At 46.1% G+C, this 115000-nt stretch overlaps 1 protein-coding gene across 4 annotated transcripts; it reads right to left on the bottom strand.

The window, feature by feature from the left end:
* Positions 1-19291: 19291 nt before the first annotated feature.
* Positions 19292-78043, bottom strand: LOC147014024 (hypoxia-inducible factor 1-alpha-like). 4 transcript variants are annotated; one of them, XM_085851592.1, is made up of 16 exons: positions 77898-78043; positions 56362-56552; positions 55196-55350; positions 54400-54484; positions 53746-53858; positions 51043-51233; positions 46971-47077; positions 46734-46881; positions 43327-43517; positions 42686-42942; positions 31016-31126; positions 27649-27921; positions 27293-27540; positions 27042-27147; positions 23894-23987; positions 19292-23773 (listed from the first exon to the last, which is right to left on the bottom strand). In XM_085851592.1, the coding sequence occupies exons 1-16, from the start codon at positions 77915-77917 to the stop codon at positions 23622-23624; spliced, it is 2442 nt and encodes an 813-aa protein (XP_085707718.1). In that variant the 5' UTR covers positions 77918-78043; the 3' UTR covers positions 19292-23621. The 4 variants fall into 4 exon arrangements, with proteins under 4 accessions (XP_085707718.1, XP_085707717.1, XP_085707719.1 ...); XM_085851591.1 differs by having other exon boundaries at positions 55196-55353; XM_085851593.1 differs by having other exon boundaries at positions 55196-55353; positions 77808-77946.
* Positions 78044-115000: the final 36957 nt, after the last annotated feature.

Here is a 115000-nt window from a genome sequence, read left to right on the forward strand (position 1 = left end):
TCTCTCTCTCTCTCTCTCTCTCTGTCTCTGTCTCTGTCTCTGTCTCTGTCTCTGTCTCTGTCTCTGTCTCTCTCTCTCTCTCTCTCTCTCTCTCTCTCTCTCTCTCTCTCTCTCTCTCTCTCTCTCTCTCTCTCTCTCTCTCTCTCTCTCTCTCTCTCTCTCTCTCTCTCTCGTTACATTCAACTCCAGACGAGATGACGTTCTCCCTCACTCTCATGTTAAAGTTCGTGTGTAAGTATTCGATGTGTCACGTGTCATGGGGTTCAGGGTTGGCTCACTGGCTGTGGGTTTTTTTTTTGTAGATTTAAATACCAACCAATGTGTTGCGCTGCACCCAGCGAACCTTTGCCAGTCGCACCCAGCTGTTCCTGGACTCTGTGTCCTTTTCTCCTGACGAGGTGGAGAGCTTGCTGTCAAACCTCGACTCAGATTCTGCAACCAGTCCTGACGGCATCAGCCCACGTGTCCTAAAAACCTTCTCTGCTTCTCTTGCTCACCCTCTCTCCATTCTATTCACCCTCTCATTTGCTCAAGGTCATCTGCCATCTGCTTGGAAATTAGCAAACATTACCACTCTGCATAAAAAAGGTGCAAAAACACATCTCTGCAACTCCAGACCAATCAACCTTCTCCCAATCATCAGCAAGGTTATGGAGTCCATCATCAGTTCAGACATGAAATCCTTCCTCTTCTCCAATGGCTTGATTTCTGATCATCAATTTGGTTTCAGACCAGGTCACTCTACCCTGGATATGCTGCTTCTGCTCTCCCAACAATGGATGGAGGTCCTCAATGCCAGACATGAAATCAGAGCTGTATCCCTGGACATATCACGTGCTTTTAACACAGTCTGGCACCCTGCCCTGCTCACCAAACTCTCTTCCCATGGTATTCAAGGCCATCTCCACTCATGGCTCACAGACTTCCTCTCCTGTCGCAGTCAATGTGTGGCCCTAAATGGAGTTCTTTCATCCTCTCTTCCTGTCCAGGCTGGAGTTCCTCAAGGCAGCGTTCTGGGCCCTGTTCTTTTTCTGTCATCCCTCAGACCGGCAAGCAGCAGCCTCTTCACTCTCTGCAGATCTGGATAAAATCACAAACTGGTCCAACAAGTGAATCATGTCTTTCAATCCTGACAAATCTCACACTCTCACTCCGTCTCTCCAAAAGGACCATCTGGAACCCCCCCTCCCCCACCCCCCGCCCCCTGACATCTACTTTCTCAACAATCTTGAAGAAGTCCTTTCATTCAAGTTTCTGGGTCTCACTATCTGTCATGATCTTTGCAGGGAAAGCCACACCTCCAAGCCGACCTCCAAAGCCAGTCGCCGACTCGCATTCTTTGTCTTGCAAAGTTCTTCCTTGGCACACCTGAGCTCCTGACCACCAACAAAGCTTTCATCTGCACCTTGATGGAGTCCTGCTCTCCCCTCTGGGCTTGTGTTTCCACCTCTCACTGAGCTCGGCTTCACACTGTGGAAACCAAGGCATTTAGGATCATTGGTATCTTCCATGATGAGGTTGAGTCTTTGGGTCTCTCACTCTCTCACCACTGGCAGGTCGGTGGTCTTTCTGTCTTCCACCATCTTCAACAAGGAAATCCAACACAAGTGGAGGCCATTCAGCCCATCATGCCTGTACAAACACCACCCAACCCAAGATCCTAGAAGAAAAAGCCAAAAAAAAGTTTTTAATTAATTAAAAGAAAATTCTTTTGTTGTTGTTATTGTTGTAATTTTTCTTTTCTTCCCCTCGGAGAGGGGGCATGGGCTTGGTTGAAAACACACATCAACCACACAACCCCCCTTAACAAGACCCCCACCAACAGCACTCCGTCCACAATCACCCATCAATACTCAAACTACCTAAAAGTCTTATCAACATCCCCATACCCTCTCTATCTCCATAACTTCCAGGTACGTATCTAATTCTAATTTAAACTTATCAACTTTTTCTGCCGCCACTACCTTTCCAGGGAGACCATTCCATGCATTCACTACTCTCTGAGTGAAAGTCCCCTGCCTTACTCCCGTCTTAACTCTCCTCTTCTTTACCCTCAGGCTCTGTATGGCCCCTGGTTCTGTCACTTTGGAACAATCAACCACACTCTCTTCAACCCCCCTCTTCCCTCCAGGCATTCAAAACAGCTGTTCACCAACATCTCTTATCTTCCCCCATCCCAAATCTTGATCTTTTCTACCCCCCCTTTAATCCAGCCCAGACCCACCTCCTTCAAATTCCCTGCTTTCCTTCCTGATAGTCCCTGTCGTGTGAGGACCTGAAAGTCCTTGTAGTGTCCATCTTGTTTACCCCATCCCATCCCTCTCCCTTCCACAGATCTCATGGTTCTGTTCCCAACTGTTGTGTCCTTCCTTCTTGTCTCCTGCTCCACATGTTGTACATTGTGTGTTAGCTCTCAGACAAGGCTCGACATTATATACAAAAAAAAAACTTTATTAGCAATAACCCATCAGAAGGGCTGTTACTTCGACCTGTGGCTTGAGTCGGGGTAGAAGTTCCTCTTAAACTTGATAGATACCAAATGGAACCCCCTGACCAGACAAGGCAGCAGCGCATAGATCGAGTCCCATCACAGCACCTGCTGCACGACCTGCCAGTAACAAGTGTCTTCTGCCACACGAGCACATCATCTCTGCCCTTGCTGATCACCAGTCAGCAGGTCTGCAGCCAGGAATCATTAAAATCAACCAAGGAAGCACACTGACTCGATGACACGACGCTGACGTCCTGGAGCTTGCACATGATGCTGTGTTTGAGCCTGGGAAGTCACTGCTGAAATCTATCTGTCTGGGTTCTTCCCGACATCTTTGTTCTTTGTTCCTTTGACACTTCTCTTTATTCATTCTAATTCTTCCTTTTTCTTCTCCTTTATCTCTTTTCCTCTCATTTGTTTTCTATCGCTCTAAAGGAGAAGTGAATTCTTGCAGGTTTTCTGGAAGGTTCACTTGGCTGCACCTGGATGGGTTGGAGGGTTGTGGAGTTGCGGCTGAAACCTGAATCCTATCCGGTTCCTCCTGAATGGGGAAAGATGACTCCATCTTTGCTCTTTACTTCTTTGGGTTCCGAGCTATTAGCTGTTAGGGTTTTTTTTATTAATATATATTGTTGCGAATTCGCGCCCGCCGGCGTGCGAACGGCCACGTAACTCGAATCGCGGCACGTCGCCTACCGGACGGACAATTCTGTCGTGACCCTCTCGGACTAATGCCGGGAGCTAGTCACGGGTGGGCCTTTCGGCCTCACCACGATCGTGCCAATCAGCCACCCGCATGGGATACGGTTGTTCGCCAAACTCGACCTACCTACCCACACGGAGGGTAGACCGGGCGATCGCACCTCGCCGCAGGTCGACTCCGGACACGGGCCGCTTCAGCGATCCGTTCCGTTCTATCGGGATAACCGAGCGGTGTTATCGTCGGCCTCGACGGTTCCGATTAATTATCGGGCGTATTAAGCCCACTACCAACCCTTTACGTGAAGCAAGATGGAGATTCAATGAAAAAAAGACGAAGCAAAACGGGAAAACAGTTCAACATGATGCACATTTATTCCGCGGCACACGGAAAGCACACATATACAATTAAAACAATTATGCACATAAAGCAATTGCAACAAAAGAAACAAAACTATGCAGATCTACAACAGACTACGCGTACACACGGCAACACTTACACAGTTTTACTTCACCAGACTGGCGCCACACACACACGTTTACACAGAAACAAAAGAAAAGGGCCACCCTCAAAGACAAGGGGGCAGACGGGGCCTGTGGGCCAATATTTGCGCGGGACCTGAAAGAGCGGTCAGGTCCGCGAGACCGGGTGGATCCTACCCGTGGCTTTGTGATGAGCCGCAAATGTGGCAGCGCGGCGGTTCCCCGACTTCCTGCTCCTTCGCGGGTTTCGTTGGCACTGCTTGGAGTGGGGTGGGAACGGGGCCCCCTTTTCGCACTATCTCAGCGCGGGGGAAAAAGGGGGGGGGAATTGTTGATGCTCTGGGGAAAGAGGATAGCTGGCCTGCTTGGGTCACGCGACAAGCGATTCCACCGCGACCTCGTCGCCGACCGCCGTCTTCCTTGCCTCGGACCCGAGCTCCTCGGTCTCTTCCCCAATTCTCCTCAGCCGACTGCAGCAAACCACCTGTACGCCCTCGCCTCCCGACTCCACTCTGCGCTCCAACCCGGCTCTGCCCAAAACACTCTCCGCTCTTCTGAGGCCGACTCTGCCCAAACCGACTCTGCCGAGACCGACTCGACCCAAACCGACTCGACCCAAATTCGCCCCGCGCTCGGCGCTTTATAGGCCGGCAGGAGAACCCATATGCAAATTTCTGGATCAGAAAGAGCTCGAGGGGTGGAGCCACGCTCGCCCATTGGACGGAGAAAAAGGGGCGTGAACCTCCCCTGATCCTAGAATTTGCATATCTCGATTCTACACCAACGCGCCTGGAGGCGGGGCCAAATCGCCCCGCGCTTGCTGATTGGACGGATCAGAAGTGGGCGTGTAGCATTCCTGATCCGAATTCTCCTCGGAAAGGCCGCATTTTGCACTCGCGGCTCGGCGCGCGTCCCGTACGAGCCCAGGACAGCCTGACGCTCCGTGCTCACAGGTGGTGCGGGAATGGCCGCAGAAGGAGAGAGGTGAAGGTGGTGGAGGGTTTATGGTGGTGGTTTATGGCCATGGTGCCGTTCGGAATGGCGGTGATGCGATGTTTGCGGGAGCGAGTTGTGAAGGTAAAGATCGTGGCTGTTGGCGTTATTGTTGTTATGAAGCGGCGTTGTGGTTGGTGGTTGTTGTGTGATGGTGGTTGAGACGTGGTTGGTTCAAAATAAAGATAGAACAGAAAAACGGCTGTCTCAAAGGGTCGCAGCCCGAATGAATCACATTTATTCCCTCTAAACAACGGGTTTGGGCTAACTACACATGTACTTACAGAGATATCTCACCTATGGAACCTGAATGGTGGTTTGCAAATTTCCACAACTGCAACACTACCCCCTCCCTTTTTTACAGACTCGTCCCGAGTCGTCAAATTTTCGTGTGCCATCATGTGTCGTTCTCCCCTAGCACGTTTTACCTACGGATCCCTGAGTGCGACATTCATGGTATTCGTGTCCCCAAAATAAATAACCTGAGGGCTGAGTAACTAACTAAACAAACCCACTCACACTGACGACTTAAGTAAAATTGCCGGCGCTAAGACAGACATGCCGGGGGCGCACTCATATTTACAGTACAATACATCTTAACTGACAAATTTTACACGAAACCATGGCCCAGGATCAATGGACTCTGCAAAAAAGAAAGCAGTTAGCAGGGAGCCAGGATGCTCGCATGCAGTGTCTGGCTCAAGCAATGCAGGTGACAGGGAACGTGGCCGGCTGCTCACATGCAGTCCTTGGCCTTCCCTTTTTAAAATGAACCCAGTGAACCACAACGGTGCATGGGCTGCACAAACGCAGTCTCCTGGTGCGGCTGCCCGCAAGGCAGTCCCTGCAGAACACTGAACGGGCATTGACGCAAGCAACAAAACGGTGCACGGGCTGCACAAACGCAGTCTCCGTGCCAGCTCAAGTGGCACACGCAATGAACTCAACAGATGGATGGATGGATGGATGAATGGATGGACGCAAACACGGTGCACGGGCCACCACTGCAGGCCCGTGTTGTAGCTGCCAACAGGGCAGTTCTCGCAGCTTGCAAATAGTTGCCTTGATCCTGGCGCACATGGAAATGAACAGGGGGGGGGGGGGGGGCAAAGCAAAATTGAACGGGCCTGGTGAACAGGGGCAGTGGGCATGACATGGCAAAGGCAGCAGGCAAACAAAGCCGGCAGAAGAGGGCCGCTGCAGGCAAACACAGCCGGCAGACGATCTGGCCAGCACAGGCCTTGAAGTAACACAGCCAGCAGATGAAGTGGCCGGCACAGGCCTTGAAGCACAGCAGCTGCAGACGATCCAACCGGCACAGGCCTTGCAGCAAAACAACAGCTGCCGATGAAGTGGGCCGGCCTTTGCCTTGCAGTGGAGGTTGGTGGAGGGAGTGCGGTGGTGCTGGCCACTCGGAAGGCGGGCTCGGACCTACCCTACGGTCTCCCTCCCAACCTATCGCCTTTGTCTGTCACTGTCCATACCCACTCCCATAATTTGTCCAAAACCAATTTTGCCCCAATTAATTAATTTTGGTTTTTTTTTTCCTTTTCTCCCACTATAATTCGTCCCCTAACCCCCTTTATCGTCCTTGTTCGGCTAACCTATCTCGTCCTAGCCTACTCCCAACCCCTACGTTCCCTTCCCGGAGGGGAATGAGGGAGGGCTCGCGTCTTGTGTAGAGGCCCAATCTAAGCCTCAGGATGGCCTCCCCAGACTTCAGCGATCTAACCCAAAGTGGGTCCAGCGGCCCACAACGAGAGCGAAGGGATGGATGGTACGGAGGGGTACACTTCCTAATCTACCCTAACCATTAACCTTTAAACTACCCCGGGGCTTTCAACAAGCGCCTCTCGTTTAAACTATTGGTTCTCACAACCCAGATTCCCGTCGCCTGTGTTGGTGTCCTCACAATTTTGGGCCTTTCCCCCCAATTTTCTTTCCGTGCCCTCACACGGTCTCATGGCTGGGACGCGTGGCTCCCCTTGGCAGGCACTACCCTCTGCCGAATCTCCAGCTATGGCACCCCCGGGCACTACACTGCCTCCGAGCCTACCAGCTCCTGACACACCGGGGAGTGCCCCCCATGGCACCTCCCCTGAAACGCACACGTGGCAGGCTGGCTTCCCGGGCCCCTTTCCGAGGGTCACCCGTGCCCACAACACTGCCCACGCGGCTAATGGCGCCTCGGGCCCCCACACCGTGCGGGCGCACCCGTGCCCACTACGCTATCCCGGCCCCCCATGGGCCCTTGGCCTACTACGGCTGACTAGCCTGGTGCCTGGGGTACCCACTCAGCGATACTCACCTTTCGCAGCCACGCTCCCAGCCCGTCAACAGGGCTCCTGCACCCCTCCAAATGGGTTTCGAGCCTACATTCCCACCAACAGCAAAACGACTTCCATTTTTGTTAATTTGACTAACCCACTAACTCACTCTACTCTGACCCCAGGGTCCCTTGGGCGGGAGTTACTCCTCCCCCCAATCACTCATCGCACCATGCGTTCCCCATTCGCTCCACTCACACAGACCCGCTGGCCTCACTCACTCATCATGTACTTGTTTTCACGTCTCACAACTCACACATCGCTGAACACTGCCATTCTTCTCACTACCTCCCCTAACTATCTCGTGCTTCCACGTCGTCCCTTATACTGGTAGCACGTTCCATTTAACACTACGTAGCTAATCTACGTCCCCTCTACACATCCAAAGTCTGTCACTGTCTCCAAATAAATCATTTTATTTCCCAACCTAAATCTGGCTACAATCCCTCTGACGAATCCATTCCACGGGCCCCATGAGGACTTACCCCTGCCCCATGGAGCTGGTCTAGCTAAGCTAACCCTTCCCCCTAGCTGGTGTCATCCTGTGCCCAGGCCAAGGGGATTATCCACCCCTTGCCCAGGAATCCTGTTCACCCGAAAGCGAGGCTTGCTGTTTTTTTTTTTTTGTTTTTTTTCATCGCGCAGCACCAGCGCGGAAACTCACAACCTGCGCACCAGCGCGGTAATTCACAGCCGCGCACCTTTGGCGTGACGTCATGGCAGCTGTTCGCGTCCCTCGTCCCTCTTGGACAGTATCATCCGGCAGGGATTCACCCTCCTGCCGGATTCCAACCATACACGCAGCCATGACGTCACCCAGCGCATAAAAAAAAACAAGCCTCACGTCTCGAGGGGTTCCCCACGCGGACACATGTGCTCTGCCCGTTGGAGCTTAACACACCCGCCTGCGTGGAGAACCCATCCAGTCCAAATCCATAATCCTGCCTTAACTTTGTCCGTCGCGGGATCGGTAACATTCACCGCGCTCGTTTCCGGACCGGGCTTCACTCCCGCAAGCGAGCACGTGGCGGCCTCGTGCTTTGCACAGCACGGACCTCGCGCTCGCTGCTGGGTGAACCCGGCGCGGTTCTCAAAACATCTACGGCCGCTATCCGGCCTTTGTCTCTCAATTGTCGTTGTCGTCGCAATTCCACCCACGCACACCTGCGTGTTACGACGCTCACTCTCCACTCCATTATATTCACATTCACACCGGGAGACGCGGCTGCATGTTCGCACATGCCGACCGACATCTCCCTCACACACACCGTGCTTCGCACACGCGTGCCGTTTCTGGCGCACACGCGGCTCCACTCACACGTGGTGCTCCATTCATACTGGCCGTTTCACTCACACACAGCCTCTTCCACTTGCGGTGCCCCTTTTACACACGGCGTGCTGGGAAGCACGCACTCCGGCACACTCGCAAACACACCATTCACACACGGGGGCGCACTCATACCTGGGGTCTCATCCACACACGGGGTCTTTGTCACCCACCCGGTCGCTCTCACACACGCCCTTGCACCCGCGCTATGCGTGCGTTGCAGCACGCATTTCGCCACACTCGTGAACACACACCTCGACATCACACACACCGGGACAACTACACTGGGGATTCGTGTCCCCACAAGGGGGTCCGGGGCCTCTATACCCCCCAAGCTTTCCGTGCACCTGTCCACAGCACTCCTCCTCTCGACCTCGCAAAGCACGACCGAACCCACCTGGTCGTGACTCGCTTCAAGGGGGCATACTCCCTCCCCTCGATCCTGGAGGAGGGCATCCCGCTGCTCGCACTGGGTCCCTACATGCTCCGCGAGCTCACCCTCATCGTCCTCCACTAACTCTGTGTGTGTGCTCGTCACTAACCCCGTCTTCATCGTGTCGTCTTCCCTCTATCGTTCCCATCTCCCGTGTCTCTGTACATTTATTAGTTTCTGTTGTCTGCTCGTGTCTCTTGGTCTCTGCTTCTTTCTGGTGTCTTTCCCTTATCTTTACGTAGGTCAACCTTGCTTTCTCCTTAAGTCGCTCCCGTCCTTCCCTGTTTTTCACTCCTTGCTCTTTCACGATCTCCACGTACCTCATCCTTGCTTTCCGTCTAAATTGTTCTTTTCTCTCCCTCCCAATTCCTTTCACCTCGTGTCTTATCTCCCTCATGCACGTCTCCGTCACCCTCATTAGTTTTTCCCTCTCGGTCACCGTCACACTTCTCGCCCAACACGTCCCCCGAATTATTTTCTCCTTACCCGCCTCCACCGCGGGCCTGACAGCCATTGCACTCCCTTCCAGCTCGTTCGCTCCTACACGTGGCGTCGCCATTTTGAGCTCCCTGGTTATTGCCTTCATGCCCGCCTGCAGGCTTCGGCCCATGTTCTGCGTCTCACCCCGCAGTTCTTTCATTTCTTCCTTCATTCCGTTCTTCACCTGTTGTAAATTCGCATTCATTTGATTATTCATCCTGCACACATTTGTTTTTATTTCATTCATTTGTTGTGTATTCGTATCCATTTTCGTTTTCATTTCATGCATTTGTTGCGTATTCCCATCCATTTTCGTTTTCATTTCGTGCATTTGTTGCGTATTTCCATCCATTTTCGTTTTCATTTCGTGCATGTCCCCACTGATTCCTGCCAGCATGGCACATAGCTGGGCCATGTCGGGCGCACTCAGCTGAGCCGATTCAGCAAGGATTGGGGGGTTTTGGCGGAGAGGGGGAGGGGAGGTGTCATACACCGCGGCCGCCGCCGCACCCATTTCGGGCTCTGGGTTCAGTTGGGGGAGTTCGTGTTCCTGCACACCCAACATTTCCTGCACGGGGATTTCATCCTGGACCATGGATTCTACACATTCTAAATCCATCTCTAATACCCCCGGCTCCCGCTCGCCTTGAGACGCCATCTTATTTCTCGTAACGGGTTAATTTAAATCGCTCGTAATTTAGAGGGAATCGGGGTTCGCTCCTCTCACCCCTGGACCGATTCCCGTGAATTTAGCTGGAGACAGGAGAGCCCGTTTTCCCGCTCTCCGACACCAGTGCCGCGAGGAGGGGGGTGGGTTTGTGTCCCACGACCTGACACGTGTTGCGAATTCGCGCCCGCCGGCGTGCGAACGGCCACGTGACTCGAATCGCGGCACGTCGCCCACCGGACGGACAATTCCGTCGTGACCCTCTTGGACTAACGCCGGGAGCTAGTCACGGGTGGGCCTTTCGGCCTCACCACGATCGTGCCAATCGGCCACCCGCGTGGGATAGGGTTGTTCGCCAAACTCGACCTACCTAAGTACCCACGCGGAGGGCAGACCAGGCGATCGCACCTCGCCGCAGGTCGACCCCGGACACGGGCCACTTAAGCGACTCGTTCCGTATTATCGGGATAACCGAGCGGTGTTATCGGCCTTGACGGTTCCGATTAATTATCGGGCGTATTAAGCCCACTACCAACCCTTTACGTGAAGCAAGATGGAGATTCAATTAAAGAAAAGACGAAGCGAAACGGCAAAACAGTTCAACATGATGCACATTTATTCCGCGGCACACGGAAAGCACACATATACAATTAAAACAATTATGCACATAAAGCAATTGCAACAAAAGAAACACAACAATGCAGATCTACAACCGACTACGCGTACACACGGCAAAACTTACACAGTTTTACTTCACCAGACTGGCGCCACACACACACGTTTATACAGAAACAAAAGAAAAGGGCCACCCTCAAAGACAAGGGGGCAGACGGGGCCTGTGGGCCAATATTTGCGCGGGACCTGAAAGAGCGGTCAGGTCCGCGAGACCGGGTGGATCCTACCCGTGGCTTTGTGATGAGCCGCAAATGTGGCAGCGCGGCGGTGCCCCGACTTCGTGCTCCTTCGCGGGTTTCGTTGGCACTGCTTGGAGTGGAGTGGGAACGGGGCCCCCTTTTCGCAAGATCTCAGCGCGGGGAAAAAGGGGGGGGGAAATTGTTGATGCTCTTGGGAAAGAGGATAGCTGGCTTGCTTGGGTCCCGCGACGAGCGATTCTACCGCGACCTCGTCGCCGACTTCCTTGCCTCGGACCCGAGCTCCTCGGTCTCTTCCCCAATTCTCCTCAGCCGACTGCAGCAAACCATCTGCTCGCCCTCGCCTCCCGACTCCACTCTGCGCTCCAACCCGACTCTGCCCAAAACACTCTCCGCTCTTCTGAGGCCGACTCTGCCCAATCCGACTCTACTCAAACCGACTCTGCCCAAACCGACTCTGCTGAGACCTACTCTGCCAAGACCGACTGCCGAGACCGACTCGACCCAAACCGACTCGACCCAAATTCGCTCCGCGCTCGGCGCTTTATAGGCCGGCAGGAGAACCCATATGCAAATTTCTGGATCAGAACGAGCTCGGGGTGGAGCCACGCTCGCCCATTGGACGGAGAAAAAGGGGCGTGAACCTCCCCTGATCCTAGAATTTGCATATCTCGATTCTACACCGACGCGCCTGGAGGCGGGGCCAAACCGCCCTGCGCTTGCTGATTGGACGGATCAGAAGTGGGCGTGTCGCATTCCTGATCCGAATTCTCCTCGGAAAGGCCGCATTTTGCACTCGCGGCTCGGCGCGCGTCCCGAACGAGCACAGGACAGCCTGACGCTCCGTGCTCACAGGTGGTGCGGGAATGGCCGCAGAACGAGAGAGGTGAAGGTGGTGGAGGGTTTATGGTGGTGGTTTATGGCCATGGTGCCGTTCGGAATGGCGGTGATGCGATGTTTGCGGGAGCGAGTTGTGAAGGTAAAGACCGTAGCTGTTGGCGTTGTTGTTGTTGTGAAGCGGAATTGTGGTTGGTGGTTGTTGTGTGATGGCGGTTGAGACGTGGTTGGTTCAAAATAAAGATAGAACAGAAAAACGGCTATCTCAAAGGGTCGCAGCCCGAATGAATCACATTTATTCCCTCTAAACAACGGGTTTGGGCTAACTACACATGTACTTACAGAGATATCTCACCTATGGGACCTGAATGGTGGTTTGCGAATTTCCACAACCGCAACAATACATATATTTTAAAGACACTTCCCATCACCACCCATTTTATTTGTGCTGCCAGGATGGCCTGACTCCTTGACCCGGGGGTACGTGTACTCGCCTCCGAGCTATGTGGCGTTGGTTCGAATCCCGACCCAGCTATAAACTGTCTTCACGGTGTTTCACAGACATGGAGATTTATCAATATGTGCGCCGTCCTTCGGATGGACGTTAAACTGGATGTCCAGTCTGCTGGCATGTTTGTGGGTGCTAAAGATCCCACAATGTCCTTTGCGAAGTTTCGGTGAGCTTTCGCCAGCACCATCATCATCATCGTCGTTTTACAGCCGTTTCCATGCTTACATGTGTAAGCCGTGGTTCACCTTATGGCTGCTTTCCAGGATGCATGATCCCTGGTTTGCCACCTTGTTAGGTCTTTAACTCTAAGATCATCTCTCAGCAACACATCCCATGTTTTCCTCGGACGGCCTCTATCTCTCCTTCCATTCACATTAATATTTATACACCTCCTCACACAACCACTCGGCCACATCCTTTCCACATGTCCAAACCATTTCAACAGACCTCGACGCATAACCTCACTAATGCTTTCTATACCTAACTACCTCACCTATCTCTTAATTCCATATTTGATTTCCTCTCCTTCAGTGTCACATCACACATCCACCTCACCATTCTCATTTCATTTCGTTCACACCTCCGTTCATCCTCCTTTTTGATCACCCATGTTTCACTGCCACACATCATCACGCTTCTAACGCAAGCTGTATAAAGTTTTCCCTTTAATCAGAGATTGGTCCCTCTCGATGTCAATAGGGGGTAACAACTCCCTAAACTTCCTCCAGCCACTTCTAATTCTTGCATTCACTGCTGCCTCCACACCACCACCTGCACTAATCATATCACCAAGGCACCAGAATTTATCTCCATGTTCCAGAGATGTATCCCCATAAACTAACCTTTCCGCTCCAACTGGAATCACTTGTTTGTGCAATGGCACATTTGAAGTCAGGTGCCACCTGCAGTCTACCATTGATGCCACAACAACTCTTGTGCACCCAACAGTTGCAGGATTTACACAATATTGAATTGTTACCAACACATTTTCTACAGACAGCACAGGGCCACCTCCCTCTTTTTTCCACACTTCCTTCTCCCATACCACTAATCAGTACTTTAATTTCCCCTGCATTCACTTTCAGTCCTCTGGCCTCCATACCCTCCTTCCATCCTGTATATTTACTCATTACCTCTTCCACACTGTCGGCTATCAGCACCAGGTCATCAGCAGACAGGAGTTCCCAAGGTGAGCCTCCTCTAAATTCCTGTGATGTAGCTTCAAGAACCATGATGAACAGGATTGGGCTCAACACTGAACCCTAATGAACATCGACTTTCACATCAAAATCCTCACTCTGCACTCCATTTACCCGAACAGAGGTTTTTGAACCATCATACATTGCCATGGCTACACTAATTAACCAATCCTCAACACGTAACTTTCTCATGGACCATTGTACCACTTCCTGAGGCAACCAATCAACCACCTTCTCCAAATCCACAAACATAAAGTACAGTTGTCTATTCTTCCCCAGATATTTTTCCTGTAATTGCCGAACTATAAAAATTGCCAACTATCATGCCCCTTCCTGGCATGAAACCAAATTGCATTCCATGTATATTAACACTCTGTCATCAATTTATCCATAACTCTCTACCACTTTCATTCCATGGTCCAGCAGCTTCAGACACCTACAGTAGCTCTGAACTAAGGCATCACCCTTCCCTTTAAAAATATTTACCATTACACTCTTCAACCGATCATCTGGGACAGATGTCTCCCTTGAAATTGCATTAACCAATTTAGTGATTAAATTCACTCTAATATCACCAGATGCCTTCATCATTTCTGTGACGATACCAGTGCTGCTCACCGTTTTACCATTCTTCATTTCATCGATGGCTTTCTTCACCCATTCATTCTTTATTTCAGGTGGTGGGCCCGACGCCGGCTCGACTGGCTCCAGAATATCCCTGTTCCAAGGAAACTCCTCATTTAGAATGTACTCATAGTAACTCCTCCAAGCGTTTGTAATCTCCCCATGGTCGACCAGTACATTTACCATATCATCCTTCACACAATGTTCTCCGATAAGATCCTTATTTTGACCGATCATTTGCTTTGCTATCCTAAATATCTCCCCTCTAATATCTGCATTATTTATCACATCTGAAAGTGAATCCTGTTTTAATTTTTTAGCCTTGTAAACTTCCCTTCTTGCCCTACATTTAGCCACTAAGTATTCCTCCTTATCCCCTCCCTTTTTCCAAATCCTAAACAATTTTCTTTTTTCTTGAATCGCCATATACACGTCATTTTTCCACCACCATGTACAGTCTTGGCCAAAAATGTTGGAACCCATGCACTTTTTTCAAATAACTCACAATTTTCTCGAAAAATAAGTTGAAATTGACAGAACTATTTGGTCTCCACAATTCTTTATTTCACTGGTAATATTACAGAACCTTTATTTTTGATTCAGAACTTAACTTCTTCTTCTTTCGGCTGCTCCCTTTAGGGGTCGCCACAGCGGATCATCCGTATGATCCGCATCGTGATTTGGCACATGTTTTATGCCGGATGCCCTTCCTGACGCAACCCTGGTCGCCTCTTACGACACAGGGATATGGTACACCTATTTTAACCAAGGGTATACACCGGCCCAGTACACTGGTACTCATTTCGCCGACCTCAGAAGGATGACAGGCTGAGTCAACCCCCTGGTGTATTAATTCAGTGGCCCAACGGGGCTTGAACTCAGGACCTTTCGGATCCCAAGCCGCTCCCCTAACCACTGCGCCAACACCAGGCTCTGATTCAGAACGTAACATGTTCTTTTAAATCAGAAAATTAAAGAAATGGCATTGACAAAATTATTGACACCCGAGACTTAATATTTGGCAGCACCTTTGGACAAAATAACTGCAGTCAAGCGCTTCCTATGGCCATGAATGAGCTTCCTCGACCTCTCTACTGACAGTTTGGCCCACTCTACTTCTGCAAACTGCTCCAGTTCTCCCAGATTTGAAGGGTGCCTTCTCTCAACTGCTGTTTTCAGATCTCCCCACAGGTGTTCAATCGGATTTAGATCTGGACGCATTGCTGGCCACTTCAGAACAGTCTAGCGTTTTGTCTTGAACCATTCCTGGGTGCTTTTTGAAGTGTGTTTGGGGTCATTGTCCTGCTGCAAGATGACCTTCTACCGAGACCCAGCTTTCTGACACTGGGTTGAACATTGCATTCCAAAATGCCTCCTTGGTAATCTTCTGATTTCATGATGCCATGCACACATTCAAGGCACCCAATGCCAGAGGTAGCACAACAATCCCAAAACATCACTGAACCTCCTCCATGTTTGACTGTAGGGAAGGTGTTCTTTTCTTTGAAGGCATAATTTTGTTTTCTGTAAACAGAGATGATGTGCTTTACCACAAAGCTCTAATTTGGTCTCATCTGTCCACAGGACATTCTCCCAGAAGGATTTTGGCTTGTTCAGGTGTGTTTTGAAAAACTGCAGTCAGGCTTTCTTGTGTGCGTCTCTCAGCAGTGGGGTCCTCCTGGGTCTCTTACCATCGAATCCCCTTTCATTGAGTTGGTGACAGATAATGTGAGTCGAAACTGTCGTACCTTGTGTCTGAAGGTCAGCTTGAATCTGTTTGGCAGTTGAATGAGGTGCTTTCTCCACCCTTCGAACAATCCTTCGCTGCAATCTTCGATCAAGTTTTATCTTGCGGCCATATCCAGGGAGATTGGCTACAGTGCCAGAGACGAAGCACAAAGTCAGGTCCCCATGTCGCCAAAAGGAATGCTTGAGGCATGCTTTTATGGCCAGATGCCCCTCCAGACACCACCACAGTGTCAGCAGTCGACCTAGCCTTTGTCGAAAGAGACATACCCAACAAGGCAGCAGGAGGATTTGCAATCAGTTTCCTTCTCCTCGGTGGACTGCCTACCATGGTTTAAGAGCTCCACCTGCCATAGTTGGGTTGGTGAGTGCAAAAGCATGTCCTAACACTGGAGGACCATGGACACAACACCTCGAGGGGACCAACTTACTCCGAGACCCTCATGTTACAAATTCCTGCTCTCGCCTAGAGGGGGGCACTGCATCAAAGGCACAGACACACTGATGCAACCAGTAGCCATGTGCTGCATACGAAATAAAAAGGGACTCGTTCACCTCTTTACGATCCTCCTGAAACTACATTGGCTGTCTTTACTTCGCACCATCACTTGAGCTCGATCGCTGGAACTACGAGGTTGGGTTGAAAAAGTAAATGGATAAACTCTTACGACACTTTGATCTGCTTGTTTTGTTTGGCAAATAAATGGGAGGATTTACTAAACTAGTGCATGCCCGTAGATGCGTGGCCGTACGTGCAAACCCTCCCCCCTGCCCCACCCCGCAAAAAAACCCAAACCGCGTGCCAGAAACAACAACCACACAAGCCGTTCCTTCGCTTTCACGTGCGTGGCTGTACGTGCAAAAAGAAAAATTATATATATATATATATATATATATATACACATATACATATATATACTTTATAACCGCTTGCCAGAAACAAACACACAGGCCGTTCCTTCGCTCTCGCGTGGCCGTACGTGCGTGGCCGTACGTGCGTGGCCGTACGTGCGTGCCCGTACGTGCGTGGCCGTACATACAAAAAAACTTTCAAACCGCGTGCCAGAAACAACAACCACACAGGCCGTTCCTTCGCTCTCGCGTGCCCATATGTGCGTGGCCGTACATGCAAAAAAAAAAAACAACTTTCAAACAACCACACAGGCCATTCCTTCGCTCTCATAAACGACGACTGGATTGGGGCATTGTGTTTATCTATAAATGCGGATAAGAAATCGAGAAATTATTAGAATACAGTAAGTCATCACTATCCAAAAGTACTGCGTGCCCGTACGGAATGTTCACATCATTCCACGAATTATCGCTTGCATTGAAGTAACAACTGCTGTGATACTTACACACAGAGTTAATTAAAATCAAGTTTACCTCCCTGTCTTTGCTTGCCATGACATTCGCTGCCATTTACCATTGGCACTCCTACCCCACGGTAACTAAGGCACCGATCGATCCCCATCGTAACCAGCACGGCACGTGACGTCATCGTCGGCCGGCCGTGCACCGGCCTACACAGCAACATGTCCTGTGATTGGTAACTAAATGGCGCATCGGCCATGCCTACACAGCACGTGTCCTGTCATTGGTTGGTAAATAAATGGCCATAACTTGGGAATCACTTGTCCGATTAATATCAAATCTTGAAAAGGCACATCCACAGGTCCCCAGCAATATAGCTGGCAAGTTTAAATTAGATCGGACCAGTGGTTGTCGAGAAACAGCGGTCTCACACACAGACACACACACACACACACACACACACACACACACACACACACACACACACACACACACACACACACACACACACACACACACACACACACAATTGCTGGAATTATAGATAGATGAAATTAGGTCAATTAGATGACAAATGAAGGGGTTGAATGCAGACTGCAGAGCAATAAGTAAGGAAACCCGTCGTTGTGAATCGTTTTTAACACCAAATTGAGATGTATTTCGTTGGCAAGCATGTTGAGTGGAGCTGAATTCCTTAACACTTCCAAAGGCCACAGCGTTTTGACAATTGGAAACAAAAAAAAGTTGTGCACTTTTTTTGATAAATTATTTTTGGAACAATTTTTATTCAATAAATAAATAATAATAAAAATCGTCTCAATGTACATACCTTTATCTCATTAGCACCTCTTCATAAAGAACATCGCTGATGAAATGGCGCTTCTTCCTTGTTTCCTCGTCCAGGGCAAGAATGCGGAGGCTTTTAATGGCCAATTATTCAATTAGCGCCAACGTATTTTGCCTTTTCGCAAGGAAAAACACGAAAAGACAAGACAAGACAAGACAAGACAAGACAAGACAAGACAAGACAAGACAAGACAAGACAAGACAAGACAAGACAAGACAAGAGAAGAGAAGAGAAGAGAAGCGAAGAGAAGAAACCCGTAATGGCGAACGCGGCCGAGTTTCTCTCCCCCATCGACCACGGCTCCGCAGCAACGCTTCCTGTCATTGGTTGATAAAAAATGGCCATAACCTGGGAAGCACTTGTCCGATTAATATCAAACCCTGAAAAGGCACATCCTCAGGTCCCCAGCAATATATCTGGCAAGTTTCAATTAGATCAGACCAGTGGTTGTCGAGAAACAGCGGTCACAGACACACACACACACACACACACACACACACACACACACACACACACACACACACACACACACACACACACACACACACACACACACACACACACACACACACACACACACACACACACACACACTGCTGGAATTATAGATCGATGAAAGGTCATCAATTGCATATGAAAGATCTGAAAAGGTGTGAAAGGTATAAAGGGTCTAAGCCCTAAGGGGTGTAAAGGTCTAAAGGTTTTTCATGTCTCAGTGGTCTTTCAAACTCCAACAGATCTGAAGGGTGTAAGAGGTACATTTCAAGAGTACGTGATTAATAGACATTGTCACGTGAGACACCAGGGTGGCAGTTTATCACCAGTTCGGTATCCAAGCACTCATCTTTTCCCTGTTCAAGCTTCATTGAATTTTTCATACAGATGAAGAGGAAGCTTTGCATGAATTAAACAAGATGGATTTTCCCAGTCAATAACACCCCTCCCCACCCTTAAATGAAAGGCACATCCCTGTTTTATAAAATTAACCCTCAAAGCTAGTTAATCAAGAATAGCAGTGGAAGGTGTGTGCATGTATTTATGATAGTGTTTGTGCATACAGTTGTTATTACAACTAAACAGGATATTCAAGTATTTGGGATTGACAGCTATGAAAAGTTTGTTTTTTTGTATACATTGTCGAGGCATGTATGAGAGTTAACACACAACACACAGCAAGGGGGGCATGAGACAAGAGGGGCGTGAGAGGTAAGGACAAAACAGTGGGTAACAGAGACATTACGAGATCTGTGAATGGAGAAGGATGGGGCGGGGAACATGGGGTATACAAGATGGACATTACAGGGACTTTCAGGAAGGAAAGCAGGGAATTTGAAGGAGGTGGGGTTGAGGTAGATTAACGACACCGCCACAGCACGACATCCATAACAGTACATTTAATTATTTTGCAGATAAATTGGTATAAAATAAAAACACACAAACATGTGAAAATGTATCTTTATTTTAAAAGTGTAGCAGTATGCTATTTTTGAACCAAGCACAAGAGGGCAAGCAAGAGAGTTTCTTTAAAAGATGCAGACGTTTTGCAACATCACAGACATTGTATTAAAAATGTTTCATTTCGACATTGAAATTTACTCCCCTCTCCTTCCCTGCCCCCCTCCACCCCCACAACCCCTAACTCCTGAGCTCACCTTCAAAACACAAAAGGATGATGAAGCAATTAGGCAGTTCTAATCATTGAGAAGTTAACACATGTATGGTCAAAATAAGCCATGACATGACAAGATGGGATTAATGTGCGAAAATGAACAACACTTGAAAGGCATGATTACGAATGCCCAACTATACATGAAAAGTTTGAAACATCATGGATCTTAATATAAAAGAAGAATTAACGTGCAAAGAGGAATCAACAAATTCCCTCCCTAGTTTTACATACTAAAAGTAGAAAAAGGCCGAAATTAGACGCCTGCAACTCAGACCAAATCAGCACCTGGCAATTTAAAGTTGTGGTATTGTGGATCGAACATGGAAATGATCAATAAACATAATAAAACTGTTAATTTTACTTTGATTGAAAACAAAAGGTGTGTGTATATGTACATAAATGTAAAATCTTTAACCAGTTGGATGATACTTTGTGTGGACTAATTAAAACTATTTACCTTTTGCAATACAATTTGATGGCTGGCAGGATAGCCTCGAGGTATGTGTGCTTGTCTTTGAGCCGTCTCGTCTGGGTTTAAATCCAGGCCTCACAATAAACTGTCACCCCGATGGTCCACAGGCAGGATAATGGTTTATTATATGTGCCATCCATTGGAAGAACATCAAGGAATACCAGGCTGCAAGCACTGGTTGTTGGCAGAAGTTAAAGATCCCTTGGAATCTTTCACAAAAGCTAGGTGAGATATCACCAGCATCCTGAACAAATTCCAAATTCCTGCCCTGACTGACTGCTGGGAAAACAACAGCAAAGCACCAATCATAAGTTGCCAAGAGGTTGCCTTGGCAACACTGACACTCCATAAAGAGTATAGTACATTTAACCGATTGAAAATTTGACATATACAATCTTCTATATAATGCACGTCTACTCATCTGCCCCATAAAATCTCACGAGATTGTGAACTGAACGTTGTTTCGTCATAATTAATTTAAACGTTGTATTTATGCATCACGAATATGATAATGAATTTAGGATCATTTATTAACACAATTAGACCACTCACAATCACTTGAGAGTGGCAATTCCACAGAATTTCTGGAGAACATATCACATGAGATTGTGAATTGGACATTGTTTGACTGTGACTTCACACTCATCACACATTAGCATAATTTGATGGAGACCGGTAATGGCCGAGGGCCGGTGTGGCCTGACTGCTGGCGACAGAGAGACAGAGTGCGACGAGTGAACAGGAGGGACACGGAATTTCCGTGGGTACCTGCTAGTTATAATATAATAGCCTTTCCTATTGCACCTATTTGCTCATGTGGCCTGTGAAAACAAGCCGCTAGTAGTGCATGCTCAAACAAGAGCTATTTCTTCCAACACAACAAGATTCCTCATCGAATGCCCAACTTTTCCAACATAAAATATGGATGAAACACCTCGTTTAAGCGTCAAAATTATGTTTGACTTGTGCGCACCAGAATACGACTAGCCTGTGCTAATGAGAGAACAAACTCTCTCACTGCGAACAAAATTATGGAAATAGACACTCGTGATGCCTAGATGGAATTGATAAAACCCTTGGAGAGGGAATGAAAATTATTATTCAAATTCACGACTTTCCGCATGCTTTGAGATTATATCGGCCCAATCACGTCTCATCCGTAATTGGAGAGAATAACCAATCAGCACTCACCTAATCAATTACCCCAGGTGGCTAGGATTATAAATAAATTAACTCCTCCGATGCCCTTCCAGCCGAAGAAGTTGCATAAAGCAACCAAGAAAAGCTACACAAGGTAAGCCCTTTGCTGTTTCAAACTCTACCCGAGTTCCTCTACAGCTGCAGATATTCACAAGTAGTGGATACATGAGAATCCTAATGCTACACACAACCCTCAGCGTCGGACCGGTTTCATCACAAATTGGCGAGTTATGATCAACAGCCTAGACAGAAACACGTGTCACCGAAGCTCCCAAGTACGCACCACGTGCAATGTCAATAGCAGTCAACATATAAATGAATAACAAGACCCAATCATAAAAAAATAAAATGGATTGCCTTATGGAGTTTTCATGGTTACTTTATGCAGCTTTCTTCAGTGAGAAGAGCATGGGAGGAGTATATATCTGTTACTTAACAACTTCACAAGGATAGGTAAGAAGCAGATGTCTTGCAAATCATACTAAATTTTAACTTTTTCTGCAAAATTCCCTCACAATCAAAAGTCGATGACAAACGCCTTCAAAGCATAATGTTGGTGCGATGTCACTGGCATTAAATGGGGGAATACTAAGGGCGGTGGAGGAGGTAGGGGCTGGATCACAGTTGGTTACGGGTTAAGTAATCATAATTTCTCCAACTGTGCAGTCACCAAGCAAAGACAAATAAATACCAAATGACCCTAATGGTCCAGATTTTCTCTATTGTTTTTCCTCTTTGCAAGATCAAGGCTCATTAAACAGCAAGGTGAGGAAAGCTATGAACTGATGGTGGGGAAGCTTGGCAAGTTTGACATTTTCTACAATTTCCAGACTTTTAGTTTCCAAGGTGTTAGGGATCACAGAGCGGTTCTCTCTTTGTACTCCCAGTGCTACCTGCTCATAGGACGATGCTTCCTTCATTTTATCCATTGCGTGAAAATTGAAAAAGAGACTTGATAAACACCATCAATTTGATACTTTCTTTGTTATCCTTCTTTTCCTAGTCATCAAATCCCACGAGCCTGGATTGACACAAAAACAAGTTTTCCTCTTTACATTCACCTGCCGGGTGATGCAGAGACCACGTGACCCACTACGATACACAAACTTAAGCAAGAGAGGCTTGTTTTGGGGTTTTAGGGTAGCAGGAGTGCAGAAACTTTATGATGTTAATATTTTAATCTATTCCTGATTTCGTTGGGCCATCTGAAATTTTTAAAAAGGACATTCTTTGACAATTAATGGCAAAAATGTGTTTCGTATTGAATTTCAAGATTACTTCCACAAATCCCATCATTCACGTAGGTGCTAATTTGTACAAATTACTGATATACTGTCCCACCCCGCTAATTGCAGGGGATACGTTCCTGGGAGAAAATGCCGTGAATTTCGAATCCTCAAATGTCGCGACATTGTTTCAATGGGAAAAAGGGGGATAGGTTCCCAGCGGTTCATGATTCAGAAGGGAAAATCTAAAATCCCATGAAAACAAGCAAATACACCAGTGAAAAAAAAAATAACGAATATATGAAGCACAGGGCCATGAATGCAGAAGTAGGTCACATTTTATCAATCGTGAATATGCGGGGTCTCAGCGAATAGTGGGGTCCGAAATTACTTCAATAAAACGAAATGATGCTTAATCAATAACGGACACAAACATTTTATCAGAAGATAGGATGAAAGCAACAGTGGAAGTTGTGCAAATGAATAATAAGAAAGCATATTTTTTACAATATTAATGATGATGATGATAAGGAGGTAGCCAAACGTTTTACATGTGGTCTACATTGTGTACTGCTAGCTTGGGGTTCAAAGCTTTGTCTTTACCCACTGTGTGTATGAGAGCACAATCGACCCATAGCGATCTTATCGTTTGTTTTGAAGGATCAGAATGAGAAAGGGTCTGGAGAGCACATTCCGGAAAAGCCATAACCGTACAAACAGATTTACCGACATAAACCTGCTTTCAAACGGCACACTCAGAGCAGGCACAATTTTTAAGGGAGAAAGTTTGTTTAGCAAAAGAAACTATTTTCCAGATACCACTACATCATAACAGCATGAATGGAGTAATGGCCAGAGATCGCAGAAAATAAAACTCTTATCTGGAAAGGAAATCGATGCTTTAAAATAATTGAGAAAACAGGTTTAAAAAAAAACATTCAACGAACCAACATCAAGATAAATTGTCTTGTTATTTTTCAAAGCTGTAGATAAAAATGGAGGATCGTTCCTAAGAGTGGAGAGCTGTGTTGATGTTGATTCCCTCCTTTCAAACCAAACTAAATCGGCCTCCACAGCGTAGCGAATACACCTCAACTCTCACTTAAGTTTGTGGTGATGGGGAGAGCAAGAGAGAAAGGAAGAAAAACGTAGAGGGGGAAATAATGGCCTTTTGTCATCCTGCAGCCTCTTTTGACAGCCATCATCATGAGAGCTGGTCCAGAGCTCTCGTGAGCTCTTCTCCTTGGAGAAGTGAGCGAACAGAAGCGAGAGGTGCATTCACTTCACATTCATACCTGGTGAGCTCTGGGAGCCGGCTCGAGTCCAGCATTGGATCGAGGAGCTGGCTTACTGAACCTGAGGAAAGATGTACAGGAACACAAAACGATTAACCAAGAAATAAACCACCGTTCTGATACTTGTGCAATTTTGTGCGGAACACCACAGAACCGATAAATTAATAGTTTACAAGATTACCTGCTAAAAGAGGTCTTTCTTTAGCATTTTCTGCTACTGGCCTTTTGCTCCGTTTCCAAGGTATTTCTGGAGACATTTTCCCCACCACATGGTCCTGCAAAGCATCAGGTGCAGCAGCACAGCTATGAATTTGTCATTCAAAACAAGGTCCTCGTTTTACCTGACAAAAATCAAAACTAATCAATGGTTCAAGATCACATCCTGAACAGCCAATTCCTTTTGGTAAACACAACGCGGTAATGCCCACCGAAGGTCGGTGCTTGGAGATCAAATTCAGCGAAAGCCGCAACAGAAAAACCACCATGGTGGACTGATCATCTGGTGGATATGGTATCTGAATGCGGCCGATTTCAATTCCAATGGTAATTAGCACATCAATCAAGTCGGTATGCTTTACAGAGATACAAGTACAGCATTAATTAAGGAAGCACAACTACAACAGGGCTGCAGGATGACAGAAGGCCATTTCCTGCTGAAACTTAATAAGCTGGTCCTTGTTCTCAAAATGACATCTGGACTCTGGTAACATCACAAGAGGAACTAGCATGAGCAATCAAAAGTTGCATACGTTCGGCCGGACTTTGTTTGTGTGGTTTTATGGTACGTATTTTATAAATGCACTCACATTCTAATTGTATCATACATACTTTAGAGATTTGAGTCCCGGTGTGTACCCCGGTCAGAATAGGTACACCGTATCCCTGCGTGTCGTAAAAGGCGACTAAAAGGGTTGGCGTCAGGAAGGGCATCCGGCCATAAAAACATCGCCTCAAAAGGAAACCATGATGAGTACAACTGATGGGCAGGGTACAGCCCGAAGTACCCCGTGGGGGTCCTCACCCCCTCTCGTTAAAACTCAAGGTGGGGAACCCGATCGAAGCAAGGGAGGAAATTTTTCCATTTATGATGACCAATCGTCTGATGCCCCACGTGGAGATCGGTTTCTGAGGTTTGGTACATGGAATGTAGGGACAATGACAGGGAGATCTGGAGAAGTGGTTGAAACATTGGTCAGAAGAAGAGTGGACATATGTTGTGTGCAGGAGACACGGTGGAAGGGAAGTGGTGTGAGAATGGTGAAGGTGCCTTAGCTCCTGGTAGTGACCAACTGTCAATTTGTCGAGTGTATCCAGCAAGCAATGTGCATCCATAAACTACACCAGTCAAGTAAGGATAATCTCTTCTGATCTTGACCATCAGCCCCTTCCATACCATGCTGTCAATCAACAGAATATAACTGAACTTTGAGGTATTAATCCTTCACAAATGCCTACTTCAGAATGATTCTGTCATCTACCACTTCCTTTCTGGTCTTGCACCCTCTGCTCTTTCCATGCTTTGACCCCCCCCTCCACCCCACCCAACCCCCAGGTTTCTGCAGGTTGCTCGTGGTCCACCTGCAACCCCCTTCATGCTGAAACTCCCAAAATCACTGCTCACCTCCACTCATTCATTTCTCTTTTTTCCCGCCTGTGGAAACAACTTCCATGTTCTCTTTAACCGCATTCTTCCCTCCACGACCTTCAACCTCAGGTCTTTAAGACAGCTGTTCAACACCATCTCAGATCATCCATCCCCCTCCCCCCGTCTAAAACAATGATCTTTTCTACCCACGATAAATGACCCCTCCCTCCCTTCAAATTTCCAGTTTTTCTTTTCTGAGAATTTGCTTGTCATCATATTATCCACCGCCTGCATTGTCCCCAACCCCTAATCCTTACTCATATCCCTTATTGTCTGTCTCCGTCTATTTTCATCCACAGACCTGCTGTTGGCCTTGGCCGCTCTGCCTCCAGTAACTCGTACCCTCCCTTGAGGCTCCGAACCGTTGCTCAGTGCCAAACTCGACAACTGCGACCTCTGAACCGAGGTGGTCGGGTCTTGCGACTTGGAGTGGCGAGTTCACGATGTTGGCCATGAGATCACGATAGATTCAACACAACAGTCTTCAAACAAATTGATTGGAAGTACGTTAATTGCCGAATGATTGAAAGGGACTGAATTAAGACAGAGATGAATTTAATAAAAAATAAAAAAAATTGTTAAACACTTACAATAAACAGAGTACATCTCTACTTTCTAAATTCTAATTTTTCAAAAGTAATACATAAAAAGAACTAGACCTGTACTTATCTGGTCCCTGTCCTAATGTTATCACCAAAACTTGGTAGCATGCTGACTGGTGGGTCTGGAGAAGAAGATTTTTGATGAAATATACTAAGTAAGCCATTTTGACGTACTTAAAGTCATGTGACAGAATAAACTGCAATTCCTGTTACCAGTCAGGGAAGGAACGTTGCTGACAAATTTCAGCCGGATCGGCCCAGCGGTTTGGCCGGAGAAGTCGAAAAAGGAGATGGACGGACGGACGGATGGAGCACAATGACAATATCTTATCTGGAATGTAAATTCCAGATAAGCTAAAAACAAAAGAAGAAGCCTATGTCCCGCAAGACCTCCAGTCAGGGTTGCATGCAGGCAATGGTAATCAGCAAAGGCTTATCGCAGAGTGTCAGCAATAAATGTCCCTCAACGATACAAGGCTAACATGGTATCAAAACCCTCCATTTTAGGATCTTGAGGTTTCACCAGGTAGCTGGTACTCACTTCCCAACCTTTGTAGCTACTCCATCCATCTGTTGACATTTTTTTTCCACGAACCTCTACGCACTGCTATGGCAATCCTTTGCACCAACCTATTGGCTCTTTAAGGAGACCACTTGCATACTCTGACCACATGCCCTAACCGACTGCCTGCACAACACTGCTTCATGCAGCTTTAAGTTGGTCCTTACAGTCCACGGCTCTGTGATTATGCCATTTGTCTGTCCATCACAAGAATGTGTGACACTCCGTAAGTGCTCTTGTAGAACAGAAGGATTTTTGTCTTTTGCACAATAATTAACAAGCTTGGTTATTGGTGCCTGACAAAGTTGTGCAGGGGGCAGGTGCCGGGTGGGGGGAGGGGAGGCTGAGGGAGGTGGGGGGAGCGAGGGGGAGGGGAATCTGGTGCTTTTACTGGTCGGAATGGAATGTTAAGAATGGTTTGTCCTCAAACCCGCACACACAAATAGTAAACAAACTAAAAACAAACTAAAAACAAACAAACAAAAAAAACTGTGCATGAGCAAACAAGTTGAACCATTACCTCTGGAACAAAATGTGCAACCTTCGAGTCCTCAGGATACAATTTGCGCTTCATGGGTCCTGGAAACGCCGGTGAAGTTACTTGTTTCAGGGTCACCCCTGGGATACTGCATACAAAACACACAAATGCGTTATTGAAACGACTCAGTCCAACAACCCACTCAGGGTTCAGAGTAATAATAATGATAATAATTTTTTTTTTAATGTCTCGTATCAATCATGACCGAACGACTAGAGACGTCAGTGACACACCTGTCGAGCAATGTGGGAGTGCAGGGAGTCGTGGAAGGCCGAGTGTTGGACACTTGCAAAGTGGTTGTGAGTTGGGGCACCAACAAGATGGCAGTGGGAAAGTTCCGCTGGGTGCCCAAAGCTGCATCTTCCACAGGTAAGGGCACAGCAGATACAAGCCTGGTCAGTTCATCACCTCCGAGGATTATTCTCACCGCAGGCACTGTTACAGCTGTGCACAGCTTGCTTGGGGAACCTTTCCGCTTGACCTACACCCAAACAACAACATCAAGAAGGTAAGTTAATTCAGTGCAGTCGTTAAAAAAACAAGAAGTTATTTTATAGACCATAAAGTTGAGCAGAGAGTTTCCTTTGACCTGTGGTTCTGGAGTAGGTGGGGATGTCACAGTGATATGCTCAGCTTGTGAAGTAGGGGACTCATTCAGAAATAAATCTCCTGTGGAAGAACAAAACAGAGATGGCTCTCGGGGTAGCGGGATGGTAGTCATGCAGTCCTCACTGAGAAACGCCACCCTGTCAGCCGCATCCAGCATGCCAAGCTCCTGTAGTGGTTCCTTCAGGTTAAGAGAACACAACTGCGAGTCTTCGCCATCCATTGGAATGTATGGAGCCAGTCGTTCAAGCTCCTCCTGAGGTGGGCAGAGAAAAATGAGAGGTTAGTTTAGGACAGAGTTCACATGGCGATGGAAGACCAAATTTCTTTGAGTTTCCCAGGACAAAAGTGGTTTTCTAGAACTTCCAATACAAATGTTTTGTGTCATGCAAACAAGAATAAGATTGAAACCTTGTTTGCTTTCTGGCATTCCATTGAAAATTTCAGAAATACATGCATACCGACAGCCAAAATATACTAGCTGAGCATGTTATACCACAGAACCATACCAAGTTGTACCTTTTGGAGCATTACCAGCTTCCAACAGCTCTTGGACTCTCAGAAGATTTTAGAAATAATTTACCGATATGTACAATAAATTAATTCATTCCAGTTGATGGAAAAAGGGCATTTAGCCTAATCAGCCACTCATTATATTGCAGCCATGATGAAAAAAAAAGTTTGAATATTTGTATTGCTCACCTGGAGTAAACTGCAATTAATAATTATCCTCATTTTCACAAAAATTTGAAGTCAACAAATTATGGCTTTACATTACGCAAATAGCTAAGTCTGCCTCAAAGAAATTAGGAGTCCTGTTTAGATGTCGAAGATTCTTCTCCTCTGAACAGTTGCTGCAACTATATAAAGGAATGATTTGTCCTTGTATAGAGTACTGCTCTCACATCTGGGGAGGTTACAGCTAAACATACTTTTGGACAGAATTGAATCCAAAGTTATTCGACTTGTCAACTCCACCAATGTGACCTCAAAACTTGACCCGCTCAAATTATGCTGCATCAAATTGTGCTGCAGCACCAAGAGATAGGCTCTCTTTCTCTTTTCTACAGATATTACTTTGGCTTATGCTCGCAAGAACTTGCTGCTTGTGTACCTACCTCCACCATTAGCGAGACCAAGGAACACTCGACAAGCCACTACATCACATGATTATTGTGGCCATTGGCAATTCAAGGGTGGGCCGTTACGATGTTTGTTTCTTCCCCTCCACTGCCAAACTCTGGAACTCTTCACCTTCTCATGTTTTCCCAAACATTCATGACCTTCCCCTTTTCAAAAAGCAGATTTTTTTTCTTTCTCAAAAATCTTGGACTATTCTCTCTTTCCTTACTTTTCTATTCATGCAAATCTTTTATTTAAGGCTTGGCCTCGATGAAGACGATTCAGTCCATGCCTGTAGCCTTCAACATTAAAAAAAAGTTCTCCACATACAAGGTGGATTTTCAGATGACAGTAAACCCTTGTTTTCCACGAGCAGTTACATTTCATCTCACCTGTAAATTCGTGCGTCATGAACTGGAGAGGTTTTGACCTACCGGAATCACCCTCGCTCGTGGTGAAAAACCAGAGCATTCACTACTCCTTATGTTTTCTGCGCATTTCTTTACTTCATGGACACTGGACTCATTAATGCCATAATGTCTACACAGTGATGTTGTGCACTCTCGGCTTGACCAAGAGGGCAATATTATAACAACCTCAATGGAAATGATTGTGATTCCATGAAATGCAGTGTTGACGTGGACATAGGTACAGTACTGTACGGTACTGTATGCATTGCATGTGTCAGTTGCCATGTGTGCTGCAGCAGCGCAGCTGAGTGTACACAACCCACAAAGGGGGAAAAAGTACCACATAAAAACGAGACGGACCATGTAAAAACAGAATGGTTTTACAGAACAAAGGCAAAACCGGGTAGTCAGTAAACCAAGCTGCATAAAACAAGGGTTTACTGCATAAAACAATGTTTGGATTAGATTTGACAAAACAGAAAATAGATAGAAATGAAATACAACTGAAGTGTAAATACGTGTCCTGGAGCCAAATAAGTCTGTAATATGGGAGTTAGCGTGGTCATTTGCAATCATGTGTGATGCCATGCTTTGGTGCTGGTGCGCCTCACATGACTCTGAAGTGCGCTTTCCCCAATATTCCTGATATTGAATGTCTTCACACAAACCCTGCACCTGGCCTTGTGAATGGACCCCTTCACGAGCCAATCTTGATAATCGACGTGCTTCAGCCAAAAGGAATTAAAATAGTAGAGCTATAACATTATTCAAGTTCACTTTTCCTTTACAATCAATATAAACAGCACGCAGACTACGAGTAGCTACTTCCTGCTTAATCAGGACTTTTCTGTCATCACTTACATCATGTTGCATTACCTGAAGCCATGTCGTAGAACGATTCAGTCACATGTTCTCCACTCCGCTGATTTTATGGTGGAGCATTTTCGATCCCTGGTAGAGGTATCGGTATCTTTTAAAAGACTTCGCAGGGCACCCTTTAGTTTATTGTGCGATCATGGCCATCTTGATTATTTATTGGATTGCAAGTTTGCTTCAATTTTTTTTCCCGTGTTCATCCACCTTTTTGTTCCGGGATTCTCCATTTTCGTTGTCATCTGCCTTCTTATAATAACCTATTCTGGAAAAGCACATTCCATGTCATGACCCATCAATGTAGATTTTGTATGTGAGAAACAATTTTGGTGTGGCTTTAATGGTAAATCCCTAGGGGAGGTTAAAATTGGTAACGCTCGCTTAAAGAGGCTGGGGGAATTAACAATTCTGACTGGGGGGGGGGGGTAAGGGGTTGGGGGTCTCGCAGATTATATATATTTGAATAATTTTCTCGATTTTACAGGAGTTTCAAGGAATTGGATAAGTATTTTAGGACTTTCCAGTACTGGAACATCCATCAATCCATTGGGACCATACTCTGTGCAGAGCGTTGGTGTTGTCTAAGCAGTCTCCTTGGCTATTGGACACAATCCTAGACAGGTCTCCACTCCGACACAGAATACCAGCAAGCTGGCACTCATTTTGCCGACCTCGGAAGGATGACAGGCAGTGTCAACCCCACCTGGTATTAATTCAACAGCCAAGTGGGATTTGAACTCAGGATGCTAATATCCCAAGCCTACCACCTAACCATTAAACCAACACCAAGCATACTGGAAAATGCTTTTGCAGTTTTCCAGGAATTTCAAGGAGTTTCAAGGACTGTGCGAACCCTGTAGAAAGCACATTGCAGATAACTTTTACACATGATAAACAAACAAAGAAAATAACTTGTACACGATAAACAAGAATTACTAGCAATACCTGTGTGTAGGTGCCAGGTTTTGTATCAGTGTCCATCGCAAACAGCTTCTCAATCAGGTCTACCTTCAGGTCATTGTTGATTCCAATGCAATAGTCTGCAGGGCTGTTTGGCTGCATTAGGAAACAAAGCTTTGTTAGTTACCTCTGTCTGCCACACAAAGGGACGAAAACTTGTAGCAAAAACAAATAAAACTACAAAGCATCTCAATATGCAAAGCCCGTCTGCATCTGCATTGTACTCAAACGAAACGTGATGAAAAAAAAAATCAGCGATACGTAAATAAATAAATAATGCACATTATATTTGTTAGTGTTGTCCATATGCTCATAATAAAGGATTGTTGAAAGTTCGATGACAATTTGTCCATCATAATATAATGGGCGTAAGCCTGAAACTTATAACACACTTTTCTCTGAATATATTCTGTTCATACTTCGGAAATCTTCACATTACGTGTTCCATGTATTTACGCAGGTGATAGCGTATTCAAAAAATCGAATATCGATAGAATTTTCAGAGGGAATCGATGACGTCACAATCAGCAGCATTCGTTGGCAAACCGACGGCCGGGTCCCAGATGACGTGCTTTACTTAACTAAGTCCATGAGTTCAGGACGTTTGTTCAACTCAGCATTTATGACTTTTATCCTGCCATGTTATTAATCTGTTGATGGAGGTAATATAGAAACGATGAATATGTCAAATCGTTCGTGTTACCCATCCGGCACTATGTGTCAAGGTCAACAATCAAAAGCGACCGGTCTCAAACGCTACCATGGGCACCCAGACACGCCACCAATATTAGTTGAGCTGTTGAATGCGGCGCAAAACATCCAAAGAAACTACAGTAACCGAGTATTGTGATCCGTCCTGTCACCCACACCCATCGTAGATGGGTATCTGCTAGTATGCACAGAATAAAGGATTGTTGAAAGTTTGATGACAAAAGCTCAAATAGTAAAAAGGTTATGGCCTGGACACAAACTGACGCTCAATGTATACCAATAAATGGCAGTGTGTGTCTGTGTGTGTCTGTGTGTGTGTGTGTGTGTATGCGTGTGTCTCCTCCACAACTCCAAAACCATAAAACCTAGCAGCCTGAAACCTTTTATGCATATTAAGGGAACTCCAAGGAAGTGCATGACTGAGAATTGGGTTTTGGGGTTAATTAAAACACTCCTTTTGAAGATAATTAATAGCCATCTTAATTATATCCGTTATCAGGCGCATCTTCGGCCACCTCGATCTTTGGGGTCTAAAGGCGTTTCCTGGGTAACCTTGCTGGATCTGAAGCCACCATTATTTTTAGCCTACTCAACCATGTCTTGACTTGGAACAGGCCGCAACGATTTCTTAAAGGTAAAGGTTATTTTTTCACTTTTCTCACTCATATTATCTAATGCCTGTTCATCATAGCTACAAATTGCTGTATACATCGCTTTTGTAAGTGCTATGGTTTTCAAACTCAGAGCTTCGAGCGATTTCATCCAACATATGATGCAATTTTCCACGATCAACTCTCACGAAAGACGTAAAGTAACTCATCGAAATATTATTACTGACGAAATCTAAAGATTTCGTAAGTATATTGATGACTTCCGTCATCTGTTTGTGTGTTTGTTTGTGTGTGTTTGTAGGCACCATAACTCGAGAACGGAAGAAGCTACCAATGTCAAATTGCACCACGTGATTCAGGAGGGTGATGGCAAGTGCCGATTAGATTTTGGTCAAAATCGGTCAAAGGTCAAGGTCACAGTGAGGTCAAACATTCGATTTTTTGATGGTTTGGTACAGAATCATCGTAGAAACTTCTGGTTTGCGTTGCTACCTTCTCGAGAGACAGCTTTTATTAGACAAGGTCAGAGGTCAAGTTGACGTTTTCGTAAGTAGCAGTCTATGACTGCTTGTTTTATTTTTGAGGAATGGATATCGTCCGGACGAAAAAGTGTTAAAATCGAGAATGAAATAACTAGTCTAATAACCAAGTCTATACACCTATTTACTTTCAGCAAGCAAGGCTATGTCCCTCCTTCTCCATATATTGTTACGAATCTGGAACCCATCGCACACAACAGCCAGGGTCCCGATAGAACAGTTATATCGGTAAGTGTGTGTTTATAGTTATGGCCCCCCTACCTGTGTCTAACGGGAACAACGTGTGTGCGCTGCAAAGATTCGTTTGCATCACCCTCACCTTCACCTCGCTTCCTCACACCGACGCCATTGCCTATGTGCGTTCGACCACATACGTGGGCGGAGATTTCCATCAATTCAGATCGAGACTCCGCCCAGGAAGGCAGGGGCATGTCCCTTGTCTAATCAGGCCACAGAGTTCAATCTTCCCACGACAAGCCGGCCAATGAGAGTGGAGGCCGCCTCAGAAGGCGATGTTCTCACGACACGCTGGCCAATGAGAGGGGAGGTTGCCTCGGAGGGCGATTGTCTGACCCCAGGGAAAGAGAAGATATATAGGAACGCCAGGTTGGTTGGTGGGTCGGCTTGGTTGTCACCTGGTTGTCATCTTGGGGCCATGGTGGTCATCATTTGTTGTGGGTTTGAGTCCCGCCGAGCTGGATCATGTCACCTCTGATCCTTGGCCTTGGTCGGTTGGTGCGTGGCCGGTTGGAGAACGCGGTGCCCGGTGCTTGGAGCGGCGTTGTGTTGCGGGTTCGAGTCCCGTCGAGCCGGATCATCGAAGACCACACGAGATGGACAGGTTCAAGCGCAGCCTCTGGTCTCAAGCTCACCTGGCATCGAGCTGGAGGCCTTCGATAAAGACCACCGGGGTGTGTGTGTGTGTGTGTGTGTGTGTGTGTGTGTGTGTGTGTGTGTGTGTGTGTGTGTGTGTGTGTGTGTGTGTGTGCGCGCGCGCGCGTGTGCCCGTCTTTAAGTAGCAACTGTTAAGTGCCTTGTACATACTTGCATCTCATTAGTCGTGATAACTCTGCTTCTTGCGTGCTCCCCCTTCCCCCATTATAAATAAATACATTTGTTAAATGTATCAGTTCGTTGCTGTGTTTCTTCCATTGGCTAAGCATGATGCATGTTGGTGAATTATAAAGGCTGTTGCCACGGTAAATGTATAATTTAACCGACAGAACTTCGGAAACCGTCCGCTCAGGTTGCGCACGGGTCAGGCACGCAAACAGCTCAACTCGTACGAGGCCGTCGAGGGTGTGAATACTTGGTAACTCGCCACTTGGATCTCTAGGTATTTTGAAGATTGGCAAATAACCCTGTACCACGTGGTGGAATTATTGACGATTCACGGTCCGGTAAGGGACCCGTACCTGTCGGAGTTTTCCGAGAGGTACGATCTCGACTCCGGGTGTTCGGTAGAGTCGACCCTACCGCCCCACCTTGTGGTCATGCTCGCTGCCGATACCCGGTCCACAACAAATTGGTAGTCAGGAGTGCGATTCGGCCCCTCGGCTTCCGTAGAGAAATTCACGGATTCGGATCAGGGATGAAGGGAGCAACCCCCCCCCCCCCAAAAAAAAATTATGAGCATTTCAAATTTATTTCCCAACACGCGACATGGCATGCCAAGACGAGCTGAAACAGGTGGGTAGTAGTAGTGTAGAGGAACCTATGGTCCAGGACACCACCTCCATGCAGGAACTGCCCCCGCAACCAAGCTCAGAGTCCGTAAGGGGCGCAGGGGCGGCGTATGATCCCTCCCACCACCCCCGCCTCCGTCAAACTTCCCTCCCGACCCTTAGCGAAACCGCGACCGATCGTGGCGGATCGGCTCTGCTCGAGTCATCGGACATCGAACAGCTGATACGAATGATGCAAGATTTAAAAACGAATGCGCAATGTATGGAGCACTGAATGGATGCAAATATGCAGGCACTGAGGGGTGATATGGATGCGAATATGCAGACACTGAGGGGCGATATGCAAACACTAAAGGGTGATATGCAAACGCAGTGGGGTGAGATGCAGAGCATGGGGTTGAACCTCCAGGCAGGGCAAGAGGCAATGAGGACGGGCGTAAGAGGCATCATGGTGGCACCACGTGGCAGAGCGACCGAACCGACGAGAGGGAGTGCAACGGCTGTCAGGCCCGCGATGGATACGGGTGAAGTCGGGGTGATGAGAGACGCCGTCATGGTAAATGGGGAGACCGAAACGTGTAGGGTGAGACACGAGGGGACGACGGAAAAATTAAGAGGTGACGGGGACGCATAAAATAAAAGAGACAAAGGAAGAAACTAATGAATGTGAGGGGACGACGGAAAAATTAACAGAGACAGAAATGCAGGAATTAAAAAAAAATAAGAGACAACGGAAATGAAAAGAGACACGAGAATCAGAAGAGGTAGAGGATAAAGTAAATAAAGTAATTGACGAAAACACACACACACACACACACACACACACACACACACACACACACACACACACACACACACACACACGTAGAGTAAGTGGGGGAAAATGAGGGTGAGCTTGGGGAATGTTTCGTGACCCCCGATGCGAGCAGCAGGATAGCCTCCTTCAGGAACTGAGGGAGAAAATAAGCTCTCTTGAAGCAGTTCGTGACGAGTTGAGTCTGATCAGGCCAAACGAGGTTGAGCGGATGGGCGCTGTTAACGGGTGCACGTGGAGCTTGGGGGATATGCAAACCCTGGGATTGCTTGTGGTGATGCGAATCCCCAATATGAATGTCCCGGTGTGTGTGGTTAAGAGTGTGAGTGTGCCAGAAGGTAAGTATGGTGCGAGTGTCATAGCATGCGTGAGTGCATGCGTAGAAATGGACGGACCGATCCAGACGGGAGACGGGAATGGCGAGCCTGGAGGGCCGCAAAGGGTTATTTCGGTAAACGTGCCGGTCCCGCGAGACGCCGTGTACGAGGCCCGTTCGGCATTTTGCGAATGGAGGGATTCCGGCGCGGGAACGTCCCGCGTTTCGAAAAAGAACGTCGCGTGGACGGTTAAAATAGCGGCGAGTGTTGGGTGAATTTGGAACACGCGGGTTCCCATGTGGGCAAAGCTCCACGTGCTGCATACCGCGTGTTCTGTTTGGGGAGCGCGCGGAGCGGGTTCCCAGGATGATGCGCTCGTGCTAACCTGCCCGGCAAGCCGCGCAGGTTCGGTGTGCGAATGACGTCACCGGAGATCTCGCGGCACGAAGGCCGGGTTAACAGCGCACGTTGTTCCGCGTGGGTAATTCCCCGAAAGCAAGCGCTCATTGCGATTGGCAGGGTGACGTCATGGCTGTATGGATTGGCCATCGGAAGGGACGTTGGTATCACCCATCGGGACGAACGGGCAAGTCGTAAACCGCCACCATGGCGGTGCAAAAAAAAATCCTCGCTCCAAGTACACGGCCCGGCAGAGATGTGGCAAGCATCCTGTTTGGGCATAGAAGCACTAGTTAGTGGGAAGGGTTAGCGATAGATAGACTGGCCTCATGGGGGCATGAGCTGTCCTCCATGGGGCCCATGGACTAGTTAGTGGGAATTTTGTTTAGATTTAGAATGGGAAAAGGATTTTGGGAGACATGGAATGTGTAGTGGGACATAGATTAGCTACGTAGAGTTAAATGGAACGTGCACTAGTTTAAGGGGGCGATATGGGAGCACGAGTCAGTTAGGGGAATTTAGTTAGCAGAATGGGAGTGTGATGTGAATTGGAAAAGAAAAGTGAAAAATGTGTGATGAATGAGTATGGGTCAGCGGGCCCGAGTGTGCGAGTGGAGTGAATGTGGAATGCATGGTAGGAATGAATGAGTGGGGGGGAGGAGTGAATCCCACTCAAGTGACCCCGGGGTCAGTTTAATGTTAGTTAGTGGGTTAGTCAAATTTACCAAAAGGAGGTCGTTTTGTTGTTGGTGTGGAGAGAAGGCACAAAACCCATTTGGAGGGGTGCAGGAGTAAAATTGACTGGCTGCAAGTATGGCTTGCGAAGGTGAGTACCGAGTAGTGGGCACCGAAGTAGTCGGCCAGAGTAGGCCAAGGGTCCAAGGAACCAGGATAGTGTACTGGGCACGGGCGACCCGCGGAACGGGACCCGGAGCACCAAATATGCCACATGGGCATGGAAGGGGGGCAATGCCAGGAAGGGCAACCGCCCACATTCATAGGGAGCAGGTAGGCTCAGAGACAGCCTCAGGGCCCGGGGGTGCCATAGTTTGAGATTCGGCAGAGGGGGAATCCCTGCAAAGTGAGCGACGCTGCCCAGCCATGAACTTGTGCAAGGGCACAGAAGAAAATTTGAGGGCTAGGAAAAATTTTCAATGGACACCAACACAGGCGACGGAAATCATAGTTGTTAGAACCCATAGTTTTGAGTGATAGGCGTTTTGGAAAGCCCCGGGGTAGTTTAAAGTTAATAAAAAGTAGGATAGTTAGATGTACCCCTTCACACCATCCGTCCCTTCACTCTTTATAGGCCGCTGGACCCACCTTGGGAGATTGCTGAAATCTGTGGGAGGCCATTCTGAGGCTTCGTTGGGCCTCGAGGCAGGACGCTAGTCTCTTCCTTATTCCCCTCCAAAAAAGGATTTTAGGGGGTTTGGAGTAGGCTGGGTTGACAGGATAGGTTAGCCGGACAAAGACAAGAAAGGGGGTTAGGGAGACGAAATTTTAAAATAAAATTAAAATAAAAAGGGTCTAAATTTGTTTTCTTGTTGCAAACTAAGGGAGTGCGTATGTACAGAGACAGACAAAGGTGATAGAATGGGGGGGGGGGGGACGGTTGGGTAGGTCCGAGCCCATTGCCAGAGCGGCCGGCACCACCGCACTCCCTCCACAAACCTGATGGAACCATCCCGGAGGATGGCCAACTTCACATGCCGGCCTGTTTGTGCTACATCTCCTGGTCCACCTGGCCTCGCCTTACCATGCCTTTGTTTGCCTGCCTCTGCCATAACCCCATGCCTGCGGCCCTTATTTGCATTTGCCCGTGTCACCATCATCATGTGCGCCAGCAACCCCCCAGTGTGTTGCAAGGACTGCCCCACAGGCAGCTACACCATACTTTTTTGTGTTTTGCATCTTCCATCCATTTCCAATGAACCAGAGACTGTATTGAGCAGCCTGGCCATGTCTTTCTTCTTGCATAAAGGCCACTTCAAATGGCCTGTGGGACAGCCAATAGCCTGCCGTGTTAGGGTGAGTTGCCTCCAGCAGCTGAAGACTGAAAAAAAAGAAGGTTCAGTGACAAAAGAGGGACCCTTTGAGTAGGCCCTGAAGACGTCTGACCTTCCCGCTGCTGAGCACTCAACCACACTAACTGTTGACATTACTGTGCCTTCTTTCCCACAGATGACAGGTCCTGGCGCATGGTTAGTGTAAATAGATAAGGTAAAAATTGTAAATAACTTCAACCCACCTGTTGTTTGTGTTAGCGCCGGCAATTTATTTAAGTTGTCTGAGTGAGTCTGATAGTTTAGCTATGCAGCGCACTAGGTTATTTATTTTTGGGACATGTATGAAAAAATGTCGCACTCAGGGATCCGTAGGTAAATCGTACTAGGGGATCACTTGCACATGCTGGTCACACGAAAATTTGATGACTCGGGAAGAGTCTGTAAAAAGGGGAGGGGGTAGTGTTACGAATCTGGAACCCATCGCACACAACAGCCAGGGTCCCTATAGAACAGTTATATCAGTAGGTGTGTGTTTATAGTTAGGGCCCCCCTACCTGTGTCTAACGGGAACTACGTGTGTGCGCTGCGGAGATTCGTTTGCATCACCCTCACCTTCACCTCGCTTCCTCACACCGACGCCATTGCCTACGTGCGTTCGACCATGTACGTGGGCGGAGATTTCCATCAACTCAGATCGAGACTCTGCCCAGGAAGGCAGGGGCGTGCCTCTTGTCCAATCAGGCCACAGAGTTCGATCTTCTCACGACATGCCGGCCAATGAGAGCTGAGGCCGCCTCAGAAGGTGATGTTCTCAAGACACGCCGGCCAATGAGAGTGGAGGCCGCCTCAGAAGGCGATGTTCTCACGACACGCCGGCCAATGAGAGGGGAGGCCGCCTCAGAGGGCGATTGTCTGACCCCGGGGAAGGAGAAGATATAAAGGAACGCCAGGTTGGTTGGTGGGTCGTCTTGGTTGTCGTCTTGGGGTCGTGGTGGTCATCATCATTGGTTGCGGGTTCGAGTCCCGCCAAGCTGGATCATCGTCGCCTCTGATCCTTGGCCTTGGTCAGTTGGCAAATAACCCTGTACCACGTGGTGGAATTATTGACGATTCACAGTCCGGTAAGGGATCCGTACCTGTCGGAGTTTTCCGAGAGGTACGATCTAGACTCCGGGTGTTCGGTAGAGTCGACCCTACCGCCCCACCAAGCGGTTGTGCTCGCAGCCGATACCCGGTCCGCAACAATATACCCAAGAAAATGTGAAATTTCCAAAGCATTAAACTTATCTTTTTCGACTGTTTGGAGAATTCTATTGAGTGAACCAAAGATTTAAGCATGCGCCAAAATTAACCAGCTTCATTGAGATATAAGATTTAATGCATTCAGTGCTGAACCTCGTGCCCAGTCCCCCCAGAGGGACTGCTTATCGATGGCGTCTGCCAAATCTGTGTCCATGTTTTTGGAGGTCTCGCGTGCGAGGTGCTCCACAGGAAATCATAGCAAATCTGGTGAAAAACTGACATTTTAAAAGGAAGTTATAACGTTTGCGCGGACTGCGAACGATGGATATACTACGTGATGCATGCACAGACGAGCAGGAAACATGGTGGATTGTCTGCAATGTTTATTTCACGAGCGATGAAACTTTGCGATGTTTCCAGGGTTGTTCTACGTGAAACAGCAACGCTTTTGTGGATAAAGTCATTATTTGACCAATTTCATTTTATTTCATTAACTGCTGTGTGCGCAGTGAAGACCTGCTTTAAAGTTAAAGGGATCCAATATTGTGAGCAGCCATAGCCTGGCCAGCCATTCCTTATCAACCATTCAATTGGAGTGCTTCCTTGAGTGCTTAAGACATTTGCAGAGTGCTCAGCAGTCCATTGCGGGGGGTTCGCGCTCCGTCCGTCATCCATGGCGGGTGGTTCGCGCTCCGTCGCGGCGGTGTTCGTCTCCCGACGCGTCGGGGCGGTGTTCGTCTCCCGACGCGTCGGGGCGGTGTTCGTCTCCCGACGCGTCGGGGCGGTGTTCGTCTCCCGACGCGTCGGGGCGGTGTTCGTCTCCCGACGCGTCGGGGCGGTGTTCGTCTCCCGACGCGTCGGGGCGGTGTTCGTCTCCCGACGCGTCGGGGCGGTGTTCGTCTCCCGACGCGTCGGGGCGGTGTTCGTCTCCCGACGCGTCGGGGCGGTGTTCGTCTCCCGACGCGTCGGGGCGGTGTTCGTCTCCGGACGCGTCGGGGCGGTGTTCGTCTCCGGACGCGTCGGGGAGGTGTTTGTCGACAGATGTGTCAGAGGAGTGCGTGTCGACGGATGTGTCCGAGCAGTGTTTGTCTTTGGATGCATCCAGGGGGTTTTGCCTCTGGGCCAAATTTATTGAAATCACCGGGAGAAAATGGATTTCAGACATTATTTTTTCCCCCTTCTTCACTGTTATTCTATGCGGGATCATTTTTATGAGACAACTGAATCGTAATTAACGCTCCACCACACGTCTGACTTCTCTTTCTCTCACCTCACACTGTCTTCCCTTCCCCCACCCCTCCTCATTCCCAAACCCATGCTCGCTCCCCCCCTCCCTCCTCTCTTTTCCCCTCTACCTCTTCACTCTCCCACACCCTTTTTACACCCCCCCCTTTCATAATCCCGTCAGCGAAGCGACAGGTGGTATTTGCTCGTGGTAAATAAAGAAAGAAAAATGGAAGCAATAAAGAAAAACTCGCCGCCCCATGCTGCACAGTGACGGATGGGCTGATAAGACCATTTCGACTCACTGTGACTTTGCCCTTTTGATCCAATTATTAGTCTTCTCCATATTCTCATATTAAATGTTTGTTGAAGATTTGATGACAAAAGCTCAAATGGTTAGAAAAAAAAAAGGCAGTTAGAACACACACTTGATTGCAAAACGCCATCTCTCGCTGCGGGGTGGACTAATTAAAATAGCGAGAGTAATAATGGGTATACTTGTTGCAGTGTATTGTTCCAACAATTGTATTTCTTTTTTTAAACACAACGTGTTGACGACGGAGGATATAGATGTACTGTTGACGACCAAGGATATAGATTCCCAGAATACTGGGGGGGGGGGGGATAAAGGTCTCATCGACATTAAATGTGAAATCTTAAAAATGAAAACCTTTAAGAGTTAATCCTGACCTCCCCCCCCACCCCCTTTTTTTTTTCCAAGTTTTTATTTGAGGTGAGTGGTAACGATGGGGAGTATGTTGTGGGAAAAAGTATGTTGTGGAAATGGCTCCGAGGGGTGAATAATGCTTAGTATGGAGCAGATATTTCCTTGTAATAAATGTCTCGAGTAAGCGTGAAGCAATTAACCATGTTATTAGATATACGTCGCTAATATGTCAAGTTTGAGACGTCCACCAATCCCATAGTCTGTGTCTAAAATTACCAACCCCTTTGACCCCACTTTTACTGTTTTACCTCTGTAAATTTGTCATAAATGTTCTAAAGCATTCGCGAGGCCACAGCCTAGTTACGGGAGGGAATATGGGTGGTAACTGAAGTAATGTGGAGTAGTGATTTCATTAATAAATGTCTAGTATAAGCATTGGTTTCTGTGTAAAAAGTGGGGCCCGTGTCTAAGCATGTTCAGAAAGAGCTAAGAGGCTATCCACATCATTCGATAGTGTCAAGAAACCCATTATCCCACCTTTTAACCTTCAAAATCACCCCATTGGTAACCCGTTTAAATGTTACCTTTAAAGTATGCATGGGGAGTGGCTGTTTATGTGCGACAAGTTCCCCTCCACCCCTCCCTCCCTACGATCGGGAAGAACACCCAAGGAAAAGGGGGCCTGCACTGCATGGCGCGGGATGCCACATGCGGAACAGTGCGTCGGAACCCTGCACAGGGAGGCAGGCATCTCAGAAGACGTGAACGTTCTGGGAGTTGGGTGCTTGGCCAATCGCACGCAGCGCAGGGCATGGTGAGGAGGATAGTAAAAGAAAAACGTGTAGAGCGTGCAGAAGAAAGTGGAGGGAGAAAGCATCGGTGTGTGTTGGGACCTGGTGTGCGGCTGGACGCTGCTTTGAACATCATGGCTTGTTCGTGGTGGGAGTATTATAACTACAGCTTCAGTAATAACCCATGGCCATTGGAAATTGGCACCAAACCTTGCAAGGAGGAATAAATTTGCAGTGCTTCCCCCAAGGTTCACACTAAGCTCCAATCCTTTTCAAATAGAGAAACAACCGTAGGCAACAGACTCATTGGAGGTTCTGTATGACAGAAACTGAAGCAAAGATCTATTTTTGCTTTCCCGGCAGACAGTGTCACAGCTCCAGGTACTAAATTGGTGACTGAGTGCAAGATTTGACCTTGTGTACACCCACGGTTGACTGTAACTATTATGGAGGCAACTGTCCGATATACGGAATGCCTTTACGTAGATAATCTACTGTAGCAACTTTTACAGATGGCTCCTGTTACTCTGAACAACAAACCACCAGGAAACGCCTCTCTCCCGTCACCTGAAGCCCGAAAATTGCAGCCACACAGGCTTGCTAAAAGAAACCATGATATAAAATGGATGATTTGCTTCTTACTCACTGCTGAGCTACTTCCACAAGAGGGGCTGGATGTGCATGGGTCCAGCGACATGTGAGGTACACTCAATGCAATTTCCGGCGTTGAGCACGGGTTTGGTGATGGATTGCACACCCCACTGCCAGAAGAGATCGTGTCCTTGGGCAGACCTTCGATGGGGTCCGAAGACATCATAGATGAATCCAGGCAGTCAGAAGGGACCAGCATCACATCACTGTAGAGAGGCATTTCCTCTAGGACAGGTGAGTTCGGCGGCACGTCTACAGTGACACAAAGGTGGAATCATTTGAAGATATAGAGCTTTGATCCAACCAATCACAAAGTACAGGGCTGAATCCCACATCCACCTTAAGAGTCTTTTGTTATACTTTCCTTCCATAATAGACATATGATGAAAAAAAGAAAGAAAAAGAAACTGCTGCTGTTTGTCCAGTGTTGGACATTCGCCTTCACAAACATCAAAAATGAAATGAAGATTTAATAAAAAGTCAATGTCCATGAAAATTACACTCGTGCTCATGTTGCATCCATTCCACAGAGAATTCCAAAACATATATGAAATCAACAGCAATCAGGTAACATTAAACAATGTTGAGGGAAAAAAAAATCCCCCCCACACCCCAAAGAACATCCAGGGAACACACCAAACTTTAATGGAATTATGACACCACCGGCAGTTGGGGCCAGGTTGATGAGCTCATCTGCTGGCTCCTTGAAGTTTGTGGAAGCAGCCAAGTCACCGGTTTCTGCTGACGTGGTTGAAGTCACCATACTCATTCTGAGCAGATGCTTTGTTTGCTCGAGTGAGAAGACGACATCATTGTCAAGAAGACCACTTGGAAGGGAAAGTGAAGGATACAAAAAAAAAGTTTGCTGAAAAAAAGTAAGGGAAGTACCAAAAATAATATATCACGGAACAATCACATCGGTCATGACATCATCTTGTTGGAACAATGATGCTTCTGTTATGAGCAGCATGGATATATTGGTGAGGTTGCTTTATTGATGGGGGCCATTGCATGGTGGAGAAAAGCACCATTTTTTCGACATAGCACCACATGGGCTTCAGATATATATTAAAATAAAAAAGGCATGTTTCCAAAAATTGGTGTCATATTGGTGGATAACTGGAAAGTTCTTGTACATCTTCATCATATCATCTCGTAATTGTCTTTTTTTAAGTAGAATTTCAAACTTTAAATGCCATAAGTGGGTTGTAATTGATTAGCACTACGTTTTTGTGGGCAAAGGTTTGACTAGTAATTTTTTTTCCTTTGAAATAAAAGAAAAGGTGTAAAGATATCATTATAACATTATACCTCACAATGACCCTCGAAACCAATCAAAACATATGGTATATTATGATGTTACACTGTAAATCTGTAAGTATTGGTGGTGAGCAAAATGATCAAGAAATTAAATGTGGTATTATTTGCTTCACTGCAATTAATATTGAAGGTTGGATAATGTCATTAACAGGTGTCATAATGTCTGAATCATATGTATTTATCACATGCTCTGAAATGACATAATTCAAAATAGCCACTGGTGTTCTTAAAAATAACAACTCGATTCCACAATGCGTAACTGAATTATTTTGGTGGGTAATCATGTTTTTGAAGTCAAGGAATTGAATAGTTACATTATTGTTGTACTTACACATACACCTTTCACCAATTTACACATATGAAATACTATTAGGTAGTAAAAAGTCAATAATATAAACATGGAAATTGGCTACTGAAGACACAGGTCAGGTCAGGTATGGGAGCACATTGCCACATCCGCTTTTCACTGGTACTCCAAGGGCCTCCGTCTGACAATACCCCAGGTAGATGCCTAGCCGATCCTCATCGCCTCGAGATATCACTCAACCTGCTGCAACAACAAGGCACGTGGTCAGCCCATTGGCCTCCTCCACTAACGAGGCAGCCTCACTGAGAGAATCTGATGAGCAAGATCAGCACCAGGAAAACCAGCCATGTGTCCATACAGCCGCAGCTGATGATCATGGACTATACAGGTAACAAATCTCATCAGAGTCTCTCCCAGCAAACGCTCATTAGACACAAAGTCTGACCAGCGATAGCCAAATATTCTCAGAAGAGACCTGGAACCGAAGGAGTTAAGTCTCCATCTCAGTCTAAAATCCTTGTGGTCAGAGTCTCACATCCGTAGAGCAACACTGGAAGTACCAAGGACTTAAAGACTCAGACTTTCGTCCTCCTGCATAGGTACCGACGGTGCCACATCCCATGGACCAGTGAGGCCCAACGACAGTCCATAACTCCCCAGGCCCAAAAAAGACATCTATCGACTTCTTGCTCACAACATGTGGAGACGTGACTGTCATTGCCAACGTAAGTAAATCTCTCTGTGACCTCAATATCCTCGCTACAGACAGTTACAGACAGAACAGCAGTATCCCAGATGCCAATTAAACCATGGATCTTGGTCTTGACCCAGGAGATCTGAAATCTCAGTGGCTGGGACTCCTCATTCAGCACCTTGAGGGCCCCCATATGGATATCCATTCTCTGAAATGATGACTGCATCATCTGCAAAATCAAGATCAGAGATCTTGACATTCCCAAACGATGCACCGCAGTTTGATCTCTCCGATATCTTCCCCAGAATCCAGTCCATACAAGCACTGAAAAGTGTGAGGGGGCAAGTACACACCCCTGATGAACTCCAGTAACAAATGGAAATAAGTCAGAGAAGGAACCACCACACCCCACAGCACTCTCAGTGCCAGAGTATCCTTCAGATTGCACATCCATGAGCTTTGGTGGAACCAGACGAAGACAGAGGACCCTTCAGAGGGCATCCCAATTCACTGAATCGAACGCTTTGCTGAGATAAACATCGGTTGCAGGTAGCCCCAGCTGAAACTCTTGCCTACATTCAGTGAAGACCCAAAGAGTAAGGATATGGTCAATCATTGACCTCTTTGATGTAAAGCCAGACTGCTCTGAGCACTGATTCTTTAGCAGATGGTGGCAAACCCTATCAAAAAGTATCTGAGAAAGGACCTTGCCCGGCACTGAGAGCAGCGTCATCTCCTCAGTAGTTATTGCAGTCCTGGCAATCATCCTTCCATTTCCAGAGAGGGACAAGGCCCCTCTTCAAGTCAGTTGGGATGATACCTTTAAGCAAAGACCTGCATGCAATGACACGAGTACAGCATTTCCACCAGCCTTGATAAGTTCAGCATGAATGCCATAGATCCGAGGAGTTTTACCACATTTCAACTTTCACCACAGCCTGTGTTTCCACAAGCAAAGGAAGTTCACAGTTCATTTGAGGGTCAGCAATATGGAGAGCAACACCCCTTGACATCCAACTCAAAAGCTGGTGGGTCAGCCTGGTAAAGCCGCTCAATGTAACTGGCCCAGCAGGCCTTCACTTCAGACTCCTCTGTCAAGAGCTCACCACCCTCTGCTCTAACTGTAGTGTCACTGACGGACGGTCTTGGAGGAACGCAATGCACCGATTCCTCTGCAAGCAGGACGAGAACCCCTTCTTCTTCTTCTTCTTCTTCTTCTTCTTCTTCTTCTTCTTCTTGCATATGGCAGCTTTGCTGCTGGATAGCTGTTAATTTTGTTAGGGCACGACTATTCCGCTGATGCTGTGCCCCATACCAGTACACTGGTATTCGTTTCACCGACTTCAGGATGACAGGCTGGGTCAACTCCACCTGGTGTTAATTCAGTGGTCAACGGGGCTCAAACTCAGAACCCTAAGATCCTAAGCCAGCCACCCAATCCGCTAAGACAGCACCAGGCTTGATACGAGAATCCCTTGATCACAGGCGATGCTCTACCTTTTCACAGATTCCTGTAAGAAAAGATAGGAGTGAAAAAAAAAAAAAACAGATGGACAGACGTTGCAAAAACATTGCCTCTGGCCTTTAGCTACTGTGGCATTAAAAAAAAGAAGGCATTTTCAATGTTTGTATTAACCAGCAAAACAAATACGTAGAGTTTCAGCAAAAACAGAAAGAGAATGGCCCTGTCCCGTCGACACATGTGAAAAGACATGCAGCTACCTGAGCACGTAGTTGACACAGACAACGCACTGAGGATGTGCGTTGCGCAGATTGTAGATAACCGTCGACTGCGTCTCCACCCACACATAGCCCCCACACTTGGCCAGCAAGCGATACTGACCGGTCACCGCCTGACCCTTTGTAAACACTAAGGGCAGAACAACAACAGTTTGTTCCTCACTGCTACCATCATCTGCATTACTTATCCCAGCCACACAAAGAGGGGAATAGACTTACGGTTGTGATGGCTTTTGGTGACGTGGTTCGAGTCTAGGGCGTGATAATAAGTGTACACAGATTGGCCAAGTAGTTCCTCAGGTTCATAGCCAATCAGCTCTGTGATCCTATGAGAGGCAGAGGATGAAAAGAAAAGATGAACACCACCACGAGCTCTGAGACAGGACTGTGGCCTTGTCCTAACAAATGCAAAAGGCAACATCAGTCACCATATGTTTTAGTATGCTTTTTAGCTCACCTGGACTTTAGTCAGGTGAGCTTATGTGAACGAGCCATGTCCGTAGGTGAGTGAGTGAGTGAGTCAGTAAGTAAGTCAGTAAGTAAGTCAGTAAGTAAGTCAGTCAGTCAGTCCATAAACACCAGTCATTATCGCTTGAACCAAACAGATGATTTTGATGAAACTTGGCCACAAGCTTCATATCTGATGCCGAACGAAGGTGTATTGACCGCATCAAAATCTGTATTCATTGACGGGGTGTATGGGGTGTTTTTTGACCACATTTTTCTGCCACATTTTTCCTCTACCACATTTTTCAGGTCGATTCGCGTTTAAATTTGTTTTCTCCACAACCACTTGAGTGATCCACGTAAATCTTTCAACGTAGGAGCACCTATCCATGGAGAATTTTTTTAATGACAACTATGATGTCATAGATCATGTGGTATGGCAACCATGCTGGAAAAAAGGAAAAACTTTGGACATCTTCTTTGGAACAGCTCAACAACAACAAAAAGATTGAAACTTGGCACAGGTTAGGAACATACTACGGGGAATAAAATTTGATAATGATGACGTCATCGGTGCGGTGCCTTCATGACGACGTCATAATTGAATGCGTCAAATGCTTTATCCGATCAATATGAAACGTGACCAGTGAAAAAAATTGATGACATCACCAATGACCTTTTTTTTTTTTTACATTCATTGACCAATTAATTAAATTGATGACATCATCAGTGACATGTTTTATTTTATATATATATATAAATATATATATATATATATATATATATATTTTTTAACATTCATTCATTCATTGTTTGGTAGTCATAGCTTATTTCTTTAAACCTTTAAAAATCTCCTTCTCCGAAACGGTTGAACAGATCCAAGCAAAACTTTACAGGTATGATTGACTACCTATGTGCAACAAAGTTTGATAACTGGGATGTCAGCAATGACATGGTCTGGCAGCCATATTGGATTTTAGCAAAAACGTTTCAAACTTTTCTCAAACCGCCAAACTGAATTATGCAAAATTATGTCAACGACTAAACTTTGGGATATACGAGTGATCGCGAAAATGTCATCAGTCACGTGGTCTGGCAGCCATATTGGAATGAAGGAAAATCTTTTTAAAATTACTTCTCCAAACTGCTTCACCAATCGATGCAAAACTTTACAAATAGGACCGAATACCATTTCTGCACAAAGTGTGAAAACAATGATGTCATTGGTCATGTGGTCTGGCAGCCATATTGGATAGAAAAACAAACCTTATCCAATCAATGTTAAACTTTACATATGTGATTGACTACCCAGTGTGAGTGAGGTTTTAAATTGATGATGTCACAGGTCATGTGGTCTGGCAGCCATATTACATTGAAAAAAAAATCATTCAAAAATCCTCTTCTCCGAAACCGCTTAACATATTGACGCAAAACTTCATATATATGATCGACTAACCATGACAAATAAAGTTTTATAACTAAAACATCATAAGTCACATAGTCGGGCAGCTATATTGAATTGAAGCCAAAACCTTTTACAATCTCCTTTTATCAAACCACTGCTGGCCCAATCGATGCAAAACGTTCGCTATATTATGGAGTCCCCATGGTGATAAAAATTTCATCACTACATCATCATCGGTTAAGTGGTTTCAGACAAAATGATTTTTAAAGGTTTTCCTTCAATCCAATATGGCTGCCAAACCATGTGACCTATGACCTCATTGTGATCACAACTTTCTCCACATGTATAGTGGATAACATATTTCAAGTTTTGCATCAATCAGTGAAGTGCTTCCAGAGAAGAGATTTTAAAACTTTTTTCTGTCAATCCAATCTGGCTGCCAAACCGTGTGAACTATGACATCAGACTCATCAAACTTTATTCCTGGTGGCACATAGAAATCACCACTCACAGTTATAATTGGTGGTTCTTTGGATGGACTAGCCAAGAAAAATACAGTTTGATAAAAATGACGAAAATAGGATAGCATCGACATCGCAACAGGCGGCGTGGGACGGGCAGCATAGGACTGCATTGTCACGGGCGTTGTTTGTTACCTGAGTCTCTCTCAGCAACACATACTCTTGTGGGCCAGGGGTCAGTGGCGAGGAGCGACCGCTAGGTGGAGCAGTAGGGTCGTCTCCAAGTACCTGGAATTGAAGGCCATAACCCTTGGATAACTCCAAAGGTCACGGGTCCCTTAGCGGACCGTGGACGCCAATATTTTGACGGCGTGGGGTAGGGTTAATTGCCTAATTTCAATATACCTAAGTACCCACGTCATCTAACTACCAGGGAAAACCACACCCTCGACGGACCTCGGGTGGAACGGGCAATTTACCAAGCCCGATCCGGGTGTAAACCGAGCGGGGTTTACCAAGATCATTCGGTCCAAATGAACAATTACAGCAACAAGGCCTCCCTAATTCCCAATACGCACCGTGCTAAACCAATGAAAGAAACGACAGCAACGAGCTGGTACATTTAACAAGAGGATTTATTTATGAACAATTAATCAGGGAGGGCAGCACACAAAGAGCAGAGTTAAAACCGAATATGCAGTCAATGTACAAGGGCGAGATACTTAAGCAATGTCTACTTATCGGACTGGCACCACAAACACACACACAAAAGAAATGGGGCCGGTTGCCCTTTATTGTGCCCTACAGCTCGGGAGGAAGACGAGCTGAGGGAAGAGCCTGGTCTTGCACCTGCCCACCTCGTGCGGTAACGTCGATCTTGCTCGGTGGCGGGACTCAAACCCGCGCCGATATACCAGGCACCGAGGGACCAAGGATTCAGCCACGGACGCCAGCCAGCTCGAATAATGACGAGGCGAGGGATCACTGCGATGAGACCAGAGCCAGTGACAAGATGAGACCAGCCACGAGATGACCGCGCCGTCCCAGCTATTTCTTCTCCGACCGGGGTCAGGGGTGGGGGGGGGGGAAACGTGTCTCACGTCACCGCACCCCTCATTCGCCGGGGGAAATCGGCCGTCTCTCCGTGATTGGTCGGGGGGGGTGTCAGGGCGTCTCGATCCCCTGCCCCCTAAGAGACTCTCCTTCTCTTGGAGCTCGTTCTGCGCCCATTGGCTGAAAGACGGCAAACACGCTTGCACCCTTCCGATTGGCCGAAGCGTGGAGTCAGAACTTCGGTGACCGAGGGAACTTCGCCCACAGGCGTGTTCGGCACGCCATTGTGCGGGGAATGGTCCATAGTGTTGTCGTTATTTTGTGGATATAAATTCTTGAGCTAAGAAAATAACTTTCAGCGCACATACACTTAATCACCCATTAAACATTGGGACGGGACCCAACTATAAACACATACTGTACTTATCGAAATAACTAAGCTTCAGGACTGCTGTCTATCTGTGTGCAGGAGGCTTCCAGATTCGTAACAATACAACTGCTTAGTTTTAATTTTATTTTATTTCTTTATACAAGAATGCAATTAAACGATAATTGAAGGGGAAAAAAAAAATCAATAACAATTAGATCTTATGATTGTCAGGGGTTTTTTTTTTTTTTTACATTCATTATTAAAATGAGTTTAGTTTCTGCTCAATGCTGAGGTTTGGCCAACAATGATGTTATGACCCATAAACGTGCATTAAAAAAATCGAGAAATCTTGGAAACAGGGGATCAGATTGATCTTTAGTAACCTTAGAACTATTTTAATTGGAGAAAGCAGACATAAAACAAAGTGCATCTTTGACATTGCATCTGAACCCATTGACATTTTATGCTGCCACTGATGTGTTATTTACTTTTACTGCAAGAAAAATGACCAAGTAAATAAAATAATCAAATCTTCCTTCGGTAAATTGGGTCTACCTCTCATCGCAATAAGTGAACTTCATGTCCATGTTGTGCCGGCTTAGGAATGTCTTGCTGTCCAGGGGGACTTCGATGTTTGCAGGATGAGGAATAGGTTCACAGATCATCACCAAAAATATCTCATTCGATTCTTTGTGATCGCAACCAATGCTCCCACACACCTTGATGCGCCCGCTGCAGTGAAGGACCTGTTTGCAGAAGGGAGCAAATAAAATAGCTTTCAAAAAAAAAATTAAATTTAAAAAAAAATAAAAACAACCATTGCATTGTTATTAAATAAATAAAAAAACATAAGTAACTCAATGGAAGATGGCATGTGTGGGGGAGGGAAGAGGGGTGTATCATTGCTTAAATGTTTGTCACCACATATTGTCATTATACTTATAGGAACCACAAAACCTTCCCTACCTAAAAGAAAAATAATTATCTGCTTGGTGGTCATGATATCAGGATTTGACTCTCTTACAAAAAGTTATCCCAACAGAGACGGAGTTATTGGAGAGTGGAGAGAACAGGAAACGTTTATGAATGCAGAAGGAACCCGTCCAGTGAGAACAAAGCAAGGTCACTGGTGTGCAAAGCACATGCCCAAATTTGCATCCTATCCCAGGGTGACCAAAATGGCAATAGACAGCGAGGTTTGGGGTGGGGGGGGGGTCACGCAAACAACCTCCCCCAAAAACTCATGTGATTCCGCCAATGGAGCGATACATTGTAACAACCCCGGGTCCCAAGCAGACAATGGGATATTACAAAGTTATCATTTTCTGCAGTGGTGAGAAATTTACAAGGACCCACCTATAATGAGAAAATAATAATTCAGCAAATGAACGGTGGAAGAAAAGGAGGAGGTTTGGTGGTTAAAGGAGAATGAAAGAAAGAAAGTTTAGAGGGGATTAAGAATAATGGTCACTGGAGAAGAACATTTGGGACATACAGGAAGGTGTAAGCAAGTTATTTTGCCACTTTTTGCATATGTAATAATGTAGATGATAGGTAGGTTTGAGCAAGACATGCTGGGAACGTTTCCCCGAGCTATAATGGAATATTATATATTATATATTCCGAGCTATAACCCTAACAGCTTGAACTTCTAGGCCTCACCATCAGCCATGACCTTTCCTGGGTAAACACCACAGCAAATCCAGCCTCAAAAGCCAGCTACAGATTGGACATCCTCTGTCAATCCAAGTCTTTTCATGGAAAATCAGAGCTGCTCACAGTCTAGAAAGGCTTTGTCTGTAACTCAAGAGAGTACTGCTCTCCCCCATGGCCATGGCTGACTCTGCAGCATCACATCTGTCTCTCGTGGATTCTGTGGAACCTAAATCTCTCAACATAATTGGAATCTCCCATGATGTGGTCAACACACAAGATCTGTTGCTTTCACATTGCAGGTCGGTCTGTGGTCTCTCACTTTCCAATCATGTATTGTCTGATATTGCTCCCTCTGCTCTCTCAGATCTCAGACGCTCTCAAACAACTCCAGGATGCATGCACGCATTCTTCCAGTAATCCCCTCCTGGTTAAACTTCCAAAATCCAGGATGACTGCACAACAGGTCAGGTATGGGAGCATGCGCCGGAGCAATGCATCGCTGCATCCACTTTCCACTGGTACTCCACGGACCTCCGTCTGTCCATCCCCCAGGCAGATGCCTGGCCCATCCCTATCTCCTTGAGATGCTGATCAACCTGCTGCAACCACGAGGCACATGACAGCCCATTGGCCACCTCCACTCACGAGGCTCCCTCACTCAGAGAATCTTGTGAGCAGGATCAGCATCAGGAAAACGAGCCACATGTCCATAAAGCCGCAGCTGACGCTCACGGACTATGCAGGCAACAAATCTCATTTGAATCTCTCTCAGCAACCGCTCGTTGGACACAAAGTACGACCAGCGATCGCCAAGGATTTTCCGAAGACACCTGGTACCAAAGGATTTGAGTCTCGATCTCAGGTCCCTGGTCAGAGTCCAAGTCTCACATCCACAGAGCAAGCATGGAAGTACCAAGGACCTGAAGACTTGGACTTTCGTCCTCCTGCACAGGTGCCGACAGTGCCTGCACAGGCTCGGCAGAGACTTTATATTGACTCCCAACAATAGAACCACCTTCCAGAGCCTATTCGACCTCACTCCAGGACTTCAAGCAGGCAGTGCACCACCATCTCTTATCATCCCCAATTCTGTCTCATGATCTTTCTTTGCCCCATTATCCTTTCCTAACCCAACTATCTCACATGCTACTTTCAGTGTTTCTTCTGTAAGCCTGGTGTTGGCTTAGTAGTTAGTGTCAGGCTTAGGATCTTTGGGTCCTGAGTTTGAGCCCCGTTGGCTGCTGAATTAACACCAAGTGGGGTTGAATCAGCCTGTCATCCTTCCGAGGTCAGCAAAATAAGTACCAGTGTACTGGTAGAGGGGCACAGCATCAGCGGCACAGCCGCGCTTCCAATAAACGATAGCTACCCAGCAGCCAAGCTGCCACACGCAAGAACAGAACAGAGCATTTCCTCTCCTCCTCCTTTTCCTCTCACCCTGTTCATTCATTCCCTTGATTTTGTCCTACTGTCATATAAACCTTGCTTTTCCATAAGCCTCACTCCAATAAAGAAGATAAAATAAAACAAGGTCAATGCAAATCAGGGACACCAGGATGGCTGCGAGAATGCCTACTCAAAAGCAATGCCTGCTTTGCGGACCTTCCATGAGGCAGATTTCAGATTGACGGTCCTCCCTCGGTTCGTAAGGGTGCACTTCATCCGAATGAAGAAATTCCTCTCACTCTTTGTGCTTGAGTCTTTCTTCGCCACACCTGCAAATCAAGCACAAACTTTCAGCAAACAAAATCTGGGTCCGATGTACTCCACACCCATGATAATTAGCATTCACTCTGTTAATCAATCGAGGTTGTTGATCTATCGAGGCCAACTTTGCCTTTCCTTAGGTGGAAAATAAGTTCCCCAAAAGGGAATCCTTGGGTTTGACCATAACTATTTCAAGATATACTCACACTTTCCCAAAGAACTGTGGTTAATACTCAAGTTCTAAGTAGCTTGGGTCGTGGCCATTAATAAATAACCACTTTCAGTCTCAGTGCGAGGATAGTGTTGAATTGCTAATTCTTGTGAAAAATAGATAGTTAAGATAGTGTTGTCAAGATAGTCATCTTGCTAAAAATAATGTTGAATTCTAGCACCAATGAGAATTATACAGTGGTGGCTTCCCTCACTGTCATTACGATTACGAGAAACCCACAAAAACCCCACTCTTACTTAAATTTAGAACTTTCAATATTACACTACAACAGTGGCCAACTATGAAAAATAAAGTGACTTTCTCCACTGCACACGCACCTTGTTTGTACACAAGCAAATCCTGGAGTTCTTCCTGATCACATGGATGGATGAAGTCTAATATGCTCTGTCCTGTCAAATCCACCTGATGCAAAGGATGGAGAGGTTAATTTCTGATGTAGAGCCAGGTTCACATACAACAGACGTTTGTCTGTGGTGTATACGATTCAATAAAAGCACCATCAAAGCAAACAAAGGGGAAACTAGGATCGTGCAAGCACACTGCAATGTCGGGAAGCTCAACTGTAATTCTGTTGCCCTCGCGAGCTCAGCTCACAGTCCAGGTTAAAGCTTGCTTTATTGTGGAGCCATAACTAGCACAACCTCGATAACCCATCCGGGCAGGAAGTGCTGTTTACAGTGAACATACAAATCTTCAAGACTTGGATATTAACTATTAACAAATGTTATTTTTTTTGTTCAGCAAATTATAAATTAATAACCACTCATAATAAATGAAGTATAAACCAAGCAAAGTCATATTATACAAGCCATGCATCCACCTAAAACAACCAGGTCATGACCCAAATCTGGCAGAGTGGCTTTTCGTAAATTCAGGTGTGAGAGTGTGGCACGCCGAGTATAATTAATCGAAGGCAATAATTACTTTGCCACTCAGTACTGATTAGGAACTGCACAGGCAAGCAGAAGCAAATCAAAATCACCCTGAGGTACAAACATTCAGCAGCACCCAAGGTTCTGTGCGTTTAATTGTTGCTGTAGCCGTGCATGATGCCAGCGGGTTAACGCTACACGCAATCTTACCGCACAAGAGACTCAGGCCAGAATTAGTTACCCGAGAGAGGCCCAAGTACTTGGTGACGTTTTCTGAGAGGTAGACGACGTCTCCATCACGAGTCAGAACCGCAACAAATCCGTCAAGGGCTTCTGGGTATAAGCTGTCCATTTCCTCCTGCTTCTGAGCATCTGTCGTCGTTTCTTCTACCGTACCTACTGTGGGAACATCAGGGACAGATTTAGAAAAGACCATTTACTGGTGGAATGAAGACTGGGCCAAAGTGAGAGAATGGCAGGAGGTGGGACAAAAAGGAAAAAGAAGAGCTGAAAGTGAGAGGAATAAATGTCAGGGAGCAAGGAGCATGACTGAAACAATACGATGGAGGCAATTCAGCATCAGCAACGAAATGGATCCAATTTGACTGTGGCATATCAAATCTTATGATGCAAGTACATTTAATCTTGCTACTTATCTATTGACAAGGGATTGCTTCTGTAATGGTGAAAATTAGATGCAAAATCCCTCATTTAAAAACAAAGCAAAAAACAAACCTGGTGTTGGCTTAGTGGTTAGGGTGCTGGCTGGGGATCCTAGGGCCCCGAGTTCAAGCCCCATTGGCCACTGAATTAGCACCAGGGGGTTGACTCAGCCTGCCATCCTTATGAGGTCGGCGAAATGAGTACCAGTGTAGCAGCCAAAAGGCTGCACATGAAGGGAAGGGGTATTGACAGATTGATTAAATCTGGTTTGGTGTGTTGCAGGCATGATGTGCCGAATGGCCTCCTCTTCTGCCTCAATTCCTTGTAGACACTGGAAGAGCAGACTTTCTGCATTTTTTTCCCCCTCAATTGCATTTTGTTTGGAATCCAAGCAATGCAACTCGGTGACAATTCTGTTTCAGAACAAACTCTTTAACACTCCAGAAGGACCACCATCTGGTCACCCAATTCGGCTTCAACTCCCTGTTCTCCTCCCACCCATACATAGACAACGTCACTTGCACTCAAACTTCTTCAGCTTCTTTATGGAATACCTTGAACTTTCATATCATGTGCTCCAAGGGGTTTTGGAAGTAAAGCTGTGGACATACAATTTATATATACTATTACAGCTGTTCGACCACAGCATTACACCTCAAAGACATAAAATCTATTCCACGACTCAAACACAATTTAAAAACAGGTCAAGTGTTCCCTCAAGTCGAGGACGCGCTAGTTACATACCAGCCTTGAGCAACTGCTGCATGTGGAGGTAACTGATTGCCAGGCGCATGATGGACGCCTTGTCCAGGTGTGCGACCACATTGCGCCCAACAGGAAGCTGGTTCGCAAGCTCGGAGAAAACCTCCGTTTCATGACTTCTCCGGTATCGTGCGGAATCACGAGACTTCTCCTTGCGGCGCTCAGAATTTACTCTGATAAAAAAAACAGCAACCAAACAGGATGTTTAAATCAAACTGTGCACCATGTCAGGCTCACTGTGGAATACATGCATCAAGTACAGAATACTACATCAACACCACCACAAGATGTATTGGACTTGAACAGAGGGTGCACAATGTCCATTACATAGATGCAAAATGAAAAAGCAAAAATAAAAAGATCCAACAATAAAACGATGAAAAACAAACAACATACCGTAATATTGTTGCAAAACTCTAAAAGTCATTTCTTTAAAAAAAAATACAAATACATCGGTGGAATTCATGGTTTTGTCAGTGAGGACCTGTGAATTATATAAACGTAACAGGGGGTTGACGAGGTGGAGGTGATTATTACATCGGTGACAATGTCAACCATCGGAGCAGAGTAATACATCGACACATAGTCTCTCAAACGATGATGTGGTCAGGTTTAAGTACATGACCATGTTTGAAGGCTTGGTTTAAACTCGCAAGGAACTTGCTGAAGGATGAGACAAAAAATAATTGGTGGAATAAATACATCAAAGATTGTGCAACTCTTTTTGTCGTCTCATGGCCTGTCAGTCTGAAGGATGAGGGATATCATGGCAAAGGGTGGAGTCATCAGCAAATTGAGGATTTTCCAGTCAGAGAGATCATTGATGAAAATGAGGAATAGGACTGGGCCCAGAAACACCGCCTTGACATGGAGAGATGAAAATATTCCATTGGATGCCACACGTTGGATACAAGAGTAGAGGAAGTCAGTAAGCCATGTGTGGAATTCCCACCTTCCCACACTACCCAGATAAAGCAAAGTTGAAAGATGGCAAAAAGTTCCACCAGGATTTAGCTGATATCAATTTGTGAGGCAATTTATTTTTTTCCCATTTTGACCCCTGTGAACATACAGTGCCTATAAAAAGTCTACACCCTCTTTCAAAATTTTCACCTTTTGTTGCCATAAAGCCTCAACTTAAATTGCATTAAATTAGACTTTTTCCACCTTTATAGTTACACATCGTAACCCACAACTTTCAAGTGAAAAATAAATTTTACAAATTTCAAAAATTAATTAAAAATATAAAGCTAGAATATCTTGGTTTGATAAGTGTCCACCCCCCTTGTAATACCAATTGTAAATTAGCTCAGGTGTAACCAATCACCTTCAAAATCACACACCAAGTTAAATGGCCTTCACCTGTGTTAAATTGAAGTGATTCTGATTATTTCAGAATAAAACTAGAACGGCACTCGGTAGAGCGCATACCTCCGCCAAGCAATGCCTGATCCAAGAGAACATATCTGGCCGAATACTTTTTTGAAATATCATGCTACATATAGTTTGTGGCCAAAGCCTGGTGTTGGCGCAGTGGTTAGGGCAGCGGCTTGGGATCTAAAAGGTCCGAGTTCAAGCCCCGTTGGGCCACTGAATTAATACATCAGGGGGTTGACTCAGCCTGTCATCCTTCCGAGGTCGGCGAAATGAGTACCAGTGTACTGGGCCGGTGTATACCCCGGTTAAAATAGGTGTACCATATCCCTGTGTCGTAAGAGGCGACCAGGGTTGCGTCAGGAAGGGCATCTGGCGTAAAACATGTGCCAAATCACTATGCGGATCATACGGATGATCCGCTGTGGCGACCCCTAATGGGAGCAGCCGAAAGAAGAAGATATAGTTTGTAGCCCTATCTTTCAATGGTGAAGAATCACTTAAAAAAAAAAAAATAATACCCGTATCCAGATTCGGATTCAGATCCTCACCAAAATCGAATCAATTCGCCCTTGCCACACACCCAATGTGTCCACCAAGTTTCGTCCGAATCCGTCCTCAACTTTTTGAGATATCGTGCTATATATCCGTTTAGTCCTATCTCTCAAAAGTGAAGAATCACTTCAAAAAATATCAGATCCAAATTTGGATCTTCATCAAAATTTAAACAATTTTTCCTTGTCACATACCCAACCTGTCCACCAAGTTTCGTCTGAATCCATCCACAACTTTTTGAGATATCATGCAATATATCATTATTGGCTCTATTTCTCAATGCTGAAGAATCACGAAAAAATTTCTAGTAGTCGGATCTGGAGCTTCACCAAAATATAATCGTTCATCCATGTCACACACCCAACCCGTCCACAATATTTCATCCGAATCCATCCACAACTTTTTGAGATATCCTTCACACAAACAGACAAACAAACAAACAAACAAACAAACGAAATTGCTCGTTGAGCAAGGAATTGCCGGAATAACTTTGTCACATCTCCATGATATCTGAAAAAACAAAAACCTGGAAATCAATTTGGTTCTTATAAGTCGATAGTGCTACTGTTTAATGAGTTATAGCACTTAGTTTGGTCATGATCATAACTTGGAAGTCAATCGGACTTGAAATGGCGTTTTTAATCGCAATTTGAAATTTTTTACCCGACCCCCCCCCCCGACATTTAACCCCCGACCGCAAAGAAGGGTGTTGGTGTGACACCCCAATGAGACATATGGTTAGATGCAGAATTGGAAGATGCACATTTTGGATTTGGTTTGAAGTCGATACGACCATTTTAGCGGACGTTATTGGGAAAATAAGAATTTCGGTTTTTTGGTGACCTTGACCTTGACCTTTGACTTAGATTCACCAAAAACGACAAGTGTCTAAGTTGGACCATGGTCGACGTCTGTACCCAGTTTGGCCATGATCGCTGAAACAGTGTGGCTGCTACAGGGTAAACAAACACACAAACAGACAGAGACAGACAGACACACACAACCGATCAACATAATTGCCGAAATCCAAAGGATTCTGGCAATTAACAGACAGACAGACAAAGGGGTGAAAACATAACCTCCTTCACCTTAGGTGGTGGAGGTAATCAGCTAATCCTGAATGTTTCCTCTGCTGGGTAGTGCATTTCACAGCAAAGACTCAACCATCAGAGCACCAAGGAGCTTTCAAAAGATCTCCGGGATAAAGTTATGAAAGGCACAGATCAGGGGATGGGTATAAAAATATTTCAAAGGCCTTGAATATCTCTTGGAGCACAGTCAAGACAATCATTAAGAAGTGAAAGGTGTATGGTACCACCAAGATCCTGCCGAGATCAGGCCGTTCCTCCAAACTGGATGACCAAGCAAAAATACACAAATCAGAGAGGCCACCAAGAAGCCAATGGCAACTTTGAAACAGCTATCGGCCTTTATGGCAAAGACTGGTCACTGTGTGCACGTGATAAGAATATCCCAAGCACTTCACAAGTCTGGCCTGTACGGTACGGTGACAAGAAGGAAGCCAGTACTCAATAAAAACCACCGAGTCCCGTTGGAGGTATGCAAAAAAAAACTCCAGAGATTCTGAAGCCATGTCACAAAAAGTTTTGTAGTCTGACAAAACCAAGATGGAACCAAGAAGGAACCGAAATGTAAAATGTTAGGTTTGCCACAATGTTAGGTTTAAACAAAAATGATATGAAAGCGATACAAAAGCGATATCGGCACGAAAGCGACACAAAAGCGATATCGGTACGAAAGCGACACAAAAGCGATATCGGTACGAAAGCGATACAAAAGCGATACAAAAGCGATACAAAAGCGATACAAAAGCGATACAAAAGCGATATCGGTACGAAAGCAATACAAAAGCGATATCGGTACGAAAGCAATACAAAAGCGATATCGGTACGAAAGCAATACAAAAGCGATATCGGTACGAAAGCAATACTAAAGCGATATCGGTACGAAAGCAATACAAAAGCGATATCGGTACGAAAGCAATACAAAAGCGATATCGGTACGAAAGCAATACAAAAGCGATATCGGTACGAAAGCAACACAAAAGCGAAATGAAAGCGATAAGAAAGCAATATCAGTACGAAAGCAAAACGAAAGAGATAAGAAAGCGATATCAGTACGAAAGCGAAACAAAGGCGATATCGGTACGAAAGTGAAACGAAAGCGATACAAAAGCGATATCAGGAGGAGAGCGAAACGAAAGCGATACAAAAGCGATATCAGGAGGAGAGTGAAACGAAAGCGATACAAAAGCGATATCGGTACGAAAGCGAAACGAAAGCGACATCGGTACGAAAGCGAAACGGAAGCGATATTGTTATGAATTTGGAAGCTTACTGCACACAACAGCCAGGTCCCAAAGATCAGTTATATTGTTAAGTATGTGTTTATAGTTAGAATCCATCCCGTGTCTAATGGGTGATTAAATGTTAGTGCGCTGCGGAGTTATTTTGATAGGGTTTTCTTTTACATTTTTCTTATATCGACAACAACAACACCTTCACTCCATCCTGATGCCATAACGCTCGCGGTGGGCGGAGTTCAATGAAGGACTTGGCGTCTCTCTCGACCAATCAGAGAGATGCGAGCGAGTTTGCCGTTGTTCGGCCAATGGGAGCCAACGCAGGACAATATTACTCATCTTCCTGTTTGAGGGGCAGTCCGCCGTGACGCCCGCCACGCCCCCCAGTCAAATCAGCGGACTTGGCACCCCTTTTGGCCAATCACAGGGGCAACGAGTGGATCACATGCCAAAACCGCCCAGTAAGGGGGGGGCGGGTTACAAGATGGAGTCCCCTCCCCCTGGACGGAGAGTGAATAATTGATCGGCACGATCTGACTGGGGGCAGTTGGGGTTTGCCTGCCGGATCGTCTCGGATCGCCTGGTCTTGCCTGCTGGCGCTCGCTGCCTTGGCCGCTCTCGTGCTGACTGGCATCTGTCCATCATCCTCAGTCCCTGGTGCTTGGAGTGGCATCGTTGTTGCGGGGTCGAGTCCCGCCGAGCAAGAACGTCGAAGACCACATGAGCTGGACAGATCCAAGCTTGCTCTGGTCTCCAGCTCACCTTCCCTCGAGCAGGAAGCCTTCAATAAAGACCTGACGGGGTCCATTTCTGGGTATCTGTGTGTGCGTGTGTGTGTCCGTGGGCCCCGTCTATAAGTAGAATTGTTAAGTGCTTTTGTTGTACATTTGCCTTGCTTCGTCGGATAACTCTGCCCTTACGTGCTCCCCTCGTTCCCCAATTATTGTTGTAAATAAATCCCCCTTTTGTTGAATGTACCAGCTCGTCCTTGTCCTTTTTATCATTGGTTTTCCACACTGCGAACGGGAATTAGGAGGCTTCATTGTTTCTATAATCGTGCAATCGGACCGGCAGGAATCTGGTACTCTCCGCTCGGGGTACGACTCGGATCCGGCTCGGTAATGGCCCGGATCGCGCAGATCCTGCCGAGGGTGAATTTCTGTGGTCGTTTGGACGACGTGGGCATTTAGGTATATTGAAATTGGCAATTGACCCCATCCCACGTGGTCGACCCATTGGCGATCTTCGGTCCTATAAGGGACCCGTGACCTTTCGGATTTATCTGAAAGGTACGACCTAAAATCCGGGTGTTCGGTGGAGCCAACTCCACTGCTCCCCCTGGCGGTCGTGATCGCCACCGAGACCCAGCCCCACAACAATATCAGTACGAAAGCGAAACGAAAGCAATATGAAAGCGATATCGTTACGAAAGCGAAACGAAAGCGATATCGGAACAAAAGCAATACAAAAGCGATATCGGAACAAAAGCGATACAAAAGCGATATCGGAACAAAAGCGATACAAAAGCGATATCGGAACAAAAGCGATACAAAAGCGATATCAGAACAAAAGCGATACAAAAGCGATATCGGTAGGAAAGCGATACAAAAGCGATATCGGTACGAAAGCGATACAAAAGCGATATCGGTACGAAAGCGATACAAAAGCGATATCGGTACGAAAGCGATACAAAAGCGATATCGGTACGAAAGCGATACAAAAGCGATATCGGTACGAAAGCGATACAAAAGCGATATCGGTACGAAAGCGATACGAAAGCGATATCGGTACGAAAGCGAAACGAAAGCGATATCGGTACGAAAGCGAAACGAAAGCGATATCGGTACGAAAGCGAAACGAAAGCGATATCGGTACGAAAGCGAAACGAAAGCGATATCGGTACGAAAGCGAAACGAAAGCGATATCGGTACGAAAGCGAAATCGGTACGAAATCAACAGCAGTACGAAAGCGATAGTGCCACGAAAGCGTTATCAACTTTTGTCTTTTCGTCAAACAATGCATCTTTCAACTTTTCTTTCACTCCAGCTACCCGTCCATCGCCAGTTTCTCGCCCTTTCACTTCCAAAAAGTAACTCCCTAATCTTCATGATCCTGCCCTTTTTTCCGTTCAAACCCTGTAATTCCCATGCAAAACTTCCCTCACCTGAATCCACAACTCCTACTTCACACCATCCCCTTCACACCTCCCTGTTCATTCCGCATCCGAAACCATCACCCCCCACCCCACTTCCCGACCATCACCACCCCGACTACGCTAACATTATTTACCGAATGTAGCTCAGTTCCCCTAGATTCTAGAACAATGACCCGATCCGAATTACCGCATTAACTCATTACCTGTAAGCTATATAATATACAAAACATCATTGAAGTAAATAAGTTTTTCTTTTCTTCAATTATTTCCTGCAAAACTCTCCAATAAAACTGATAGCCGTCATCGATTGTCGTCATCGTGTGAGATAAACAACAGCTCCCTGCTGGTGGAGTGGAATTTTAAATAACACCATTATACCGGTATAGTGTGTACCGAAAAAAAATCATTATCAAAAAAATAATCGGTAGATATACCGAGCTGTGATACCAAACATGAACAAATGGAAGAAAGGTGTTCACAATCTTTACTACCGTACATGGACTAGAACACTAGACGATTTAAAAAGCTCTGATGGACTCAGCCACACCTGGAACAGTGAAACGTATGATGTCAAGACATAGCAGAAAGTAAGTACATTACATTTTAACTTTTCACCCTCAGCATCCGAGCACCCGTACAAGCAATCTCGTTTATATTTGTCCTCGTGGCTGGTTTTAAAGTAATTACCAATTGGTTGTTACCTCCGCCACCGAAGGTGAAGGAGGTTATGTTTTCACCCCTTTCTGTTTTTGTTTGTCTGTTGGTGTACAGGATAGCTCAAAAAGTTGCGGACGGATCCGATGACATTTTGTGGACAAGTTCGGTGTGTGACAAGGATGAACCGATTAGATTTTGGTGTAGATCCGGATCCGGATACTAGAATATTTTTAGTGATTCTTCACCATTGAGAGATGGGGCCAAAATGATATATAGCATGATATTGTTGCGGATCTGGAAGCCATGAGCACACAGACATTCAGGTTCCTATAGATTAGTTATCTCGGTAAGTACGTGTTTTGTAGATAGTCCTTTTCCCTTGTTTAATGGGTAAATAAAGGCGCTGCGATTTGTATTAGGAAACCCCCATCTTCAGCGACAGCCACAAAATGCCTGTTGGTTGCGGACACGCTGCGGAACAGCACAAGCCCTCTGCTCCCGGCGTCCCCCGCGTGCTTAGTAGGGGAAAGGTGAAGCCACCACCCACCAAACCCTCTGCTCCCGGCATTCTGTGCGCGCTCAGTTGGTGAAAGGTGAAGCCCCCACCCACCAAACCCTCTGCTCCTGGCATCCTCCGCGCGCGTTTGCGGGCGGGGGGGGCGGGGGGAATGGAATGCGGGCATGTTCAGACTGCATCCACAATCCGAATTCCTTACCGAATATGGGCATAAAAGCAGCCAGCGGGGGGAATGGAATGCGGCAGCCCCCACCGACAGCGGATGAGTCACGTGGGAAGCGAGGCGCGCCCGGCAGAAATAAAAAGGGAAGAGAAGGACAGAAATAAAAAGGGAAGAGAAGGACGGAAACAGGGCTTTTTACCGGCTTCTACCGGTTTCTATGAGCTTCTTCGAGCTTCAAGCTTCTTGTCGGTTCTCCGGGCGTTGTACTCCTGTTGTCCTTCGTGGCTGGTTCTCCCGTCGTTCTCCGCTGGTCCTCCTGTGGTTACGGTCGCGCACAAGTTCTGGGTAGTGCGCACGGAGGGTCTTTTCCCGCCAGCCGTCGCTATGCCGACTTCGCTCACTTGGATCATCCAGATCGTGCTGGGGGTCCAGTCGGCCCCGGGGACCTGGTCCTTGAAGACCGCACGAGGTAGGCAGGTCCGAGATAGGTCTCAATAAAGACCAGTTGGTCCGATCATTTGTGTGGGTGTGTGTGCGTGCGCGTGTTCGTGGCGCCAGTCCAATAAGTAGTGAATTGTATGAATGCCTGTATATATACTTTCATTTCTTATACCGGCTGTAGGCTTTTCTCGTGTCATGTCCCCATCCCCCCCCCTCCCACCATTGATTGCTTATGTGCTTGTTTAAATAAATGTCCCCCATTGTTGAACGTGAACCTTCTCGTCGTGTCATTTCCTCACATTGACTGTCATGGTGCGTTCAGAGAATTAGCTGGCTTTTAACGCCGATAAAAGTAAATCTGGTCCGACGGGATTTGGCGATTTAAAACCGCTCGGCTTCACACACGGAACGAGCACGCTTAAGCGGCTCATTTTCGTACAAGTCCCGTTGAGGTATAAACTCTCGGTATTTCTGTCCACGCGAATAGTTCGGTATATCGACAATTCGGCGATTGACCCTGTAGCGCGTGGACAGAACAATTGAGTAGTTTATGATGCTTTAAGGCATCCGTGGCTGGATTTCGGGGTTGGTCCGGAAAGTCACGACTGGATTGTCGCTTTCGGTGGGCGCGCGACTGCAATTTGGCTAAAACGGTCGTCCGAATGCAGTGGAAAACAACAACAATATTATAAATATATATTGGGCCCGATATGTTCTCGTGGATCAGGTATTACATGGTGGAGGTATGCGCTCTACCGAAGTGCCCTTCTAGTTATTTATATGAATTGGATGCTTTTTAGAATGCTCCTGCAGAGTCAGTGATTTGTAATATCGGAATGAAACTGAGATGTGGGGAAAAGGTCTTTTTTACCAGACCATTGTATATTTTTGGAACATGCGTAAAAAAAATTAATATATATCTACTGTATGTATTTTTAATATTGATATACAGTACTGGAATGACCCCATCGGTATGTCGATATCGAAAAAAAAAATCTATATCGACGGAGCCTACCCGAAGAACACAGCCAAAGCCACACTGTAGTGGCTAAGGAACAAAAAGATAAATGTCCTTGAGTAACCCAGTCAGAGCCTCGACCTAAATCCAATCGAAAATCTGTGGCATGACTTGAAGATTGCTGTCCATCAACGCTCCCCATGCAACTAGACTGAGCTTGAACAGTTCTGTGCAGAAGAATGGGCAAATATTGCCCACTCAAGGCGTGCAAAGCAGGTGGAGACCTATCCCAACAGACTCACAGCTGTAATTACTGTCAAAGGTGCTTCCACCAAGTATTAACTCAGGAGGGGTGGAAAATTATCCAACAAAGATATTCTAGTTTTGCATTTGTAATTAATTTTCTGAAATTTGACGAATTTGTTTTTAACTTGGAAGTTGTGGTTGCGATGTGTAAATGAAGGTGGAAACAAAAATCTGTTTTAATGCAATTTAATTCCAGGCTATAATGAAACAAAAGGTGAAAATTTTGAAAGGGGGTGTAAGACTATCAGCACTGTAAGTGCCCACCCTGGGGGCATGAACCGGGGTTCAAACCCCCCCCCCCCAAAAGTTACATATTTCATGGGTCTCCAAATGTTGATTGCACATACAAGTTTAATTTTAAAATGTTTAAAATGTGTCCATAATTGCATTTTTCGCTATTTGACCCCACCCAGGGGGTGGAGCCAAAAATGATACTGCTCTTGCACCTTCTTGTCATGTGGTGATCATAACTACCAGGGGTGCAAATTAACGACCGCCTGGTCGCCAATGGCGCCTTACTTTTGTGCTGGGCGGGTACACAATACTGCCTTACCTGCCCGGCTGGCGAATCACCGGTGATTCCTGTTATTTTGTACAATTTCTACTTGCTTCTCTACTCGTTTTCTCAACTAGAACTACTGTTTTTGTCCGCAGAAATCCGTAGAAATCACCAGTAATTCTGCGGCGGCCATTTTGTCAGTTTTCATCTCGTTCCAAATCACGCGTGATTGCGCGAGATTTGACGGTTTGGCGCGGTTTGGACGCATTTTCTCATGCCCAGGTTGGTTAAATGAGTGAATTTGGGTGAATGAGTGAGTTTCATGAGGCTTTTGGGTTAACAAGTGAGTTAGATGAGTGAGGTTAGATGAATGAGTGAGTTTGATGGGTGAGGTTGGGTGAATGAGTGAGTTTGATGGGTGAGGTTGGGTTAATGAATGAGTTTGATGGGTGAGGTTGGGTGAATGAGTGAGTTTGATGGGTGAGGTTAGGTGGATGAGTGAGTTTATATGTGATGTTGGGTGGACGAGTAGTACCCCCACCATTGTCCATCACCCACAACCTCCCCCCCCCTCCACCCCATCGCCCATCACTCACCCCCCCCCATCGTCCATCAGCCACAACCATCCCATCACCCACAAAAATGACCCCCCCCAGCACTACTCACAACCCCCTGCCCCCCATCACCCACACAAAAACGGTCCCCCCCCCCATCACCCACAACCTCCTCCTCCCTGCATCATCCCCCCACTCATCAAACTCATTCATCCATCCAACCCACTCATCCACCCAACCTCACTCATTTAGGCAAACCTCCTCCATTAAACTCACTCATCTAACCAATCTCACTCATCAAATTCACTCATGTGAGTATATTAAAAGTGTTTGATATCAAATTTGTGACTTTTGTCTTTATTTTATAGGGCCGGTAACTTTTTCTAGTCACCGGCCCTGCTGGCCGGTGGATAAAAATGTTAATTTGCACGCCTGACTACCAAGTTTGGAGAATTTCTACAAGACCGTTTAGGAGGGGACAGCATGATGGACGGACAGACAGACAGAGCTGGTTACAATATCTTCCCGTTTTTTTTGTTTTGTTTTGTTTTTTTTCCAAAAAGCGTGGGGATAATAAGTTGTTTGGAGAATGCAACTTCACAAAGAGATGCCTCCACATGGTTAACAGGAAAACATGAAGCAAAAGGCCTCTCTCCACTCTAACACTAGTCTAATCTGTCTGTCTATCTTTCACATATATGTCATCCTGCAAATGGGGTGGATTAACAAAAACAAATATTGTGCACAAGCTTAGACCTGAAAAAAAAAAAAAAAACTTATGCAGTGTTACCACCATTTCCCTTTACTTAAACACAGCCCCCACAGGCACCCAGAATCCTCCCCATTTGCCAAGCTTATTCCTCTTGTTATTTGACAACCCCAAATATTCCCACCTCAGGGGAAACTGTTCTGGCCCAAGTCCTTCAGAAACTGGATAGTCAGGTCTTGTGTTCGACAATTTTTAATTCATTCAGGGTGCCAGACATAAATCCCCCAATGCCCAACTCTTCATGAAAAACAGCCAGGGATCATTTACGTCCACCAAGTAATGTTAGCAGACAAGACACCCAACTTATCGTCCATCCGAGGGACGCCGCAGAGATCGACACGTCGCCCTGCATGTCAAACAGCAGGTTGAGATCCAAACCCAGCCTATATGGCTCAAAGGCATGTACGTCAACCTCGTCCTGTAAACCTTTGCATGCTGTTCAAGTGATATAAATTTGCTTTGTCTTGATTGTATAACCAGGCAGACAAAAGTACAATACGAAACATGATGTTGGCTTAGCGGTTAGGGTGGTGGCTTGGGATCCTAGGGTCCTGAGTTCAAGCCCCGTTGGCCGCTAAATTAACTCGGCCCATCATCCTTCCGATGTCGGCGAAATGAGTACCAGTGCAGCAGCCAAAAAGGCTGCACACGAAGGGAGGGGGAATCAACGGATTGATTAAATCTCGTATTGGTGTTGTGCAGGCATGATGGGCCAAATGGCCTCCTCCTGCACCTTAATTCCTTGTAAATCCCTGACCATCATGACCACCCCAACCCTGCATATTTATAGCAGTCTCTTTTCCTTGCCAACCTCTCCAACCTGTCAAAACAAATTAAATGTCCATTCTTACTTTGCACGTATTATTTGAGTTATGTTAGACAGCAGGAATGTGTACGACATGAACGATGTACCAAATGACCTTTTCCCCACGTCCCAGTTTTGCATGCATGGCAGAGGGATTTCACCTATTTTGTAAAATAAAATAAAATAAATAAATATCGAAGTATTTGTAAAAACAACTAAGTTGGAGGGGGGCGGGGGGGAGTCAGACTTATTTGCTTCTTTTGAAATACTCGAATGAGGAAAGGGACAAGGAAGGAGTGGGGAAAGGGGAGGAGCTGGAATTGAGTGGAGCGAGGGACATCAAGACACAGATTAGATAGAAGCATCAGCGGGAAGGAAATAAATAAGTGACCCTTTAATGGGTGATGAAAGAAGATGCAATGAAAAGCAGGAACGGGAAAGGATTGCATCACAGTCAGCACAAACCAATTTAACGTTATACCAAAGACAGACCATTCAGCACATTTAGGCAAACTCAGGAATTTATGTCCAAGGGCCAAATGCCGATCCTGTTAAGTCACTAAAATGCCAAGTCAATAGAGTTTGTGTCTCCATCTGAGCTGCAGTACAATGGCACCCAAAATGTGGGACTTTATCCTCTCTGGCACACCGAACGCCCTGCGGGTCATGTCGAGAGGCATGGGTGGTACACGTTCAGAACGCCATCAAGAGGATACTGTACTTGTCTGGAATGTCTACAGCACCAAGTTGACCACAAAATCCATGTAAGGCCTCACACTGTATCAGCTATTTAACAACTTTAGAACACCATCATGGCCTTCAACACTGACAATGTCAACCGTGACATTTATTTACTCCAGCCACCTGATCCTCTTTTTGATGTCCTGCTGCCACACTCGGACCGGCAAGAGTAACAATGCTCAATGGGTGATGGCATTGTGGATCTCGGACAAGACAAAACAAAAATAAAGTGAAACAAATACAAACAAGAAAAAGAGCAATTCGTTGAAAAAGAGATTGCAGACCATTTTCAAGTTGAAAAAAAAGAGATTTCAGACCCAAATCAAGACTCGTTTTGTGTGGCGTTTGTGTACTGGTGTGTTACGTACGTAATTAATAAGAGACATAATTAGAACTGCCACTTAATAACTGCTGGCAGAGATGACGGTTCCAAGACGTCCTGCTTTGATTGGACACCTGGCCTATGACGTTTTTCATTATTATTCAGTTGAATTTAGAATGGAATTAAAATAAATTCAATTCAATTCAAATCATATGGAAGACCAAATAGGTACAGCCCTGCATTGGAGTAATTAGAAGGAACCCAAACAAGAAAAAGGCAAAGATGAAGTCATCAGGAGGAACCTGGATAGGATTTGCATTGCACCTGCTGCTCCTCTACCCTCAAACCCATCCAGGCAGAGCCAAGTGAACCTTATTAAAAAAAACAATAATAATAATAATAATAATAATAAATAACTAAAAAGAACCCATATCAAAAGAACGACATCATTCTGGCTGCCAGACCATATGTCTGATCAAGTTGAAATTTAAAACATGTATTCCTCATCACCACTAGATCATAATTGAAAAGTTTCACGTCGATTCATTAAGCGGTTCCAGAGAAAACATTATTTAATATTTTCTTCAATCCAATGTGGCTGCCAAACCATGTGACCGATATGGCTTGGGGAACATTTGTGTGAAGTTTCCCCTCTCTGTCCAGCCGTTCTGGAGAAGATGATTTTTATAGGTTCTTGGGTAAATCCAATATGGCTGCCAAACCATGTGACCAATGACATCATATCTGTAAACCTTTTGTTCCTCACAGATAGGCAGTGATCCATGTAACATTTTTCCACGATCTGTTTGGCCACCTCAGAGAAGAAGATTTTTGAAGGTTTTTTTTTATTATTATTTTTTTTAACAATATAGCTGCTGAATCACGTGACTGATGGCATCATCAAGTTTGTTTTTTTTTTTTTTTCTGTGGACCATTTTATTCCGGGATGACCCCACAAATTTTCATACTGATCAGATGGAGCGTTCCACATATAAAATTATGACATAACAAAGGCACCTATGACGTCAGAAGAACATCACACTCATTCCCCATGAGGAGTACTTGATATGTGCAAAGTTTCAATTTTTTCCTTTGTATGGTTTCAGAGATAAAGAGGTCCAAACTTTTCCCATTTTTCCAACATGGCTGCCACACCATGTGACCTATGATGTCATAATCATTAAAAACATTTGACATGAGTAGTCGCACCAATGGTGAAAATTTCATCTCAATCCGACAAACGGTTGCGGAGTAAAACACGAAAGTTCTGTGTGGACAAACAAACAAGACCCAAATACAATACCCTCTCCTTCGGCGAGAGTAAATACACCATTCAATTGAAATAAAGTTGTTCCTCGATCATAAACTGATGTTTGTAGACCGACAGACAGACAGACAAACAAAGTGTATGGTCAATTGCTTAACCCCACTCTTTGCTTCGTGTGTGCGGGGTAAACATACTGGAACCATTAAGCAGCAAATAACTTTGCAGTGCAGAGTGCATTTGCTGTGGAGGCAGCCATATCTTACATTGCGGTTGAGGGACCCTGCTTGGCGGTGAAAGGCACGTGCTAATGAAAGGCGATCAGTATCCATCCATTCCCAAGAGCAAATCTTGGTTTATGAACTTTTAATTTTGTGTCCCATTGCTGTCTAAATACAAGTACAGCTCTCTTCGTCTCAAACCAAATCGGTCAGAAACTATACTCAAATCTCAGCAGCAAGCTACTCTCTGACAGGCATTTAGTAATCACCATTTAAGGTTATTAGGTGTCTGTTTCATAACCATAGGAGATAAAACAATGAAAGTTTAAGAATAAACTGACTGTAACTCAGAATGATCGGTCCAAGTTTCCCGACCATTCTCCCACCCCCTCCCACCCCCAAGTACAAGATAGACCTCACTATGCCTCAAGCAAGGGGAATTCAAGCTTGAACTTGAGCAACTTTACAAAAATTCCCAACATTGAACCATACAACATCAGTCATCAAGTTCAAGTAGCTTATGCACCATCTTCATCTCCTTTAATGTTGGCAGTTCAAGCATTTCAACATGATGGAGTTCACCCTTTGCTTGCCTAACTTGGTGAATCAAACAAATGCAATTGCGGCTTGAGGTTGGTCGATGGATTCTGGAGTAGTTAGGGTAATTGTTGTGCATGTTCAAAAACAGGTCAAAATCTCTTGAAAAACCTAATGATGGATAATCTACCTTCAGTTATTCCTGCACTGCATCAAAGCTTTCCTGGACAAAAAGAGCGCTTGAGAAAACAGATTAAACAAGAAGGGCACTCAATAGAGCGCACACCTCTGCCTGGATTCGGATCTTCACCAAAATTGAATAAATTTGTCCTTGTCACACACCCAACCTGCCTTCCCAGATTCATCAGAATCCGTCTGTAACTTTTTGAGATATCGTGTTACATATCGGTTTTAGTCGAGCTAGCACTCAAAAATTCTCGGATCGGGATTTTCACTAAAATTGAATCAATTCGTTCTTGGCACACACCCAACATATCCACCAAGTTTCGTCCGAATCCGTCCACCACTTATTCAGATATCATACACACAAACAAATAAACCTCAAGCTTGGTGTTGGCTTGGTGGTTTGGGTGGCTGGCTTGGGATCTTAGAATCCTGAGTTTGAGACCTTGTTGGTCATTGAATTAACACCAGATGGGGTTGACTCAGCCTGCCATCCTTCTGAGGTTGGCAAAATGAGTCCCAACTGGTAATAGGGGGAATGCATCAGCGGCAAAGCCACACCCTCAGCCAATGATGTTAATTGCAGCCTTGTGCTGCATACGGAGGAGGAGGAGGAGGAGAAGGAAACAAACAAAGAGACAGACAGCTGACAAGAGGCAGAAACATAATCTGTCTACCTTCGGTAGACAGAAGTAAAAATACATTCACACAGAGCTGTAAGCAAGACAAAATGATAGCGATATCATCTGGATTCTAACAACAGATTCAGTTTGAATAATAAAATAAGATGAATAGGTGTGAATGGACAAAACAGCTGCCAAACTGGTTTGTATACTGGATAAACACCTGAACATTTTATTAAAGTTTAAAGGTTCTAATGTCAAGGTAGCCCTATTTATACCTCTACCTCCAAACAATCCAGTATGGGTTTGATTTCCGACTAGACTGCAAACTGTCGGATTGAGGCGTCGCAGGCAGGGTGTTGCATCGTAAACTGTGCCGTCCCTTGAACGGACATTAAACTGGTTATCCTGTTTGCTGACAATATAGTTTGTGGACGTTAAAGATGAGCCTTTCAAACGTCTTTCGGGAAGAGCAGATGAGTTTGAGCCGGCACCTCGGAACAAATTACAAATTCCTGTCCTGGTTGCTGCTGGCAGAAATTGGTAAACGCACCCAGAGTAATCCTTACCAACTGACTACTTGGCAGCACCGAACCTGATTTTGAACAGAGCAAAAGAGACGGATGGGATTCTCCAGAAAGCACAAAAGGTTTAAAACTCCATCCCTTGCCACACACCACAAAGAAAAGAGAACTCAACACAGTTTCTCTGAATTGTTAGAAGGATTTTCGGGTAGCCCGACCTTATTAGTGCCCAATCCCAAGGTGTCGAGAGGACATTAAAAGTCAACCACAAGGTATAACCCAAGCACGAGATGTAAACCAGCACAAGCAGGATAAACAGATTACACTCTCCCTGAAAGCAACTGATGAGGGACATGGGTTTGTTTTAATCAGCGATCAGACAGGGAAATGGAAATTCTACTGAGACGAGCACATTTTCTGGAGGTCCAGAATCCAATTCCATAACACCCCTACCTTCAGGAAGATCTGAACCCACAACCTCTGGCATGCCAAGTCCAGTGACCTCACCATTAAGCCACCAACACGGCCACGTGTTTAGTCCTTTAACTCTGCCACTGACTTTCATCGTCAAGAAAACTAATTAAGAAAGTCATGAATGATCATAATGCGAGACCCGAACATTCAGACTGGTCGTACACGTACAGCTGCTGCGATTTTTTTTTCCATTTCCTCGATTTACAAATCAAGCTGTTTAATTCACCAGCATACAATTGATGTACTTCACTCTTAATGAAAGGCAAATAAATGAAGAATTCCATTTCGCATTATAAACACAACACTTCGATTCTTTAACGGCCACAATTATTCCCACGTTCATGTGGGGTTGGCTTGGCCCAAGTCTTTCACGAAACGGCTGGCCAGGCCGAACATACGACTCATGTTAGGGCAAGAATTTGGAATTTGTTCATGGTGCCGGCGTTGGCTCATCTACTCTTCGTGAAGGACACCATGGTATCTTTAACGCCCACCAACTAATGGCGGCAGACAGGATGCCAGGGTTAACGTCACACACATTGATGAATCACCCTGTCTGTGGAACAACTGTCTATACCTGGGTCAGGATGCGAACCCAGGCTAGACAGCTTAGAGATGAGTGTGCCGTACCTCGCCATCCTATCAGCTCAGCATAAACGCAACACCACAAAAAAAAAAAATTCCCAAAAATTTCAACAATATTCACCAAACTTCCACCGATATGCAAAATGTTAACTACGTAGTTCCTGATACATTGAATTCAAGGTCACTTCTGCTTGTAAACGGAAACCAAGTACTGTATATACAAATGAGCAAAGCGATGTGACATTACAATAAAAAATATGGATGTAGGTTCCACAAACACAAATGGTATTAACATTATCGTTCAAATAACTGTTAGAATTATTGGTTGTAAAACTCGGCCTTTCCACACAGCTTGGTGGAAAGTGCGGATGTATACAAACCCATGGAAGCTTCAAATGCAACAAACCGATGACCTCTGTTCTTATTTATTTTGATGACCTCTTCCCAGGTCGAGCTCCCTCTGACCCACATACTCCACAATGCATATCTTCTTCCAGTAACCCCATCCAGGTTCATGTACCAAATCCAGGCTTACCACACACGTCCACTGTTTTGTTCAACTACCGCTTGGAAGGTGCAATCCCATTCTTCCCTCGAGAATACCAAGAAGCAGCCAGTGCAGCACTATCCCACATCACGACCTGCTATCTTTTCGACCCAAATTAACTCGATCTCACTCAACCCTCTTACTTGCAGGTTATGGGTTTCCTCTCCTCCCTTCACTTTTTTATTAGCTCAATCCTTACTGGTTGCATTCAACTGTGGCCATACCGTTACTGAGATGCTTTTTACCCGTGGAAAACTCGCTCGTATATCAATAAGCAAGAATTTGTCCGTCTCTCTCATCCTCCTGCACGGCTACATCTTTAAAGTTACAAACTCCATACTTGGTGTACAGATACAACTTTGTGCAACATGGGCTATGTGGCCACGGCCTCGGAGGCCGTTCTGAGGCCAAAGTGACCAAGTTTTGACAAACAGGACGACCAATTGGTCTCACATTGAAGAGGCCGGATCTGTGCAGTGCAACACAATTAACCTTATAAAGTCCATGAAATAATTAAAATTGATAGATTAACATAAAGTTTTACCATTACTGGGGACTGGTACTTGTGCTCAAATATATATATATATATATATATATATATATATACATATATATATATATATATATATATATATATACATACATATATACATATATGTAAATCCTCAGCGTTGATTGGTTGAGAGAAGGGAAGGACGGGATTACCTGATTGGTGGAACCACAGAGCATCATGAATAATGAGCAGGCAGAAATGAACCATCATGAATAATGATTAGGTGAAGATTAATCACCAAAAAACCCTGGCAGAAATGTAATGCTAATTAGCTGGGGGCTAGTGGGGGGGGGTGGTTTTCATGATGACTCAACGTTGACTGTGGTACAGTTGTCACACGGTCAAGCCATCATAGTCAAAATAGACATAAAGTTCAGACAAATTCTGTCTACAAAGAATGGGGTTGGTTGACCTGATGAATGTGGCCTCCATTGCATGAAGGTAAGCTAAACTGCGTCCTCTATTCAAGATTTTAAACCAGCCGATACGATATTGCTCTGCACACTGAGGATTATTCAGTAAATGGTGACCAATTGCAGAGGCACAGGGAGTCGTTGTCGTACTATGCACATTCTTACAAGCCCGAGTTGGTTGTCTCTTTGGTCGATTGACCCCGTCTGATCCCCAAAGGGACCGGGTTGTTCAATGCAATCCTTCAATCTAAAAGATGTGCGGCGCACATACTGAGCATCACACTGGTACTGAAATTCGTAAATAATCTTACTTATATGAGAGGCGGGCAGAACATCTTTTTGGACTGAAGGAAGCAACCGGCAGGTCGTGAAAATCACTCGTGGTTGAACAGCATAGTAAGAATGGGACACTGTCTGTTTGATCTGGTTTTCAAACCGTTGAGACACTGTGCCTTTCCAAGGTAGACGTAGGTATACAGAACATTTACCAAGTCTGATTATAGGATTCTTTGATAGGTTCAGGTACAGTATTTGTGTATATATATATATATATATATATATATATATATATATATATATATATATATATATATATATATATATATATATATTATGTATATATATATATATATATATATATATATATATATATATCGATTGATGATCCATTCAGGATACCATTATCAAGAAGTCGTCTTGATGGTCTCAATTTCAGCATGGAGTTTATCTGTGTTGCAGATCTTTCTTGCTCTATTGACCAAGATAACAATCAATGCAATCTTGTATCTAGAGGAACTGTAAGAGTCCCACCGATTAAACTGTCCAAAAAAGGTAGACTTATGGTAGACTGTGGTATTACAAGTGTCGGCCGATTTCTCAACTAAGACGTCCAAAAAGAGAAGTACGCCGGAGCGTTCCATCTCTAAGGTTAACTCTCGGGATGGATTTGGGCCAAAAGGTCAAATACAAAGGTCATTTTTGGGCCAAAAGGTCAAATACCGAAAAATGCAAGTACAGACACATTTTAAACACTATAAAATGAAACGTACATGCAATAAACATTGGGAGACCCATGAAATATGCAACGATTTTTTGGATTTGACCTCCGGTTCATCCGCCAGGGCATGGGGACTTCAAGTCACAAGGGTCAAAACAGGGGGAAAAAAATTTTTTTAACTCTAAATTTGATATCGGGTCATTCCTGGTGGAATACGAGGTCATTTGCCATCTTTAAACTTTGCTTTGGATGGGAAGCGTGGGGACTTGAGACGGCACACCATCGACTTGGCTCTCGTTCAACTTTCAGTTTTCTCAGCTCTTCTTTCCTTGTATTAAAAGCGCTTTGAAATTTTGCTTCCGAATCCAAATAAACTAAATCGATTGATGAAATTCCAAACTTTGAAGATGGGGTTTTAATGGCATGACCCACAGATTTCAATTCGAGCAAGTACAGTATTTTCAAAGTGCAGTCACAATTCTGAAGATAAGAGCACGCAGGCAACCCGAATCACCAACAAAATTCATCATAGGTGTACGCCTACATGGGTGGTGTGTACGTCGACATGGGTGGTGTGTAAAAGTAGTAACAACACACACATATACACTGTATACACAACGTTGTAAATAGTGCATGCTCGAAGATAAACAAACTCGGTGGAACAAACGTGAGTTTGAAAAAGAGGGCATTTCACGAACATCTCTTTCTCCTTTACAATACGCATCTTGTAACGCACAGTACGTATGTAAACGCGCGAACGATATCGTGAGAGGAAACAAGAGCACGTCGACTGTACTGTACACAGGGAGAGGAAACCATGACGCACGATCCCAGGATAGCCTTAAAATCCACGGAACGACGACGAACTCCAGGTCATCGGGATCATCATGACCGGGTCCATACGATATCGCAATCCTCGATTTCCCCAACTGGTCCTTGCCGTTCGGATCTGACACAACTCACAAGGTCTTGTCTTCCGGTCTATCCTGGGCCGTCCTGTAACCTTTACTTACATTGGGTAAATGTTCGTCTGGAGTCTAGGCCAAGAGCTTCTGAGCTTCACGTTAACATACCACACGGTGCTGAGGCAAACAAGGCAAAATGGCGGCGAATCGGACAACAAAATATTCACGTCCTGTAAAAATAAAATTATATATAATAATATATATATATATATATATATGTGTGTGTGTGTGTAACCACAACGTATTCGTATATCCCACCACTTACAGATATCAAACCACCCAACCACATCGTGCCTGACGTACCCATTATCCACCGACCGAGCATTCGACAAATCGTCATCATAAAGACTCCTACAACAAGTCCTAAAGACTTGTCACTCGGATAACCGTCCCCTGACCGACCTCCAGGAGCACGGCCCGAAGAGTAAAGGGGATCTTAGATCTCCGTGTCGTGAGATAATCTCCAAGATCGCCGACCCACACACATCTCACCTTTTCTTCTCCACCGACATCACAAGGTGGAAACCTGCCTCTCCCCCCCCCGCCCTTATTCTGCTCTCTCGAATTAAGTCAAACCAATGCGCACCAACAACGTCTTAGCTTCAGCTGGGATCTCTCCCCCCCCCCACAACTCTCGACCTCTATGAAATCTTCTTCCTCTCAGAAACAGTTGTTTTCTGCCTTTGTGTGATCAGTACGACTCGATAATCTTGATACCTTCGTTTTACCTTAAAATAGGACGTTAAAAACCTCCACATAAAAAGAGCGAGAGACCAGCTCCGTTGAATAAAAGAAGTCCCTGTGCACCACTCAATATCGCGTTGCTCGCTGCGCAGCAGAGGAATTTTGAATCAACATTATCCACCGTCTCTGGATTAATTCGATATTAGAAAGAATAGATGCGAAGACGGGGAAGAGAAAGGTCGCGCAGAAAAAGTGCCGAAGGATGGGGGGGGAAGAAGGCAAAGTTGAAGAAAAAGAAAAAAAAATACATTGAAACGGAAGTGGCATAGATAGATCGAATAGAAACCTGAGGAGATCAAAAATGAAAAACAATTTTTGAAAAGGTGAGAATTATTAAATCTGATCGTTTATGGAAGTTTACACTTTACATTATTATGTGAAAGAAATGCGCCACTTAAGCAGCAAATGCATCTTGGGTGAGCTTCGCAAAGATTTTTGTGGAGGCAGCCATTGCTTGCTTTTGTTTTCTCTGATTGGCTGTAAAAATATATGACGTATACCCTATTTAGTGCACTTTTCACTGACTGGAAGATTCCGGAGGGCATCCCCTCTTATCTTCAGTGGTATTCATGAAATTGTGAAATCACACTCAGCAAGCAACAGAGATAATTCGTATTATTTGAACAGTTCTGTGGTGTACGGTACCAACTTGTTCGTACTTTTCCATTTACTTGTCCACCGAAGGCAGTCGTGTAGGCGTGGTTTTTATCTTCTTTCTAACCAATCATTTTGGCCGATGCTGCAACCGCTCTTGATGACCTCCCCCCTCGCGAGAGGAGAGGAAAAAGGCGGGAACGGAAGGGTGACGAGGCTTTTTCTTTACACCATCATGGAAATAACTCACGGACTGGAGTTCACTGGAGTTAAACCGTGTCTTTGTGCCTTTCCTCCAGCAGGACTTTGCTCTTTACACTCGGAGCTTTGTGCCACGTACTACATGCCGCGTCACAGCACTCTCAGCAATGGGTTTTCACGCCTTTTAACCATGGGACTTCCATCATCGTACCCCTTTTGGGAGAAGGTTATTCCCATGGTCACTGGACGTTCATGACACCTGCGTCATTGAGTGAATTATATTCCTTCATGGACACGACGCCGAATTATTGGACCACTGGTGATATGCCGTCATCGTTTTTCTTGCTTATTATAATTGAACGTGTGACGATTCACATGCACTCAAGCTTAACAGCTTGTGGGACACCATTCAGCCCTTCAACCTTTTTTTAAACCTTCAAAAATCTTATTTTCTGAAATGGCTGAACATATTGAGGTGAAACTTTACAAGTATGACTGCCTATCCATGAGGAACAAAACATTCACACATATGACATCATAGGTCACATGGTTTGGCAGCCATATTTGATTTATCATAAACCTGTAAAAATCTCCAGAACGGCGAGACAGATCGAGGGGAAACCTCACACAAATGTTCCCCAAGCCTTGGGAATACCAAGGTATTCATAAATAATTGATATCACATGGTCTAGCAGCCATGTTACATTGAGCGAAAATCTTAAAAAAACTTCTTTCTCTTGAACCGCTTCATCAATCGATGTGAAACTTTACAATTATGATCTCGTTGTGATGGGGAATATATGTTTTGAATTTCAACCTGGTCAGACACATGGTCTGGCAGCCAGGATTATTTTTTTTTTTTGAATTTGGGTTCTTTTCGATTTATTTATTGATTTTTTTTTTGTGAATAAGGCTCACTTGGCTATGCCTGGATGAATTCGAGGGTAGAGGAGTAGAAGCTATGCCTGGTGTTGGCTTAATGGTTAGGGTGATGGGCTTGGGATCTGAGGATCCTGAGTTCAAATCCCACTCGGCTGTTCAATTACTACCAGGTGGGGTTGACTCTGCCTGTCTTCCTTCCAAGGTCGGCAAAATGAGTGCCAGCTTGCTGGTATCCTGTGTCGGAGTGGAGACCTGTCCAGGATTGTGCCCAATAGCCAAGGAGACTGCTTAGGCAGCACCAACACTCTGCACAGAGTATGGTCCCAATGGATTGATGGATGGATGAGTAGCAGCTGAAACTTGAATCCTATCCATGTTTCTCCTGATGACTCCATCTTTACTTTTTGCTTGCTTCGGTTCCTTGTGATTACTCCAATGCAGGATTGTACCTATTTGGTCTTTCATTTGATTTGAATTGAATTTATTTTAATCCGATTCTGAATTTAATTGAATAATAATGAATGTCATGGCTCATGGCCGATCAAAGTAGGGTTACATCAAAGCGGGACATCTTGGTACTCTGTCATGTCATCACTGCCAGCAGTTATAGAGTCGCAGTTCTTGTTATGTCTCTTATTAAGTACGTAACACACGAGTACACAAACACCAGATAAATTCCATCCATCCATCGGGACCATACTCTGTGCAGAGTGTTGGTGCTGCCAAAGCAGTCTCCTGGGCTGTTTTGCACAATCCTGGACGGGTCGCCACTCCAACACAGAATACTTGAATGGCTCAATCATCCCAGCAAGCTGGTGCTCATTTTGCTGACCTCAGAAGGATGACAGGCTGAGTCAACCCCACCTGGTAATTCAACAGCCAAGCAGGATTTCAACTCAGGACCCTAGAATCCCAAGTCCACCACCCTAACCAGACAAATTACACAACATAAAACTACACAGACACGAAATAAAACGTCATGGCAAGGGTCTGCAATCTCTGATTGCTCTTTTCCTTGTCTCAGTTGAATTATACTAACTTGAACACTGGAGAACACAAATCACCTTGTTGCCATTTCAAAAAAACCTCTAGTGTAGCAGGACTTGGACAAAATATTTTGCCGTTTTACGCCACCTTGACCCATCAAATTTCCCGCTCATGCTCTAAGCGTTGGGGAATATCGAGATTCAGACAAAATTGCAGCTCATAGGAAATACAGATCCTGCTCAAAAACGCAAAGCAAGCGTTGCAAAGACCCTTTCCCATATCCTTTTTATTTTTTTTTTATGAGGTAAGGTTTTCTCTGAACTCCATAGTTTTTTTCTTGAATTATTTTTGTTTGAAATATGAACAATCTTCGTAAAGCTCATCACAGGAGTTGAACAATGTATGACGTCATACCATGGTGAACATGCAACACCTTGCAACAATTGCTCAATACCATAGTTTCCTTACAAATGGGTTTATTACAGTAATCTTGTCTGAACCATTTGTGCTTGTGTTCATATGTTAATGCTGAACTCCAAAGAAACTAAATGTTTAACCTTTTAATATTCGCGTTAGATTCTCATTTATGGTTTTAAACTTTCATGAAGATACTTCACAACTCCTTTGCTGTGAAATTTCTTCCAAAGGAAGATATACTTATGGACACTTATCCAAACTAAGATATTCTAGTTTTGTATTTGTAAGTTAATTTTCTGAAATTTGTAGAATTTGTTTTTCACTTGGAAGTTGTGGGTTACGATGTGTAAATAAAGGTGGAAAAAGTCTGATTCAATGCAATTTAATTCCAGGCTATAAGGCACCAAAAGGTGAAAATTTTGAAAGGGGGTGTAGACTTTCTAGAGGCACTGTACATGTATGTTAGTCAATGTATCAAAAAGGGAAGAGCTAACTTAACACGATAACTCATATAGGCTCTGCTGTTAATGATGTACAATGTGAGAGCTGCTGCAGGAATATGACAATTACTATTTGTTTTTCCTTCGGTTTTTAAATTCCAGATCCACCTCTTAGCATTTATCTTTGACTTATGATCATAAATTGCAAGTCTTGGTGTTTCCCAGCAACCCAGTATAATGTACAAAATAGTTTTGTTTTGTAACTTTTGTCATATTTACATAAAAAAACGACTGTAGCTATAAACTGTAAAATAAAGAGCTCATTCTGATCACTCATTCTTGCTTTACTTGCGTTATTTAGCTACTTGCAAAATGCACTCACAATCCACCTCATCAAATATATAAACGTTATATTTATATGTGTGCACGTAGGATGCACCCCAGTTTCTGCTTGCAGTCAGCAAGCAGGCACTGATGTGTATCTATGCTATGTGGACATAATAAATATATGCTTTATATATTTGATGAAATAGATTGTCAAAGAGCTTTATTTTATTTATTTGTACCGATGTAGAAACCAAAATTTGTACAGACATTTTGATATTTTATAAATAAACAATGCGTGAAGGTACAATGCACTGAAAAAAAATGTGGAAACAGCGCCTTTAGTTTTATTGGATTTATCGTTTAATTTCCCAGTGGAACACCTCAGTTTTATATACTCGTGCATCATTTAGTGTCATGTATGAATGTTCTGCCTTTTAACACATCTTGTAATTCCACGAGGTTGCACGAGAGGGCAAAAGTGTTCCACATTTCTTGTGAGAGGAAAAATATTTGTTTCATAAAAGACTGCTTTTAAACATGAACGAGGGGAGAAACAGTCAAAACAATTCTGTGAATGTTTTTTTTTATTTTGTGAAGTAGAAAGTACAGGAGAAAGTGAAAGTTCATAATAATCATTAAGAAGGATGTTATGTTAACAAGTGAATTCATATGGTTTGTAAGAATAAGAGTCATCCATGATGAGTGGACTATTGGCATATGTATGTACACCGGGTGGAATTAACTGATTATCCCACCCTGAAGGTCGTTGATGAGCCAACTGGGTTTGAACTGCAATCCAATAATGATGTTGCAGTTTTGAAATGAACTTGACTTCCTAAGGCTTAGAATCCAAATCCCTTATATTCGTGAAAGAATGTAATTGCTAATCTCAACACAAAATTAGTGATCTGCGTGGGTGGCAAAAGAAGTCAAATCAAATAGGAAATGAAATACCTTAAAATCCCTTAAATGGTGATTGATCTCCCAAGGAGAGAAGAGAAGCTGATGTTTCGGTCATTTTTTTCTTTTTTTCTTTCTTGTTTTCCACTTTGCTCTGATGAATGGTAAGCATCAACATGTCAGCTTCTCTCATGGGAGATCAATCACCATTTAAGGTATTTTATTAGTCTCACCCGAAGGGGATGCAAGACTGTGTGTGTGTGTGTGTATGTGTGTGTGTGTGTGTGTGTGTGTGTGTGTGTGTGTGTGTGTGTGTGTGTGTGTGTGTGTGTGTGTGTGTGTGTGTGTGTGTGTGTGTGAGATCGTAAGTCACATGATATGGCAGCCATATTGTATTAAAGGAAAAAATTTGGACATAGTTTTCTCTGAAACTGCTCAACGAAAAATTAAAACTTGGTGTATGTCATTAATAATTCCCCGTGAGGTATATAGGGTGATGATGATGACGTCATCCATGAAGTGGTTTCCAGCCATAATTGGTTGAATTGAATTTCAGATCCAAAAAAAAATCTGAAACTTCATATGTCTTATCGATGACCCGATGTGGGTGAAGAATTAAACTTATGACGTCATAACTATGGCAATAAACTGTGACATAATAGGGTGCATGGATGATATGGGTATACGGGCCTTAATAGTAGCGTGTTCAGTTACCGATGGAATTTTCGTTCATAATGAATGCATGAGATGAGATTGCACTCTACGAGTGCCGTCTAATTTCCTATTTGTTTTGATCCATTATGTTCCTGCCTTCAACTGGATTTGAACCCACAACATCTAGGACATCAATCCAGTGTCCTCAATAATTATCTACCAATGGTTGAAATACTTTTCAGATATTCCTGTATAAGGAAAGTTAGACTTTATGTAAAACGGTCGTTGGGCCTATCAAGGCTGACATCACACCAAAGTTGTAGTTCACTTATTGAAACATTTTAATTCAAATCCAAACGATATCAGTAGTATACGAGGTGAAACCAAACAGTTTTCGGACAGACTGTGATGTCGTTTTGATGTGATCGTGCCCTATTTAAAGTCTTGTGGTGCTATAATACACACAACGGTATTACATCATCCTTCCTGCATGACGTGCGGCCATACATTTAGTAGAGATGGTAATCATCGGGTATGTTTTATCTGAATCATGGTTTTCATTTCACGTCAGAGCGTTACATTGCGTTGCAAACTCGGAATAACTGGAACAGAAACGCACGCCATGATGAAACAAGCTTTACAGGGACATTGCAATCGCTTGTTGAGAAATGTTTCAGTGGTTTACACATTCAGAAAAACAAAAGCACACATTATGAATACGATGCTGATCACATTGTACCACAAACTTATTATTGATGGATAAAGAGCGAGCCAATTCAATATTCTACATATGAATAGGCCTATTCTGAAGCAGTTGTGGGATGCAATTAGATGCTGTAGTTCATACAAACATTCAGATCTAGGCTCGGTCCTAGGCTACGACAATGCTCCGACACACACTGCAACCTCCCCACTTCAAGCCTTCAAACTGCCCCCCCTTCCAAACCACAACTCCTCAACCCCTAAACCCCCCCCTCCACCAAAAGTCCTCAACCACCCTCACCAAAGCCTCACCTCCTCCCCTTCCAAATCTTTCTCCTCTTCACTTTCACCCCCACCCCCATCCTCAACCTCTTTCTGCTCATAAAAGCAAAACGAGCATTCCCACATCGAAATAGCGGAATATTTAATGCTTTCCGCTACACTATCACGCTATCACCGGCTTCACAGAAAACCGTCATGGTCGCCTCTCCAACTCACAATTTTAAAACAAAATAATCGGAAATAATACCAAGAACCTACGTAACCTCTGCAGTATAAGTGCTGCTGAGAGAATGCCACGTAGTTATTGGGGTAGTGTATAAACAACAGAACGCTGCCTCGATCACTGAGGTTTATATTCACAAGGCCCATGATGTCCGTCAGCTCAAAATCCTTTTAACTGTCACTTTGGTCATTTTACACTGAAGAGAAAACTTAGAGGGAGGGCATGGCGATTGTAAATGTGATGTCTTTGACTTCGCATGGCAGTATAATCACCAACATGGTGACATTAGTACAGAAATTGTGGGTGGACTCAGGTTAACTGTCCAACCAATGGGTGGAACCCAGACGCACGACAGACACGTGCACGGCTCCTTTTATTGTACTAGTACACCCACTCCCTATGGGAGTGGCAGGAAGGGTCATGTTATTATCCTCTCTGGGGTATATATAGATTACGGTACATCGAGGCTCTGGTCCCTTCATGTGTGGAGGACTCAATAAGCATGTAATGCCTCAAGAAAGTCAGGTTTCCTCACTTTCCGTTTCATGTTAAACAACAGTTGCGACTGTTTAAAAAGGCAATTATGCATATTTGTGGTTTCTAAGTTTTTACTTCTGTATGGTAGGGTTGCCCCTAAAAATGACACGATAAGCTATTTATACATGTTAACATGGTGTTTCTCCAAGGAAGAAAAACCCCTTGGGGAGGGGGGATGTTATTAGTGTTAATATTGTTTTGAAATAACATTAATATTATGCTATTATCATTGGTAAATTGTTATTACCTCCACCTCCGAAGGTGAAGGAGGTTATGTTTTCACCCCTTTCTGTCTGTTTGTCTGTTATTTATGTGCAAGACATCTCAAAAAGTTGTGGACAGATCCGGATGAAATTTTGTGGACACGTTTGGTGTGTGGACCGAAGGACGAACTGATTAGATTTTGGTGAAGATCAAAATGCGGATCTGGATACGAGAATTATTTCATTTTTGAAGTGATTGTTCACCATTGAGAGGTAGGACCAAAAACAATATAGTACTGTAGAGCATGATATTTCAAAAATGTATTGGGCCCGATATGTTCTCGTGGATCAGGCATTACGTGGCGGAGTTATGCGCTCTACCTAGTGCCCTTACAGTTACTTTTGTTATTCGAAGTGGCCTTGGAAAAACGCCACGATAAGCTATGTATACACCTTAACCCTCTAGAGCCCCAGGGGTTATTTTTTTTGTTCACCCAGAACATTTCGTGGGCTCCAGAGGGTTAACACAGATTTCGCCCAAGGTGGAAAGCCCCCTCAGGGAGGAGGGTGGAGGGGGATGAAAGGACTACAACCTTCATCGTGTATTCTTTAGTCCTCCTCTCAAGTTTGATTGAGATTGGATAAATAACGACCAAGTGCACCGTGCTCAAACACACAGACACCAAATTGCATGTTTTAGTATGACAGATACACTGTATTTTCAATACACAATCTTATGAGAGCCTCATAATAGCCTCGTATGCCTGGTGTTGGCTTAATGGTTCAGGTGGTGGGCTTGGGATCCTAGGATCCTGAGTTCAAATTCTACTCACTGTTGAATTAATTGAATCTCTGGAAACTCCTCTTTTTCTCTTTGCTGATGACTCCACCCTCTGCCGTACCATCTGTCATCCCTCAGACCAGCAAGCAGCAGCTTCTTCGCTCTCTGCAGATCTAGGTAAAATCACAAACTTGGCCAACACATGGAACATGTCTTTCAATCCTGACAAATCTCACACTTTCACTGTCTCTCCGGAAGGACCGTTTGGACCCCCCCCCCATCTACTTTCTCAACAATCCGCTGGAAGAAGTCCTTTCTTTCAAGCTTCTGGGTCTCACAATCTGCCATGATATTTCCTGGGAAAGCCACATTTCCAACCTGGCCTCCAAAACCAGTCGCTGACTGGGAATCCTCCGTCATGCAAAGTCCTTCCTCGGCCCATCTGAGCTCCTGACCACATTCAAAGCTTTCGTCCGCAGCCTGATGTAGTACTGCTCTCCTCTCTGGGCTGGTGCTCCTGCCTCTCACCTTTCTCGGCTTCATGCTGGAAACCAAGGCATTTAGGATCATTGGTATCTCCCACATTGAGACCGAGTCTTTGGGCTTCTCACTCTCTCACTGCAGGCAGGTCGGTGGTCTTTCTGTCTTCTACCATCTCCTCTCCGGTCTCGCCCCCTGCTCTGTCTGCGATATGCCGCCCCCCCCCCCCCAATATCTCCGCAGGGCGCTCAAGGTCCGCCAGCAACCCCCTTCTGGTAAAACTTCCAAAATCACGAATTACCACTCACCTTCACTCTTTTATTCCTCTTTTTCCCGGCCTTTGGAATAAACTCCCACACTCTCTTCAATCCCATTCTTCCCTCCAGGCCTTCAAAACAGCTCTTCACCACCACCTCTTATAGTCCCCCATCCAATACCTCGACCTTTTCTACCCCCGTTAATCCACCCCAAACCCACCTCCTTCAAATTCCCTGATTTCCTTCCTAAAAGTCCCTGTAATGTCCATCTTGTATACCCCATGTTCCCCGCCCCATCCCTCTCCCTTCCACAGATCTCCTCGTGTCTCTATTCCCCACTGTTTTGTCCTTCCCTCTCCCGCCCCTCTTATCTCATGCCCCCCTTGCTGTGCGTTGTGTGTTAGCTCTCATACGAGCCTTGACAATGTATAAAAAAAAACAGGTGGGGTTGACTCTGCCTGAGATCCTTCTGAGGTTGGCAAAATGAGTGCCAGCTTGCTGGTATCCCATGTCGGAGTGGCGACCCATCCAGGATTGTGCCCAATAGCCAAGGAGACTGCTTAGGCAACACCAACGCTTTGCACAGAGTATGGTCCCAATGGATGGATGGATGGATGGAATGGCCTCGTATCCGAACTGAAGAGCTGGCAGGATAGTTAACACACGCTCACATCTGAGCTGTCTCGCCTGAGTTTGAATCTTGGTCCAGCTTTCAACTGCCATCCTGGTGATTTGCATGCAGGGTTGTAAGTCTATGTTTGTGCCCTCCCCTGGATGGATGTTAATCTGGAAGACCCGTTTTCCAGCATTGGTCGTTGGTGAACGTTAAAGATCCGACGGCGTCTTTCACTAAGAGTAGGCAAGTTATCGCCGGTACCCTGGAACAAATAACAAATTCCTGCCCAAATAACTTCCATCACACATCAGGCCTGGCCAACTGGTTAATAAAAGACTTGGGCCAAAATAAAACCCCACGAAGAAAAAATTACAATGTTTCATTTATCAGTATTTGGAATTACCTGTTTGGTGTTCCAATCTGAATCAAAAAATGTTTAAAAATTATTTTTTAATAAACTAAGGAAAGTCAAAAAGTTTTCCCTTTTCCAATAGGTTTTCCAAGCCAAGTGTATGACTTCTATTTCAATAACACCAGGAAACTCACCCACAGGTGGGAAGGATGTGTCACTGTAATGGCAGAAAACCGCACGTAAAAGGATGACCATCTGTGCTGTTGTGCTGGCACTGGACCAGTCATTCTTTCATGGTTAGGGGGGAGCACTTTTTGACTCCCCCTCATATTCTTTCAGAGTTTTGTAAAATCTTGCTTTTACTTCCAAAACAACCTTTACGTTTGAAACATGATATTTTACATATTCAGGTGAAGAGCCTTTCCCGAAAAATGTCTGCTGTGCTATACAATTAGTGAGACCTTAAAATGGATTGTAAAATCAAGGCCAATGTAAAATATGAAACTTAAACAAACAAGCATTATTCACCAAAATTCCTTTAGTCTGACTTTATGTCATGGTTGCAGCTGCCAAAGCCAGTCAGCTGTCTGCAGGTGGTTTGGCTCCAGCCTTCATGCCATGTTTATTCTGTTTGTAGATTCTCCTTATACTTGTCTGTTTATTCTGTCTCCGACTCGTGTATTCTCGCTGTCTCCGGCTTGTATTTGCCATGGATGTGCAGTTGATTGAAATGAGGCTGAGAGGCCCCGAGCAGGGGTCTCTCTGATCTAACGTTAACTTTGTGCAGGATACTTGTAATTATATGTCCATACATGTAGTCTGTAAGAATATAGATGAACAAAGTAATATATGAATGAGGTAATAGTGATATGAAGTAACAGATACATATACGAGGTAAGAGCTGTACGACCTCATAGATGTACAAGATAATAGCTGTACTTGTACGACGCAATGTATGTCGAAGGCAAGAGTTACGAGCTTATGAATGTATGGAGTAATATATGTATGAGGTAAGACCTGTCCAAGTTCATAGATGTACAAGGTCAAAGAGGTTCAAAATAATAGCTGTACCATGTACAAGGTAATATTTGTACAATAGGTAATAGCTGTACGAGGTATATAGGTGCAAAGTAATAGACGTACGAGGTAATAGCTGTACAAGGTAATATATATATATATATATATATATATATATATATATATATATATATATATATATATATATATATATATATGAGGAAAGAGCTTTCGACATCATTGGATAATAGCTGTAGCGTGTACAAAGTAATATATGTACGAGACAATGGAGCTACGAGTTTATAGAGTTATGAGGAAATAGCTGTATGCGGTTTTGGAGGTACAAGGCAATAGATTTATGAAGTAATGGATGTACAAAGTAATAGATATACGAGGTAATAGTTGGACGATAGGTAATGTAATAGCTGTACGAGATATCGAGGTTACAGTGTAATAGCTGTATGAGGTAATATTGTTGTGGGCCGGGGTTCGGCGGCGATAAACGACCACTAGGTGGAGCAGTAGAGTCGTCTCCCACCGAACACCTGGAATTTAGGTCGTGACTCTTGGATAAGTCCGAGAGTTCACGGGTCCCTTTGTGGACCGTGGTCACCAATATTTCGACGGCGTGAGGTAGGGTTCACTTGTCTATTCCAATTTACCTAAGTACTCACGCCAACTAGCTTCCGGGGAAAGCACACCCTCGGCCAACTCTGTCAGGACCGAGTCGAAGGTACCGACTCGGATCCGGCGTAACCGAGCGGAGTTACCAGAGCCGCGCCGGTCCCAATGACAACTTACGGCACCAAAACGGCCTCACTAATTCTCAAGTCCGAACCAGACTAGGCCATTGAAAGAAAACACGAACAACGAACTGGAACATTTAACAGGGGTATTTATTTATAAACAATAATCGGGGAGGGAGACACAGGGAAGAGTTCTCAATAAAGAAATGTAATTTACAAGGAAAGGAAAACACTTAATATAAACAATTCTACTTACAGACGGGGCCCACGACACACACACACACACACACACACACACACACACACACACACACACACACACACACACACACACACACACACACACACACACACACACACACACACACACACACACACACAAGAAACTGGACCCCGTGGGTCATTATTTCGGCCTTTCAGCTCGGAGGGAAGGCAAGCTGAGGGCAGGGGCCTATTCGGGTACCTCCCCGCCTCGTGCGGTTTCACCGGACCCGCACTTGTGGAGCTCGGAGTCCGTGACGGGAGTGGAGATCCCAGCTCGAGCGCTCCAACGCAAACCACCACGGTGGGACTCGAACCCACGACCCAGACCAAGCCACACGCGCCACCAAGACCGCAGATCGCAATCGCCACGATCCTGAAGAACGCACTCTTGTCTCCCCAACACTGGTCCAGACAACCACTCTACTCTTTTTGAGGTGGGAGGGGTTTCTTTTTCTCACTCGCCTCCTGATTGGGCATTTAGTTCTCAGGCGACTCGTGGCGGCCCTTCATTGGTTGGGCCGAACACTCCATCTGGCTAAGGCGGAGCCAGCCCTGAGGTGACGAAACCTCCGCTCACGTCCGTGGTCCCGAACACGTGCGTAATGGCGACCGGGTCGAGTGAGGGTGGTGTCGTTGTTGTTGTTGATGAGGATGTACTAAACCTGACTATAAAATAACTCGTAGCGCACACACACGAAATTCCCATTAGACAGAAGGGGATGGTTTCTAACTGTACACATACTTATCGAAATAACTAAGCTTAGGGACTCTGGCTGTTTGTGTGCACAATGTTTCCAAATCCGTAACAATATACCTCATATCCATATATACTAGCCGAAACCCCGTCACAGACGGATTCCGTTCATTCAACCACCCTCACCAGCTCACCCACACTCGAGGGACATGGACTGGACAGGGTGTGCTTGCCCCCACCTACTCATCCCCCGCCCCTGCTCCATTCCCCCCCCCCGCTTTCAATTTGCTTACCCCCGCCCAAAAATTTAATTATCTCGGCCCCGCCTCTTCACTCCCCGCCCCGTCTCTTGATTCCCCGCTCCACTTGCCCCCAGGTCCCCGCTCCCCTGTCCACCCCCTCACACTCAACCCTGCCCGATTCACCCCGGTCCCCGCCCCATTTCCCCCCGTCTCCCGCTTTCAATTTGCTTACCCCCACCCAAAAATTTGCTTGCCTTGCCCCCCGCCTCTTCATCCCCCGCCCCCGCCTCCTCACTCCTGCCCCCGTCTCTGCGAAAAGTGTTTATTCTGTCTCAGAGTTGAAAGTTGACTATTGCTACTATGCGCGATGCACTCTTACAGGTACGAAGTTTCTTTCAGTCCAGGTCACAGTACAGAGAAAAACGTGACGCGACCGCGAGGAGGAGCACAAAATTGGTCCTTCAGTATTAATATATATATATATATATATATATATATATATATATATATATATATATATATATATATATATATATATATATATATATATATATATATATATATATATATATATATGGATACAAACAAACATGACATAATAGTGACCGAAGCTTTTTGTGCTGCACTCCTCAGGGTAAAAAAAAAAAAATCGCAGCAAGCGAAGAAGGAAGTGAAGGCGTGTGCTTTATACACAGGTCTCAATAAGGTGGACGCTGATTGGTTCAGCTGTAATGACGTCACGGTTAATCCAAACGCCCATTGGTCGGCTCATCATCTTCACCTCGAGCTCCCATTGGCTGGAGCATAGTTCGTCGATGATTGACGTTTGCAACCACATCCTTGAGAGAGGGGGAAGGGGTTTCCCCTAAGGTCCATTCACCATTTGTTACCATATTTCCCTTGATATTTCCATGCTGAAAGAGACACAGAGATCGTACAACTTCCTTTTGACAACATTGTATTGGATCGGTGGTAAGGATGAAGGTTGCTTCCAACATACGTGAATGAAACGGGCTCCGACCTCGGCTCAATATCCTGAACATATCCGCATTGTACTGGTCTGCACAGATAGGGTTGGCAACCAGGTGCTGTGCAATGGCAGATGAAGCAGGTACAGTGGCCGGTGGTTGCTGGATATTTCTTCATGCTCGCACTGGTTGTGTTCTAACCCTCACAATCTTTCTTCGAATCGCCAAGAGGACGTGTTGTTTGATCCGATCAGCCAATCTTAGTGTTGTGCGGCCCACGCACCGAGCTTCACATCGGCACTTAAACTCATAAATAACATTGCTGGTTTGTGAGGTGGGTAGCACATCCTTGTTGACCGACATCAGCAAACAGCGAGAGGTAAAGATGAGTCGGGGTTGCACAGCCAGAAACGTGTTGGACACAATATGTTTCATTTGTACTTCAAACCTTCGTGATGATTGCCCTTTCCAGGGCATCCTGATAAAGACTGGACATTTGTCCGGACCAATCTTCCGATCTTTTGTCATGTTATATATGGCATATATGGACTCATCCCTGCATGTACTCAATAAATCGGATGATAAGCTGTCTGACACGGAAGGGTTTGCGTTGGCGCACGGTTTTAACTTCGGCATTTCCAACCAGAATATCAAGAGGGAAGACATTTTTGCTGAGTTTGAACTCCTGTATGCTCAACTATCAACACATCAGGCTGTGTCAAACGAAGCAAACAAGGCGCTGAGGGCTGGACTATCAGACCTCGCGCATGCGTACTGTGGAATCCCGAATGACGTCACGGATTTTCACATGCAATGGGATATTCTCTTGGCAATACAAGGATTGAGGAGGAATGCTGCCATTCACATTTGCAAACTGGATAAAGGTACCGAAGTGGTAATCATGAATAAGATTCATCACATCGACAAGATGATGGACATCCTGAAAGACGAAACCAAATTTAAATATCTGGGCGGTGTAACGGAACATATTCGCACGCCTCAGGTGGAAGGTCAGATCGTCAAACGACTGTTGCAGCTTTTCAAACGTGGAAAACTATCAAAGGAGGTGTACGACAGAATTAAAACTGTTGGAGCCCAACGTCCAAGAATGTACGGCCTGCCGAAGATTCACAAGGAGAATATCCCTCTCAGACCGATACTGTCCATGGTACGATCAGCACAACATGAACTTGCCAAGTGGTTGGGAGAGGTACTGCAACCAGTATTGGATTCATGTTCTCATTTCGTGGTTAAGGATTCCTTCACATTTGCAGAATCAATTCGAGCTAAAACATCGACAAGTGAGGACAACATCATGGCATCCTTTGATATTAAAAGCTTGTTCACGAATGTACCATTGACGGAGAGAGACGATTGAGATATGCGCACATTTGCTGTATCACACCGATCTGGAACAACCGATGATCTCGGAACACGTCTTCGTGGAATTAAAACAAGGGAGGTGGAATTCAGTTTTAACAACATGATGTATGTTGAAACGGACGGTGTGGCCATGGGTTCTCCATTAGGCCCAGCTCTTGCAAATATCTTTGTAGGCTATCATGAAATGCAGAAACTGACTGGTCGGTAAGAGGTCCATTCCCCCCTCGTATACTATCGGTATGTTGATGACATTTTTCTTAGAGTCTCGGACGGCATGTGACAATTTCCAGGCATGGCTCAACACTCTCCATCCAGCACTGTTACCTTGGAGCTGGAATCGTCAAACACGTTCCCGTTTTTGGACGTGTTGGTTAATAGATCCAACCTTGGTTTCACAACATCCGTCTACCAGAAGCCGACTTTCACAGGGCAGTATACTCGCTGGGACCCCTACAGCTCCACGAGAAACAAAATTGCCTTGATCAATATCCTGGTTAACAGAGCACAAAGGATTTGTTCACCTTGTAATCTTCCTGCTGAAATTGACAAAATCATGAATATACTCAGTGAGAATGGTTATCCTGAGCATAAGGTTAAGAGATACATACACAAGTTTCGAAACACGACAAAAAATCGGAAGATTGGTCCAGACAAATGTCCAGTCTATATCAGGATGCCCTGGAAAGGGCAATCATCACGAAGGTTTGAAGTACAAATTAAACATATTGTATCCAACGCGTTTCTGGCTGTGCAACCCCGAGTAATCTTTACCTCTCGCCGTTTGCTGACGTCAGTCAACAAGGATGTGCTACGCACCTCACAAACCAGCAATGTTATTTATGAGTTTAAGTGCCGATGTGAAGCTCGGTACGTGGGCCGCACAACACTAAGATTGGCTGATCGGATCAAACAACACGTCCTCTTGGCAATTCGAAGAAAGATTGTGAGAGTAAGAACACAACCAGTGCGAGCATGAAGAAATATCCAGCAACCACCGGCCACTGTACCTGCTTCATCTGCCATTGCACAGCACCTGGTTGCCAACCCTATCTGTGCAGACCAGTACAATGTGGATATGTTAAGGATATTGAGCCGAGGTCAGAGCTCGTTTCATTTACGTATGTTGGAAGCAACCTTCATCCTTACCACCGATCCAATATTATGTCGTCAAAAGGAATTTGTCCGATCTCTGTGTCTCTTTCAGCATGGAAAGATCAAGGGAAGTACGGTAACAAATGGTGAATGGACCTCAGGGGAAACCAATCCCCCCTCTCTCCAGGATGTGGTTGCAAACGTCAATCATCAACGAACTCTGCTCCAGCCAATGGGAGCTCGAGGTAAAGATGATGAGACGACCAATGGGCGTTCGGATTAACCGTGACATCATTACGGCTGAAACAATCAGCGTCCACCTTATTGAGACCTGTGTATAAAGCACTCGCCTTCACTTCCTCCTTCACTTGCTGCGATTTTTACCCTGAAGAGTGCAGCAAGAAAAGCATCGATCACGATCTTGTGGTGTTTGTTTGTGTGTGTATATATATATATATATATATATATATATATATATATATATATATATATATATATATATATATATATATATATATATATATATATATATATATATTTATTGTGACGTTCACGGGACTTGAACAGTCCCGCTAACGTAGAAGGAGCCAAAACGATGGAGGCGGTTTATTTATTTATAACCCAAAGATGGCGGTTCTAATCGCTCTACCGCAAACGGGACGAGGAAGGTGGCACGAGTCGCTTTTCACTGAGTTGATAACATTTATTTCTCTAACCAGAAATAACAAGACTCGGCAAGACGAGGGATCCGGGGCGATTCGACGGAATGGTGGTGTGGGTTCGGGCGTGGGGAAAACACAAACAATTCCAATGGATATACCAATCTCAAACTCTCTAAGGCGCCAGGTACACACACACACACACACACACACACATACACACACACACACATACACACACACAAAACGTAGCTGGTCCTGGTGGTCAGGCTGGCCTGTGGTGTGGATGCAACAGTCCCTGGATTGGCGTTGGATGAGCTGGCCTTGCTCTCGTCAGGGGGGCAGGAGAAACCGTGGTGCTGTCGACCTCCTGGTCTTGGCCCAAGTCCGCTCACAGCCGCCAGGGAACCAGTTCTGGCGCCAAATTGCGAGCAGGAGAGGGAGGCAGGTCCGCCCGCCGTTCAACCCCATACTCCGAGCCAGCAGAACCCCAGAGCCAACCGAGGTGAGGCACGAGGCTCAGCAAGGCTACAAGACACGATGAAACCAGGGCCGAATCAGTGCAACAACACCGCACGCTCCCAGCACAACAGCCTCCCCCAGAACAGTTTTTCTGTCCCGATCTTCTTCCTCTTTCTTTTCGACCCCGAACAGAACCTTTTTATCCTCCCGTCCTCGTCACTTCCAATCGAGCCGTTTTATTGGCCCTGCGCCGTCGCCTTCCGCCAATCGTGATCACGGGGCGGAGCCATCCGCAGCACTGTCCTGTGACGTCACGGCAAGCCTCCAGGGACAACTAAAAGGGGTTTACGCAGACACACTTACCCTATCCCGTGTCCCTATCTAATTACGTGACAATTATCATTTCCCCCTTGAAGAAATGGACATTTACTAGACAACTTATCACCACTGAATTGCTACTTATTACATCGAGATCCTGGTAAACTCGAACAGCATGGCATACCTAATTAAACATCCTAATTACCCATTGAATGCATACCCCCTCCCTCTCAAACGTAACACTGCCCCCTCCTCTGGTACCGCAGCTCCTGCAAGGTATATCACAGGCGCTACCGTACCAGCCTTAACACTTACTGACTCACACCTAATTAACCTAATGAAATAAAGTAGGAGGGGCAATGGGCTGAGAGCCACAGCTAACTTACCTATCCTGCTTAATGTACTACCCCCTTATGGCCTTATCCTCGCCGAAACAATCATTCATTTTTTTATTTTTTTTTATTTTTTATTTTATTTTATCACATGAGAGCACTGAGCGAAGTTGCACTCCATCCTCTGGATCATCGCTCTTGTCCAACACTCTTCCAGTGATCTGGGGAGGGGAAACAAAAGGTTCCACAAAAACACAACACTTATACTTTACATTCCTACTCTAAGCCTTAACGACACTATTCACGGGATATTTACACTTGACCGCGTCCCTCAGTGGATGCTAATAGACCCAGCGTTACCTGGGGAGCCAATTTTCAAATTTGCTTGACCCCAAAATTATGCGGGCATCATGCCCTTGCTGCACATGTCAAGTTGTGTGGGATCGAGTGGGACTCACACATCTTCGCAACACTCACACCATGGTCATCATCACATTCCTAGGTCATGGTCCCCATTTTAATGATGCAGGCTGAATCCCGTCATGGCCGTGGGGTAGCCATCAGCTCTGGTAGCCATCAGCTCTCATCCCGTACAACACACTGGAAGGGGTCTCACTGGCTCCTCTGGCCTTCCTGGGTCGCCAAGGTCCTACCCGCCTTGGTCGCCCCACCAGACCCTCTCCCAGTTACCTCCAGACACTGTCACCATTAGCCACCAGGGGTGAATCTCCTTGAAGGGAGTCGCAATTCCCGCTCACCGTGAGCTTCAGCAATCCCTGCGGACAAGCACATCATCCCCACCCACAAAACCCACATGACTCCCCCACCCCATCGGCCTTACATGTGACACCTGCATTTCTAACACTTCACCGACCATGACCTTCCCTGTTACCACACCACGTCCAATAAAAAATCAACGTGTGCACCATACATTTCACTTCTTCACTTGAAACAACTCACACAGCACTTCTCACCCGATCCACGCACCAGCCATTGGACAGCCGCTCGTGCCCGCTTTGTTACCAATTACCCACTGTCCCTATTGTCACTCTAAAACCCAGCAGAACTTACAAACCCATGCCAATTTTCCCACAATTCACTATTTTCACCAAAGGAGGCACTTCGCCACAATCTCAGCAGCCGAGCATGGCCCGAAATGATCAGCCCAATCTAGTCTCCCCGACCCCCGACAGTGATTTCCGGACCCGACCCATGAAAGGGCATCTCGGATAGACCTGTCGGTTCAGCAGGAGGATTCAACCTCTCCGGGCTTGAAAGTCTATTGGAGGGTCTCTCCATCGCCGGGTACCGGCAATATCGTTGCATGTGTCCTCTTCGCCCGCACCGGAAACAACTCCCCATAAAAGGCCCCCGTGGGTATTGGTGTAATGTCTCTTCCAGTTCCGGACCCCCTCGGCCATAATCGAATTGCTCTATTGGCTGGGCTGGACCCCGCCGCTTTGGCGCACCAACTACCGAATTACCCCTTATCAAACTTGACAGTTTCTGCCAAATTTCCTGAAACATTTGGGTAATGCTAATTTCTCCCAGCCCCCCTCCCTGATCCTGAATCTCCGCCTGTGGGATCGTCACCGATGGCCTCTCGGGCACCCGACCCGGCCGACTCCACGAGGCCAGCCTGGCCGCGCACTCGGCCGCTCGGTGCACGGTGGGTGGATCCTGTAGCTCCACTAACGCTCGGACCTCAGGGTCAGGAAGAGCAGCTAAAAATTTCTCTAGTGCCAGTCTGTCCCATGCCTCCACTGTTAGGTCCCAATACGCGATCCTGACTGATTGGTAAATGTCCTGTGCCAGCTCCTGCACTGTCTCACCCGGCTTTAATCTGTGGTGCTGGAGCTGGGCCCGCACCAGATCACAATTTGCTGCAAACCCAAACCGACGTCTCAACGCCTCGCAAATGTGGGAGCTGGTCAACATCCCCTCCGCGATCACGTTTAACACATCTGCGGCTGGTCCCCGCAACGTTGCCACCAAATTCCCTGTACGTTCCCGCTCATTCCACCCGTTTAGTCGGGAAATACACTCAAATTGCGTCAGAAAAGCTTCAAGGCTCCCCGACCCGTCAAAATTTACCAGGGGGATCACTTTTACGGTGGCTCGCTTCCCAGTTTCTCCTTTGTCCGAATCCAGCCCAGGGATCAAACACCCTTGTGGCTGCGTATCCAATTTCGGAGCCCACTGTGGCCAAAGATGTTTTGTGGTGAGGGTCTCATGGGTCAATTTTGCCTCCTGTTCCAAACGTTGAATGGACCGATTCACCTCTTCCCGCAGGATCTTCTGGGCCCGCACAACCTCCTCCAAGGCTCCGTCGCGAGTTTGTAGCTGCTCCTCAACCAACCCGGACACTCTACTTACAAAAGACGGCTCTACCAGGCCTTTATCCAAGACTTCATCTTGGCTCATAATTTTATCTTGTTCGTCCAAACGAGCCTCCAATCCTTTTACCTCCTCCGCCAAATTCATCCCTTGCTTCCTCAGCTCCCCCCACTCTTCTACTTGCAGCTGCATACGAGCATCCACACAGGCACGATGACGTTCCAGGCTTTCATCCACTTTATCAACCCGAATGTTCGTTGCATCAATTTTATCTACCAATTTCTTCCGCATATTTTCCCCCTCCAATGTAATTTCTACCTTTGTTTCCTCCAATCGATCCTCGAATTTACTTTGTATTTCCCCCAATTGAACATCCACACACTCCTGAATCTCAGTTTTCATTTTCTCCATCTTTTCCCCCAATTCATCCCTCATTAAATCAATCCGTGCACCCAACTGTTGCCCCATTACCCCCAATTGATCTGTCATTTCTGCCCTCTGTGTCATGAATTTATTTTCCATTTGTGCCGTCATTTTTGCCCCCTGTGCTGTAATTGCACTCATTAAACGTTCCAACATTGTCCAGATCGTCATCGTGCCGGCTTCCGGCGCTGCCAGCTCCGTTACGGGCGATGAAGCACGGTCCACGCTCGGAATGGGGGAGGTTCCAACCCTACCCCCGTCTCTCCCTTCTTCCCCCGACTCGCTGCCAGACACGTGGCCTTCCTCCTCAAACATCTGCACATCCGCCATGGTGCAGAAGTCCCGTTTGCCGCCAATTAATATTAATTTGAAAAATCCCGCCAAAATTTTCCCACGCTCGCGCGCTTTTTTTTTGCAGTAATTTGATATTCCAATTCGTGGCGAGATTTCAGTTCTGGTATATTCTCCCGATACCGAATATAATTTAGAGGGGTTCGAGCATCCCACTCCTGACACCAATGTGACGTTCACGGGACTTGAACAGTCCCGTTAACGTAGAATGAGCCGAAACGATGGAGGCGGTTTATTTATTTATAACCCAAAGATGTCGGTTCTAATCGCTCTACCGCAAACGGGACGAGGAAGGTGGCACGAGTCGCTTTTCACTGAGTTGATAACATTTATTTCTCTAACCAGAAATAACAAGACTCGGCAAGAAGAGGGATCCGGGGCGATTCAACGGGATGGTGGTGTGGGTTCGGGCGTGGGGAAAACACAAACAATTCCAATGGATATACCAATCTCAAACCCTCTAAGGCGCCACACACACACATATATATATATATATATATATATATATATATATATATATATATATATATATATATATATATATATATATATATATATATATATATATATATATATATTGTTGCGAATTCGCGCCCGCCGGCGTGCGATCGGCCACGCGACTCGAATCGCGGCACATCGCCCACCGGACGGACAATTCTGTCGTGACCCTATCGGACTAACGCCGGGAGCTAGTCACGGGTGGGCCTTTTGGCCTCACCACGATCGTGCCAATCGGCCACCCGCGTGGGATAGGGTTGTTCGCCAAACTCGACCTACCTAAGTACCCACGCGGAGGGTAGACCGGGCGATCACACCTCGCCGCAGGTCGACTCCGGACACGGGCCTCTTAAGCGATCCGTTCCGTTTTATCGGGATAACCGAGCGGTGTTATCGTCGGCCTCGACGGTTCCGATTACTTATCGGGCGTAGTAAGCCCACTACGAACCCTTTACGTGAAGCAAGATGGAGATTCAACAAAGGGAAGGACGCAGCGAAACGGGGAACAAGTTCACACAAGCACTTTATTCACACGACACACGGAGAGCACACATATACAGCCAAACAGGATCAGAATGCACATAAAGCAAATGCAAGAAGAAAAACAATAAAGCAACGACGACGCAGAGCTACAACCGACGAAGACCGACACACGGCAACACTTATACAGTTTTACTTCACAAGACACGGCGCCACAAGTTCCATACAAAAAAGCCTGAGAAGAAATGGTGACTTCCCTTTTGGGCCGTCGAGTCCCTCTCCTATGTCCGTCGACGTGGTCCCGCCTGGCCGCGACTCCGTGCCCTGGCGTGGTAGGCGAGTCCTCTCCTGCGTGCCTCGCGCCTGCACGTGTTGGCCACTCGACGCCACGGAACGAGTGTTCGGCGCTATCCCAGCGCAGATAGAGGGGGGGGGGGAACGTGGATGCCCGAAGTCGGGAGAGGGGAATGGCGGACACTCCTTCCCACCAGCGGGGTCTTGCAACTACCCCACAAAAGACCAGGCCAGCGGCCACCAGGACGAGCGAGCCGGAAGACGAGAGCGAGAGCAACCACGAAGCAAGAATACCCACCCGTTCTTTTCTCCACCCCCCCTCCCCTTCGAGGCGCTTCGAGAAAGGTCTCGAAGAGGGGCGTTCCTCCTCCCTGGCCGCGTCACACTGCGCATCCACCAATCGGGCGCCAGCTGCCCCCACCCCGCTTCTCCTCCCTCACACCAAGCGCGGAGAAGAACGGCGCGAAAAGCCACCGAGCCCCTTGTTGGTTTTTATTTGAAATAAAAGATAGAAAAAGAAGAACGACTGACTCAAAGCGTCGCAGCCCGAATGAATCACATTTATTCCCTCTAAACAACGGGTTTGGGGCTAACTACACATGTACTGAAGAGATACCTCACCTACGGGACCTGGATGGTGGTTTGCGAATTTCCACAGCCGTAACACTCCCCTCTCCCCTTTTTACAGACTCGTCCTGAGTCGTCAAATTCTCGTGTGCCATCATGTGTAGTTCTTCCCAAGTACGTTTTACCTACGGATCCCTGAGTGCGACATTCATGGTATTCATGTCCCCAAAATAAATAACCTGAGGGCTGAGTAACTAACTAAACAAACCCACTCACATGGACGACTTAAATAAAATTGCCGGCGCTACACAGACATGCCGGGGGCGCACTCATATTTACAATACATCTTAACCTTGTAAATTTACACTAACCATGGCCCAGGATCAATGGACTCTGCAAAGAGAAAAGCAGTTAGCAGGGAGCCAGGCTGCTCGCATGCAGTCTCTGGCTCATGCAATGCAGGTGACAGGGAACGTGGCCGGCTGCTCACACGCAGTCCAAGGCCTTCCCTTTTTAACTGAACGCAGTGAACCACAATGGTGCATGGGCTGCACAAACGCAGTCTCCGTGCCAGCTCAAGTGGCATACGCAATGAACACAACGGATGGATGGATGGATGGATGGATGAATGGATGAATGGATGGACGCAAACACGGTGCACGGGCCGCCACTGCAGGCCCGTGTTGTAGCTGCCAACAAGGCAGTTCTCGCAGCTTGCAAACTGTTGCCTTGCGGATCCTGGCGCGCATGGAAATGAACAGGGGGGAAAAGCAAAATTGAACAGGGCTGGTGAACAGGGGCAGTGGGCATGGCATGGCAAAGGTGAGCAGGCAAACACAGCCTGCAGAACAAGGCTGTTGCAGGCAAACACAGCCGGCAGATGAACTGGCCGGCACAGGCCTTGAAGCACAGCAGCTGCAAACGATCCGGCCGGTACAGGCCTCGCAGCAAAACAACAGCCTGCAGATGAAGTTGGCCAGCCTTTGCCTTTCAGTGGAGGGAGTGTGGTGGTGCTGGCCACTCAGAAGGCGGGCTCGGACCTACCTACCTGTCTCCCTCCCACCTTTCGCCTTTGCCTGTCACTGTCCATACCCACTCCCTTAATTTGTCAAAACCAATTCAGCCCCAACTTACTTTTTTGTTGTTTTTATTTTTACTTCCCCACTATAAATCGTCCCCTAACCCCCTTTACTGTCCTTGTTTGGCTAACCTATCGTCCCCTAGCCTACTCCCAACCCCTACGTTCCCTTTCCGGAGGGGAACAAGGGAGAGCTAGCGTCATGCGTCGAGGCCCAACTCAAGCCTGAAGATGGCCTCCCCAGACCTCAGCGATCTTAACCCAAAGTGGGTCCAGCGGCCCACAACGAGAGCGAAGGGATGGGTGGTGCGGAGGGGTACACTTCCTAATCTACCCTAACCATTAACCTTTAAACTACCCCGGGGCTTTCAACAAGCGCCTCTCGCTTAAACTATTGGTTCTAACAACCAATATTCCCGTCGCCTGTGTTGGTGTCCTTACAATTTCGGGCCTCGCCCCCCAATTTTCTCTCCGTGCCCTCACACGGTCTCATGGCTGGGACGCGTGGCTCCCCCTTGGCAGGCACTACCCTCTGCCGATTCTCCTACGATGGCATCCACGGGCACTACACTGCCTCCGAGCCTACCAGCTCCCTAAACACCGGGGAGTGCCCCCCATGGCACCTCCCCTGAAACGCACACGTGGCAGGCTGGCTTCCCGGGCCCCTTTCCGAGGGTCACCCGTGCCCATAACACTGCCCACGCGGCTAATGGCGCCCCGGGCCCCCGCACCATGCAGGCGCACCCGTGCCCACTACGCTATTCCGGCCCCCCATGGGCCCTTGGCCTACTACGGCCAACTAGCCTGGTGCCCGGGGTACCCACTCAGCAATACTCACCTTTCGCAGCCATGCTCCCAGCCCGTTAACAGGGCTCCTGCACCCCCTCCAAACGGGTTTCGAGCCTACACTCCCACCAACAGCAAAACGACCTCCATTTTGTCAATTTGACTAACCCCCTAACTCACTCGACACTGACCCCGGGGTCCCTTGGGCGGGAGTCACTCCTCCGCCCAATCGCTCATCGCACCATGCATTCCCCATTCGCTCCACTCACACAGACCCGCTGGCCTCACTCACTCACCAAGTACCTGTTTCCACTTCACAACCCTTCAACACACACACCGCTGAATTCTGCCATCCTTCTAACTACCTCCCCTAACTAACTCGTGCTCCCATGTCGTCCCTTAAACTATAGCACATTCCATTTAACACTACATAGCTAAACTACGTCCCCTCTACACATTCAAAGTCTGTCACTGTCTCCAAATCCTCAAAAATCCATTAAAAACCATTTCCCAACCTAAATCTCAACTAACATCCCTCTACCTAATCCATTCCACAGACTCCATGAGGACTTACCCCTGCCCCATGAAGTCGGTCTAAGCTAACCCTTCCCCCTTACTAGTTTCATCCTGTGCCCTGGCCAGGGGGTCTTCCACCCCTTGCCCAGGGAATCCTGTTCACCCGAAAGCGAGGCTTGCTTTTGTTCATTAATTTTTTTTTCAATTTTTGCGCAGCACCAGCGCGGCAACTCACAGCTGGCGCACTTTGCACCTGCCCGTGACGTCATGCCACTGCACGTGTACCTCGTCCCTCCTTGGACGGTACCATCCGGCAGGGATTCAACCCCTCCTGCCGGATTCCAACCCCACGTGCAGCCATGACGTCACTGTGCGCACCACAAAAAGCAAACCTCGCACTCGGAGGGGCTCCCCACGCGAACACATGTGCTCTGCCCGTTGGAGCCTAACACACGCTCGCATGGAGAACCCGTCCGGTCCAAATCCATAATCCTGCCTAAACTTTGTCCGTCCGCGGAATCGGCAAATCCACCGCTGGCGTTTCCGGACCGGGTTTCACTCCCGCAAGCAAGCACGTGGCGGCCTCGTGCGTTGCATGGCATGGACCCCGCGCTCGCTGCTGGGTGAACCCGGCACGATGCTCAAAACATCTACGGCCGCTACCCGGCCCTCGTCTCTCATGTGTCGCCGTCTCCGTCGCCATTCAAACCACGCACACCTGCGTGTTACGGCGCTCACTCTCCACTCCATCAAAATCACATTCACCCCAGGAGACGCGGCTGCATGCTCACGCATGCCCACCGTCATCTCCCTCACACACAGCGACCTTACACACGCTGTTTCGCTCACACTCAGCCATTCACTCACTCGTGCCATTTCCCTTGCACACACCATACCACTCACACACGCGGGGGCACTCACCCGCGGTGCCTCATCCACACACGGCGTGCTGGGAAGCACGCACCTCGGCACACTTGCCACCACACCACTCACACACGGGGTCGCTTCCACACACGAGGACGCACTCACCGGGACAACCACACTGGGGATTTGTGCCACCCCAAGGGTTTCCGGGGCCTCTATACCCCCCAAGCTCGGCGTGCACCCGTTCGCAACACTCCTCCCCTCGACCTTGCAAAGCACGACCGAACCCACCTGGTCGTGAGTTGCCTCAAGGGAGCATAGCGGCTCCCTCCGTTCCCGAAGGAGGCTATCCAACTGCTCGCACCGGGTCCCTACACGTTCCGCGAGCTCACCCTCATCGTCCTCCACTAACTCTGTGTGTGTGTGCTCGTCTTTACCTCCGTCCAATTCATCCTCTAACTCCCGTGTCTCTATACATTTTATTCTTTCCGTTGTCACCTCGTGTCTCGTCTCACTCGTTTCGGTCTCCGTTACCCCGATTAGTTTTTCCCCTTGCGTCACAGTCACAGTGTCCGTCACCTTGACACTTCTCGCCCAACATGTCCCCCAAATTTTTTTTTTGTTCCCGCCTTCACCGCGGGCCTGACAGGCGTTGCACTCCCTCCAGCTCGTTCGCTCCCACACGTGGCGTCGCCATTTTGAGCTCCGCGGTTATTGCCTTCATGTCCACCTGCAGGCTTCGGCCCATGTTCTGTGTCTCACCCTGCATTTCTTCCATTTTTCCGTTCATGCCTTTTATTTCGTTTTTCTTTTCATTTGTGTTTGTATCCATTGCCACCAGCATGGCGCATAGATGGGCCATGTCGGGTGCACTCGGCTGAGCCGATTCGGCAAGGATCGGGGGGTTTAGGCGGAGAGGGGGAGGGAGGTGTCGTACGCCGCGGCCGCCGCCGCACCCATTTCGGGTTCTGGGTTCGGTTGGGGGAGAAATTGTTCCTGCACAAACATCATTTCCTGCGTGGGGATCTCATCCTGGACCATGGATTCTACACATTCTAAGTCCATATCTACCCCCGGCTCCCGCTCGCCTTGAGACTCCATCTTATTTCTCGTAAGGGGTTAATTTTAATCGCTCGTAATTTGGAGGGAATCGGGGGTCGCTCCTCTCACCCCTGGACCGATTGCCGTGAATTTAGCTGGAGACAGGAGAGTTTGTTTTCCCGCTCTCTGACACCAGTGTTGGGAGGAGGGGGATGGGTTTGTGTCCCACGACCTGACACCAGTGTTGCGAATTCGCGCCCGCCGGCGTGCGATCGGCCACGTGACTCGAATCGCGGCACGTCGCCCACCGGACGGACAATTCTGTCGTGACCCTCTCAGACTAATGCCGGGAGGTAGTCACGGGTGGGCCTTTCGGCCTCACCATGATCATGCCAATCGGTCACCCGCGTGGGATAGGGTTGTTCGCCAAACTCGACCTACCTAAGTACCCACGCGGATGGTAAACCGGGCGATCGCACCTCGCTGCAGGTCGACTCCGGACACGGGCCGCTTAAGCGGTCCGTTCCATACTATCGGGATAACCGAGCGGTGTTATCGTCGGCCTCGACGGTTCCGATTACTTATCGGGCGTATTAAGCCCACTACGGCCCCTTTACGTGAAGCAAGATGGAGATTCAACAAAGGGAAGGACGCAGCGAAATGGGGAACAAGTTCACACAAGCACTTTATTCACATGACACAGGAAGAGCACACATATACAGCCAAACAGGATCAGAATGCACATAAAGCAAATGCAAGAAGAAAAACAATAAAGCAACGACGACGCAGAGCTACAACCAACTAAGACCGACACACGGCAACACTTATACAGTTTTACTTCTCAAGACACAGCGCCACAAGTTCCATACAAAAAAAACCCCGAAAAGAAATGGTGACTTCCCTTTTGGGCCGTCGAGTCCCTCTCCTACGTCCGTCGACGTGGTCCCGCCTGGCCGCGACTCCGTGCCCTGGCGTGGTAGGCGAGTCCTCTCCTGCGTGCCTCGCGCCTGCACGTGTTGGCCACTCGACGCCACGGAACGAGTGTTCGGCGCTATCCCAGCGCGGATAGAGGGGGTGGGGGGGGGAACGTGGATGCCCGAAGTCGGGAGAGGGGAATGGCGGACGCTCCTTCCCGCCAGCGGGGTCTTGCAACTGCTCCACAAAAGACCAGGCCAGCGGCCACCAGGACGAGCGAGCCGGAAGATGAGAGCGAGAGCAACCACGAAGCAAGAATATCCACCGAGCAAGAGCATCCACCAAACTGCTTCCCCCATCTCCGACTTTTATATCCCGGAGCTCCGCCCTGTTGCTCCGCCCTGTTGCTCCGCCCCATTCTTTTCTCCACCTCCCTTCGAGGCGCTTCGAGAAAGGTCTCGAAGAGGGGCGTTCCTCCTCCCTGGCCGCGTCACACTGCGCATCCACCAATCGGGCGCCAGCTGCCCCCACCCCGCTTCTCCTCCCTCACACCAAGCGCGGAGAAGAACGGCGCGGAGAAGAACGGCGCGAAAAGCCACCGAGCCCCTTGTTGGTTTTTATTTGAAATAAAAGATAGAAAAAGAAGAACGACTGACTCAAAGCGTCACAGCCCGAATGAATCACATTTACTCCCTCTAAACAACGGGTTTGGAGCTAACTACACATGTACTTAAGAGATACCTCACCTCTGGGACCTGGATGGTGGTTTGCGAATTTCCACAGCCGTAACAATATATATATATATATATATACTGAACAAAAATATAAACGCACCAAGCGATTGTTACTATTTTACCTCGAACTCATTAATACTAAATCTTCACAACAATTTGGTTATAGAATCCATGACAATTGAGCATTAAATTTCAAAGAGTTCCTTGAGAATTCTGGCGACAGTCTTTGCGCTACAACAGCCGACACAACCGAGGTGTCACTGTCAGAGTTCACACAGTCAGTAGCGGGTGTGTCCACCGTTGGCGTCGCGCAGAGCGGTGCATCTCCGGTGCATGGACATCACCAGATTATCGATGGTGGCATGAGGGATGTTTTCCCATTCCTCCTGGAGAGCCACACGGAGCTGGCGGACGTTCTCTGGGACTGCGTAACGTTGTCGTACGCGTCGATCAAGAACGTCCCAAAGGTGCTCGATGGGCGACATGTCGGGAGAATATGGAGGCCAGTCGAGGACATCAATGTCCTCCTCACCGAGGAAGTCCATGCAGATCCTGGCAACATGGGGGCGAGCATTGTCGTGCTGAAACGTCACATGGTGAAGGCGCACAAACGGCACGACGATGGGTCTGAGTATCTCGTCCCTGTACCGCTGCCCGTTCAAGTTGCCTTCAATGAAATGAAGCCGAGTGTGCTCTCCATGGCATATGCCTGCCCACACCATAACACTGGCACCACTGTGTGACACCCGACGAAGGACATTGGCGTCAGTGTAGCGCTCCCCAGCCTGATGCCAGACGCGAGTCTGCCATCAGCCCGATACAGCTGGAACCGCGACTCATCGGTGAACAGCACTCTCCTCCATCGTGCGAGGGTCCAGCGCAAGTGAACATTGGCCCAGTTCAGTCGGGTCTGACGCCGGACTGCAGTGAGGTGGAGTCCCCGGTGTGGTCGGCAGGCTCGGAGGTTGGCCTCCCTCAAGCGGTTACGCACCGTCTGGGCTGAAATGCGCCTGTTATACAGCCCGACAGTCTCATCGGCAGTCCACGTGGCCGGTCGGAGTCGATCCCGGAGATGTTGCAGCCTCATGTGACGATCCTGACCGGCGGTGGTCACACGTGGTCGCCGGGCATGTGGGCAGTTCACGGTGCTTCCAGTCTCTCTGAGGCGCGTTCTCAGACGGTTAATGGTGGAGTGGTGGACATTGAAGTGTACTGCAACGGCCCGTACTGACGTCCCAGCATTCAGCATGCCAATGGCGCGCTCCCTCAAGATTTGTGACATCTGTGGCATGTTGACATTTGGCACCAGTCCACATTTTGGGGAGGCCTTTTATAGGGCAAGCTATAGGGAGTGTTTGTGTCCTGGTCACGCTCTCTGACCATCACTCTGTCAAGCCCCATGGTGCTGATGGGAAGGATTACTCAATGTGTGAGTCCACACACTCAGAGTGGTCAATTTCAATGGGAACATCTGTCTTGAGCAAAACAAAGGAACCATTGCTCAAACATATCATCGGTTTGACCATTTTCCCATAATGGCAATCTTGACTTAGATATTTAGGTTGGTGCGTTTATATTTTTGTTCAGTATATATATATATATATATATATATATATATATATATATATATATATATATATATATATATATATATATATATATATATATATATATATATATATATATCGGGGTCGAAGGTCCTTTACAGGGTGGCCTCCCCCCAAAACAATTATTTGCCATGACATCGTTCATTGGTACATTTTACTGATTCTGTCCCACATTGACTTCCTCCTCAGTATCATAATTCTACCAGGTGAGCACCCAGGGGTATTGGCCCTTTTTTTCATGCTGTGAACAAACTTTGGTGCATCGCAGATGATGAATGTTGCAGTGAAGTTTTATCAGAATTCTGTGTCGTTTCTGAGAAGATAGCAAATACCTATTTAGTGGGTCAACTACCCTCCCCCCTCCCCCCACCCTCCATAGACCACTCAGACCCTGATTTTTCTTAACTTTGGTACATCTAAACTTTGCCGTAAACAAACTTTGGTACATCACGGGTGGTGAAGGTTGTGGTCAAGTTTCATTGGAATTGTGTGTCGTTTTGGAGAAGAAATTGAGGACATATTTTGGGGGACAACCCTCCCCACAACCCTTTTGGCCCTGTTTCTTTATCTATATTAATATTTCGGCATGCCCCTTTCTTTGTTCCACCATCAGATTTTTGTTACTGCATGAAATGAAACAAGATTTGGCACATATACTAATGATATTATTGTCTTCCTGAAGAGGCCCCTCAAAATTTGTTTTGATGCATTTTCACAAACTCCAACGGATTCCATTCAAATTCGGTACGATTATGGCTTTTGGTCCAACTTAGGTCATTGGCTATAATTTTTTTCCATAACACTTCCGATATTCGAAAAAATTGATAAATCAATATCCCTTATGGGATTTTCCATTCAAATCCACTCAAGTTTAAGGCCTACGGGGACGCAAATTTCCACTTTGCCCCGGGCGCTGTTTACCTCCGCTACGCCAAGCTGTTAGGGTTAGGGTTAGGGTTTGGGTTAGTGTTAGGGTTAGGGTTAGGGTTAGCTACCCTAACAGCTAACCCTAACAGCTAACCCTAACCCTAACCGCTAACCACTAACTGCTAACCCCTAACCCCTAACAGCTATTCAGGAAATTTGCAAGAAAGCCCAGGCAACGCCAGGCTTTATTGCTAGCCCGAGCAACGCCGGGCATTACTACTAGTCTATCTATAATTCCAGCAATCTGTGTGTGTGTGTGTCTGTGTGTGTGTGTGTGTGTGTGTGTGTGTGTGTGTGTGTGTGTGTGTGTGTGTGTGTGTGTGTGTGTGTGTGTGCGTGTGTGTGTGTGTGTGTGTGTGTGTGTCTGTGACCGCCGTTTCTCGACAACCGCTGGTGCAATCTATGTGAAACTTGCCAGCTATATTGCTGGTGGCCCGAGGGTGTGCCTTTTCAAGGTTTGATATCTATCTAATTCCAGCAATCTGTCTGTGTTTGTGTGTGTGTGTGTGTGTGTGTGTGTGTGTGTGTGTGTGTGTGTGTGTGTGTGTGTGTGTGTGTGTGTGTGTGTGTGTGTGTGTGTGTGTGTGTGTGTGTGTGTGTGACCGCTGTTTCTCGACAACCGCTGGTCCGATCTAATTGAAACTTTCCAGGTATATTGCTGGGGACCCGAGGATGTGCCTTTTCAAGGTTTGATATTAATTGGACAAGTGCTTCCCAAGTTATGGCCATTTATTTACCAAACCAATGATAGACACATTGTTGCGTGGCCGATGGGAAAGGGAAGCTCAGCCGTGTTCGCCATTACGGGTTACAACGTACGGACTTCCGGATCCATTACGGGTTACAACGTACGGACTTCCGGATAATGATGACTTCGTGTATTCTAATAATTTCTCGATTTCTTATGCGCATTTATAGATAAACACAATGCCCCAAGTTATGATCGTTTTCATATTAGCCGGTGTATAAATTTCGGTAACATCAGAGTGCTGGTATGCTGCAAACCAGGAAGTAATTTTTTTTTCTCTCTTCTCTTCTCTTTTTGTTTTTCCTTGCCACGACATTGCGAAAAGGTAAAATACATCGGCGCTAATTGAATAATTGGGTATTAAAACTAAATTGCGAATAATCGTAACCGAATAATATTCGAACTTCCGGGCCACGCACGTTCGGGCACTCGAGAGCGAAGAAACGGCCTGCGTGGTTGTTGTTTGTTGGTCGCGGTTTGAATATTTATTTATGAAAATTTTTTTTTTTTTACGGGCACGTACTAGTTTTTTAATGTTGTGAACAATCTTTGGTACATCATGGCTGATGAAGGTTGCAGTAAAGTTTCATCGGAATTCTGTGTGTCATTTCTGAGAAGAGAGCAAATACCTATTTAGTGGGTCAACCTCCCCCCCCCCCCCCCAATCAACCACTCAGACCCCGAGTTTTTCTCGTGCCATAAACAAACTTTGGTACTACACGTATGATGAAGGTTGTCGTCAAGCTTCATCAGAATTGTGTGTGTTTTCTGAGAAGAAAGCAAATACATATTTTTGGGGGAAACCCCCTCAGACCCCGATTTATTTTAATGCCATGAAAAACTTAACTTGCAACATACTATTACCAAATATAATTTTAGCAAAGTTTGGTCACAATCCCTTCAACAGTTTTGGCGAAGAAGTTGCAAGTGTTGACTTACGGACGGATGTGCTGTCCCAAAATCTCCCGAGAACGATGTTCCAGGTGAACTAAAAATAACAATTACATAAACATGAGTGACTTGTAATTGAGCTAAATGGTTTAAAACAAAAGGTTTCATACACTCACCATAAAAGGGATTATCATGCTGGAACTGAACAATTCATAGCTCGGACGCGCTCCAAATTAAATAACCAATCAAATACACTCACAAGGTCACGTACCTGCGAGGTGAGAATAAGGGACTTTCGAAATGACGTATGAATGCTAACGAGGCCTTTTGCGCATACGCTATGTGTGCATTTTCAGCGACCGGGAAATCTGTAAGTCAATTAGTCTGTTTAACATAATTCTCGGGATTTAAACAAAAGAGTGGCAATTGGTTAACATTAACTGTATTCCTGGATGCAAATCAGTTCAAGAAAATATGAGAAATATCTGTATACAATCGAGTTCCTCCCATTTCCTTTTCCATTAAAAATCCAAAGGCGGTGGATAAAACACACACACACACACACACACACACACACACACACACACACACACACACACACACACACACACACACACACACACACACACACACACACACACACACACACACCGCATCCCGAGAATGTACCTGCCGAGACCAGAGGGAGGGAGTGGCCTGATGGTACTCAACCAGGTGCACAGAGTGACGAGTCGAGGAATAGCTGAGTATGTGAAATGCTCAACAGACTATCGGATTCAATTTGTAAACAAACACGAAAACATCAAACCTGAAAATGTATCTCCAACTCACCTAACATGGAATTTCCAAAAACAGGTGCGAATAGAAGATGCCACACAGGAAAATGAAACAGCAACAAATACAGCCTCTACAATTGCAAAAAAAAGACAAAAAAAAATCAACAAATATACATCAACAACTTGGAGAACGACAAAAGAGCTGGATAATACAAAAAATAATTGGACCGAGTTGGGATTGACAAAAAAAGATCATTGGAATAGCCAAGAAGAGGTCAGCTCAACTGGGATGGAGAACGAATAATAATAAATGCCGAAGATCAAGACACTACACCAATGGATTAAAAAAGATGGTGGAACTGGGCCAGGCAGACAAGTGCAAGTTCTGCAAGACAGAAACAGAAAGTTCTAGTCACCTTCTTCCACGATGTAAAAAACTATTATCGGATCAACTTTACACGCAATGGCACAATAAAGTATGCAAAGTTATGTTCTTTTCTTGTGTATGGCAGCTTGGCTGTCGGGGGTAGCTATCATTTCTTGGAAGTGTGGCCGTGCCACTGATGTTGTGCCCTTCTGCCAGTGCACTGGTACTCCTTTCGCTGACCTCAGAAGGATGACAGGCAGCCTGGAAGTTATGGAGATAGGGGTATGGGGACGTTGTCCGGACTTTTAGGTGGCTTGAGTATGGATGGGTGATTGTGTGCATCTGTGGGGTGTGTGTGGGGGTCTCGTCAAGGGGTGTTGTGTTGTTGATGTTGTGTGTTTCTCACCCAAGAACCACCTTCGCCCACTCTAACCACACCCCTCCACCCCTCCCCAGAAATAAAGAAAACAAACTACAAAAAAACACCACAAAAAAAATTGCTTTGTTGTTTTTTTGTATAAATTGGTCTGGTGTTGATGTGGTGTAGGCATGATGGACCAAATGGCCTTCTCCTGCATCTAGTTTCCTTGTGAAGATCAAGCCAAAAATGGCAGCTTCAATGAGAATGAGGATCATGCTGTTGGACCTGCATTTGTGACATGGCCTGGTTCTGCAGCTTAGCAGGATTTGTTGACCCCATGCTGCTGGGAAAGAAGGCCCGAGATATGGCAACTCCCTCTTGCAAAGTTCGGCCCGTTGAGGATGAGAGAGGCCGAGTTATGTGTGTGGAATCAAGGACCATGCTGAATAGGACTTTGATGGGAGTGAGAACCGAGTTGAGGATGACAGTTTTGGTGAGGCTGAGGGGCGCACATGTGATGCTCAAAGTCACGCTGATCGATATGCATTTGGGACGCGGCGTCGCCTTGCGAATTGTTGTGTTTTGCCGACTCCATTTTGCTGGGAACGAAGGCCCGAGCTTTGGCGACTCCCTTTTGCCAAATTCCACCTGTATGGAACAGAGTTCAACATCAACATAAATGCTAAGGGGTTATGCACATGAGTGCCGAGCTTTCTGGGGTGGATTATATCATTTTGAAAGTCCTGTATTGTCAGAAAAGTGAGACATCCATCAGAATTCGTAAGAGAGCTGTGAATAATCATGATGAAGCAATACTTTTGAAATCTGTACCAAGTAAATAATTAGATCAATGGGATCCTTTTTTTACCCCCATTCCTTTTGTGAAAAACTGGATGTGAAATGCTTACTCTGCAAGAATCTCTGGCAAAGGTAGGGTTAGTGTTGCTGTGACCGAGCACCCTCAGTCTTGACTTTTTTTTTTTCTGCCAAGAGCGTTAATGGGGTTTTTTTTTCTACTTTATGGAAAAGATTCCCAACTGTTTGTGGCCACTGTTGTTTGAGGTGGGCACGAGCTTTATAGTGAAAACCTCAGATGTATGAAATGAACTACGGGGCAAGGAACTGTTTTCAGTACATAGCAAATGTAGGACGAACCTCACCACACTTGCGTCTAATTGAACTTGAGCTTTAAAAGTTCCCATGAAACTTCTGCATTGCCCTGGTGCCTGACCCACATCAGCCCTGCATGCTGCTCTCGCAGTCAGCCATTAATGGAGGCCAGCTGAGAGCGCTCTGAGCCAGAGGAACACAGTGGGGTCCGTGTCCCCAGGCCCGTCATGCATGTGGACAATCAAACTGCAGGTGTTACCTGTTATATGTCCACCTTGTCGACAAATACTTATTGTATTACCGTATGACAAACGTGTTGTGATCTCGATGTTTCTTATTCACGATGCAGCTAAAACGACTATATGGTAAGATCTAGAATGTATATCCATTGCTATAAAATAAAATAATGCTTTTTAAAAAGAGCTCTCCAAATTTGTTTTTGTTAAAGACGAGGTCTGAAAAGGCATACACTCTACCAGCAAATCCGTTGTTGCATTGTGCCATAATGCAAGATGCGCATGACATTCCAATTATCGCACTATCGGGCAGCCAAACACCAGGGAAAAGAAGGCAGGATTCTTAATTTGCAGGCCCTTTGTACATGTCGCACGGGGATGCACACCTAAACGTATTTGTGTTACACTTTGTACACGCCACATGCACTGATTGCATACATCATTGAAAGATGACTGGATAAATCATTTTCAGTACATTCCAACAACATGACAGGTGGTTCATCGAGAGAATGATAAGCTTGGTCCAATAACACCTTACCTATTCTGAAAACACAAGACAATCTTTTTAAAATATCTACTTCCGATAATTTGTGGTACAGGGTTATGCCTTACGGTTCATTGTGGTCAGAATCAGTGCTTCACTGAACATTCATAATAATAATATTGAAGGTGTTCTATAATTGTCGTCAGATTTGGACTGGCAGGATAGTTCAGCAGATATAGCATATTCACCTTTAAGCTGCATGCATACTCTGGGTTTGATGCCTCCCACACCAATGAATTGTCATCCAGGTTGTGTGCACAGCTGAAGTGCTGCACCAATGAGATGATAAATAACAGAAATTCTCATTTTCATCACATTTTATCCTCTGAACACCATGTTCACCAGGACATGGTGGTATGATGGATCCATCCATCCATCCATTGGGACC

The sequence above is a fragment of the Eptatretus burgeri genome, chromosome 13, assembly GCF_056783735.1.
Source record: "Eptatretus burgeri isolate ZD-2024b chromosome 13, Ebu_testis_v1, whole genome shotgun sequence".
In the NCBI taxonomy this organism is placed as follows: domain Eukaryota; kingdom Metazoa; phylum Chordata; class Myxini; order Myxiniformes; family Myxinidae; genus Eptatretus; species Eptatretus burgeri.

Bases quoted from the DNA above. Each gene is read 5' to 3' on its own strand.
- LOC147014024 (XM_085851591.1), bottom strand. From the start codon at position 77,917: ATGTCGGTGGAGAAGAAAAG. The intron at 56,553-77,897 runs GTGAGATGTGTG...TTTTTTTATCAG, and splicing joins ATGTCGGTGGAGAAGAAAAG to AGTAAATTCTGAGCGCCGCA. The intron at 27,541-27,648 runs GTCAAAGGAAAC...GTTTGGGTGTAG, and splicing joins CACCTACTCCAGAACCACAG to GTCAAGCGGAAAGGTTCCCC.